The 121,896-nt window shown below is 47.0% G+C and overlaps 2 protein-coding genes and 1 long non-coding RNA gene across 4 annotated transcripts; 2 read left to right on the forward strand and 1 right to left on the reverse strand.

Moving 5' to 3' along the window:
- Nucleotides 1–10,286: 10,286 nt before the first annotated feature.
- On the reverse strand, nucleotides 10,287–14,339 carry LOC131478180 (uncharacterized). Its single transcript, XR_009244341.1, has 3 exons — nucleotides 13,993–14,339; nucleotides 11,161–11,306; nucleotides 10,287–10,605 (listed from the first exon to the last, which is right to left on the reverse strand). It is a non-coding gene; the product is annotated as an uncharacterized LOC131478180 (long non-coding RNA).
- Nucleotides 14,340–14,840: 501 nt separating this feature from the next.
- On the forward strand, nucleotides 14,841–62,312 carry TENT2 (terminal nucleotidyltransferase 2). 2 transcript variants are annotated; one of them, XM_004586238.3, is made up of 15 exons: nucleotides 14,841–15,382; nucleotides 24,436–24,609; nucleotides 24,817–24,903; nucleotides 28,694–28,931; nucleotides 36,756–36,870; nucleotides 36,960–37,051; nucleotides 38,970–39,036; nucleotides 41,137–41,206; nucleotides 45,643–45,719; nucleotides 46,074–46,202; nucleotides 49,139–49,182; nucleotides 55,932–56,068; nucleotides 57,472–57,563; nucleotides 59,598–59,677; nucleotides 60,940–62,312. In XM_004586238.3, exons 2-15 carry the CDS (start codon nucleotides 24,473–24,475, stop codon nucleotides 61,012–61,014), a joined length of 1,440 nt encoding a protein of 479 aa, XP_004586295.2. In that variant the 5' UTR covers nucleotides 14,841–15,382; nucleotides 24,436–24,472; the 3' UTR covers nucleotides 61,015–62,312. The 2 variants fall into 2 exon arrangements, with proteins under 2 accessions (XP_004586295.2, XP_058512269.1); XM_058656286.1 differs by lacking the exon at nucleotides 46,074–46,202 and having other exon boundaries at nucleotides 14,842–15,382.
- Nucleotides 62,313–64,145: 1,833 nt separating this feature from the next.
- On the forward strand, nucleotides 64,146–119,500 carry CMYA5 (cardiomyopathy associated 5). Its single transcript, XM_058656186.1, has 14 exons — nucleotides 64,146–64,516; nucleotides 78,513–82,654; nucleotides 83,330–88,203; nucleotides 90,722–90,817; nucleotides 92,349–92,582; nucleotides 93,986–93,999; nucleotides 97,766–97,884; nucleotides 102,315–102,464; nucleotides 105,317–105,463; nucleotides 106,314–106,461; nucleotides 113,442–113,575; nucleotides 115,373–115,472; nucleotides 117,545–117,718; nucleotides 119,236–119,500. Exons 1-14 carry the CDS (start codon nucleotides 64,362–64,364, stop codon nucleotides 119,480–119,482), a joined length of 10,734 nt encoding a protein of 3,577 aa, XP_058512169.1. The 5' UTR covers nucleotides 64,146–64,361; the 3' UTR covers nucleotides 119,483–119,500.
- The last annotated feature ends 2,396 nt before the right edge of the window (nucleotides 119,501–121,896 follow it).

The raw sequence follows: 121,896 nt of genomic DNA on the forward strand, positions 1-121,896 counted from the left end.
CTGTCCTAGTTATGGTCTATTTCCTGAAAACAATGGCGAGCTTGAACAGTAGCAGCCTCAAGTTTTTATTTTACCTCTGTATGCCTTAAACAATCATAACCTCAGGCTATCTTTACTTCCACATTTCACTTCTACAATGGGAAGTGAAGCTGGGGCGAGGGAAGGGGCCAGGGATCCACTAAGGGAAGCTAGACAGAGCCTGAGGGAAGGTGTGAGTTCCACACTTCCCAAAGACCTTGCGGGCAGCGCAGTCTTTCCCAGAGGAGCCGGTGTGGGGGTGCCGAGGCCTGAGGGCTCCCGGGGGAGCATCTCCAGAAGCCCTCACACCCCAGCAGCCCCTGTGCCCCTCTGCCTCCTTCTGCACCAGAAGCTGGCCAGGGACCTAGAGGCCCTTACCTCTGGCTACTTCATAAGCACTCAGCCGGAAGCCATCGAGTGGACACACCCATGAACCAGAGAGGCAAAAAGGACAAAACCCCACCTTCCACACATGTCCACACCTGTACCTCTATGTGTATCTATAGCAGCGTTTACCTCTGTCTACACCATAGCCATACCTAGCTCTCTGCTTCTACATCTATGTTTATCTCTGTTTCCATGGAAATCCCCAGTGGAGTTGGAAATCAGTGCCTGTGGAGCAAAGTTTAGATTTCCCAAGGGATACAAGTGGATTACTTTAAAAAGCTGGATTTCAGCCACATTAAAGCAGTTCCACCACAAAGGCCTTTGTAAAGGGCAGGGTGACTGAGCAGAGCTCCCAGCCAGGACAGTGTCTGGGGTGTTCAGAGCGAGTCTTCTCTGCTGTAGCAGGAAGTCCACGGTGCCTGCCACATAGCACTGTCTTGGCCTCCCATCCACCCAGCCAGCTGCGTCACAGAAGAGGATATGTCGTGTGGGAGGGACATTTCTAAAGTAACCAGCCCCTCCGCCTGCCTCCCAACGTGCCCACATTCACCCTGCACTTTCCATTGGTTCGAGGCCTGAAGACGAAAGCCAGTTGGGGTGGGGGTTAGCAGAAAGGCTCTCCAATGAGAGCCTAACATTTTCATACTAAATGGCACCAAGCTTTTAAATAGCTGAGCAGGAAAGCTAGGCCACCAGCCCTAGGTTCATGCAAGGATGGAGAAGAACGCTTTGCTGAGGGGGTGTGGGAGAAAAGCTGTTTTCTTATGCCCGGCTGTGCCCAGCTCTTTCAGCTAGCCAGTTTGTGCGGTTAGTAAACAAAAGAAAAGCCCCCACGAGGTGCAGTGTGCAAAACCTCCATGAAGAGGCAAGAGCCCCTTGGGAGTCCAGCCCCAGGGATCTCCTCCTCCGTCTCTGCTCTCCCTTCCCTTCCCTCCTCCATCGTGAGCCTGCAATAAGCCAGCAAACTCATTCCCAGATCAGCTGTGTAAGTCAAGGCTTCTCATCTTCAGAGTGTGGGTCGTCTGCAAATTCATCACCCAGAGACTGCGCGTTGGAGCTTTGTATGTGTGCATTGATACATGCATCCCGACGACACGGAGATGTAACGTGTCCACAGCAGCTGTTCGTCCTGGGTGGCGGGGGTCGGGTTGTGGAGGAGGAAGACATGTTGGCAGGAATGGGATTGCTCTTACCAAGCCAGGGACTTGCTCCTCAGATGCACAGCTGCCTGTCTGTTTCAGACAAGTACAGGACTGTGGCTTTCAGACACCATCCATATTTCCAGAAAACAATACCTTCCCCTTCAGTATTCATGACAGCCTCTCAGCAGTTAGCGATTCACTGCTTTTTGCCAGTCAGCAAAGTTCCTGATAAAATGTTGTCAGATCATCAACCTTCAAGCTATAAACCACCTACCCACCAGCTTCGTTCTTTGCATTGACTCCCCTTTAACGCCTGCTTCTTTGGCAGGGAGGGGGAGCCGGGAGCTATTTTGATGATTTATAGCATCTGCTTGGTCTCCCCGATTAGGTTTGTTTAAATATTGAGTCTGGTTTTCAGAAAGCACTTGAAAAGTTTTGCAAATACATGAACACCTTTTTCTTCAGAGAGAACCAAAGGAATGGTTTATCACTTACTTTTATCTGGTTTGCCTGCAAGGGAATCCAAAGAGCTGCCTGTGGCGCCAGGTTCAACTTCCGCCCCAACACAGGATGAAGCCTCTGGGCACAGAGATCTCATTTCGGTTTCTCAAAATCTTGGCTAATGCAAGGACAGAATGTCAGGATCACGGCTCTCATCTCTGGGGAGTTTCCATACCAGCTGTCTTTCTGAACCTCACACAGCCAATCCCTGCCCTGCCTAGGAGGACCTGTGTACTCCACTCGCCCTCAGCAGCCCCAGAGAGCCGGCCATCTGCAGCGTAGCCAGGCAAGCAGGAGCACCTGAAGACCATCACAGAGGCTGGCAGCCTGGCAATGAACTCAGCCAGAATCTGACAGCATGCTCAGAACACAGTGCCTGCACACACGCGCCATAAACCCTACAACGGCATCATGAGACCCTGTTGCCATTCTAGCCCTTCCACTGATGCCTTCCTCTCTGCTCACTCTCACTTCTGCTTAGGCGAGAGGTCAGTGACCTTGTTGGCACAGAAAGGCAAGAATGAAGCTGTCAACGGGTTCCACACAAAAACGGAAGGGCAGGAAGTAGTGGGACTGAGTGGGTGAGAGGAAGGGGAAACGGAGCAGGAGCAGCCGGGAGGGGACTGATGTGGCTCCAGCACGCCAAGGCTGTCACTCCTGCGGGAGAGGACCTAGGGCCCCCAGTTACGTAACAAAAGCACATACACTTCCAGGCCTCTGGCACATTCTCATATTACAGAAATCACCAGAGCATTCCATCTTTCTTGGTGCAGTTGACTTTGTTGGTCTCCGCAATTTCCCTATTTTTAAAAAAGATTTAGCTATTTTCATTGGAAAGGCAGATTTTTACAGGGAGAAGAGGAAATAGAGACACAGATCTTCCATTCTCTGGTTCACGCCCCCAAGAGACCTCAAGGGCTGGTGCTGGGCCAGTTCAAAAAAGGAACCAGGAGGCTCCTCTGGGTCTCCCAAACAGGTGCAGGGTCTTAGGGGCGTGAACCATCCTCCACTGCTTTCTTAGGCTGTGAACAGGGAGCAGGACAGAAAGTGGAGCATCTGGGACACGAACCAGTGCCATTGTGGGATGCTGGTGCTTGCAGGCAGAGGATTAGCCAATTGAGTCACTGCACCATCCCCTCAGTAATTTTATTTTTACATACATTGATACACGACTGATAACATGTTGCTTTACTTTTAGATTTTGACATATGCTGTTGGTTTTGAAGAAAACTACACAAAAGGTGCAAAGGTAAATAAAAGATTTAACTAATGCTTGCTGCAGCGTCAGTGCTCAATGGAAGGCTGGAGTCCCCTTCCTTCTGAGGCAGGAGGTAGATGCCTTTTCACAGAAGGAAACAAACAAACAAGCAAACAAACAAAAACAGGGAAAAAGCCACAGTGGCCACAGCCAGTGGGTGGGGTCTAGGAACACTGAGGTGTTCTGTCCCACCCTCCCTCTAGGTCCCTTCACAAGGGGCAGCCACCACCCACATCAGTGAGGTGAGGTTTGTCTTGTTGGTAGAGGCCTGTCCATCTTGTTCTGGTGGGGCAGGGGGTGCTCCCAGGACCATTTTGTGCTGTGCTGAGTGGACTTGACTTTGCAAGCCAAGGAGCCGACAGTGCTTTTCCTGTTTGTGTGTGTGTGTGTGAGAGAGAGAGACCAACTGTCCCCAAGTGCCTGCCTGCTGCAGGACTGGAGAACAAAGCAGGCTCATAGCTGCAGACAGTTTATCTGCCGGATAGATGGGTACCGGGAGCCTCTTCTACGGTGGACACTCAGGGAGATGGGGTCACCAGCCCATTGGTGCCGATGGCCCAGGCAGGCAGAGCCCTGAGGAAGCGTGGGGAGGAGACCCCCTTGGGGGTAGGGCTGTAACGGCCTGAGAATGAGCCAGACTGGGTCAGAACTCTAGGGACCTGCCGCCTTGGTGCTGGGGAAAGGACGGTGGTTGGTTGCTGAAGCAGAGCCGGCAGAGGTAGGGAGCTGCCAGGAACCACCAGAAAGGATGCCAGGTACCACCCGTGTTCTACTGCTGTAACCACGGGTGGCTGACAGAGCTCAACTTGGCACCTGGCTCTGCAGAACCCGGGTCGGTGGTTGGTCCAGGCCTGTCCTGGGGAGGGCCTTCTTGCTGCATGGTGACGTGAAGGGGAGCATGATGTGAGGAAACAGCTCAGCGCTCTCTTCTCCCCCTTTTCTCCCAGCTGGCACCATACACGGTGCAACTTTTACATCACACGGTACCACCCTCAGGACCTCATCTCTTCTTTGGCACCTCCAGATCCCATGCACAGGCATCTTTGGGGATTTCCTTTCCTACGTGAATCCTGGGGTGCCCACTACAGAAAGCAGAAGTACGGAGGGCGGCGTAGCTGGTTTGCATACCATGCTCTCTGCCAGGCAGAAGAAATGGTGGCTGAGCAGCAGGAGAGGTGGCAGATGGGTGTTTTGAGGGGGCCTCCCCCCAGAGAGAGGGGGCCTGGCACATCTGTCCACCCGTGACCCAGAAGTACCTGTCCCTCCTCTGAGAGATGCCCCCTAGCTGGCCGTTTCCCTCTATAATGGCGTCCTACACGGGACTTGGGAGGGACACAGAGCGGCCAGGAGGACCCACACAGCAGGATTTTTCCTGGCGTCTGCGTGCCTCTTCCACAGGGGCAGCCTCAATGGAGGCCTAGTGGTGATAGTCCCGAGTGTGGGCATCCACATGGGGACAGAGGGACGCACAGGCGCTCCTGCAGATGGCGCCAATTGGCCCCGTTACTCTGAAGGTCAATTTTGTGCTACCTCGTAAAGCTGCAACTGCTGTTAACACGTGACCACATGACATGGTTGCTTGTCTGATATCCCTGGGCAACAATAGGAATGAAGTTATGGGACAGAAACTGGGAAAAGCCATTCCAGAAGTACCTCATGTCTGTCATGCATGGCTCCTGTAGGGCCACTTATTTAGATTTATTTATTTTTGTTTGTGTACCAGTTTCCATTCCAAACCAAGTCAGACCATGGCACCTGAGGTTTTGGGGTTAGTTTCATGACAAAATCTGAGCTATGGATAAAAGATAATTGATGACATATTTCTTTGTGGCAAATCTGCAGTCTCTTTCTCCTACCGTCCCACAGACATCCTGAAGGAAGGACAGTTGTGTGTGAGGACAGTCAAGGTCAGAGAAGTCAGAGTTAGTACCTGCGAGATAGCTATGTTGGGCCGGCTGGGCCATGCGGCCTAGCAAGCTGCTTCTCCACGAGGGGTCCAGCTGTGTCACCGGCACCTGCACAAGGGCAGCACGCAATGGTGTGAAGCGCTGGAAGCCAAGTGCTCTCCCAGAGCAGTGCAGGTGCCAGCTGTGAGTGTCTGTGTCATGTGACCCTCCACCTCGGGGGGTCATGTCTTTCTGTAACCAGCATCAGGGCAGCATGTGGTGGATCAGTGCACTGCCATGGCTTAGAAGCAGTAAACTGAGGGCCAAGCTGGAGGGTGAGAAGAGAAGGGTCTTCAGAAACAGATCAGTCTGACACTGGCAGATGTTTGGTAAGAATTTGTTACGTGAAGGTTGGTGATGGACTTAGAGTAATGTGCAAAATGGACAAACTCCTCAGGTCCTATAAAAGCATGATTGGAACAATATGCATCATGTGAAATCATTTATATAAAAGACATAATAAAATTGAAGTGTGAATACTCTGACTCAATCCTAGGCCTGGATCACAGAGCAAGTTATGCTCTGGAAACTTGTAAAAGGATATTAATTGCGAGTCTGAAGCTATGGTGTAGCACGTTTAGCTTCAGCCTGCAGTGTTAGTACCTGATATGGGAGCCTGTTCAAGTCCTGGCTGCTCTACTTCAGATCCAGCTCACTGCTAATGGCACAGCAAAGCAGTGGAGGATGGCCCAAATGCTGGGACCTTTGCATCCAAGTGGGCTCCTGGTCCAGCCCTGGCTGTTGTGGTTTATTTGAGGAATGAACCAGTAGAGCTCTCAGTCTCTCTTCACTCTGCCTTTCAAATAAAAATAAGTAAATCTGAAAAAAGAGAATATTAATCTCAAATATTTGTGTGATAGCAGAAACAGAAAATAAGAGGAAAGCCAAACCTTCCCTCCGAGCTGGAAATAACTGAAATGCTTACTTTTTGAAGAATAGATACATGGTGGTATATTTACACAACATAATTTTATGCTGTCATGAAAATTAATTATCACAGCTACATACTTGTTTGTGGATGACAGATACCACGCCAGGAGCTAGGGCAGCCATTTTGACACCACACAAAGTCTCATCAATCACTGGTGTTGGGAGCTGCCTGCTAGATAAGACAACACAGTTTAAGACAACGTCTACTACTTGCACATGTAAATATTCTGAATTGGCAGAAAGATGGGGCTGAGAAGCAAAATGTATCAAGTTCCCATGCCCTTACCCCCCGTATCGGTGTGTCTCTATGGCAACTGGTGTCATGGTAACCAACAGCTGCTCACCAGCTTGGCTGGCTGCTCACAACCTTGTTATGTAAGAGTCTGGCTCCGTGTCATATCGTCTGTGAGCTCACATAGCAAACTGAGGGGCGTGGCTGGATGCGGCACCTGCGGATGGTCCACCCTAGCTAAGAGGTTGCTTGCTTACACTGTGAGTAAAGAGGCATGCACTTACATGAGACTCCCGAGTTACTTCTTGGATGTCTAAACCCAGACCTTGTCTCCTAAAGTAGTCAAACTTTTTTTTTAAAGTTATTCTTATTCATTAGCCAGGTATCACAGAGACAAGCAGAGACAGAGAGATCTCCCAATGGCCAGCTCATTCCCCCAAATGGCTACAATGGTTGGAGCAGAGCCGACATGAAGCCAGGAGCCAAGAGCTTCCTGCAAGTCTTCCACATGAGTTCAGGGTGCCAAGGCTTTGGGCCATCCTTTGCTGCTTTCTCAGGCCATCGCAGGAAGCTGGATTGGAAGTGGGGCAGCCAGGACTTGACCTGACATCCATAAGGGATCCCGATGCATGCAAGACAAGGATTTAGCCACTAGACTATTGTACCAGGCCCCTGAAAATTATCTTTTAAGACTATGTTTGGGGCCCAGCAGCGTGGCCTAGTGGCTCAAGTCCTCACCTTTAACACACCAGGATCCCATATGGGCGCCGGTTCTAATCCTGGCAGCTCCACTTCCCATCCAGCTCCCTGCTTGTGGCCTGGGAAAGCAGTTGAGGACGGCCCAAAGCCTTGGGACCCTGCACCCATGTGCGAGACCCAGAAGGAAGTTCCTGGTTCCTGGCTTTGGATCAGCGCAGTACCAGCTGTTGTAGCCACTTGGGGAGTGAATCATCAGACAGAAGATCTTCCTCTCTGTCTCTCCTCCTCTTTGTATATCTGCCTTTGTAATAAAAATAAATAAATCTTAAAAAAAACCCCACCACTTGGGATGGTGGCATTCCATATCCAAGTATCTAGATTTTGTCCTGGCTACTCTGCACTTCTTTCTCTTTTTGTATTTGGCACACATTTCCCAAGTGAGAATTCCTCTAGGGCATATACTTAGGGATTTACAGGAGATGATAATGCTTAAAAAAATCATGAAAAATGGGAATTAAAAGATAAGTTTATTTGGTTGACAAAATTTTAAATCTATGCATATGAGTATATGCAAATTCAACTTTGAAATGCCATGTTCTCTAGATAGGTCTTCAATGATTTTTCTGTTAGCAACGTCTGCAAGGGCTCTTTGCCCACATCCTTGGCAGTACTTCGTTGTGGGCTCCTTTGAACATTTTACCAGCAATGTTGTTAGATGACTGCTGAACCCATCTTCTTTTTAAAAGGATTATTTGAAAGTCAGAGTCGCAAGGATGGAGGAAGAGAAACACACAAAGAATCTTCCATCTGCTCGTTTGTCCCCCAAATGGCTGCAATGGCTCAAGCCCGGTTGGCCTGAAGTCAGAAGCTAGGAACTTCATCAGGATCTTCCACATAGGTGCCAGGGCCCATGGATTTGGGGAACATCTTCTGCTGCTTTCCCTGGTGCATCAGCAGGAAACTGGATCAAAAGTGGAGCATTCAGGATTCAGTTGGTGCCTAGGTGGTGTGCTAACACCGCAAGCAGCAGCTTAGGACACGAGGCCACACACTGATCCTGAAGGTATCTTTCCATCACTTTACAGCACACCACATTTCTTCATCTGTCTTTTTCAAATTGTTTTCTAGGTGCTGAATAACATGTTGGATGATACTCAGCTGAACTGATGATTAATATTGGTTATTCGTCAGCATGTATCATTTGGGCTGTAGTTTTATTTTCCAGCCTTCCTTTTTTTTTTTTTTTTTTTAAAGATTTAGCTGTTTTTATTGGAAATTCAGATATACATAGCGGAGGAGAGACAGAGAGGAAGATCTTCCGTCCGATGATTCACTCCCCAAGTTACCACAGCAGCCAGTGCTGCGCCAATCTGAAGCCAGGAGCCTGGAGCTTCTTCCGGGTCTCCCATGTAGGTGCAGGGTCCAAAAGCTTTGGGCCGTCCTTGACTACTTTCCCAGGCCACAAGCAGGGAGCTGGATGGGAGGTGGGGCAGCTGGAATGAGAACTGGCACCCATATGGGATCCTGGTGAGTAAAGCAAGGACTTTAGCCTCTAGGCTATCATGCCGGGCCCTCCAGCCTTCCTTCTAGTAACATTGAGAATTTAGCCCTTTCTACACAAAGGAAGGTGCAGATAAGGAAACAGAGCTTGGGTGTTGGAAGTAGCTTGCCAGGAAGCTGGACCATCATGGGACACAAAGTACACAGGCCGAAAGCCCTGACTTTGACTCCCTTCCCTTATTTGATGTTGCTCGTATCTTTGTTTTCTGTAAACCTGGAGCCCCACTCTCAAGCCCTGTTCTCGAGGCTGGCTCCTCGGGCTTCTTCTCCAAGGACTGACTTGTAGGTGGCAGTGTTCGTTTCCAACCCTACTTTGCATTTTTTTTTTTTTCTGGGGAGAAAAGAAAAAGCCATCTGGTGAGCATCACCCTGAAACATTCTTCTCTGAGGGAAAAATTGTAAGAGATGAAGTGTGTGGTGGCAAGCTAAGCAGAATACAAAAATTCAGAAAATAAAGCATTGCATTTTGATACTTATGAGAATCGTCTTTCTGTGTAATAAATTCACTCTCTCCCCTAGACCTCTTGTTCATTTTTTCTTTTGAAAAACAATGTTTTTGAATGGAGTCTAATTCTTTGGTAATATCCTGCTTCTGGTTGAAGTCCAACCTTGTTCACGTGCAGCTTATTTGGTTTTGAATGTCGACCTCCTTTCCTCATTAGCTGCTTCTTACATTCAAGGGACGTCAGTGCTGTGACCTTCCCCTACGCCCCCACCTCCCACATGGTGGCATTCTTTTGTAACTGTCTAGAACACAATCTACCAATTAGTGGATATTCAATTCTAAATATGTGTTGATTGAAAGACGGATGCAACAAGCGAACAAATGAGACAATGAAAACCTTGCCAGGAAGAGACGGAACAATATCGAGGGGGAGCAAATGGGCAGCGTACCCTCCCTGATGGATTTCGTGAGGCAGTGCCTGTAATAGTGCTATTTCAGCTTCTTGCCAATGTGCATTCTGGGAAGTAGCTGATGTCTCAAGTGACCCGGTTTCTGCCCCCATGAGGGAGACTCACACTGAGTTCTTGGCTTCTGCCTCCCTTTGTGGGCATTGGAGAGCCCACCGGGGTAGAAGAACCTGCTTACCCTTGGGTTCTCTTCGTCTCCCAGATAAATAAATGAATAAACAGAAACTGCAAAATGCAGGTTTGGAAACAAATCTGTTTATATCCTAGCCATGCTTTTATTTGCTTTTTATTTTTTAATGAATGCCAAAGTCAGGTAGATTTATTGGTGGAGACCCGCTTCCCTGCAGAAAAAAGGGCAAGAACCAAGTAGGCAGAGAAAGCCTCAGATTGCTGTGCTCAGGGCTGAAGAAGCCAGGAGAACAGGGTGGTGATAGAATGCAGTCAGGCCTGTGTGGCATCCTTAAGCTGGAAATGCCGTTAGAGAAGTCCTTCTTTCCTGAATGGACTGGCACCATGTCCGGTCATTAGCAACAGCTCAGGAGAAGCAGGTGAGGTCTTGGCCTTACACACGGTGTGAAATCTAGCAAGGTGGAGGTCTGGCTTATCAGTTGGCTGTGTGCTCCTTTGGATCCGATGCCCACAGGTCCAAGGCCCTCATGCCCTCTGTGGTGGGTTGGGGTTCCTAAGTCAGTGACTGTGCTGTCCTCTGGATCCGATGCCCACAGGCCCAAGGCCATCATGCCCTCTGTGGTGGGTTGGGGTTCACATGTTATTTGCTCAGATAGTAACATGTGTTTCTTTTTCTCAGTTTTTACCATTAAAACTAAAATTTGTTTTCTGCTTTTTAAAGGTTACATTCTTTCTCTGAGTGGTAAGCTACATAAGGGGAGCTGCTTGCTTATCTCTGCATCCTAAGCACACAAGATGAGATGGCATGCATTAGTACAAAACACAATAATCTTCACCTTTATCCATTCTCTATTCTGCTCCATTCATTTCTGCATTGAAATAAGTCTCATACTACAACAAAAAACACAGATCCTAGTTCAATATTATTTCTTCTGGAACATCTTTGTTTTAATGTACTAGCCATGTGTAACCCAAAGCAAAGTTGAAGATGGACTTAGGAATGTATTAACACACAATCATGTACAGCCGAAGAGCTCCAGGGTTGCTAGCTAAGTATCTTCTGGTGCCTGCTCTCTTCTGAGCCCTGAGATTCCTGTAGGCTGGTGATTGTCAGTGTCTCTCGCAACAGCCTGCCTCCTCAATCCCACCTCGTTTCCAGAAAGCAACATTTGTCAGCTGATATAGCAGAAAGTATTGCAAGAAGAGAAAGGGGATATAAACAATAAAGCCAGAATGAAGCAACCCAGAAAGAGTGGCAGATGATTTTAAATTACAGAAGACTTTAAGACACTATTCACAGGCCACATGTAAAATTAAAAATCAGGAGTGGACATTTGACCTAGAGCTTAAACTGACCATTAAGATGTCCACGTATTGCATTGGAATACATGGGTTTGCATCTCAGCTCTGGGTCCTGGCTCCAACTTCCTGCTAATATATTAGTACCCTGGTGGGCGGTGCTGATGACTGAGGGGTTGGGTTCCTGCCATTCACACAAGAAAGCTGGACTGAATGCCCACATTCTGGCTCTCCATCGAGTCTCCAGCTGCTGCAGGCACTTGGGGGTGAACCAGCAGATGGAAACTCTTGCTCTTTCAAATGGAAACATAAAATTTAAAAAATCACACAACCTTTCCAGCCCAAACTTCTCCCTGCTGCCCTTCTTCACTGCTTCCACTGAGTCACTGGCTGAGTGTGGTAAAGCGGTTACCAGAAGACCATTCAGACTTAAAATGTGTCTTGAGTGCTATTTGTAAGACACTGAACAAGTGGGCCTGGCGTGGTGGCCTAGTGGCTAAAGCCCTCGCCTTGAACGTGCCGGGATCCCATATGGATGCCGGTTCTAATCCCGGCAGCTCCACTTCCCATCCAGCTGCCTGCTTGTGGCCTGGGAAAGCAGTTGAGGACGGCCCAAAGCCTTGGGTTCCTGCACCTGTGTGGGAGAACCAAAGAGTTCCTGGTTCCTGGCTTCGGATGGGTGCAGCACATGGGGAGTGAATTATCGTACTGAAGATCTTCCTCTCTTTCCTCCTCTATGTATATCTGACTTCGCAATAAAGAGAAAATAAATCTTTTAAAAAAAAGTGCTGTTTCATATCCAAGATACCTTTTTTTAATCCAAGTTCAAAAATACTTCTGAAGTTAAAAATGTTGTTTTCAAATTGCAATTTCAGATTATTCATTGCTAGTACAATACAAATAAAATTGACTTTTATGTATTGGTTCTACAACTGGTAGTGTTATTATCTGATATATTTTTCTGATATATTTTTGAAGATTCTCAAAATAGTTTTTGTATAATTATCAAAACTTGTCATTTAACAATTATGGTAGTTTTGCTTCTTCGATTTCAATTTGAGTACCTTTTATTTTTTCCTTGCTTTAATGTATAGACCAGAATCCACAATAAAATAATAGAGAAATGATAAGAATGGAAATCATTATTGTTGTGTTGCTGATTCTATGGTAAGCACATTCAGTTCATCATTAAGTACGACGCTTTAAAAAAGATTTATTTATTTATTATTGCAAAGGCAGAATCATATATAGAGGAGAGACAGGTCATCTCTCCACTGGTTCACTCTCCAATGGCTGCAATGACTAGAACTGAGCTGATTTAAAGTTGGGAGCCAGGAGCTTCTGGGTCTCCCACATGGGTACAGGAGTCCAACTTGGGCCATCTTTACTATCTTCCCAGGCCATTAGCAGAGCTGGATGAGAAGCACGGCAACTAGGACACGAACAGCTCCCTTATGGGATGCCAGTGCAGATGTGGAAGATTAGCTTTCTATGCTGCCACCTCACTAGCCCCTAAGTATGATTCTTTTTACAGATGTTCTCCATCAAGTTGGGGAGCTGCCTTGTAATCTGAAATGGATATGGGATTTTATGCAGTACTTTTGCTGCCTCTGTTGAGATGACTGGGTTTTTCTGATTCAGTCTTGGTAAATTGTACTATGCTAATTCAACATTGCATTCATGGAATGAGCCCCTATTTGGTCCTGTGTTATGATCTTTTCAAAATATTTTGGGATAAAAACAGAATCCCACTAAGTACTTTTACAGCAATTTTCAAGTGGGATATTGGTCTGTATTTTTTTTTTTTTAAGATTTATTTATTTTTTACTGGAAAGGCAGACTTAGCGAGAGAAGCAGATAAAGATCTTCCATCTGCTGGTTCACTCCCCAGGTGGCCACAATGGCTGGAGCCAAGCTGATTCTATCTGAAGCCAGGAACCTCCTCCAGGTCTCCCACTCAGGTACAGGATCCCAAGGCTTTGGTCCATCCTCTTCTGCTTTCCTAGGCCACAAGTAGGGATCTGGAAGGAACGTTGAACAGCTGACATATGAACCAGCACCCATATGGGATCCCGGCAGATGCAATGCAAGGACTTTAGTTACTAGGCTTCTGTGCTGGACCCCCTGTAGTTTCCTTGTTTAACATATAGGGTTTGGGTATTAGAGTGATGGCTAATAGAGCAAGCTGTGAGTCTCTCCTCTTCAGTTTTCTGGAGAACTTTATGTAGCACTGGAATTTGTGCTTTTCTTTAAAATATATCACCTCAACAATTACAGAACTCTGGAGTGGTTGTATTACTATCAGATAAAGTAAACTGCACATCAGATGATATTACTAGGAAAGAAGATGATCATTTATAAAGTGGGTTGTTTCATAATACAAGTTATAAAAAGGATAAATTCATCTAAATGACAAATGATCATGTAACGTATTCGTTGTCCAGCAGCGATGGACTTGGTGCCTGGAGGTGATAATCTCACACGTGGACTACGGACTGATGGTCGATAGCCGAAGTATATTAGTGGCATGAGGCTTTTACAGACTGGGGTCACAGCATAAGGGAGGAGGCTTTGAGGAGTTTGCATCTCAACAGCAGGGAGTTGACTGGATCGATGGGGGTTCCCATAAGCCTGTCTAAGGGTCCCATCAATTATTCCCACACTGATGCCTGGAAGCGCCTCTCTTTGTTTTGTATATTCAATCCACTGTCCTCATCCAGCTATCCAACTAGCTGTCCTCCTACAGTAACTAAAAAGCAGAGTTTGCAAACACATGAAGCAAAAATGGTAAAACGAAAAGAAATTGAAAAATCCACAATTACATTCAGAGATTTCAATAGTCCTCTCATAATCCACAAGGAAAACCAGCAGGGATATATGGAATATAAAGTACATTTGCTGACTACAATGGAATTAAATTGTAAGCCAATCAGATATACAGAAATTCCTCAATATTTGCAAATTAAATAGCACACTTACCAAAAACTCAAGGGTCAAAACCAAAGTGAACTCACTTTCTCAGATCAAAAACTAGAAAAAAAAATACTTTCAAAAGTTAAAAACACAAAAACAGAACATAAGATAAATCATCTTAATACAAAACAGAAAAACCAAGAACATCAACAACAAAAATCTATGAGAGTGAACGTGGCTTTTGAGAGCCCTACAGCTGAGAAGCTTCCTCTGAACAGGAACCAAGAAAGATGACACCAGTCACTCACTTCAAGAAATGACGGGTCCGATGTTCACAGAGCTTCCAAGGAAAATGAAACGGCACCTTCACCAGATTTATAGGGCTAAACGATTCAGAAGATCACAACTTGAACAAAAAACTTATGTTTTTAACATTTATTTCAGAACAATAGATTCAGACCTGTGACAAAAAAAAAAGTAATAATAATTCATAAGGTCGCACAAACTTGTAGCGCTCCCTCAGGAAGAAATGCCAGTCAATACCTGCTGTCTGTGGGTGTTCAGTCCCAAGTCAACAAAAGCTCACTGCTCACCAGGCGGCTCAGTGGGAGAACTCTCCGGGACGTGTTTCCCTAGTCTCAGGCCGGAGGGTCAGTGAGCCTCGTCAGGCCCGCGCTCCCTCAGCCTCCCTCACGCGGCCGGAGGGTCAGTCTCCTCAGGCCCCCGATCCCTGAGCCTCCTCAGCCTCGGTCAGCCACCCGCCAGCGACCGCCTCCCCGCCGGTACCGCCCCGCGCCTGCGCTGCAAGGGCGCGGGTGGCTGCCGGAAGTGTGGCCTCGGAGCCGCCCGCTGTTGATTCCCATCCGGGGTCACTTTCTCTCTTCCGGGTTTTTCGGAGGGTTCTTTTCTCTGTCTTGGTTTGGGCAACTTTGAGGGGTCTTCCGTTTTGATTTATTTGTTTTCTTGGAGGGACCGCCCCCAGCCTCCCCGCAGCTTTGTCGGCCCTGACTTCTTCTCTCGGGTCGCTCCTCCCCTGGCCGCCGCGCCCGGGGCTCGGGTCGGAGCCGGAGCAGGGGGGCCTGGTGGCCCCGCCGTCGCCGCCTCCACTTCGGGGGGTTCAGGCGACAGCTCGTGGGGCGCTCCCGGGCGGGCGGCGAGCAGCTTGCCCGCGGGCCCCGCCGAGCCCGTTCGCCGGGACGCCGCTGCAGTCTGGGTCCGGCGGGGGGCGGGGGGCGGGGGTCGCCCCGGGCGGGGCGGGGCGGGGCGCTGGAAGTTTGTAAAAAAAGAAGAAAAGCAGTGCAGGGTTTTGTTGCGTCGCGGCGGCCTCTCGGACGTGGGGCCGCTCGGCTTCCCGTCCCTCGCGTCCCCGGCCTTCGTGCTGCCCCCCGGCACCTCCCGGAGGCCAGTCTGGGGCGCCCTGCGATGCGTCTCCAATGGTGGGAGTGAAGAACTCGAGGTAAGCCTGTGGGTCCCGGGCGGTAACTTGACTTTTCCGGGAAAACAAAAACATCCACGGATTCGGGGGCGGGGGACCCTCGCGAGTCCGCGGGAGCCACGCGGCGAGGTCCCGTTTCCACGTGGGCTGGGAGTCTGGGGAAGCGGGAATGCCGTGTGGAGAGTCCGACCCGGGACCCCGCGACCGGGAGTGGGCCCGACTGTGGACGTGGCGGGCCGAGCTGGGGTTCCAGGCTCGCAGGGGCCTGAACGAGGCGGACGCGTGGAGGTCCCGGCCTGCTTTTTACCCCTGGCGGTAGTTGCTTTCAAGGAATCCTCTTAAAGGCGTTTCGGAACCTGGAGTCGTTCTCTGATTGGTTGAAGGATAGAAGTTCCATTGTTGTAAAACACCCGAGGTCGGGTGCTGTGATCACGGAGAACTGGTTTGTCACCTACTTGGTTAACTGCAGTAAAAGTCTCTGCTAAGCTTGTCTAGCTTCCCCGTTGGGTGGGTCTTACTCAGGAAGCCGTCTTTAAGGTTCTCTCCCTAAGGCAAGAACTAAAAATAAAAGTTTTCAAAGCAGTTCCAGTTCTCTCCATAGTATTCTATTCTATGAATCAGGTACAGATTGAGAAACGGGTGACTTTCTAGGTAAGGAAAATGGGACATTGTCAGTTAAATAGCAAATCTGGATTTTATCACGGAGTTTGTGAAACCCACTGCCACAGATAATGTGGGGTAACATTTCCTACAGTCGTCTGTGTTAGTGAATGCACATTTTGTTCAGAATATAAAGATAAAAAAGATTTAGATCTTTGAAGGTCTGCTTAGGAATGACATAATAATAGGCTTACTGGATTTTAATCTGTCAAGCTGCATATTCTTTTTTTTTTTTTTTTTTAAGATTTATTTTATTTTTATTACAAAGTCAGATATACTGAGAGGAGGAGAGACAGAGAGGAAGTGGAGCTGCCAGGATTAGAACCAGCGGCCATATGGGATCAAGGCGAGGACCTTAGCCACTAGGCCACGCCGCCAAGCCCAAGCTGCATATTCTTTTTTTTTAATTTATTAACAGTAGATTATTATTCTGGTGTTTTTATATTCAGTAAAATCATTGCTCAAAGCTGTTAGAAAAAGGAATGAAAGGTGGTGTTTGTGGGAAGCCTGTAGTCCTTGTCAGCGCCAGGCTGTGAATCCCAGATCTGCTGCCTCCAGCTCGCTGCCCGTGCCCCTGCTCACTGCCTCCCGAGCAAGCCCCCTGCCCAAGACCCTGCCCATACCCCTTGCCCCTGCCCAGGTCTAGCCTCAGCGGCAGCTGTTTAGGACTCCAGTGCTTTTTTCCTACAAACACAACACTGAATTCCTGACCTGGGGCTTTGACATTCCCTTGGGGGGGTGCACCAGCAGATGGGAGATCTTTGTGTATTTGCCTTTCAGATGAGCAAGACTAATAGGTGTAAAGAATAACCTTCAGACACTCGAGCTACTTACCTGTATGGGGTTGTATCGGATGCTCTAGGTTAAATTTCTGGGGAATGATTCTTGTGACTGGGTAGAGCTAGACTGGACAAAAGCCTGACTTGAAGGCTGGGAGAGTATGATCCCTGTTTTGTGCTAGAGGGGCCCACAAGCTGTGAGTCTCATGTGGGACTTGGCTGGGCGGAATTAAATGTTTGCCCTATAGTAAACTTTCAGCTGTGGAATTATTAACTGTAAGCCCGGGATACTTTGGTTATTAACTTTATAGAATAGTTCTAGGCCACAGGACACCTTTTAAACTTGTGTTTGGTTTAGATTTCTTCCTAAGGGAATAGAAATAAGGTGCAGTTTGGTGTTTAGTCATTTCAGGCTGTCAAATCTAGATGCATGTGCATAGGGTCTCTCTTGGGCTCAGAGGAAAACCAGAGCGTGTTACAGATGTTAAGAGGCTGGCCTGGGGTGGCCTGCCATGCTGGCATCCCCTGTGAGTGCCAGTACTTGGCCTGGATACCCTACTTTTGATTCAGCTCTCTGCTAATGCCCCTGGGAAGGTAGCAGAAGACGGCCCAGGTGCTGGAGCTTCTGGCACTCAGCTGGAGGCCCGGGTGGACTTGAGTTTTGTCTTCAGCCTGGGCCGGTACTGGCTGTTGTGGACAGTTCTGGAGTCAGTGTCACCTTCTTTCTCTTTTCCTCCACCTCTTTGTCACTGTGCCTTTCCAAGGAACCAGGAACTCCATCCAGGATTCTCAGTTGGGTGGCCCAAGTATGCCCCACTGCCGTTAGCAGGGAGCTGGGTTGAAAGTGCAGCAGCCGAGACTCAAACTGTCATCTCAATGGAATGAACGCTAGTGTTGTAGGCAGTGGCTTAACCCTCTGTGCCACAGCACTGACCCCATAAAGAAATGTTGAAAAAAAGAAAAGTACATAGACTTTTACCCATGTGCTGGCTTAACCTGAAAACACAACAGTGCTACTTTCCCAAGTACACATCCCTTGTTTAATTTTACAGTGTCTATTCCAACACAGTGGAACGTCGGTCAAGACTCATTACAGTGCATCTCAGCTAATACTGGTTTCTAATAAATCAGATGAAGTGATCTGTGTTTTGTGGGAACTTAGGTTGGGGAAGCAAGGAAAGGAGGGTTAGGTAAGGTATTAACTTGGGCAGAGGGTATGATAAGATGTCAGCTGTGGGTCTGGCTGACGTGAGTACTGAATGCACTTTTTTTTTTTTAAGATTTATTATTATTGGAAAGCCGGATATACAGAGAGGAGGAGAGACAGAGAGGAAGATCCTCTGTCCAATGATTCACTCCCCAAGTGAGCCACAACGGGCCGGTGCGCTCCGATCCGCGCCGATCCGATGCCGGGAACCAGGTACCTCCTCCGGGTCTCCCACGCGGGTGCAGGGTCCCAATGCATTGAGCCGTCCTCGACTGCTTTCCCAGGCCACAAGCAGGGAGCTGGATGGGAAGTGGAGCTGCGGGGACTAGAACCAGCGCCCACATGGGATCCCGGGGCATTCAAGGCGAGGACTCTAGCCGCTAGGCCACACCACCGGGCCCTGAATGCACTTTTAACACAGGAGTCAGGTGCCTGTTGGTCAAGATGTGTTCCATCCTGACCGGTGAATCTCAGGGAATGCGGGTCATCCGCAATGGGTGTGGATGTTTCTTTGAACTCTTTTATAATAAGAGATGAGAACCTAATAGAGAAGGCTGAAGAACTCGTGCTTTCTGGTGGTGAATCAGAGCTGGGCATTGTGGACGAGGTCTGATGCGGGTCAGCGTTTCTACAGTCTGTGATGAACCCTGGATCCACTGTAACCAACCGTTAGGGAATTTTCTAGAATGAAATTTTAAAAAGCAACATAGTTTGTAAGAGTGATTTTTTTTAAAAGATTTATTTATTTTTATTACAAAGTCAGATTTACACAGAGGAGGAGAGACAGAGAGGAAGATCTTCTGTCTGATGATTCACTCCCCAAGTGAGCCGCAACAGTCGGTGCTGCACCGATCCGAAGCCGGGAACCAGGAACTTCTTCTGGGTCTCCCATTTGGGTGCAGAGTCCCAAGGCTTTGGGCCATCCTCAACTGCTTTCCCAGGCCACAAGCAGGGAGCTGGATGGGAAGTGGAGCTGCTGGGATTAGAACCGGCACCCATATGGGATCCCAGGGCATTCAAGGCGAGGACTCTAGCTGCTAGGCCATGCCGCCGGGTCCTTGAGTGATTTTTTTTTTTTAAAGTTTCCTTTGAGACCTTTCTTGTTGTTTCTTCCAGTTTTTATTAGTTATTTATTTTTTAAAGATTTATTTATTTTTATTACAAAGTCAGATATACAGAGAGGATGCTTCACTCCCCAAATGGCCGCAACAGTCGGTGCTGTGCCGATCCGAAGCCGGGAACCAGGAACCTCTTCCGGGTCTCCCATGTGGTTCAGGGTCCCAAGGCTTTGGGCCGTCCTCAACTGCTTTCCCAGGCCACAGTCAGGGAGCTGGATGGGAAGTGGGGCTGCCAGGATTAGAACCGGCGCCCATACGGGATCCCGGTGCATTCAAGGTGCTATTGTGCCAGGCCCTTCTTCCATTTGAAAGCCCTCCTGGTCTCCTTCCCTAGTCAAACAGATAACTACCTCAGTTTGTTTTAGCTACCTAGATACTATTTATTTGTGATGTTAAAATGCAAACTGGAGGCTGGTGTTGTGCTGTGGGTTAAGCCACTACTTGTGAGGACCCTAGCATCCCTTATCTGAGCAGTTTGTGTCCTGACTTGTCTGCTTCTAATCTAGTTCCTTGTTAATGCAGCTGGGAGGGCACTGGATGATAACCCAAGTACGTGGGTCCTTGCCGCCCACCAGGGAGATGCAGATGAAGCTCCTGGCTCCTGGCTCTTGACTCTGGGCTGTTGTGGGCATTTGGGGAATGGACCAGTGGCTAGAAGATGTTTTGTTGTCTCCCTTTCTCTCATTCTGCCTTTCAAATTGTAAGTACATATTTGTGTATTCAGTATTTGTGAATGCATAATAATGGTTTTAAAGGGGCCCGGCGGCGTGGCCTAGTGGCTGAAGTCCTCGCCTTGAACGTGCTGGGATCCCATATGGACGCCGGTTCTAATCCCGGCAGCTCCACTTCCCATCCAGCTCCCTGCTTGTGGCCTGGGAAAGCAGTTGAGGACGGCCCAATGCTTTGACACCCTGCACCCGCGTGGGAGACCCGGAGGAGGTTCCTGGTTTCCGGCATCGGATCGGTGCGCACCGGCCTTTGCGGCTCACTTGGGGAGTGAATCATCGGACGGAAGATCTTCCTCTGTGTCTCTCTTCCTCTTTCTGTATATCTGACTTTGTAATAAAAATAAATCTTTAAAAAAAAATAATGGTTTTAAAGAAAAGTCAATGTATATTTCATGAAAGTGAAAACTTAGCTTTTTTCTTATAATTCCTTTTAAAAAAAACTATTTATTCATTTGAAAGTTAAGGGTTAAGGAGACGGGGAGATAGAGAGATCTTTCACCCAGCTAGTTAACTCCTTAGACTGCCACAGTGGCCGACCTGGGCTGTGCTGAAGCAGGAGCTTCTTTTGGATCTTTTGGGCATCTGCTGCTGCTGCTGCTTTTCCCAGGCCTTGTGCAGGGAGCTGAATCAGAAGTGCAGCAGCTAGGATCTGGTTCCCATATGGGGTGCTAGCATCGCAGGTGTTGGCTTAGCTTGCAGTGCCACAGCACTGACCCCAATACTGTTTCTTATCCTGTGCATGTATATGTGTATGTGTATATATATAATTGTGACACACTTGTGTGACTCGTATAACACAACACATATCTATATATACAAATGAATATGTGACACATAGTACATGTAAGTAGATACAGCATGTACTAAATGATGTATATTAATTATCCTAATTCTTGTTTAATGTATTTATATTGTAACAACCAAGAAGGCAACTGATTGTTTTTCCTTCTTTGTATTACCTTTTGAATTTTCTTTGCAGATTTTAAAAACAAGATTTATTTGAAAGAGTTATACACACACACACACAGACACACACACGTGTGTCTATATTAATGCATAAAGAGAGAAACAGATCTCGTATCTACTGGTTTACTTCCCAGATTGCCCCAGTGGCCAAGGCTGTACCATGCTTAAGCCAGAAATTTCATCTAATCTCCCACATGGGTATTAGGGGCATAGATATTTCGGCTATCTTCCACCCTAGCAGGGTGCTGGAATAGAAGTGGAATAGCTGGGACTCCAAGTGGTGCCCATATGGGATGTGGCATTACAGGTGGCAGCTTAACTTGCTGTACCACATTGCTTGCCTCTCTGGCATTTATTTATGGAACTGGCATTGTGGCACAGGGGTTTCATCCTCTGTCTGCAATGCTGGCGTCCCATTTGGGTGCCATTTGAGTCCTGACTGCTTCACTTCTGATCCAACAACGGAGTTACAGAGGAAGGTCTTGCCTCTGCTGGTTCACTTCCCAAAAGGCCACAGTGGCCAAAGCTGGATCCCAGAACAGCATCCTGGCTTCCTAAGTGGTTACGTGGTCCATCTGCTTTCCTCCCCAGGCACATTCACAGGAAGCCAGATGGGAAGCAGAGCAGCTGGGGCTGAAGCCAGCACTGTGTTACAGGGTGTGGGTGTTGCAGACAGTGGGGTGGTGCACAGCACTCTGTTACAGGGTGTGGGTGTTGCAGACAGTGGGGTGGTGCACAGCACTCTATTACAGGGTGTGGGTGTTGCAGACAGTGGGGTGGTGCACAGCACTCTGTTACAGGGTGTGGGTGTTGCAGACAGTGGGGTGGTGCACAGCACTCTGTTACAGGGTGTGGGTGTTGCAGACAGTGGGGTGGTGCACAGCACTCTGTTACAGGGTGTGGGTGTTGCAGACAGTGGGGTGGTGCACAGCACTCTGTTACAGGGTGTGGGTGTTGCAGACAGTGGGGTGGTGCACAGCACTCTGTTACAGGGTGTGGGTGTTGCAGACAGTGGGGTGGTGCACAGCACTCTGTTACAGGGTGTGGGTGTTGCAGACAGTGGGGTGGTGCACAGCACTCTGTTACAGGGTGTGGGTGTTGCAGACAGTGGGGTGGTGCACAGCACTCTGTTACAGGGTGTGGGTGTTGCAGACAGTGGGGTGGTGCACAGCACTCTATTACAGGGTGTGGGTGTTGCAGACAGTGGGGTGGTGCACAGCACTCTATTACAGGGTGTGGGTGTTGCAGACAGTGGGGTGGTGCACAGCACTCTGTTACAGGGTGTGGGTGTTGCAGACAGTGGGGTGAAGCACAACACAGGCTTTCACTGTTAACTGGGTTTATAGTCCTGTAATGATTTCTTCTCTATGATTAGAACTTGACTTTGGTCAGTTACATCAGGTAATCATCTATCTGTTGATTTTTTTCCCTCGACTTTCTTCATCATGGAGCCTTAACCCGCTGTAATGTGAGCTGTTAGCCCTCCATCCTCATTGAGTTGAAGCGGTGGAGTTTCCTTTTTCTAGGTCAGAGGTTTTGTGTTTTGTTTTGTGATATGCACATGCCTGGGAATGTTTTTAGTTTTAGCCTACAGTGTTAGTGTAGGATTACAGCTTGAGAGCATTTCCTTGTGGTTTCTGTTGTTGCAAGTCCACAGTGTTTTGGTTCCCAACCCCATTTTTATAGCATTTTTTTTCTTCTGCAGTTTTTTATAGGTTTCTTTTTCCTCAAATTTTATCATAATATGGCTTTATTATTATTTTTTTAATTTTAAACTATGTTTTGTTCTCATTAGGTCCTTTCTGTATAACATTTGGTGTCTGTCAACCTTGAACATTTTCTTATGTGTTACTAATTTGTCTACGGCCATACCACCCTGAACGCGCCCGATTTCGTCTGATCTCGGAAGCTAAGCAGGGTCGGGCCTGGTTAGTATTTGGATGGGAGACCATTATTCTCACCCAGCCTCCCAACCGCTGGGATGGGGGCAGCCACCCAATGCCAAGCCAGGGTCCCCAATTTGGGGTTCACTCTGAGGGTCCTGTGTGCGAGGTTTTGATGGTTCCCGGTCAGCCCATGGGAGCTGCAGTTCTCTCCATGCGTGGAGTTCTGAGTCCAGCGATTCAGTTGGGGGATCCCCAAAGAAGCTTCATCTGAGGTGATCCCACACCTAATTCTTGTGTGTGCCTGTCAATACAGGTCTGGCACAGTCTGTCTCCCCAGTCAGCCTTCATGCACACTATTAGTTACAATTGCTGGGTCAGTTCTGCCTCCAGCTCTGTCTTCTACACAAACCAACGTGTGTTCAGCCCAGCCCGATCTTGCCTACCACACGCTCAGCCTTCACATAGATGTCCTCAACATTATGCTTAAACTTTCTGCTGGATAATTCTGCTTTTAATTTTATATTTTTAAAATTTTATTAAAAGAAGTTATCTGAAAGGGAGAGAAACAGGCACAGAGACAGCTCTCCCGTGAGTGCCCGCCCCAGCCGGGTGAGCCCAGGACCAGGCCTGGGCATGGAATTCATCTCTCTCACATTGGCAGAGGACTGACTCTCTCTCTCTCTCCCACACACACACACACACACACACGCACGCAGTGTCTTTTCATTAATTAGTGTGTTTTTATTTGTTCCTTTGTTTTGTGTGTATTTGTCCCTGGCATTGTTTCGATTTATTCCCAGAGCTTTTGAACAGTTCCTGTGGACCATGGATGTGTTTTAAGTGACAGCTGCTGGATTTGGAAGCCCTTGCATGTGTGGGTGGTGTCTGTCAGGTAGTAGGCTTCCTTATAGATTGAAGGAATTCCTCGTTTGCCTTCCTTGGCAGACCCCCAACAGGTTCTGTTACTGTGCTGTTTGGTTTCCCTCTGATTTTGGTAGAGAAGAGTTTTCTAAGTGGCCGAAGCCAGGCATCGTCCTAGTGTGCTCTGGGGATGGCAGGCCTCAGGGCTGGGGCCATCTTTCGCTGCCTTTGCAGGTGCTTAGCAGGGACTTGATTGGGACCATTCCTATGGGGCACAGGTGATGTAGCAGCTTCTCAGGCTCCCAGTGCTGGGTTCTAAATACTTTATGTAATTTTTTTTTCATTCTTGAGGAACAAAGCCCTCCTTTATTAGATGTCTTTTATATATTTTAAGTAAAGTCTTTTTAGATAAGATTGGTAAGATCCAAATATTAGGAATCAGATTCTTATGTGATGACTTACACATTTTTTATAAAGTGGATTGGAAGTAGATTTAAGAATTTGTGATATGTGGCTTCTTTTATTACCAGAAGATGGTGACTTTTTTTTTTTAAAGCTTTGTTAATGTTAGGGTAAAGTTGTTGGGGTAAGTTTATCAGAAAATTAGATGTATTTTGCTAATATTTCAGATGTATTACATGTATTTTGCTATTATTTCAGCAATGCCATGAAGATTTAACCTATTACGATTGTTAAGTTTTTTGTTACCTGTAGTAGAACTTAAGAGATTGTTTAAATTTCAAAAAGTAACTGTGACATTTTTAACTTGGTAACTGTTTTAAATAGCAGTCATTATTGAAATGTATTCATTATGGTTTAGCTGTAGTAATGTGGTGGTGTTTTTGCTTGTTTTTCCCCCAATTTTTTAGGTAGAAGAATACATGCTTGCTTTCAGTGAACAAGAGCATGTTCCCAAATTCCATTTTGGGCAGCCCGCCCTTCACGCCGAGCCGCCAGCAGCACGGTGGCTTCTTCGCCCTGTCTCCCACTCTGTACTCACACCAGCAGTTCATAGATGCGCAGTTCAACTTTCAGAATGCAGAGTAAGTTACTGTGCCCTTTTTTGATCCATGGTGTTTGTAAGTTTCATTATTTCATTTCTGTTGAACATATCTTTTTTATGTGAAATATCTGAAGATAGAGAAGTGTCATTTTTGTTTCAAATAGTGAATTATTTAGTTTTTCTAAAGTTAATTTATGTTTTTTAAAAAATGTATACAGAATCCTGCTGTTCTTTTTTGTTTTTGTAGCTTGTCTAGGGCTGTGTCATTACAGCAGCTGACATATGGAAATGTCAGTCCAATACAGACCTCATCTCCGCTATTTCGAGGAAGGAAGTGAGTACTTTTCACCTCATTACTTTAACAGAAAATATTGCAGTAAGAGAGCTGTGTAAGATGTACCTAGTATTGCATTTGTAGGCAGTGTGCTGTAAATCTTCTTTTGTAGTACTTGCATGATCATGTCAGCCATAGAATGCTGTATTTTAGCCACTTCAGGGATTCTTTTGTTGGTTTAATTCCTGAAGTTACTGTGAGTTTCAGTTGTAGTGAAGCTGTATTTCTTCAGAAGGCTTTTGTTTGTTTGTTTGAGATTTCCACCTAACTGCATGACTGTAGGAGAGTGCTTTAGGCTTGGGGGTTTCAGGAACGGAGTTGTGACATGGTCCACCATTCTGGGGAGTCACGTGTACACAGGCCGGCTGCTTGGAGGCCCTGCTTGGACTTGTGTCACCTTTTTGCCATGTTTGGTTTTCTGCGTGTTTTTGTGTTCTATTCACCTAAGGCTGCTGGTCATACTGGATTAGGATCCACCCTATGGATTCCAGTTTTTTTTTCCTAAGATTTATTTATTTTCTTTGGAAGGTCATATATACAGAGGAGGAGAGACAGAGAGGAAGATCTGTCCACTAATTCACTCCCCAAGTGGCAACAGTGCCTGGAGCTAAATCAATTGGAAGCCAGGAGCCAGGAGCTTCTTCTGGGTCTCCCACGAGGGTGCAGGGTTCCAAGGCTTTGGGCCGGCCTCGACTGCTTTCCCAGGCCACAGGCAGGGAAGTTGGGCCACCAGGATTAGAACAGCTGCCCATATGGGATCCCGGTGCGTGCAAGGCGAGAACTTTAGCCTATAGGCTACCGTGCTGGGCCCAGGACTCCAGTTTAACTTGATTGCTGTTGTAAAGGCCCAGTCTCTAAATGCAGACACATTCTGAGGTGCCAGGGCTTAGAATGCAAATTAGCTCATACATAGTATTTTCTTTCTGGTGGAGTTCACTGTATGTTTTTCTTTTGATTTATTTAAATCGTATACACGCAGGGTTCTGTGATACCTGATACTCTTTGAGTGAAAATTCCCATGTAACGTAAAGCTTTCTGTAGTTTAGGCATGAGCCAATTTAGTTTTAATTATTTATTCAATGAAAAAAATTCATGGGATAGCTTAAGAATGTAAGGAATGTTATGAAAACAACATTTGGGAAGATACTGCTATTACTGTGTACATGTAAGTGTCTGCAGTTCAGAGTCGCACAAGCAAGGGATTGTTCAGCATTGTAAGGTTTGATGACGTCTCACAATCACGCGGTTATTCCTGTTTGCGGGAAAAGTGTATAGGTTACAAGTGACAAAGCTAGAATTTGATATCTAGTTGTCTGCTTCGAGATGTCTTGCTTACAAGCAAAAGTTGTTCTTCAGTGTTATCATCGGGCAGTTATATAGTGATTCTAAAACTACTGACTTTAATCACAGTTGAAAATAAGTTCCATTAGTTTGTAATTTTGCATATGTTTTAAAACTAATGGTGACATTTCAAATGAAGATGTATGGCATATATATAATTCTAAATTATTTTTATGTGTGTCAAGATTAAGCGTGGTGGTTAAGACGTGATGATGTCCGAGTTTGTTTTCTGGCTCTGGTTCCTGATTTCAGCTTCCTGAAAGTGCAGACCCTGGCAAGTCGTGGTGATAACCCACGGAATTAGTTTTCTGCCACCTGTGTGGGTGACGTGGGTGGAGTCCTCAGCCCCGGCTATCGTGGGCATGTGGGACAGTGACTCTGTGAATGTGAGCTGTCCTTCACTCCATTCGTCTGCCAAGAAAATAAATACAAACATTTGCAAATTAAAAAAAAACTTGTATGTAACACTGTACACTTTTAATTGGAAGTTGTGGTTTTCTATGACTGGCAAGGAGCTGTGAATTGGCATAATCCTACAGGAGTATTAAGACTGCCAGGTGCTTACCCTAGATTGTTAGAGTTTAGAAGGAATTGGACCAGGACCAGCAATGGGACATAGCTGGTGAAGGTGCTGCCTGTGGTACCCACATGCCATGTTGGTGCAAGTCTTGTTAGAGTCTTGACTGAGTCCTGGCTGCTCCGCTTCCGATCTGGTTCCCTGCCTAGGTGCCTGGGAAGGTAGAAGAGGATGGCTGGATGCTGGTCTCCTTTCACCCCCATGGGAGACCTGGGAGAAGCTCCTGGCTCCACACTGGCCTGGCACAGCCACCTCTGGGCAGTGAGCCCCTGAATGCAAGATCTCTCTCTGAAAGCTTTTAGATTAATTAATTAGTAAACAATTAAGTAAATTAATAAATCTTTAAAAAAGAAAACAGGGGCCCGGCGCAGTGGCCTAGCAGCTGAAGTCCTCGCCTTGAACGTGCCTTAATCCCATGTGGGTGCCGGTTCTAATTCCGGCAGCTCCACTTCCCATCCAGCTCCCTGCTTGTGGCCTGGGAAAGCAGCAGAGGACGGCCCAAAGCCTTGGGACCCTGCACTCACGTGGGAGACCTGGAGGAGGTGCCTGGCTCCTGGCTTCTGATCGGCATAGCATCGGCCGTTGCAGTCACTTGGGGAGTGAATCATCAGATGGAAGATCTTCCTGTCTGTCTCTCCTCCTCTCTGTATTTATGTCTTGGCATAAAAAATAAATAAACCTTAAAAAAAAGAAAACACATATATAGCATTAAGTATTACCTTTGTGAAAGACTTAATGTCAGGTAAATAACTTTTCCTGAATGGACATTTGCTTTTTACTTATTTTCCTCTTTTCATCTGGAAAAATTAATTTTCCCCAAACTTAACGAGCAGTACAGTGAATAATTGTATGCCGTTTAACCAGATTAATCTCAACTCATTTTTGCCACATTTGATTATTTCTGCTTTTCTGTTCCCACTGTGATTTTTTTTTTCTCCTGAGCCATATGAAAGTTGTTAGCTTTATTTTGCTTTGTTCCAAAACATCAGCTTATTTTTCCTAAAAGCCACTATATTCTCCTACTTACCCCAAGTGCATTGATTTTGCCGCAGAAATTGAATATTAATCCAGGACTGTTACCTGAAATTCCTTTTCTGATTTCCTTAGTTGCGCAGTGTCTGCATAGCTTTCTTGAAAAGCATATGCTTTATGATTGCAGTGATGAGCCAGAGCCCGGTGGCATTTAATGAGTTGTAAGTGTGTGATACTTAACTCACTTAATCTTAGGTTTCCTAGCTAGAATTTGGATCTTTTGTTCCTGGTGATTTCTTTCAGTAGAAATTTTCCCGCATGGTTTCCCCTGCTGAGGTGTCATTAGGGTAGTTCCAATGTCAGACTCACTCCAGTGTATGCGTGTAGTTTGTTTTTCCAGATCATTATTGCTACTCACTTTTTTTTAGGTATAAAGTTATTTCTTGAGCTTGAAAAAAATTTTTAAAAAGATGTATTTGTTTTTGTTTGAAATGCAGATTTATACAGAGAGATCTTCCATTCACTGGTTTACTTCCCAGTTACTAAGCTAGAGCTGGGACAGTCTGAAGCCAGAAGCCAGGAGTTTCTTCTGGGTCTCTCAGAGGGATCCAGGGTCCCAAGGCCTGGGGCCATTCTCTGCTGCTTTCCCAGGCACATTGGCCAGGAGCAGAATCAAAAGTGGAGCAGCCAGGGCTTGAACCAGTGTCCTAGTGGGATGCTGGCTCTACAGGTGGTGGCTTAATTCCTTATGTCGCAATGTTAGCCCCGAAATGAGTTTCTAAGAGCAAATATGGCCTTACTGAAAGAGTCAGAAAATTATCATGTCAGGGATCTTTTTACTTCTTTTATGTTATTTGAAATTTATATCCTTGATCACTAAGATGTATTTCTTGTTTTCAGGAGATTAAGCGATGAAAAAAACCTTCCTCTTGATGGTAAACGGCAGCGTTTCCATTCCCCCCACCATGAGCCAACTGTCGTAAACCAGATAGTGCCTTTATCAGGAGACCGGAGATATTCCATGCCACCGCTGTTTCATGCACACTATATACCCGATATGGTCAGATGTGTTCCACCCTTCCGAGAAATACCCTTTTTAGAACCTAGAGAAATCATACTACCTGAAGCCAAAGATAAGGTAATAATAAAGTAGACTTTAGTTTGCCTTTTGGAGTTTAATATGAATAATGTATTAGAAAATCAAATATATCTCATGTCCTTAGTTAAGTATTTAGTAATCTTGTCTTGTTTAAAGTACTGTTTGACGTGGTTCTGTCTAAATATTATTTTGTCTTTTTAGAGAACATTTCTATAAAACTGAGGCTACCAGAATACCAGATTTTTCCTTATTCAAAAAAATCTGTGTTTTTGTACAAATACCTTTATATTTTCTTAGTTATAAGATTGTTTTTATAGAGAAGTTATGGTTATTGTAACAAAGTATTCGGTGAGTTTAGATGAAGAATCCCAGAATTAATAAGTAAGTAATGGATTCAAAATAATATAATTAAGAAGGATTTCCCAGAAGCATTGTTTATGAGTAAATGTTCTCTGTAAATGAGGTGAAACTATTTAAAGTGTAGTTCTAGAAAAATGACAGGTTGGTGAGTTTTTTTTTTTTTTTTCCTTTCCTTTTTAACATTGTTTACATGGTTGAGAGGGCTGCATGCCCAAGGGGTCTTCCATTAGGGTGGGGAGGGTAAGTTAGAGAGGTAGGTGGATGTGACAAAGCTTCAATTATTTTTTTTTTCTCCCAGCAGGGAGGAAAGGGGATTGGGCCACTTGTTGCCATCAGGCTGTGTCAGCGACCAGGATGTGTTTTCCAGCACTCAGTATTAAAAGTGTATCTTCTCTTCCCATTTAGTGATACCCTGAAAACCTAAAATAGTTCTGTTTCATTAAGTTTGTAAATGTCTGCATTTTTTTTGTGGCTCACGCTTGCAATTGTACTTGTTCAGAGCTGTCCCATTCTTGAGAAAAATGATGTTTGTAGGCTAAGGAGACTGGAGAAAGTAAATGTTTTATTTTACAAATCTTGGGTTCCTGCAGTGTGCACAGGTCTGGAACACGGCAAGTATTGAGAAGATTTTGGGTCAGAAAAGCAGTACCTGGTTCATTCATTTGTTGTGCTGCTTTTTTTTTTTTTTTTTTTAATCTATTTTATTGTATTGTTGTTGACAATCTTTACATAGTTAATTACAGTAAAAGAAAGAAAAAGAAAAAAAAGGTTCAGGGGGATAGGGAAGTGGGTATACTATTATGTCCATATTGTTTCCATCAAGTATCTGAGGTAAAGGGGGATATTGAGGGAGAAGCCCCACCTGGTTTCCCGCCCACCCCGAGTCCCGGATGTGGGGCATGCTCTGAGATATGTGCTCGAGTGGTGTTAATAGTTCTCCGGTTATGACTCGCTGCCAGTTTTGCTCGATGAGGTCGTCCACTGATTGATATAGTCCATTATAAAGTCTCCGTTTGCCCCATATTTCGCTGCCAACATATAGCTGAGATGAATGATTGATCTGCTCTGTCTTCTGTCTTTTCTTGATTAGAGTTCTGAGTCCAGCAGTTCGATTGGGGAGATCTCCAAAGAAACTTTGAGGTATTCCCAGACTAGTTTCTTGTATGTTCTAGCAAGCACAGGGCCCGGCACAGTCCATCACCCCGATCAGCTGGTGGTTGCAATTGCTGGGTTGGTTCTGTTTTCAGTCCCGAGTTGCACTGGAACCAATGGGTGTTGCAGTCCAGTCTGGTTCGGCCCTTACATCAACCAGTGGGAGCTGTAGCCTAGTTGGGGCGACCCACAATAACCCCCACGAGGCCTGCCCCCTACCCTGGTTTGCCAGTATGTGTAGCAGAAGACCAGTCTGTCCCCCATCCCATTTGGCTCTTGTACTTGTCATTGAGTATTAAAGCTTAGTTCTATCTAACCAACTCAACCATCCAGCCCTCACGGGTGTTGTTGAGTGCCTCTCTATTTAGCCATCCCAGCTCCCGTCCTAGTTTTCATGCCCTCCCACGGGAATAGTGACCCAAGAAGGGGGAACCCACTTTTTCCCTCCCAGGTCTCTCTGTCCCGGTTTATGCACTCTTTATGTGGTTCTGTGATTTGACTTGACAGAATTAGTCCCCAGTGCCAGCTTCTGCGGCTGTGCCCATACATCCCTCACCCACTCTAATTTATGCTTGCACCAGCAGGAATAGTCAGCCCAGCCTGGCTTTTCCCTGGTCTAGTCCACGTGCAGCGCACAGGTGATGTAGCCTTGCTTAGTCTGGTCTGTCTCTATCCCAGCCCACGCTCTCCAGTGGGAGTAGCTGTCCAGCGAGGGGACCAGCCCCTTAATCCCCCTGCCGGTTCTGCTCCTCCCTTCCTGGATCTCATGTGTGCTGGTTGGATGCTGCATTCATATCCAGTACAGGCAACCACGCCCTGGCATTCCATAATGTGTACTTGTTTTGTCGCGACCAAACCCGGCTCATCCCACACTCTGTTCTGGTGGCAGCTGTGGGGGGTGCCCCTGCCGGGTCGGACCCAATGCTGGGGTCTCATGCCAAAGACACTGCTGCAAGGCAGTGAACGAGTCCTTGGCCTCCCCCAGGACCCAAGAGAGCTCTTCCCTCAGGGTAAGTACGCCGTGAGGGAACTTGGGAACTGGGTTAAAATTCCTAACTCCGCCCAGCTGCTAATATCTTGTGGCAGGGTGAGTTTGGGAGGGGTTCGGGCCTTGGGATTCGGGGGCAAGTGCCGCTCCTCACAGTGTGGCAGCTGTGGGGGGTGCCCCTGCCGGGTCGGACCCAATGCTGGGGGCTCACGCCAAAGACACTGCCGCAAGGCAGTGAACGAGTCCTCGGCCTCCCCCAGGCCAGGAAGCTCTGTGCTGCTTTTTATTCCTTGATCTTTTTTTTTTTTTTTTTTGAATTATGCCATAGAATTCACCCTTTGAGCATGTACAGTTCTGTGGGTTTTGGAATCTTCACAATACTGTCACTTTTATCTGTAACCCATGCCATTTCCTCATGTCCAAAAGACACCTTGGGCTCAGTGGGCAGTCACTTCCCCCTTGCTCCATGCTACTTTGAGCAGCAGCTCATGTGTTTCATTTTGAGGGATTTACCTATTTTGGACATAGCGTAGAAGTGGAATCATGTAGCATGTGGCATTTTCAGGTCTGTCCATGCCGTAGTGTCTGTCAGTACCTCATCCCCTTTTACAGCAGAACATTCTGTCTTGTCGAGATAGTGTGTGATGTTGCGCATACCTTAGCTGATGACCTTTGGGTTGTTGGTTGTTCCAAGTAATGATCTGTGAAGTAGATGAGTTCCTGTGTGCAAGTATGTGTTTACATATTTTGGCTTGCATGTAGGAGTGAGATTGTTGGGTCTTAAAATAACTTGGTGTTTAATTTTTTTGTATTTCTTTTTACTATTTTATGATACAGTTCCATAGGCTCTGGGATTTCCCTAACCCTCTCTCCAAATCCCTTCCTCTCCCCACTGATTTTCCCCATATTATCGCAATAGTGTAGTTTCTCATAAACAGTCATAAGTCCATTTTGGGCTTGAACAATGGCAGAGAGTCCAGCATCCCATTGTCAAGATACAGTTAACAGTTTCATTAGGAGTCCATCTTTGATCTGGAAGTAGAAATGGGTACTGCATTGTATCCTCACATCTGGATATGATAGCCTCCATTATGTAGTTACTATACATCCCCCTAAATGAAAAACCGCAAAGCAAAATCAACAGCAGAAGAAAATAGAAGTTTACAATAACATTCTACTGAAAGGCTAATGTATTGCTGAAGAATGAAAATCAAAACCTTCTTGAAGAAGATGATGCTACTGTATGTCCTATGAATCAGTGAAGAATTTAATGAGAAAAAACTGAAGAAGAACATCAGAATTGATGAGATACAGTTTCTGCTGATCTTTGTTGGCAACAGATATAGATAGGTTTTGGTTTTTGATCCAGGCACCAATCTACATTTAAGTCATTCACATTTAGGGTTAATATGAATAGGTGCTAACTTGGTCCTGACATTTTAGCAATGGGTTTCATTGTTTGATTTAGCCTTCTGTTGTTATTTTACTGGATGTTCTACACATTTGCCTTTGGTTTTGGTGGGTGCTAGCTATTACTTTCTCTGTCAATAGAACATCTTTGACGGACAGTTCTAAAAGAGGCATATTCTTTTACCTTTGCTGGGGACTTGAATGAATATGTAAAAACCTTTCATTATAAATTGGATTAATAGTTTAAACCATAGGCCCATTTTTAATTGAATTTATTATGAACAGATGTTGACAACTGTATGTTGTACATGTTTGTTTATAGCAGTTAGCTGCTAGAAATAATGAAATAACTACAAGTTCTGTCTACATGGATTTAATAACTTTGAATTTAGTTAGTGTAAATCACGTAGTTTCATATTAGTGACATTTTCTTTGCTTAGTCATAAAGAAAAAGATTCTTTTAAATCTTACATTTTTGAAATTACTTAATCTCAGAGGGATAGATTTTGTAGTTGAACCAGTTTTTCTTATTTTAATAAACATTTATTTATTTACTTGGAGTTGATGACAGGGAGAGGGGTATCTTGCTTGCCCATTCCCCTAATGACTGCAATAGCTTGGTCTCCCTTGTGTGACAAGAACCCAGGTCTTTGGACTATCATTTGGTGTTTCCCAGGTGCACACCTGGTTGATTGCTTCATTGTGGCAATATGGGATGCAGGTAGCTCAAGTAGCAGCTCAGCTTACTGTACAGCAATACCCACCCCAAGTCAATTTATTTACTTATGTATTTGAAAGATGTGCAGAGAGAGGAGAGACAGAGAAAAATCTTCCATCCACTGGTCCACTCCCCAAATGGCTGTGTAGTAGCCAAAACTGAGCTGATCCGAAACCAACACCAAGGAGCTTCTTCAGGTCTCCCACGTGGGTGCAGGGTCCCAAGGCTTTGGGCCGTCCTCGACTGCTCTCCCAGGCCACAAGCAGGGAGCTGGAGGGGAAGTGGGGCAGCTGCACTGCAGGAGGAGGCTTAAGCTAGTATGACACTGGTACCCAGCAAGCCCATTTCTTTGAGTGATAGTGTACCTAAGTGCACCTAATTGTGGGAAAAAGTGGGCAAGCAATTAGGTGGTTTTTTTTTTTTTAAGTTTAAAATTTACTTATTTGAAATGCAAAGTGACACTCAACAAGAGATATGGGTTAAGTTCTGGGCTCCTGGGACCTGGTCCAGCTTGGGCTTGCAGGAGTTTGGGGTGTGAACCAGCACTTGGCAGACACGTGTCTGTTTCTCTGCTTTTCAGAGTGTCTGATGCCTTTCTTGGCCAGTTACCTGCCCCTCTTGAAGGTGTTTGCAGACCTTTTCACTGCGCCTTGGGTCAGTCCTTCTGAGCCTTTGCTCTGTGGCTCTTCCTGCTCTTGGTACTTTGGGGTGTTTGCCCTGTCTGACGTGAGAAATTCATCTGACTGAGATTTCTGGTGTTCCCCTGTGTGTATGCGCCTGTGAATCATGGCTCCTGGAGCTCCTTCCATGCTTGGTTGATCCCCTTAGCTGGAGAGGGGAGGTGGCATCTCTAGGCAGTTTGGTTTTTAGATGTTCTGGAGATGTCTGAATCTTCTTTTCCTTCCTTTATAGCTGTTTACTAACAAGTTGGTCTTGACATCCCCCCAGCCGCAGCAAGTTATATTTGGGGTTTGTGAAGGACATCTAATTTGTTGTCCGTTGTCCGTGACTTAGTACAATTTGATTTGCTTTGGTTTATTCTTGAGTTGTTTTTTTTTTCGTGGAGTTACTTCCAGGCATGTTAGGAAATTATGTCTAATATAATTCTGTTGCTAGGGTGTCCACAATGCCTCTGTTGCCTTCTTAAAATGGGCCTTGCAAATATGATAAAAGAAAATATTAAACGGTAGGTGGCACTTATGCATGCCCGTGGCCCATGGTGAAGGCCTAGGAAGGGTTCAATTGAGAATGGTGTTCCTTGAGGTGACCAGAAGACTTTGTCACAGGAGTTGGTAGAGGCGTGGGCTTTTGCTAAGGAAAGAAGCAAAGTGATGTTGAGATGTGCCATTTTGTTGGTTTGTGGTTAAGCTAAGCAGTATAAGGTCTTTTTTTTTTTTTAAGATTTATTTTCATTACAGTCAGATATACAGAGAGGAGAGACAGAGAGGAAGATCTTCCTTCCGATGATTCACTCCCCAAGTGACCATAATGGCCGATGCTGTGCCGATCTGAAGCCGGGAACCAGGAACCTCTTCTAGGTCTTGCACATGGGTGCAGGGTCCCGAAGTTTTGGACCATCCTCAACTGCCTTCCCAGGCCACAAGCAAGGAGCTGGATGGGAAGTGGAGCTTCCGGGATTAGAACCAGTGCCCATATGGGATCCCAGGGCGTTCAAGGCGAGGACTCTAGCTGCTAGGCCACGGTGCCGGGCCTAGTATCAGGTCTTGTATCTTCGGTTTCGCTAGTATAGTTTGATGTGGGCTTGTGTGCTGGAGAAGTGAAAGTGTAGGGGACTTGAGGGGGGGTCACAGAGTTTTTGAAATGGTGTAACCAAAGATGGGAGTGCTGGCTGACTAGAGACATGGAAGTAATTACTGAGTAATCAATACAGAATGTCAGACTGGCCCATGGACTTAATTTGAAAGATTCCATTTGTGATTTCTTTTTTTTAAATGCAAGATTTATGTTATGTTATGTTATGTTATGTTATGTTATGTTATGTTATTTTTTTGAAAGACAGAGTTACATAAAGAAGGAAGGACAGAGAGATCTTCCATCCATAGGTTCACTCCCCAAATGGCTTCATTGGCCAGAGTGGAGCCAATCTGAAGCCCAGAGCCAGGAGCTTCCTCTGTGTGTCTCACACGGGTACAGGATCCCCAGGACCTGAGCCATCCTCCACTGCTTTCCTAGGCCATGAGCAGGAAGTTGGATTACAGTGGAGTAGCCAGGACTTAAACCTGCTCCCATATGGGATGCTGGTGTTTGAAGATGGACTGTCGGTCTACTAGTCCATGGCGCCGGACCTCCTTTTGTGATTTTTAATTTTTGCTAGTTTTGTTTCTTAGCTATTTAGATGCAAAAGCAGAGAAAGTGGTTTTTGTAGAAGATTGGGGTCTTGCAGGACCAGAACAGTATGAGAAGATGATAATGTTGCTAAGGCACATGAAATAGATTGGTTCAAGGGATGGTGTTGCTGATGCAGGCTGCGTAGGAGAGGAAATGACACCTCCATCTTGGTAGGTCGAGGAAAAGGGCTTTTGTCAATCTCACTAACAGGTATGGAGTAACAAGAAAGTAAGTGTTGGGTAGGGATTTGAAGCCAAGACTGCATTTTGAAATTTCCAGTTTCCAAGCGGGAGCAGTTCCAGGTTATTGAGCGAGACTCCCTTGTGTCTGTGGGAGTGTACACTGCTGAAAAGCACTGCAGTAAAATCCAGAAGTGCAGTTAAGTTATGCTGTGTGTCCTGTCACAGGGTTCAGGTATGTGTTTGAAGCATCAAGTGGCTGTTTTATACATGAGCGTGTCTGTTACGTTTGGTGTTCGGGGTGTAAATAGCAGGTGTTGGGCAAACTTCTTTAAAGGGCCAGGTAGGAACCATTTTAGGCTTTGCCACTCAAGTTTGGCTACTGTTGTATATAATCTTATTTATGTGCTTTTATAATTCTTTAAAAACATAAAAATTGCTGTTTGCTCATAAGCCATCCCAAAATAGACGGTGACAAGGTGTCGCTTATTGTACAGATCATATTTCAATATTATACCTTTAAAATTTCAGTGGAGTTTTTCAAGCCATTATCTAGCTATTCCTAATTAACAGTTTTGTATCAGAAAGTAATAAGATATTACATATTTATTTTTAAAGAACTGCCAGTGGAATTGATTTATAATTTATATTATACTACTTTCTTTTACATTTCTGAATAAAATCTTTGGTCTTGTGGCGGATTCAAGTTGAGTCTGCAGATCCTGGAGTTATTTGAAACATGTCAGCAGCAGCTCAGTGACTTGAAGAAGAAAGAACTGTGTCGGACGCAGCTGCAGCGGGAGATCCAGCTCCTGTTCCCACGTACGTCCCCTCTCTTACAGATACCCTTTGTGCATGCGTTCTTACTGAAGTTTTAAGTAGTGTCTTATAATTTTCTTCTGTTTCTCCAGAAAGCAGACTTTTTTTGGTTGGATCCTCTTTAAACGGTTTTGGTACTCGGACCAGTGATGGTGATTTATGTCTGGTTGTTAAAGAAGAGCCAGTAAGTGCTGGAGCGCTTGTTGCAAGTGGGTCCTTGTGTTACACCATGTAAAGACTGTGGAGGGACATGATTTGCTCCATGTTCACTGCTTCTCTAGATTTCTGTTTATCATGACTCCAAGAAACCCAGAAAATGCTTCCTTTCTGTTTAAGGCGTGTGCACAATCAGCATACCAGATTGTAGCATTGACTTAGTTCTGCAAGTCGTTAAAGTCTAGTGGTCTTGTGTATTTCAAAGAGCTGTGCCCTTTGAGCTTTGTTTGGGCCGGTTGTAGTTAGGATGCAGCAGAGAAGGGCGTGCGGGACTGGTTTTCTCAGCTGTTCCTCTGAGTCCTCAGTGATGTTATTTTTCATATTACTTTTCTTCCCTTGAAAATGCTAAGATTTGAATTTTTATTTTGGAAAAATAAAGTTTCCACTGGAATTTGAAGATTGTTGTGTGTATATTTATTGTAAGTATAAATACTTTCATACTCATAAAATTTATATATATACTCACACGCAATAAGATTGTTATTAAGTATATTTTTCTTAGACATTTTCTGTTTTTTATCTCTTTTCCTTAACAGCCAGATTATGTTATTTAGTACTCTGGTGTGTGTGCCTTTCTGTCCGAGTGAGATGGGCTGAAGCAGCCCTGAGAAGATGCAGAGGTTTCTGCAGTGCTATAGATTAAGTGACGTTTTGTATGATTTTAATAGTTATGTACAAGTACAAATGAACTATTGTTGGGCTTTGAAATCATAAAAAGGAAAAGTTAAAACAAAACCCAGTACACTCAAATTATAACCATGGTGGAGCCTTTCTGTGTTGTAGGAATTCTGGGCAGGCATGTGGCCCAGTGGCTGTTGCCGCTGTCTGTGACCATGCTGTCCGATGTCCTCGCAGCTCCACTTCCAGTCCAGCTCCCTGCTGGTGCACCTGGGCCCTGCACCCGTGTGGGGAACCTGGATCGGGTTCTGGGTTCCCAGCTTTGATCTGTCCGTCCCTGACTAGTATGACGTTTTAGAGTGAACCAGTGGATAGAAGATCTCCTTGTCTCTGCCTCTCAAATAAGTAAATCTTTAAAAAAATATGCAATATTTGATGCTATAACAATATTACTATATATGTAATTTATTTTTATATTTATGTATTTATTTTGTTTTGGTTTTTTTTTGGTGAGAGGCACAGAGACACTACAGGGAAGGCTCCCGTGCACTGGTTCTTTCCCTAAGTGAGCCTCGTGGAGGCTGGCGCTCAGTGCAGATCTATCCCCGGGGTGCAGGAACCTGACTCCTGAGCCGTCACTGCGCCTGCTGTAGTTCACACGGGCAGGCCTTTGCAGTTGGGACTGGAGTCCGGAATGGAACTCAGTCACTTCTGTGTGTGTGCAGGTGCTTCAGGCAGTGCCCTGTCCACAGACCAGTGCCTGCCCTGATAGTGAAGCTTGAAGTAAAACTGTCAAAAAGGCCACACTCATGCAGGCCCTCTAATCCTTCAGTCTTAGTTACGTGTCAATCACAATGTCATACACTGACACCCAGACTGCAGGCGTGAAATCCACCCTTTAAGTCACAGTTGAGTTAGGGAAATAAAACATGCCCTACAAGTTAAAATTCTCTTCCTTTTGCTGGAGAGCAATATTTTTTCGAATTTATTTCTTAAAGAGAGAAAATGAGAATTGTGAATGTTTCTGAATTTCTTGAAAAATTCTGCCTTAAGCTTCACACCAGGAGTTGGTTTAGAATGTGGATATGAAAAATCAGTGTTTAAGGTTGCTTTTTCTGCAATGTGGTTTAGTGTAAATTGAAAAATAACTCCCAGAAAAATCTTGCTTTGTATGTTTTCTTTTTTGTTAAGATCCTTAAGAAAGTGAGGCGCTGAGCTTGGCAGGCTGATGAAGGAGCAGAGTTTCTAACCTCTCCGTGTTTTTTCAGGTAAACCAGAAGACCGAAGCACGGCACATACTCACCTTAGTCCACAAGCACTTCTGTACCAGGCTCTGTAAGTCTCACTGCCGCGCGCTGAAGTCATTGGACCTAATCGCTTATTTAAAGTGTCTGTCACATTCTTCTTAAAACTTATTTTCTAATCAAGATAGATTGAATATGGATACTTTTATTCCCACAAATGAGTTCTTTTTAGCTTTGGATTAAAAGACATAACCAGTTTTTGCTCTGTCTGTTGAAATTACTTGTAGAATATCAAGTTAATGCAAGAGGAGGTTTAGAGATAAATAATCTTTAGTTCTATTTCTTGCAAAGTTATGGACTGTTAGTGGACAGCTTAAGTCTGAATGAATAGTTCTGTCAGAGTGTCTGTGAAAGCCCAAGGAGTGACACAGATTAGGACTTGTAGGTATTGGATGGGAGATTTTATCTACAGTTTGCAATGATATGTATTGTTGCTTACTGAAAAAAATAAGATCGCCGAACAGTATTACTCCCACATAAAGCAAAATTGTTCACTTAGATTACTTTATTGTAAGAATTTATTTGAATAGGAGGACTCTAAATAGACTTAAACCCATAAGTTAAGCCATCTCAATTCATTTTGTACTTGCATAGAGTATTGGAGAAAGTTGGGAGTCACACTGGCTATGCTATATTGGAAGGACATTTGTCCATTTATTTTTGACAAGCATTCAATATATATAAAATTTTGACCTGGAATATACACTGAGAAGTTACTGCGCTTGAACAACTTTTATCTGCTGTAGGGTAGAAATAATGATTATTTCATTGGATTTTTAGTAATTGGTGTCATTGGACTTCTTGCACGTGAAATGGAGTAATTTATACCCTCAGTGGGTTTATAATAGCCATTATTAGACTAAACAATATTTAAAATGGGAAGACTTAGGGATCATCTAATTCAAATTAAGATTTCCCTTCTTCCTAACTTACTGTTTTTCTAAAGACTTTGTGTTTGTGTGTGTGTTTGAATGTCAGGGTGACAGAATCGGAGAGGGAGATTCTCTGCTGGTTCGCTCTTCAGATGGCTGCAGTGGCCAAAGCCAGAAGCCTGGAACTCATCGTCTGAGCTCCCGCACGGGTGGCAGGGTACTCTAGCACTTGGCCCGTCTTTGGCAGGGGTTGGGCTGGGGGCAGAGCAGCTGGGCTCCCCCTGGCCGTCTGCTGAAGTGTGGCGGCGCTGCAGGCAGCCCTGGGTATTCCCCTTTTAGTATGGGCACTGGAAACTTTAATTACCTAATCTTGCTTTATTTTGAAGATTGATACATTTATGATTGTGGTGTCAAAAAGCAACAGAAAAATCCTAGTTTTCTGCTCTAGAAAGTATTTTTCTGTTATCAAAAAATAGGCAGTTACTTGTTTAGGGAAGCTTTGCAGAGTTTTGAAAGCTGCATTTCTGGGGCTGGAGCTGCCCAGTTAAGACTTGGCTGTTACACTCCCTACTGATGTTCCTGGAAAAGTGGTGAAGGATGGCCCAAGTGTTTGGACCCCTGCTCCCTGGTGGGAGACCTAGAAAAAGCTGTTGGTTCCTGCCATTGGACCAGTGTAGCTCTGGCTGTTGCAGTTGTTTGGGAAATGAACCAGCAGATGGGAGCTCTCTTTCTGCTTCTCCCTCTCTCTGTAACTCTGCTTTTGAAAGACATAAAATCTTTAAAAAAACAAGAACACTTTTCTGTATTTTCCTAATTTCTACAATGAACATATATTTGAAGTCAGAATAAACATTTTTTTTTTTCTTATAGGTAATACTTAAATGTGTCTCTGTCCAGTGTTGAAGTCAGTGTTTAGGGTTCTAAGTATGTTTTCTGTGGCTGCTGGATCTGTGTGTCATCCAGAATTCAGCTATTACCATGCTCCTCGCTTGCAGATTTGTTGTCTCTTAAAATGTTTTGATGACCTTCATAGATACCTACCTATCAGAACCTAGAAAGAACATTAAGATGAAGGCCTGTAAGTGGTATTACTGGACCTTCCAATCTCATAAGGATTTAGAATCTCACTTTTTTGCTTTATTGCGCAAAGACATTTTTAAACTGTTGTAGCTTAGTAAAATTCTGTTTTCCACACTGTGCATCGGGAACAGTGAGCTTGAGAAGTGTTTGCAGATGTTCACTTTGTCTTTATCCTTCAGCTGGCTACATTGAGAGACCTCAGCTGATTCGTGCAAAAGTGCCCATCGTCAAGTTCAGGGATAAAGTCAGGTGAGTAGTGACTTAACTCCCTCCCTCCCTCCCTTCCTCCCTCCCTCCCTCCCTTTCTCCCTTCCTCCCTCCCTCCCTCCCTTTCTCCCTTCCTCCCAGCCTTCCTCCCTCCCTCCCTCCTTTCCTCCCTTCCTCCCTTCATTCCTTGATTCCTTTGCAAAGTTAAGAGAGAAGAAGAGACACAGAGTGAGAGAAAGAGAAGAGAGGGTGAGAGATCTTAAGGCTGAGCCAGACTGAAGCCAGGAACTTCTGGATCTCCCACATGGGTGCAGGGGCCCAAGCACTTGAACCATGCTGCTTTCCCAGGTGCACTAGCAGGGAGCTAAATCAGAAGTGGAGCAGCCGGGGCTTCGACCAGCATCATATAGTATGCTGGTGTCACAGGTGGAGGCTTAACTAGTTTTGCTACAATGCTGGTTCCATGCAGTCTGTTTTTTTCAGTTGCTGTAGGTTGTTTTTTTTTTTGGGTATTCATCTGAAACAGATAATTAAGAGATATGTATTACATCTCAGTAACTTATCTTTGCCAGTTTTTACAGGTCACTTGAATTGATCTTTGCAATAGCATTTTTAGGGATTGGTGTTGTGGCGTAGCAGGTAATAATGCTGCCTGTGCCACCAGCATTCCATATGGGGGCAAGTTCTAGTCCTTGCTGCTCCACTTCTGATCCAGCTCCCTTGTGCTGGCCAGGAGAAGCGGTTGAAGATGACCCACAAGAAGTCCCTGGCTTCTGACCTCAGCCTGGCCGGGACTTGGCCTTTGTGACCATGTTGGGAGTAAACTGACAGAGCATAGCATAGAACAGTGACTCTCTGTGTTTCTTCCTCTCTCTTTTGAATAAATCATTTGAAAATTCTATTTTAAAAAGTTTCAGTAACTTTCCTCATGCTTAACTAAGTTATTCCACATGACATTTTGAGTATTTGAGGCTATCTAATTTAGTGAATATATATACACATTTATATTTTGGGCTCTTGAATGATTTCTTTTGAGTTTGTAATACATTCTCAAGAATAAATCTTAACATAACATTTGATATGTGTACTAAGATTTATTGCAAATAGAGTTATGATTAAAACAAAGGCTGTTTTTCTTTTTCATATACATAAAGTAGCTCTTTCCCTGGTAAGAGGGGGAGAGTGCACGTCTGTGTCTTCACTGTCTGCAGGAGTGGGGGCTGGGCGGCAGGTGGGAGGACAGAGCACATCTGTGACAGGAACCCCGGGCCTTGAGCTGGCGCCACTGCTTCCAGGGTCTGCGTTAGCAAGGATAGGAGTCAGGAGCCAGAAGCGGGTGTTGGACCATGCGCCCTGAGTGGGTCATGACCACATGAGCTGCTAGGCTAGGCGCTCACCCCTTAGGTTTCATTTTAGTGAAAGATCATATGATATCTGAAACAATGGGGATTTAAAACCACTCCACAAAACATGCTTACTTTATGTCCAAATTGATATTTTTCTAGGTAACCTACCAACCTGGGTTCTGACCTTCTTGAAAATAATAGAATCGTAGATATAATACACATTTAATTGGAAAGGCAGGTTTACAAAGAGAACAGACAGACCTTCCGATCTGCTTGTTTGCTCCCTAAATGGCTTCAGTGGCCAGAACTGAGCTGATTCAAAGCCAGGAGTTTCTTCTAGATCTGCCATGTGGGTGCAGGGCCCCAAGGACTTGGGCCACCCTTCGCCTCTTTCCCAGGCCTCAAATAGGGTGCTGGATGGAAAGTGGAGCCCCCAGGACACAAACTGGCACCCATATGGGCTGTCGGCGTTTTCAGATGGAGGGTTAACCAGTTGAATCATCCTAGCGTTTCCTACCCGTTTTTTCAGTTGCCTAACAAGCGTAGTCCGGGCCAGGGCTGGGCACGGCCTCTTGTTCGCCTCTGGCCTCAGCCTTGCTATTGCAAGCAGATGTCCTCCTTGGAGCGTCGTTAGTCCTGAGGTACTGTCAGACTCCCTGATGTGCCTGGGAGAGCATGGGTGCTAGATGAGCTTCACTCAGACTTTGCTTGTAGCATTATTGACCTTGAGTTCACTGTTAATGAATCAGCTGCACGTCCACTGAGTCAGATGGCTTTAAACAAAAGCACAGTGCAAGGCAGGTTCCGTAGTGATGGACACCTGAGCACCGTGTGCCTAGCCACAGTAGCTGATCTTCACTTTACTCAGTGTCACTGTGAATTTTGCAAATTGACTGACTGTATTATCTGTGCTTCAGACAAACATTAATGCGTGGCTCAAGCCTTTCCTTCTGCTCATCTAGGCATGTTTCTTGTATTGTTGCCAGTTAGATGTTGTAGTTTACTGACACCCAAAGGTACAACAGAAGATAAGATAGACTGAAAATTAAAATATTACCTAATTATAATTGTGGTTAATTTTACAAGCAAGTGGTAATAGATAAATCTATTCTTTTTGTATTTAAGATTTTTATACAAAAATTGTTAAGTGTTTTTATAGGCATCTTTTCATATTTGTAAAAGCCATAAAACACAGAGATGCACAAACCCCTCCACTTCTCTAAGACTCAAAGATAACAGATGTTAGCATTGTGGTTTAAATTTTCCAGTGTCTTCTATGCATATAAATGTACAAGGTCTTTTAAAAATAAAATTGGGATCTTTTTGTTTAAGCATATATTAGGAGCCCTTGATTATGTCATTAAGTGCTTTTCTGTGCCATCGAATGAATAAATTATCTTAATCAGTTCCTGCACTTTTGAACATGCATTTTTAGTTTTTAATTACTATAAACAGTTCATGATTAAAACTCATTCCCTAGTTTGGATTACTTTCTTGTATTTCCAAAACTAGTATTTTAAGTAGTACTTTGGATGTTTTTAAAGGTTAAAAATCACATTTTGGGGGATAATGTTAATTACAGACTTGTTTCTGTGTGTGTGTGTAAGGATTTATTTTATTTATTTGAAAAGCAGATTTGGAGATAGCTCTTCCATCTGTTCATTCCACAAGTGGTTGCCAACTCCTGGTTCACTCCCCAAGTAACCACAATGGCTGGTGCTGAGCTGATCCACAGCCAGGAGCCAGGAGTCCCAAGTTCTTGAGCCATCTTCACCTGCTTTCCCAGGCCACAGACAGGGAGCTGGATGGAAGTGGAGCAGCTGGGATACGAACTGGCGCCCATATGGGATCCTAGGCATGCAAAGCGAGGACTTTAGCTGTATCCATTCGTTTTTATTAAAATGCAGGGATAATGCCAAGATTGTCAGATTTGTTTGGTTCTCTCCCAAAAGGAAAACAAATAGTAAATTTCAAATATTGTGGATATAAGCTATTGAAAGGTGTTTTGTTAAGTGTGTGTTTTAGGCAGCATTTTCATTGAAAAATTTAGTGTTCAGAAGACATTGAGCCTCACAGAATATGGGGATAAGTGTAATTGACTTATGTCAATGTCAAGTAATCCTTCCGTTTGTAATGAGGTTTGGTAGTTATCACCCAGCTTTCTAAAGTGCTGGTTGCGTGTTATCTGGAAGTAACCATTTCAGGGGCAGGCGCTGTGGCCCGGTGCCTTACGCTCTGGACAGGGCTGCCTTCCACACTGAGTTGCAGCCTTGGCAGCCCTGTCCACTGCAGCCATGTGGGAAGTGAGCCAGAGGATGAGTGCTCTAACTCTGACTGGACACTGCATACTCAACATTGTCTTTTCTTTTTTAAAAATTAATAATACTAAGTTTATTTTGGTGCAAATTTTGAAATCGTATGAGGGGCCTTCAAAAGTTTATTAAAGTGAGTGTTATGAAAAAGTTGTGCATGGTTTTCAAAGTTTTTTTTTTTTTTTTTAACCCTGAAGTAAGCCTATCTTGGTTTTACTTTCCGCAAGCTCTCTGAAGTTGCATTTTGTGCTGTGTTGCTCTTGGAGGAGTTCTCATCACTGTCGTGAAGCTTCAGGGTTTGCTGCACACCTCCTCATGCATTGCCACGTCTTCCTCTCCTTGTGGTTTCTGAAAAAGGGGCCCTTTCTGTTAATTGCTTGAGCTAAATTTGACATGGTAGTATAATTTACCAGCTTTTTAAGAAGGAATATAGTGTATAGATAGGTTTTTTTAAAAGCCTATATTTTAATTGGCTCTATTCCTATTGTTTTAGCATATATAATGTTATCTATAGTTCCAAATTACTTGGGAATATGTAACTTTGTGGGACAACTTGTCCAGAAAGAAGTGTTTTTGGTTGCATAATCTGTTTATGTGGAAAGGACCACATGATTGTCAAAAAATCTTTTGAGAAAACTGGAGCCTGCCCGGTCACCACATCACGTAGTGGCCTCAGCCGTGTAGAGCACAGGTCCAGGGCCTTCGTGTGGTGCTGTGCTGCGCTGTTGGGTCGATGGCGTTGATGTGGTTACTAGGGAGGAGAGGCTGTTTGCACTTCAGCTAAAGCTTGTCCTCTCTTTTTTCTGTTTTCTTTTAATAGTTGTGTGGAGTTTGACTTGAATGTAAACAATATTGCTGGAATAAGAAACACATTCCTTCTCAGAACTTATGCATACCGTAAGTTATCAGCTTCTGTTTTTCCTTCATTCATTTTTTTTAAAGATGTTTGTAGTAAATAGGATTTTTTTGGTTGTGTTTAAGGTCAGTGTATCTTATTTTATTGTTTGTATAGTGTGTTGCTACATTAAAATCTTTCACTACCACAGTTAGAGGTAAAATTGAGGATCTTAGTAAGTGATAGTTTTTTAAGGGTAACCTCTGTGACTTTCAGAAATAAGAAAGCACTTATAGTACATAGTGTTTCGTACACACAGCGGCATTGATCTTTTATTGGTGTGAAATTAGAAAATAAAGTTTTAAAGAAACTGTGATTATCTTCTTACCATTTTTAGCTTTTAATTTTACTTCCAGTTGAGAACCGAGTCCGTCCGTTAGTACTGGTGATTAAGAAGTGGGCCAGTCACCATGATATAAATGATGCCAGCCGTGGTACTTTAAACAGCTACAGTCTTGTATTGATGGTTTTGCACTATTTACAGAGTAAGTAGGATTCTGCTTTTCCCACACTTTGTAAGTGAAATGCTATTAAACTGTATCATTATGTCTTCTCTGCTGACTCTCTACATCCTTTTTAAGGTCCATGAAACTATTTCTATGTTGTTGTTTTGAATGGTTTCATTGTGTTTTATTTTTGACAGTTTGTCTGTGTCTACTTTGTGTCCCAAAACTATTCTTTAGTGGACCAACTATCTTGATACAGATGAGATTCAGAAGCCAAGGGAATAGGCCCACAAGGCATCCAGCATGGTTTGTAGTTTTCACTTGAGAAAGGAATGAAATGATTTTCTTGTTGAAAGAAGTTTCATTACCGTGAGCCACCCCTGTGGTTAGATTGTATCCTTTACAAAAAAGTTAAGAATTTTTTAGTTTACTTATTTTCATTTTCCTTTCAAGTAAAAGGAGACAGAGTAAGAGAGACAGAGATCTTCCATATTCATTGTAGTCCCTTCAAATGTATGGGTTTTTTATTTATTTATTTTTTTTGTACTAAAATAAAGTTTTTATTCCATTTTCCATCAACTTTTGGAAGTACCCTTGACTGTTATTCATTTGTTCATTCCATGGGAACACAGTGAAAATCATGAGGGTTGGGGAGCACAGTGATGGACTTGCCCTTTAAAAAGATGCGAAGCATGTTGCTGACCATTCAGATGTTGCAGTGTGTGTTACCAGGCATTCTGAGTTTTACAATTGAAATCTGAAATATACCACTTTCGATTTTTTGTTTTAGTGAACTCTGTCCTCTTGTGAATTCGAATTTCTTATAAAATATGTATGTAAAATGTGAACTATTTGACGTTATGTATTGACAAACATACTAACTTCCAGTGTCTGTGTAGTTTTCATACTAATGGCAGTGCGTACAGGCAGAGAATTAGATTGTTGAGCTACTGTGCTGGCTCCTTTAATGTTTCAGTATTTTTTCAACCTTGAATGGAGGAAGGAAACAGATCCTCTCTATGGAAAAAGCATCTCTTAGGATAAATTTCAGTGGTTAGGAGTTGAGCTTGTGCTAAGGGAAGAGGGAGACAGCACTGTCATTCACTAGCTCCTTCACCAAATACCTGCGGTCTAGAACTGAGTCTGTGCCTCCCAGTATTTGAGTCATCCCTGCTACTGCCAGGCCCACAATCGTAGCAAGCTTCTTGGGAGCTGGGGCCATCACATGCTGCCTTCCCAGGATGCTTAGCAAAGTAGACAGGGAATGCCAATGTGCAAGTGTTGGTTTAACTTACTATGCCACAGTTCTAGTTCCAAGAAATTTGTATTTTAAGTAAACTAATTTTCTATAACTTTACAATTCTATATTATGAAAATTATTATAAAACCATTAAAAAGTGTTAATAACTTGCAATGAAAATGTTGGATGCTTCACAAAGTTCTTGAAAAGTAGAGTTAAAAGGTAGCTTTGGTGTAAAAAAAATCCTGAAAGCTATGCATAACTCTTTTGCAATATTTACTTTGCCTTGACTTTTGGAAGCCTTCTGCTACAATCTCTTAACTTCCTAAGCATTGCTCTGGGAAGTGACGAGTGACTGCTTTCCTCTGATAGTTTCAGCTGTTATAGCACAGTGTAACAGACTTTTACAGACTTGGGCATGAAATATGGTGCAGACTGGGAATTTAAACAAGCATCCTACTATTTTCTATGCAGTAGAAATTTGCACTCTTGTGTAAATTGTATAAAGAGTTGAGGATATGTGTTATGTGCATGTATGCAGTGGATATACACACATGGACATGCACATATACATATTATACACATGTATAGATACATGTGTAACACATGTGTGTATGGACACATTTGTAATACATGTGTATAGATACATATATAAATGCATGTGTGTAGACACTTATATATAAAATACATGTGTATAGATACATATAATACATGTGTGTATGACACGCAAAATACATGTGTGTATAGATATATAAAATACATGTGTGTATAGATACATATATAATACAAGTGTATATATAATACATGTGTGTTGAATACATAAAATGTGTATTTATAATATGTTACAAAGGTCATTTTTTGCTGAATAATGAATTATTGTTTTGTTGCTGTTACATAATTTTTTATTTTAAATACAAAGCTTATCATATGACTGTTGTCTTTAATACTGGAGAAATCTTGAAAATGTGTTAATTTGAATACCATATGGGATCCATAGTATCTTATAGTTATATTGTGAATATGTCACACTGCCTTCGTGTGATTTATTACATAATTATGATAATGAAATTACTGGTAATGCATTTAAGAAGATTGGATTTGTTGAAAGATGGGGAATCAAGACAAAGTTGGTAGCTAACAAGAAGATAACGAATCCTTTATATACAGTGTTTTATAATAGAGTGTCATATGTCTCGGTTTAGAGACATTCTAAATGCCGAGGAATTCTTTTATGATGTGTCAATGAATCTGAACATATCTTTTCAGCTTTGTTTGATTCACTGGATCTTTTCCTGGAATTCTGAATTTGGTGTTATTAGTGGGCATTTAAAACTGAAGGGCCTATTGCGATTGAATTGTCTTGTCATACAGTCTCACTGAACTCTACTTGTCAAATTGTGGGGTTTTTTTAATAGTTATATCCCCCTTAATAGTGTCTGTTGGATATCTGAACAACCTGTCTTGCTTGTTTTGTCTGTGTTTTTGATGTTGGACCAAATGACTTGTGTCTGTTATTCTGAACCGTGTGAGAGACCTTTGTTTCCAGCAGACTGTTTGCAGTTCATTAGCACAGCCATCAACTGAATTTGCATTTTAATGGGTTATAGTTAATCTCAGGAAATATATGGAAACTGTTGCATTATAGCACAAACCCTATCTTGGATATAGCTGGCAAATTATTCATTGTAAATGAATCATGTGAATTACAGAAGCTTTGAATTTTTTCTTTTTATAGCCTTACCTGAACCCATCCTTCCATCCCTCCAAAAAATTTACCCAGTAAGTGTTTCTTATACATTATTATATATTGTAGTCAAGTGTATGTGGATTTATTGTATTCAGTATTCATATGAACATAAGGCTAAGTATATAATAATGGTTTCTGTGCAGGCCTGTAGAACATTTCAGTGTTCCATACACTTTGTTGGAAAACTAGTACTTAATTGGGATGCTGGTGGGTCGTCTGCTTGGTTGGTGTTAAGGATGAAATCCTGTGTGTGGTACTCATGGTTGGGGCTCAGAATACTCAATTGGTTGTGGTCTATTTGGCCTTATTCCAGTTTTCTTCCTGTTACTTTAAAGTACAGATTCCTAGTGTTTAGTTAGTTAGCCCAGTAGATTCATATTTTGAGAAGAAGGGGAACTAAATAGAGAAGTTGAGTAAATGAGTAATGTTTTTATCTTTCATTCATTCTTGTCAAGCCATACACCATAAAAGGTACCATTGGTATACTCTTCTTGTGTGCGTAGTATTAAGGATCCTGCTGAGATTATTTGGAGATGTTCAAGGAAGAATTGTGCCTGCCAGAAAAAGATTCAATCTTATTTTGAGTTTAGAGAAGCCTCAGTAACACGATGAACATATTTGGATCCCATATGAATTCTTCTGTTTCCTTCCCAGTTTTCAAATGTTCTCACTCCAGAGTTCTGTCTCCTTGTCTCACAGTCCCTCCTTTCCTGTTTTCCTTCATAGTCATCTGTGTTCTCTGGTTTTCTTTGGAAGTAATATTAAAGTTCTTTGCCGGAATATTTGGCCAGCCTTTCTTTGTGTCTGTTTCATACATTTATAGGAAGAGCTGTTTTCTAAACTTGGGAAATGATCACATGACAAAGGAAAAGATATTCAGCTTGAATGATCAGTTTTTTTAATGATGTAATTTTTTATTTGGGAGAGTGTGTCTGCTTTTTCATCCCCTGGCTGGCCGCAAGGACCACAGTCTGCTTCCTTTCCCAGGCCATTGACAGGGGAGGCAAGTGGCATGTCTGGGCACCAGCCAGACCCCTGAGGGGTGCAGCAGCTTGACGTTGCTTTGCTACAGTGCTGGCCCTGGATGATCAGCCTTTTTTTTTTTTATTTTTTTTATTTTTATTACAAAGTCAGATATACCGAGAGGAGGAGAGATAGAGAGGAAGTGGAGCTGCCGGGATTAGAACCAGCGGCCTTATGGGATCAAGGCGAGGACCTCAGCCACCAGGCCACGCTGCCGAGCCCGATGATCAGCTTTTATCAAATCACACAGAATACAGTCAATATAGTTGACGTGATGCATCGAAAATGTAAATGAGTCTCTGATCATTGCAGACGTCAGCTGGAATGGACACAGGCAAAATACTCACGAATAGTCTCCTGCTGGGATGGGGATGTCTCAGGCTCTGGCTCATCTACCAGAAAACATGATCGCAAAAACCTTTTGAAATCTCTCCCTTTCCTTCTTGTAAAAACTAATTTGTGCTACTGTGAAGAACTATTACAACGAGGTTGAAGTATAGTTGGGAATTCGTCTTTATATTCTACTTAGATATTATGAAAAATGAAGCATCAGAAAGCACAGGACTGGAGACAACCCGAACTCTACTAAAGGTTTGTTTTCTTACTTGAAAGGCACAGAGTGCTCTTCCATCCATTAATTTACCCAAAATCGTACAACAGCTGTGGATTGGCCAGGCTCAAACCAGAAACAGGAAACTCCATCTGGATCTTCTTCCTGGATGGCAGGGAGTCACAAAGCTTAGGCCATAATGTGCTGCGTACCCAGGTTCAAGAAACTGGGACTCCCAGTGGTACAGGATGTAAGCATCCAGTAGGGCTTAACACACTGTGTCACAGCACCCACCCACCCTGCAAAACAGTCGGTGCAGTGTACCCCTGTCATGCTTATTATTCACTGGCTGACTCTGAAAGGTCAGACATAATTATGGTGTGTTTACTATTTTATTGTTTAAAAAGTAACTTTTGGTGTAGGGAGAGCTACATTTTTCAGCATGCAAAGAGTAATAAGCCTAGAAGGCTGTTCTGTTTTGGCAAACACTTCTTTGAAAATCCCTCTTAGAATCCTGTGCTGGGTGAGATCCTCTTGGGCTGAGCTTCTGGGGAAATGGCAGCAGAATAGGTCGTGCTTGGAGCAGAGGTCTTGTTTAGTAAGTTCTGGTATTAACAGCCTCACTGCCCCTGTCTGTGTCCATCTTCCTGTTCACTGAGCTCTCCTACATGACAGACTGCTGACATCCTCTGCCAGTCCTGGTCCTGTCTGTTAGGTGTTAACAGTCCTGCGTCTGCAGCTGTCCCAGGAAGCATGCAGAGTGCTAGCTCAGTCCCAGGCTTGCTCAGGGACAGCAGTCCTGGGGTGGCGTCTCTGTGACCTGTTATGTTATTGCTGTCTGATTGTTCCTGCACAGATACACATTTCAAGAAAGCAGAAACGATGCGATTTGAGCAAAAAAAAAAGTTTTACTACTTTATAGAGAAATACACATTTCTTTTAAATGATGAACTGTCTAACATAGCTAAGTCTGCTCGTTCACTCCCTGTGTGACTGCCATGGCTGAGCCTGGGCCAGGTGGAAGCCAGGCACCAGGAACTCCACCCTTGTCTCCCACCCTGAAGCAGGGGCCCAGGTCTTCAGGCTTGTCATTGGCTGCTTTATCAGGCACATAATCAGTGAGCTGGGTCAGAAGTAGAGTGGCGAGAACTTGAACTGCTGATCCAGTGTGGAATGCTGGAGTTGCACTGCACCCCAGTGCCAACCCCAATACCTCAGTTTTCAAAGTTAGTTCTTCTGTTTTGTATCTTGGTGCTCTAGGAAGCCATTTGACTCAGCATAATAGAGAGGTAAGAAAATAATTTTTTAAGTTTAAGAAATGAGAAATCAGCTTATCTGTGCAGTTACATGTTAAAAGTAACTTACATTTTACACAAACACATACACATACAAGGATGTGCATATAAAAACTTCGTGTTTTAAAATCCTTTGGAACATAGAGAAGGAATTTATGTCTGCAACAGGCTGTAAGGAATACCTTTGAGAAGACAGAAAATTTAAGTGAAGATTAATTTTTAAATGACTGGAAAACATTAAAGTTTACATTACTTAAATTTGAACAACTGTAAGGAAATTAATCTTGAAACAGTACGTTGAAAGTTTCATGAAGTAATCATATAATATAAATGTTATATTTATATTATTCATGTGGTGTATACATGTGTAGATACTAATTACATGCAATATCCTAAGCAATTGTAGGCTGCCTTTGCTGTTAGACTTTAACAGTTGTTATAACCCTGTGAACACTGTTACTTTTCTTACAGATGATTAAGTTACACTTGTAGCTTGATAGAGTTCAGATTAGAAGTTTTAAATCTAGTTTATTTCCAGAGTTTATGTGCTTCTTGTTTATTTGTTTGAAAGAGTTACAGAAAGAGGGAGAGATGGAGAGAGATCTTTGATTTGCCTGTTCTCTCTCCAGATGGCCAGCAGCAGTAGCTGGGGCTGGAAGGGACCGTGCTGAAGCAGGAGCCAGGAGCTCTGTCAAGTCTGCCACTTGAGTAGCAGAGCCCAAGCGCTTAGGCCGTCTTCTGCTGCTTTTCCCAGGCCGTTAGCAGGGAGCTGGATCAGAAATGGAGCCTCTTTGGGATGCTGGATCCCAGACAGTGGCTTGACCTGTTAGGTCACAACTGTGGTCCCCAAAGATTGTGTGTTTAAGCACATCATTGGAGTATCTCTGCTTTGTATTGAGTGTTAATGCTGATTTTAGAACTGGAACAATTTCCCTAATATAAAATATAATTTAAGAAATTTAAAGATCAGTCTTTCACATAAATCTCTAGGCTGATGGCTGTTTGCAGTTCGACCACAGCTTGACAGGAATTTGAACATATATCATCAGTCTTCCTTTTGTTGGCGAGCTTGCTCAGCATTTATTTCTAGGGCCTGTTAATCCACAGTGCTAGAAAATTGTGCAACTGAAATTTTCTTGTTTTCTGGAAATGGGAAATGTAGACCATCATTTTTCATTTAAACACATCTTTTTTAAAAAGATTTATTTTTAGTTAGCTAGTTAGTTATTTATTTTTATTGCAAAGTCAGATATACAGAGAGAAGGAATGACGGAGAGGTAACTCTTTCATCTGATGATTCACTCCCCAAGTGACCGCAGCGGCTGATGCTGCGCCGATCCGAAGCCAGGAGCCAGGAACTTCCTCTGCTTGCAGACTGCCAAGGCTTTGGGCCATCCTCGACTGCTTTCCCAGGCCACAATCAGGGAGCTGGGTGGGAAGTAGAGCTGCCAGGATTAGAACCAGCGCCCACATGGGATTCTGGCACTTTCAAGGGAGGACTTTAGCCACTAGGCCACGGCGCCGGGCCGTAAGTACATATTTTTAAAGAACAATTGCCAAGTACAAGTGTAGCCAGTCTGGCTTATTTCCGTAAAGTGTGTATTTGTCCAAATTTCAAACTTTGAAAGTGAAGTCAGTTATTATGGTGCAGCCTCAGGAAGATGGTGAAATTTGTTAAAAGATGTTTTTGCCATTATTAGACAAAAACAGATTTTTCAGTTTTTCAAGGAATTATAATTAAATTTTTCTTAACTTGGCATTGCTGTAAGAGAAATGGAAAATTATGTATGCCAATGTCATCATACAAATATCTGGAAAATGTTTTCATAGATTAGGTCATTACCTATTTGTTTATGAGAAGCTCAAAATAAGGCATTAGTCTACAACAGTAGGGAGTGAATCAATGGATGGAAGTTCTTCCTCTCTGTGTATGATTTTTTCCAATAAAGATAATAAATCTTTTTTAAAAAAAGGAGCTGGATCTGACACAGTAGCCTAGTGACTAAGGTCCTCTGCTTGCACATGCTAGGATCCCAGATGGGCACTGGTTCATATTCCGGCTGCTCCACTTCCATCCAGATCCCTGCCTGTGGCCTGGGAAAGCAGTTGAAGACTGCCCAAAGCCTTGGAAATGTGGGAGCTGCACCACGTGGGAGACCTGGAAGAAGCTCCATGATCCTGGTTTCAGATTGGCTCAGCTCTAGCTGTTGTGGCCACTCGGGGAGAGAACCAGCGCACAGAAGAGCTTTCTCTCTGTCTCTCCTTCTCTCTGTAAATCTGCTTTTCCAATAAAAATAATAAATAAATCTTAATCTTAGCTTGTTGTACCACAGCACTGACCAAAGAATGTTATTCTAAGTCCAGTATCAGATATGAGAAGATCGTGTCAGGCAGCACCTCTGTTCTTCCTTCTGTTACAAAGGGAGGTGCCTTCCCTTCTCTCCCCACCATCTCCTTTGCTAGACAGCGTTTGTCTTAGCTCCTGCAGCCTTCACACGTAGTAAGAGAGCCCCTAATTCGGGACTGCCAGCTTCGTGAATTAGGGCTGGAGTAGAAATTTTCTTCTGAGAAAAAGGCAACTTCCTGGAAGCTAGCTTTACTGGTGGAATTCTAGTTAATGGCACAAAAGAGCAAATGTTTTTATTTTTTGCCTTTTTTTTTTTTCTTAAAGTGGCATTATCATAGAGGTGGGAGAAAGAGAGATGCTCTATTTGCCGCTCATTCCTCAGATAACCTCAGTAGCCAGAGATGGGCCAGTTTGAAGCCAGGAGTCTTCAGTTGCCTTCTGCAGGTGCAGGGGCTCAAGGAGCTCAATCATCCTCTGCTGCTTTCCCAGGCCACTGGTGGGGGGCTGGGTCAGAAGTGGAGCATCTGGGGCCCGAGCAGGTGTGCATGGGGGTGCTGGAGCCACTGAGGCTTAGCCTGCTGAGGCTTAGCAGGGACTCCCGCCCCTGCTCTTGTGTTTTCATTGATTTGTTTCAGGACTGCTCTATTGCTGTTTACTAACAGCTGGTTAAATAGGAAGCCAGAATTGTTTAATTTAGTCTTGGGCTTATTCAGATGGTATTTGTTGAATTAGTATCTGTAAACCCAAAGTTGCTTTGTTAAATGGTTGATGAGTTTAGCTTGAGTCATTTCTGCCTTAACCAGTTGCTTGCAGTTTTGAAAATGTAGAAGAGGACAGAGCACTCTTGATGGCACTGTCCAGTTTCCTTACATTATTTCTGAGTGTGGGTTTATGTTGAGAGTCTATGTCGTTCAGTTAGTGTTCTTCAAAATCAAAACTTGCTGCTAATAAAGAAAAGTGCAGATATGAAAAATGAGAAGCCTGCCACAGGCAGAGGTGGCATGTTTTCTGATGAGAGCCTTGCTTGGGCTTCATCGCCAGCGCCTGACGTCAGTGCTGCTTGAGCTGCCTGCTGCTGTGCTGACTGTCCTTCCTTTCCCTGCCGCATTTTGACAGTTCATGCTGAAAACTTCCCCGAGATACAAGTCTAGCAATGTGATTAGCGTAGTGAAAGTCTCACAATTACTGCACTCTCCTTGTGGGAGCTCTGTCTGTGTCTTTGGGAGGAGCTGATGTGGCAGTTACCATTGTGCTCGGTGCAGCTCGTACAGAGGTAATGAGGGAGAGATTGGCCTGTGCACCTGCAGGCCACTGGGATCTTGGTGTGTATGAGTTCTTACTGGCGTACTAGGGAATCTTGCCACCAGGGCATTTGTTTGGTTAGCTCAGTGATACGTTAAGATCAGCATGTTTTTCAGTTACATTCTAGGGTACTACTAATGCTGGTGAAATCTCAGGTCTCCAAAATGCCAGTATGAACAAGTATCACGTCTTCAGAGAGCCTAGATGACTGTCAAGTGTCTTCATGTGAGTTTTGAATGACTATGCCTGTGTTCTCTTTAACAGGAATCTTTTAGTCCTGCCATCCAGCTCCACCTTGTACATCAAGCCCCATGTAATGTTCCTCCTTACCTCTCAAAAAATGAATCAAATCTTGGAGACCTCTTGCTGGGTTTTCTTAAATATTATGCTACAGAATTTGAGTAAGTAGAACTTGGGATTTATTTGTTTTTATAGAAGTGAATGCTGCACACTGTGCCAGTTACAGTGCTAGAAACTTGCCCAGAAAGAGTGCTTTATAAAACTGTATCGAAGAGTGCAGTGCTAGAAACTAAATTAATTTCATACTTGTAGCTAATAATGACGATAAGGTACTGAACTTCAGTGAGCTCATTGGGTGTTTGGCTGCCCCCAGCCACAGAGAGACCTGTGTGGCCCTGTGTGTGGATCCCACATGGAAGCTGTGCTTTGGAGCAGCTGTTTTGTAGGAATTCCAAAGACAAACTTGGGGAAAAAATGAATGCTTACTATTTGAGTAAACGTGCTAATGTGATATACAAATCAATTCCCTGCTTTTTTCTTTGAGAGTGATATATGCAGGAATCAGAGTATATCATCAAGCTGGCCAAAATTGAAAGTTCTCTTGGGAGTTCTGAATTCAGAATATAGGGGTGTAGTTAAGGGTTGTTCATAGCTTTGCTGAAAAGTTTGGGATGCTGGCACTTGCAGGTGGAGGATTAGCCTGTTGAGCCACCATGTCAGCCCTCTGGGTTACTTTTGATTGGAACAAATTTTTGCTTATATATTTTAATTTTTATTTTTATTTTTCTTGTGTATTTTTAAAAATACCATTTATTTACATAAGGGGAACAGATTTCATATGTTTCTTATGTGCAATTTTTTAAACTTATTTTTGTTTGAAAGGCAGATTTTTACAGAAAGAGGGCATACAGGTCTTGCGTCCACTGATTCACTCCCCAAATGGGTACAGTGGCTGATCAGCTGAGCCAGTCCAAAGCCAGAGGAGCCTCCTCTAAACTCCCCACACAGGGACGGGGCCCGAGAATAGGAGCCGTCTTCTGCCAAATTCAACAGGAGAGTGGGGCACCAGGGACAGGAACCGGCTCACATGTGGGATGCCAGCGCTGCGGCCAAGTCTGCCATGACACTGTGCCACCTCATTTTTGTGTGTTTATTGTGGAATAGGAATTCTATTTCTAAAAAGCCATGATGGTTTTCCTAGGCTGAGTAGCGTCCCTTTCGGAGGCCGAAGCCCCACGTCTTCCTGCGCTCGCTGACCCAGAGGAGAAGGCTTGTATGCTGGAGAAAAGGGGCACCGGCTCTTCTCCAGACTTTCTTGTGTATAAAACTCTTAGTACATAAAGCTTTCAAATTTTTTGTACCAATAGAAGGTTATATATATTTTCCATTTGGGGAGAATATAAACGAAGTAAGTATTATAAAGTGAACTGTTAGAAGGTAGATGTCATGAAGAAAAGAGAGTTGGGGCAAGTGTGTGTGTGTCCGAGTTAGCCTTACCATTGATGGAATAAAAATAATGAGAAATTATGGAAACGTGACATAACGAATGTCTTTCCTCTTGTAGCTGGAACAGTCAGATGATTTCAGTTCGTGAAGCCAAAGCCATTCCGAGGCCTGACGGCATTGAGTGGAGAAACAAATACATCTGTGTGGAAGGTAGAGCCTTCCTCCGGGCATCCCCCAGCAGCCCCGTGTTGCGGGTTGTGCCTTTCAGTGTTAAATTTTTAAGTGAAGGATCATCTAAAATTCTTTGGGTCTGATAAACAAGCATGAATTTAGGGAGTTGATATTCCTAATAGGAAGAGGTCTCACTTGTGACCAGGAATTCGGAGTCTCCCATGTGGAGAAGCTGCGTTTCTGCATTTCTCATACTTGTCATTGATTGAAACCTAAACTCATGGTTTACAGGTGGAAGGAAGGATCATCTTTATGGGATGATTTAATATTCAGAAAATGTAATTTTCTATCCTGTGAAAAACACACTAGCTTCATACAGACAATACTTGGGTTTTAAAAATTAAATGAATTGAAGTTACACTTAGTGGATTTTTGAGACATTCCTACCGTCTGAAATCAGTGGGTATTGACTTTGAGAGACACAGTTGTTCTTGTCAAAGGAAGGGTTAAGATTCGGCATTGAAAGAAAACATTAGTTTTAGCCTGTTGGATTATGTGCAACAGCTTAAGAGTTTGTGACTATGAAATTCAATGGTTTGATATCTTGTTTGCTAATTCTGTAGTGCGTGTATATTTTAGTTGATATGTTTTGAATATTAACAGGATTATAGATTGCTGTGCATGATACCATCAGGAACAGGGGCCGGCAGTGTGGCACGGCAGGTTGAGTCCCCGCCCTTGCAGCACGGGACCAGAATGAGTGTTCCAGTTCTAGCCAGCTTCCTGCTGGTGCTCCTGAGAAGGCCTTGGAAACTGGCCCAAGTACTTGCAAGTTCTCTCCCTGGCTTTCTGTTTCTCTTTCAAATTTAAAAAAAAAAACAAAAAAACCAAAAAACTTTTTAAAAATAGCCATTTTAGACAGTGAACACTAAAGGGAATTTTTCTTAATCTGTGTTCATTTTTAATGTGCTGCCGGCATTATTATTCCAGTCATTCTGTCACTGTTGCCTTCAGACAGACACACCCACACACCCACCCACCCCGACACGTCTTCTCACTGTCACCTGTGATTCCCGTGTCCCCTTGTTTGGTTTTCATCTTGCAGTGCACAGTGAGCAGGAGGGTGTGTGGACATGGAGCCACGTCCATGTGACACCACTCCCTATGTTTACTTGTTTGGTTTTCGTCTTGCAGTGCACAGTGAGCAGGAGGGTGTGTGGACATGGAGCCACGTCCATGTGACACCACTCCCTGTGTTTACTTGTGTTCCCTGCTTCCTGTTGTCCTGCTCCCTCCAAAGCAGGCACTCCCGCTACAACTCCTCGCACTGTCCTTCATGTTCTCTCAAATTGATGCTCTACTTGGAGGGGCGAGTGACTTTCTCCTGCTGTTTAAATGCAAATTAAATTTAAAACTACCTGTCAGTGAAACTTGACATTAGCCACCACTCTTTAATATAATACTTTTAAAAAGATTTAAATGTTTATCTTATTTATTTGAAGGAGTTACAGTGAGAGGGGAGACAGATGGAGAGAAACAAAGAAATAGTCAGTCTCAAGTGGCTGTAACAGCTGTACTGGACCAAAGCTCAAGTTAGGAGCCAGAAGCTTCATCCATCTCCTGCATGAATGACGAGCCCAAGTTGGACCATCTCCTGCCACTGTCCCAGCTGTATTAGCAAGGAGCTGAAATTGGAACAGCTATTTATGCCAGCATTGCAGGCAACAGCTTGATTTCGTTGTGCCAAATGCTAGCCCCTCTTTTTGAGGACTTTCCATTCTTGCAGTTAATTTTTATTTTCTTACTGGTGGATCCTTGACCTCCTATGATTCTTCAAATGTTATAGCTCCTTTTAGGATTTAGACAATCTGTCTATGCCAATGACTTAGTCATCTTGCCACTTGAATTCGCTCCACCTTACTAGACAGTTCATAGTCATGTTAAACTTTTCTATATGTATAAGTCAAATAAAAGTTATCAGGCTTAACCATATGAGGTTACTCTTTTTGCAGGCTGAAGAAGTGCCACAAAGTGGTAATTTCATAACTATTTAACAATTTCTTCCCATTGCAGAACCTTTTGATGGAACAAATACAGCGAGAGCTGTGCATGAAAAGCAGAAGTTTGACATGATCAAGGATCAATTCTTAAAGGTATCAGTGTGTCAGAGTGGCTCCAGAAGTGGTAGGGCACAGTAGGCAGCCGTTGCTGGTGCATAGAGGCACGTATTGCTTGAGTAAGGGATGCTTTTCCAGAGACTGGCTGCTTTCCTTCAGATAGCTTTTGCTTACTTGGTAGGCTTACTTCTCCCACCAAAAAATGCATAAAATCAAATGGACTCTTTGCCTCCATAAATGATTAGGGAATTTATTTCAGCTTTAGAAGCTGATGACTTAACTTCTGCCTTTTCTTCCCTGTACCTTAAATTTACAAGGAATTAGAGGCCAGTTTATTTTTATATTCTGAAATGTTAAAACTGTATACGTGTGTGCGCGTGTGCACAGAGCCAGTGTCTGCATCAGTGTATCGCCACATACAGTGTCCACCTTCAGGCGTGCCACAGTCCAGGGTAGAGCCAACGACAGGTGCAGATGAGTCCCAGGAGAGAAGGCTCCAAGGACTGTGAAGACCACTGTAGAGCTTTTCATCCTCTAGATGTACAGGTGGACAGTTTCATTGATACCTAAAAGATAGGCTTCTCAATTGGTCAACTAGAATAGAATATTTACGCTGTATAGTTTCTTTCATTTTAAGCCAAAACCCAAGTAGGAATATTTTTTGTGTAACGTTAAATTAACTCGGAGCATTCTGTGTTGCTGTTCTTACTGATAAGTAAGCAGGTGTGTTCCATTGTCCAATCCCTCCAGTCTGTTGAATGGCTTAAGTGGCAATGAAATGACAGCGATTCTCAGCACCAAGTAGAGAGCCAGGTTTTTAGTTTGTGAACAAAAATTTGTTTCTTTTATTTTTTTGGTATAAATTCCATTCATTTTTTTTCTAAAGCATAGCTAATGTGCTTTATTATAAATTTCTTCCCTCCTTCATAAATGTTTTGAATTGGAAAAGTTAGTAAAAGATACAAAATGGTCAATCAAGTAATTGAAGATTTCTCCCTTAGTCTTTGAAATCCAGATATTTGTTTTATCTGTGAGTTGCATCTGTTTGTACCTCCTGTGTGCCCATTTGTTCATTAGAGAATTGAATCTACAGCAGTACAGTTTTACAATAGCATTTTCCCCCGGGGACAAAAAAAAAAATCCTTGTGCTAACCAAAAGCTTGGGAAATAACCAACAAAGAAGAAAAAATCATCCACAGTTTTCCACCTGGAGGGGAACTGCTGTAACTGTTTTTTTCAAGTCTCCTGGTTTTTTTCTGCATCTCTTGGATTGTAAGAATCCCTTCTGTCTCTTCCAGTCATGGCACAGATTGAAAAACAAGAGAGACTTGAACAGCATCCTCCCCCTGAGACACACTGTCCTGAAGAGATGACCGGCCTCTTGTTGCTGTCACCACGGGCAGTGAAGAGCTGGGGTCCTCCCCGCGCCTCATGGACCTCCATCATGGCTCCTTCGTGCTTGTGCTTTTCATTCTCATGTTTTATTTTTTAAAGGACATACTTAAATAAAGATTGCATATTTTATTATGACATTTCCTAATAAAACCCTTTGATTTAAAATCTATTTTTGAAAATGTTTACATTGATGATGATTAATATTATGGCATGGATATTCAGAAGACCAGATAAAATATATTTTGGGAAATGACCTGAACAGATTACAATTTTTGATGTAACCTCAGTTTGTTGTACCACATGCTAGTACTGACAGGAAGTGTGGACCTTTGGAGAAGGTTCAGTTGGTAAGTGCTGAAGTCTAACAACCTCCAGGAAATAGCTTGTCCGAATCTGTTCTGGTAAAGTAAGGACTCGAGTCTGTGAGCTCAGTTACTTGAAGCAGAATGGAATCTTTCCTTCAAAGATCATGAAACCCTGGGCTTGACTTGCTGGCATGGGCTGAGGCTTCGTGCGTCCCCTATTACTGTTTTGTTAGTATTTCACACGTGTCGGATGTGCCCACTCGCAAGGTGGCTTTCAGTTCAGTGCTGAGACAGCGGGCGCTGCAGTTCGGTGAGCACTCACGCCTACAGCAGCCAGAGCATCGGCTCCAGATAGACGTTTGACAAGATGAGTTCTCCCGTGCTTTGTGGCAGTGCAGTGTGCACTTCTCCACTTCCCATTGTCCTGCTCCTGGTTCCCTTTTCCCTGCGACATGAACAACAAAATAAAGATCAAAATGAAGGTTATATCCTGTTTGTAGTCTCAGATTTTGTTTTCTGTGTACAATTATAGGATTGTAATCTAAACTGGAATTTTTAGGCAGTAAGCCACTACAAAATGTTTTAGATAAAACATAGCAAAATTATTATCAATTGAGAACTTAATGTTTGTTATAAAATACCTTTTTTAGTATTACTTTTCCATAAGAAGGAAGTAGTGGTGACTGTTAAAAAAAAAAAAGCTACAGTGTTTATTAAGGTGGTTTTTGATTTGTGTAAATATCTGTAAATTTAAATGTAAAAAGTAATCTTGAAACCAGTTTTAACTTTTTTCAAAAGGACTGTGTACAACTTTTAGACCTACTGTAGCACACTTTGTACCTCTGATGTATTTTTTGAAGACCAAATGCTAAAATTTTGCTTTTCTCTTGACTTGTAAAAGGTGCATATTTTCATTTTCTTTTAAGTTTAAATTTTTGTATGATAAGTGGAATAAAGTTTATATATGGAAATTGTTGTGTTTTTTTCTGTGCAGTTCTTTTGAGATGAGATGGGAAACTGGTTATCTTGAAGTAAGCTCAATCCAGTTATTGTGTTTGATTCAATATTTAAATCTAAATAGCTTTAATTAAAAAGTAAAAATACTTAAATAATATCGTTTGATGATTTGAATAGCACGAAGAATCTTGGTCTCAAGTTCTCTTGTGGTTAAGCCACATGAGCATCCTTGATGCTTCATTTCTCTGGAATTGTTAGGGAAGAATTTCTACAAAGGTGAATTTTTTTTTAAGGCTGCTGATATATAGCAATTTTAATATATTTAAGCTTTTTATGTTAATTATTTTTCTTGGAAATTTGTTTAAAATTTATGATGCACTGTGCAACTTTTCTTACCAGACTCTAGTGAAAGTAGATCTGGTGGTGCCTGGGTAGTCTGTAAGCAGTCCTGGGTCTGTCCGGTAACCCTGTGGACTCTCAGGGGTGGTGACAGTGGGGGTGCATGGCTCCACAGCAGAGCCTCGGGAGTTACTCAGCACGGACCCCTCCCATGCTCCTGGTTTCCCAGTCTTGAGGGGTCTCACCTTTGTCACTGCTTTCTAAAAACTTACTGGAACAGATAGATCATGAGGTAAGCAAGCTTAAACCCAGGACTAAGTGGACTGAAGCCCAAGATTTTGCTTCTTATCACAGACTAAGTTGAGGGGTGGGCTGTTAGGCATAAGAGAATTTAAAAACCAGTTGTCATAATTTTCAGTCTTAGATTTCCATTTTCGCTGTTGAGCTTTCTGTATTATTCATGTGTTCCTAAGCCAAACATGTACAGTCTTGAGAAGCCCCAACCCGTAAGGACTGCGGGCCTCAAACCCCTGGCCCTGCTCCCCGATCCAGAGTCCACTAAGGCAAATGCTCCGAAGCAGTGTTGCTGCCTCTGTGGGAGTCCTAGGTTGAGTTTCAGCTTTTGGCTTTAGCGTCTTGTGCCCTCAGCAGTTTGGGGCATTTGGGAAGTGAACCACCAATTGAGGATTTCTGTCTCTGGCTTTCACGTAAGTAAATAACAAAACGTGTGGCGTGCACTGAAATTCTGGATTTTGGGTTGGTTTGCGTCAAGACACTCGCAAATCTTGTAGACTTAAGTTTGTAAGATTTTGAATTAAGTGCAAGGAATATAGAAGGGCTGCTATTAAACTCTGAGTATACATGCTTATTTGGGTTAATGAGTGTTGGCCCAAAGCCATTCTCTTGAAGCAAGGAAGCATCTTTCTACCTCAGCTTGTGGATACAATCCAGTCTGGTCCTGTGATTTGGCTGGGGGTGCCCTTTAAAACCTTGATACCGTGCTAGGTATGTGGCTAGTTGAAGGTTTGTGGAGTTTGGGGATGAGGTACCTGGTGATCCTGAAAGCTGACAGGAAGCAGGTGAACAAAAGTGGAGGAACCTCAGGCGGGATGAGCGGCACGAGGGAAAGCGTGGTGGAGTGACGATTCTGGACGATTCTGGGCCCTCAGACTTTTCAGTCAAGGAGCAGACAGGTGGGGCGGCGCGGGCAGGGAGCAATGGGGGCACGTTGTGGGCTGAGCGGAGGAGGGGGAGTTTAAACGCTAGCTTCCCAAGGGCCAAGGGAAGGTGGGAGCCGTTGGACCGTGTCAGAAGTCAGCCTCGGGCTGCAGTGAAGACGCCTCCTCCAGGTGTGAGGCGAGCGCTGCACTCGGGTTCCCCTGAGGGAGAGGACGCCCGGCTGGCTGACTGGCGGACAGAAGCGGCCCTTGCGCGAGGCGGGTGCGAGGGGGCGCACCCCGGGACCGCGGCAGTGCCGCCTCAGCTGCCTCAGTTTCTTTCCCGGCTGCGAGGGCGCGCGATGTTGCTCCCCGCCGGGGTGCTTGGGGACGCGCTCGGCCGGGCCAAACTTTGAGACAACTTCTATTTAAAGTCGCTTGCTCCCCGCCCCCCTCACGCCAGGAACCCGAGCCGCCGGCCGGGCCGGGCCGGGCAGAGGGCACGGCAGGCGCGGCGCGGGCGGCTCCGACTCCGACTCCGGCTCCGGCCCGGCCCGGGAAGGCGCGATGGCGACCAGCGACAGCACCTATGCCGACGACGGCGTCCTCGGCTCCGACGGGGACGAGGAGGCGGCCCGCGAGCTGGCGAGCGAGGAGGAAGAGGAGCTGGAAGACGAGGAGGACGGGACGGCGGCGGAGTCGGACGAGGAGCCGGGCGCCAGGTAGCAGGCGCGGCCGGGGGACGGGGGGTGCCCGCTCGGCGAGCTCCGGGGAGTCCTTCGCGCGTGGGCGCCCGGGAAGGAGTAGTGCGGCCGTCCCTGCGCCCCGGACACGCGCTCGGGGTCCCGCCCAAGTGCTCAGGGGGGCTGGGCGCTGGCGTCCGCCCCCTGGGGCAGCCCTGCGGGAGCCTGCCCCTTATGCTCAAGGCCAAGGGGACTTTGGTATGGCACAGAGGCCCTCGACTTTTTGCGTGGGGGAATGCCTGAGTTTGCGTAACGCCCATTCTTGAAAAGCTGTTTCGGTTTTGGGCCCTAGTCACCAGTGGGAAAGTCGTGCTCCTCTGGCAGCCCCTGCCCTGCCCCTCGCCGCCACCTCCGAGCAGACCCTGGAAGGAGCACACCAGGAAGCCTCGCTCCCTTCCTGGGCTCTCTCCCCTCTTCACCGGCCTGGGGTTGTTTCTCTTCCCTGGGTCTGTATCCATCCAGGAAGTGTCCTCCTTGCCCTCCCTATCTCAGGAGAAAAGGAGGGACCCGCACCAGATAAAAATCGCTGCTCTCTGTGGGAACAGCTAGGGAGCAATCTGGCTGCTCCGTGCGTTCAGCAGGGTGAGGAAGGAACAGACGTTATTGGGGAAGCCAGAAGAGAGTGAGCGGAAGTGGAACTGCCCTGATGGACTGCGGCCGAGGCCACGGCGGCCACCGCGGATGGAAGGTGCATAAAGCAAAAGCAGAGAAGGCACCTGCAGGATCTGGCAGTGTGCAGGGGACGTGGGGTTCCAGGGCATCCTGAGAAGGGGACATAGGTCAGTCCCAGCCTTTGCAGCCTTCTCTCCAGGTGGATTTTGGAATCCTCTTATGCTCACCTTCTCACCTCCCTCCACCCCACACACACAAAAATAATAATTACCCTCAAGAGAACTCCAAAAACTCATTTACACTGAAACGTGAATGACTGACAGCTCAAAGTATTGCACCACATTACCCTCAGACAAAGTAGCAATCAGTTTGGGTGGGCGCTGTGGTGGATGTCAGGGAAGGAGGCCTGAGTGACAAGGGACAGAGGCAGGAAGGGGGTCAAAGAGGGCAGGGACCACGGAGTCTTGACTTGATGCTGATCAGGATTTGAGAACAGATTGTGTTGTTAACAAGCTGGTCTGTGACCCACTGTTACCCTCACGCTCCTGTGTCATGGTCTCTGTTGGCGCTGGGAAGGAGCTGCTGAGGGCTCAGGCCACAGTGCAGGCAGTGGAGAGGAGCTGGCAGCTGGGCCTGACCAGGGCCAGGTTGGCTGGAAGGTGTCCCGGTGGACCTGGGAGTCCCAGAGCTGGGCGTGCTGCCAGGGTGCGGACTTGCTGGTGATGATGGTTGAGTCTCCTCAAGGCAGCTGCCCAGAGCCACTTGGATTTCCATCAGGTCATTTTCGGGTCATACAAAATTAGCTGAAACTTTAGCCTGCTGTAGATTCACCAAGTTACAGAGTCAGCCTGAGCCCTCCCAAGTGATTTCAAAGTGAGCCGGGGGTTCAGGTGCTGGCCAGCCGTGCCCTGAAGCCTCAGGTGTTGCAGTGCCTTGATCCTGAGTGTGCTGAGCAGTGGGAGGGAGCAGGGCTCTCTTCCCATCCCCCTACAGGTGGCTGCTCCCAGCACAGGGCTCAGTGCTTGCACGGGAGCTCGTGTTCCTACCGTACTCCCTCTCACCCCTAGCCACACTTGTCAGGAGGTGGTGGCATGGTGGATGAGGAGAGGGGCCCTTCTCTGAAAGAGCCGAAGCCTGCCCAACCTGGAACATTCCCTACGACCTTCTGCCTGGAGCAGACTCTTCCTTACTGTCTTGGGCACAGTAGCATGGCACAGCTTAGCTTCTGCTTGGAGAAGCTGTCAGAGGGAAAGGAAGGACCCCATCACTTTTAGTGACAATGGGGACATCCATCACCTGGGTCCGAAATGTTCTCAGCGGCTGCATCGCGACATGCCGACAGCCTGCACAACAGTCGCCCGGGGCCTGGCCACACCACAGCTGCCATCCAAGATCCCACACGGTACAGGAGTCAGGCTGAATGTGTTCAGTGTTTTTCACCATGTGATTCAGTTATCAACCACGAAACACAAGAGGTCGTCGGGGAAAGTTAGTGAGCAGTAAGAAGTCACCTTTGGGATGAGCAGAGGTTCATGGTGGCTGCTCTCTGTGATGGGACCGTGGCAGGAAAAATGCTGCGTGTGTATCTGAACTTTGCAGTTTTTGTGTAGGAGAACATAGCATGTTTTATGATCAGGAAAACAAACACCTTAATTTCCAAACGTTTGAAACAAAAAGTAATGTGATGGTAACGCTTTTCTTTACATGTCCACATATAATAGAGTCAGTCGTCTGTGGCTCTGTGGGCTGAGGGAAAACCCTGCAATCATGACGTGCCCCAACGGTGCCCTCTGTTGGGTCAGAGCGCTTGCTGTTGGGATGCCGTCCAGTGCTGCAGCTCTGACCTGCAGCCTCAGAGGCGTGGGTGTGAAGCCCGTTGGCCTGTGTGTCACGGGTCACTCCTCTGTAGAATGGTAGCTACTGCAGCACAGTGTTACAGGTGAAAATAGCATGAACGTGTTGCCTGGCTGTCAGCCTCTTTCCTGGGCAGTTCTTGCACTCCCTCAGCTCAGCCCTCCCTTGCAGCAGGGGCTGCCTCCTGTCCATCCTTCACTAGCCATTGCAGAGGTCACTTCTCATTGGAAGTCGCTGTGGCTGGGTCTTTTTACCAAGGTCTCAGCATTGCTGGACTGCCTGCTGCTGCCATGGACCACATAAGGTGCTGGGCTGCACAGACGCCTAAGGGTGCATCCTTGCCCTCCGGGTTCAAATTCCAAGGGGAGCAGCAGGCAGGCCTGAGTGTGAGATTAAGGAAAAAAAACAAAGCTGTGTTGAGCCCTATGGATGTGGGAGAAGGTTCGAGAACCACCCTACCTGGAGGGGCTGGGAAAGGTTTTACTGTGGGAGCAGGTTTTGTGTCACAGCAAAATGCAGTTTCCGAATGTGCACAGGGTTTTCTGTGTTGCTCAAACTTCACTCAAGGCCATTTGTGAATGGTGGCTGTGTGAACCCACCAGAGGTTTTGGTCCGCCTCTTTCCAACCAGTGCCACAGACTCAGAAACGGACGTCATGGTCCGGTTAGCTCCCAGACCCCAGTGTCTTGGCTCAGGCTGATGTTCATTTGTTCCTTCCACCAACCGATACTTGTTGCACTGCTCGCTATGTGCCCAACACTTCTTTGGCACAAGGTGAGGGGCTGTGAATGCAGGCCCTGACCTCCGGAAGTAGACAGATTGATACATCGGCTGTGGAACAGTTGGGTGGGCAGTGATGAGAAGACACGTGCCGTGTTGTTTGAGGAGGTGACAGCTGAGCAGCAGCTGGAGGAATCCATGTTCTAGGCAAAGGTGGCAGGTGCAAGGGCACCAAGGCAGAAGTGTGTGGCTGACAGGAGGCAGGTGGTGGCAGAGTGGGCAGAGAGGCCACTGAGCAAGTTGGTAGCAGGCCAGCAGGACTGAGAATTTTACTGAGTCAAACTCAAAAGCCTTGTTCCGTCTGCTGTACCACAGGGGAGTTAAACAACAACGGACAGGTGATGACTGTGGTGTTCCTGTTGGTGACAGACATGTCCCTGCCTGTGCTTTGGGGTCTCGTGTTTGTTGAGTGGCTGCCATGCACTGGGCACTACGCTGAGTGTTTTAGACTTGTGGCAGCCCCCAGGCCAGGAAAGGCAAGCCGATGTCCTGCTGGCATGGTGGGTCTTGGCGTAGACTCGCAATGCCCACTCTTTCTGCTGTTCCCACACAGAAACTCTGCTGCTGTTTTCTTTCAGATCATTCTCCTTGGCCAATTTTAATGTCTCCATTTTAGCATAGAGGATTTTCGTTGCAACAGGACCCAAAGCTCAAGTATCAATTGAACTTCACCAGTGCCCACATGGACCAGGCTATCTAAGCTGACAGAGTAAAGTGGCTGGCGACCTTCATGCTGAACCAGCGCAGACGAACCTCTGGCAGGTGAAGGGGTCTGTGAAGGGCTGCTGTGGTCAGCACAGAGCACTCTGCCTCCTCGTGGCTATTTTTATGAGGTCAGCCAGTGCTGTGGTCACCTGGGTGTTTGCACAAGTGTGTTATTTGAGCCAGCCCCCTTCTGAGGTCAGTGGAAAGAGCTGGGAAGGGAGGGCACAGTGCAGGATGCCAAGGCTGAGTGGGGAGGGAGATAAAGCCAGGGCACTTGGAGCCAGATACTCCAGAGCTATTTAAGTGCTGGCTGTGTGGATGTTACATGCCCTTGGTAAGCCTTTGCTACAGCAGGAGCCACGGTTATTGCTTGTCCTTTAAAACAGCGAATTTGAAATTTAGGACGCACTGATGATAAAATTCAACAGATTTTTGTATACGTGACCTGGATGTTCTGAACACAGCCATTCAGAAGTTAGAAACAAATCCTTTGTCATGCCAAGAAAATTTAGGGGAAAAAAAAGAAAAGAGAAAACTTGGAGAACAAGGTTTAGTCAGATAAGAGATGGCATGTATTTTGCTCATGAAAATTATCCTTTGTTTATAAAAACCATCTTTGAATCAATTCAGCTTTATCTGATAGGAGTACAGGGTAAGCTACATAATACAATTTTTTTTAAAGATCTATTTATTTTTATTGCAAAGTCAGATATGCAAAGAGGAGGAGAGACAGAGAAGAAGGTCTTCCATCCAATGGTTCACTCCTGAAGCGACCGCAATGGCTGGAGCTGAGCCAATCCAAAGCCAGGAGCCAGGAGTCTCTTCCGGGTCTCCCACGTGGGTGCAGGGTCGCAAGGTTTTGGTTTGTCCTCAGCTGCTTTCCCAGGCCACAAGCAGGGAGCTGGATAGGAAGCGGGGCTGCTGGGATTAGAACCGGAGCCCATATGGGATCCTGGTGCTTTCAAGGTGAGGACTTTAACTGCTACGCTATCGCGCTAGGCCCTATATATGTAATTTTAGCTTTTCTGGTGGCCATGTTTAAAAAAAATAAAAAGAAACAAGTGGCATTAATTTTAATCATCCAATTGTTTAGCCTAAACCCAAAGTACTGCCGTTTCAGCATGTAATCCATGTAAACGTTACCAATGAGATATTCTACATTATCTTGTACTGTCTTTGACATTTGACATGTATTTGACAGTTTGCACATTGCCGTTCACCTTTTCCAACCACACCTCTATTCTTCCATAGCTAAGGGTTACCATATTGGACAATACAGGTCTAGTAATACCTAGAAAGCTGTTGGTTCCATTGGAATTCACAGAGCAGCTCTATTGGTAATGAGTTCCACTGCCAGGCCCTGAGCTGGTGCCAGAGACATGAAGATGAACAGTGGCATGGCTGTTGCTCCGAGGAGCTTGCCAACACAGAGGTTATTGACAGGCCATGGGAAGGGACCCTCCTACAGTGGGAATGGGCACTGTGAGTGCTGCTGTAGCTGGGCAGACCCAGGCTCCAGGCTCCGTCGCCGCTCAGAAGGAGCTCCCGTTCCTGGTTCTAGCTCTGGCACTGCTCATGGCTGCTCTAAGGATTTTTTGTTTTCTTTTGTTTTACATCATCCAGAACCATGCTGCAGTTTCCAGGGTTGCAATGGTTTGCTCGTTGAACACGTGAAGGGTATTGATGACAACACAATGCATGCGTGAGTGAGTGCCTGACCCTCTGACTGCTAAGGAAGCCATTTCAGCTGTCATGTTAGATCAGGTAGGCTTTTGCTGGTTGTTGGCATTGGCTGGGGGCTGACAATGCCCAGAGACTCTGGAAATACAGTAGCCCAGAAGGGACGGTGATAAGTACGGAAGGATTGTTCAATTACAGAGTCTGCAAACCCATTCCGGCCTTGGGTGACAAGTCAGGAAGCTTCCCTGGAGACTGGCCCTGGAGCCAGGTCATGGATAGGAGTGTCAGATTAGGCCTTGCTTTGGGTCCAGAGAAAAGCCATCCGCTAAGACAACCAGAGCAGACAGCTCTAGAATTCCACCCCAATCTGGTAAAGTCCACACTACGTGGGAGGCTTAACTGCTGCTGCCGTCAGGCGGCCAAACGCTGGGTGCCCAAGTCCTGGCTCTGAGCTGTGACCTGAGGAAAACCTACATGTGTGCCGGAAGTTTGCAGCCACTGCTGTATACCATCAGTGCAGGCGGTTTGTATTTGTCAACTTTAGAACAAACCTGCACCTTCAACAAGCTGCCAACCCTTGGAATTGGGGCAGATGTTGTGGTGCAGCCGGATTAGCTACCTCCTGTGGTGCTAGCAGCCTGTAGGAGTGCTGGTTTGATTCCTAGCTGCTCCTCTTCTCATCCAGTTCCCTGTTAGTGTGCCTAGGAAAACAGTGGAAGTTAGCCCAGTTGGGCCCCTACTACCCATGTGGGAGACCCGGATGGACTTCCAGGTTCCTGGCTGAAACCTGCTGCAGTTCTAGCCATGACAACCATTTGGGAAGTGAGCCAGTGGATGGACGATCGGTCTGTCTCTCCAGCTCTCCAGCTCTCTGTATCTCAAATAAATAAAAATAGCTCAGTAAGGTAAATATTTTTAAAATAGGTGAAGTTCCTTATCTTTAGGGTTGAGCTCTGGGGAGGGCAGGCAGAGCTGTCATGGCTTCCTTGTGTCCCCTGGGATTCGTGTACCAATGGGGGCCTTGAGTGTCATCTCCCTGAGCTGCTTATTCCTGATGAGTGACCTGAGACTTGGCGGAGGCAGGGTGAGCAGCTCTTTCTAGAGACCCACTGAATCTGTTCTGGGTGCCACCACTTGTGATTCCGAGATATTTTCATGAGAAGAAGAAATGGAGGTCTAACAGCATGGAGTAGTTGGCTTACTTTCACACAGTCTCCTCACAAGCCCCCTACCCTTGGCCTAACGGAGCGGCCGGCGCTGGAGTGCTCCCTTGGCCTAACGGAGCGGCCGGCGCTGGAGTGCTCCCCTGGCTCAGTGCTTGCCTCAAGAGTTTATCTGTCCATATGTAGTGTGATACTGTGCACTTGTCTAATCTTTAGCTAACTGATGTTTTGAGCATTTACTCCCTTTAAGTTATGCTTTCAGTCTCCTTTGAACATTTTCCCAGCCCTGCACCTGGGAAAGCTGACATGAGCTAACACCTTAGCTGTATTAGGTTTCTGCGTGTGTACCAAGAGGAGTACATCTCAGGTTTAAAAATAGACAGGCAGGCCAGTGCGAGCCCTTTTCAGAAGGTCAAAGATAGCATCCCCAAAATAACTCTCCTGCCTGCACTACGGGATCTTGGGGAAAGCTTTCAGCAAGTGCTCACCCTGATGGCAGCATGGTCAGGCTCGCTCCTTAAAAGGCAGAGCTGTGTGAACCTGGAGGGGGGAGCTCTGTAGCCATTTTTAGATGAGGACTCAGAGAACGAGGCATTGGTCTTTGATTTCTGAGGCTTCTAAGAAGGGCTTAGAGAAATTTTGTTGGGCTGGTACTGTGGTGTTTCAGTCTAACGCTCCGCCTGCAGTGCCAGTATCCCTTAAAGGTGCAGGTTCGAGTTCCAGCTGCTCGTTTTGATCCAGCTCCCTGCCTATGGCCTGGGAAAACAGTAGAGGATGGCCCAAGTCCTGAGGCCCTGCACCCACGTGGGAAACCCTAGAAAAAGCTCCTGGCTCCTGGCTCTAGCCTAGAACAGCCCCAGCTATTGTAGTCATTTGGGGAGTGAACCTGTGGTTCGAAGACTTTTACTTTGTCTCTCTTTTTCTTCCTGTAATACTGCCTTTCAAACAAATAAAAAATGAATCTTAAAAATTTAAAAAAGAGAGAGAGAGAAGTTCATCTTCAGCCAGCTCCGTGTTGGCTCAAGGGAATGGAAAGTTCTGGAGCCCGTCTTCACTCTGCTGCTCCTGTACTGGGGCAGGAGTGCCCTTTAGCTTCCCCAGTGGCGTTCAGGGCCTCCTGAGCTGATTCCTGGTCACCTCTCTTTGCTCTCGGCCTTCTTTAAGGTCATGCTGGCTTCCTGCAGGCAGTCCTCTGGGCTTGCTGTTTTTTTCTCCTTGGGAAGTTCACTCCACACACTCACCCTTCAGCTTTCTGTGCAAATGTGTTTTCTGAGGGTTCTTTCTCAAGTACCCTGCTTGCAGGCTTGGGTCACCGCCTTTTGCCTGATTTGCCTTTCCTCCTGCCCTTGGTGCCAGTCACAGCCAGAAGCTGTAGTCTGTGTCACCCTGGACACACCATGGATGCCCAGCTTCTGTCTCTCTTGCTGAGAAATCTGCCAACAGTGAGTTTCTCTTCTTCCTGACACGTCTTGCAGTGTCCTGTGTCTCCCTTTTGACCTTGGCCACTGTCGGGGTCTGGAGCTCCCACTGTAACAGGGGTCCTGCTCAGAAACAGTGCACTTTTTTTTCTTTCACCATCTGGAGTCTTGTGGACACTGGTGTCCTCAGTCCTGGAACCCAAGGCTGACTGGCTGTCCTCCCTCCCCACCCGCACACATCCCCACTGCAGATGCTTTCTGCTCCATTGCACTGTGAGTCCACACTTAAAGGGAGGCGTGTGCTGCCCTGGCTCCCATCCACGTGCTGCTGACCAGGTGGTCCTGTTCTATCTCAGCTGGACCTCAGGGGTCAGAGTGCCCTGTTTCCTTTGCATCTCCCTGGACCTTGCTAAGAACGGGACATGGCCATCCTCCTGGAGCACACTGCTGAGAGATACTGGTGCTGCCACCTGCCTTACAGGTGTGTGTAAGTGAGAGTGTGAACAGGCTGTAGCATTGTATGTTCCAGCTGAGAGTGAGACCTGGGTGTGTGTCATCCCCGCCAGGCCACCTCCTCAAGCAGTCCCCAGCACCTGCTCCTCACCCATGCATAGGTAACTGGATTTTGGCTTTACGTGAAAACTAGAATGAGTGCCAAGCTGGCCTGCACCTGTGTCCCTGCTGCCTTCTCTCTTTTTGCCTTGGTTTGAGTTGTCAGAGTGTGTGAACATGTTCTGAGTATACTTCAGGGCCACATTAAGACATATGGGTCCTAAAGCCTTACTTGACACCTGTCAGCTGAGAGCCAGAGTGGGCCCAGGGACATTGTACCTGCAGCCACGGCATCAGGTGGGTGGAGCAATGGACTTCATGCAGGGTTCTGGCTGGCAGGAGGATTTCATTTTACACTTGTGTGCTGATCAAGCATGTAGCTTGTCCTTGGGATACATGCATGAGTGAGTTAACACTCACAGATTCCAACTGAATAAAGAATGGGTGGTAGGGAGAGTAATTAGAAGTGCATCTGTTTTCCTTGGTTACACAAGGTCATCATTGTTCAATGGGATGTCTTCTGCCTTAATCACATCGTTATTAGTTAAAGTGGCTTTTTAGATCTTCAGCGTTCGGGCTGCGCAGCGTTAACACTGGGAGGAAAGCAGGCAAGAGCGAGCATGTGGCCAGTTTGTTACAAGCCATGGACATGTGCAGCCAGACAGCTGCCGGAGTGAGTGGACGCTAGCCTGCCTGTAGAATTGGAAGAGAGTTGTTTTCCCAGGCTCCCACGGTGTCTGAGTCTGTGCCTGGGGCAGTGAGGAAACACCAAGGGGCGCGGGCTAGGTGCGTCCTTCGACTTTGGTTCTCAGTGGCTTTTGTGACCTCATCTATGAGGTGTCTGTCCTCCCGTCGTCACCACTTCCCACCCACCTGTAACACCGCCTCACAGGTGATGAAGCCACACACTGGGAGTGTCGGACCACGCAGCTGGCAAGGCAGAGAGCCAGGATTGAAACCCGCGTGTGTATGTGGTGAAAAAAGCTGCTCCTCACACCAGCGTGTGCTGTCTGCATCCCCCAGCCTCACGCTGTGGGATGTGCTGAGATAATGAGAGCTGCTTTTTACTTAAGAGACCTAGTGTTAAGTGGGAGACAAGTTGCACATGCTAATTAGCATATTACCAAGTATGGTGACAGGGATCCCATGCCTGTCAAGTAGGTGCTTCACAGGGCAGTGTGCTCATCCGGGCCACATCCGTGACTCCGGGTCAGGGCGCACGTGGCACCGCCGAGAAGGAGGCCTGTGCAGACAGGGCAGGTGCAAACGTAGACCAAGGGACAGAACGCCCACTCTGTGAAACCGCCTGAGCAGCATTGCCTTGGATCTCCAGGTCGTGCCACCTGAGGAGCTACAGTGACAGAACAGACAGGCAGCAGGGTCGTCTGTGAGGGCGTCTGCTGCAGCGTCTGTTAGAGCAAGGTTCAGCAGGAGGGCGAAGTGTGCAGCCATGTTCTGGCTGCTGTGCTGTGACTTGGAAACCTGCACAACTTCAGTTCTCCGAGCGTGGTTCCTGTTCAAGCGCAGCCCAACGTCAGGTCATCCTCCGAGCAACTCCAAGACATGAATGTGTGTTCCATTTTAAAAATACGTGTTTTTTAATTTTTATTGGGAAGGCAGATTTACAGAGGGAAGGAGACAGAAAAATCTATCCACTGGTTCACCCCCCAAGTGGCCACAACGGCTGGGGCTGAGCGCAGGGAGCTGGAGGGAAAGTGGGGCAGCCAGGACACACACCCGCACCCACATGGGAACCCAACATGTGCAAGTTGAGGATTTAGCCTTTGAGCCATTGTGTCAGGCCCAATGTGTTCCATTTTTGTCCTCTCAAAAGTGTATGAAGTATGAAAATTTCATTTTTTCCCTCAGATGACATGCCGCAACTGATCTTAAAAACTGCCACAATTCCAATTTTGGTGTAGTATAAAGAATAAAATCCACAATTATCTGAAAATTACTCCACCCTTTCCCAAATACATGTCTGTGTGAGGCTATGCATGTTAAAATATACTTCCACTATCAAACTTACATGCATTTTGAGTGCCAAAGTAACTGTAAGAATTCAACTGTTTTCTGTGAAGCCAAACATTACAGATTTGCCTGAAAAGGAAACACTGTCACTTTTCTCAGCTAATGCTATTATTTCTGTGCTTCTGAGGATGAATCACTTATTGACATTGACATTACAGCTGTTAGATGAAATAATATAAGTTTCGGAATTCATGTTTTTATTGCTACTACTATAGCTACAAATCAATACAACCCACACAAATGAGAGTTTTCTGAAATCCTCACTGGTTTTTAAGAATATAAAATGTTTGGAAACCCAACCATTTGAGAATAGCTGTAGAAAGTAATGAAAATACATCTTTAAATAAACACATTACAAAACACATATATGTATGGGGAAAAACAGAAAGTCTTTCTCAGGGCAGACCAAGCGTGAACAAGCCCATTTGGCAGAGGAGGCTGTCCTCTGGCCCCGGTTTTGCTCAGGAGTCTCAGTTTGTGTGTGTGTGTTTACGTGGTTTTTTTTTTTGGTTTGTTTGTTTTTCTATATGTTTTACAGTGAAATTCATATTTGGTAATTAGGTAAAAGGTCTTTATTTTTAAAGACAGGGTCTGAACATCTTTCCCACCAGTTCAATGGAGGAATGGCAAAAAGAAGGAAGTGTCTTATATTTTAAAAAATACTTCACTGGAGCAAGTGCATACAATTTTTTTTTTTTTTTAGCTGAGTTTTTCTGTCTCTGGTTGACTAAGAGGGTAAGATGTGAAAAATTCCTGTGAGCGCTTGGAGCAGTCGGAGCTCCCCGTACTGTAGAGTTGTGTACACATGACTGGGGGTGCAGAGTGTCAAAGTCCCCTCGGTTAGGCCAGCACAGTCCTGCGTGACCGAGTGTGACCGGAGGCCCTGGGCCCTGGCTTCCACCTGTGAGATGGCCAGAGCAGGCCATCAGCAGCAATGTCTTCTAATCTCTGCATTTTCCTTTTATTTGCTTCATTTTATGCTCAGCACTTATTGATTTATTGTTTTAATATTGTTTACATAGTTGAGATGGATGAATGCACCTATGAGCCTCTGATTAGGATGGGGAGGAGCAGGTGTGGAGGAAGCTGATGGGACAAATGTTTCAGTTTTCTCTTTTCTCTTGTGTTCACAGAGGGAAGGGGCTGCTCTTTGCTGTCCAACCACATCAGCACCTGGGCATGGGGGCTGCCTTAGAAACCCCAATATGGAGAGGAATGTTCTAAAGGTGTTACTTGAGTGGTCCTGATAATTTTGACATGTTGTTGGTTTTCTTTGCTCCAGGGTTGCAAACTTTAGCAAAAAGTAGCTGATATAGCTTTATTAATATCAAACAAAATTTCTATTAATATCAAAATAGACTTTAGGCAACAATCATTTATGGGCAAAAGGGATATTTCATTATGCTTATTAGAAGTTAAGTTGCTTATTGTCCCTTCAAGCTAAAGAAATTAAATATTAACAGAATTATAAGGAGAGACAATTCACAATTATTTTTTTTAAAGATTTATTTTTATTGGAAAGGCATATATACAGAGAAGGGGAGAGACAGAGAGGAAAATCTTCTGTCTGTTGATTCACTCCCCAAGTGGTAACAATGGGCGGAGCTGTGCCAATCCGAAGCCAGGAGTCAGGAGCCTTTTCCAGGTCTCCCACATGGGTGCAGGGTCACAAGGCTTTGGGCTGTCCTTGACTGCTTTCTCAGGCCACAAGCAGGGAGCTGGATGGGAAGCAGAACTGCCGGGATTAGAACCGGTGCCCATATGGGATCTCAGCGTGTGCAAGGTGAGGACTTTATCTGCTAGGCTACTGTGCCGGGCCCACAAACACACAATTATAATAGGACATGTTACTGTATCTCTCAATATTAGAACAAACAGAAAAAGTATCACCAAGGGTAAAAAGATTTTAATAATCCAACTAATAGGGGCCCAACGCAGTGACCTAGTGGCTAAAGTCCTTGCCTTGACCTTGGGCACGCAGGCTTCATTCACTGTGGCCATGCTGTGGTGCCTTGATGTCTAGTCCAGGGACTGTGCGGAAGGTCTGATTGTAGATGCTGTTGACTGAGCGTGAACACATGCCGGCATTCTGAGTGAATAAACTGGTTAACTAGCCCCGTCCTCACCACTGCCACAGTAGCTAGGACTTGTCATTACCCTTTGTTGGCCCTTGAGAAGTCAAGTGCAGTAGGCTGAACTTTTTTATGATCTGTCTATATTCATTCGCCTGTTTTTCCTTCATGCTGACTCAAAGGCCCCAAGATACGTTCTGTTGGACATCAACTCCTATAGTTAGAAATGCACCACGCATGGGGCACAGAGGGAGTGAGCACTTGGGAGTAACCTCAGAGAGGCGTCAGAGAGCTGTGCGACTCCCCTCCGCATTGTCCTACTCGCTGTCTTGTTACAGGATACACTTCTTGCTCTCCACCTTCCCCTAAACTGTGAGCTGAATACACCTCTTTTCTCTGTATGGATCCCGTCATGGGTATTTTGTTATGCTGATGGAAAGCAGACTGACACACCAGGTTATGCCAGTTGTGACAGTGGTAGCAGAGAGACCATGCACCTGGGGGTCATTTTGAAGATTGTGGGGACCATAGGATGGGTCAGTCTGAGCTGGGTTTCACTTCAGCCTTTGTGAGTCTACAGGATATTGAGTGAGTCTGGCTCAAATATGTTGTTGCATTTGCTATCTTGACTGTAACTATTAAAATATTTATTTAAGAGGTAGAGAAAGAGAGAGGGGGAAGAGGTGGAGACGGAGAGGAAGAGGGAGAAGGGGAGATTTCCCATCTGCTGGTTCGTCTTCTATAAGCTTGCATCAGCCAGTCTGAGTTCAGTCCCAGTCCCCTCCAGGGGTGACAGGGACCCCAGTCCTTCTGCAGCTTCCAAGGACGTGATTGGCAAGAAGCTGGAATTGGACGTGGAGGTGGGACTCAAGCCCAGCAGTCCTTACGGGATGCAGGCGTCTCCCCTGGTAGCTTAACTGTGGCACCACATACCTACCCTGGTGTAACTTTGTTTCACATAGAACCTTAATTTTGATGTGGATGAAATAATGTTTGTATTTTAATGTCAAGTTAAAGTTTTACCTTTTTAAAACTGATTTACTTACTCTACTAATTAATTATACCATTACAATACTAAAGTAATAATTGGTATTCTTATTCACTGTAGCTTATCAGACGAGGATGAAGAGGGAACCACCAGGCAGGACTGCATCATCTCTGACCCCTCCTTTTCCATGGTGGCGGTTCAACGGGAGGACAGTGGGATCACCTGGGAGACCCACTCGAGTGGATCTTCCACTCCCTGGGCCTCAGAAGAGAGTCAGACTTCCGGTGTGTACAGTCCAGAAGGGTCAACCGTGAGTTCTCCTCCAGGGAATGTCTCCTTTGCTGTGGGAGAAGTTAAAAAGGGTCGGAAAAGGGCACACAGGTCAAAGCCTGGCTCACCATCACTGCGTCGGAAGGGCACCAGAAGAAAGAGTTCGGCTGACTCCCAAGCTGTTCCCACCACCAACAAAGACAGCCCTTTAATTGCAGGAAGCCTAAGCGCTAAGAAAGAGCAGTCGTCTGCCGGCCTTTCCGACAGAACGAGGAAGAAGACCACCTCCAACACGCCCCCCATCACCGGGGCCATATACAAGGAGCATAAGCCGCTGGTGCTCAGGCCTGTCTACATTGGAACAGTGCAGTACAAGATCAAGATGTTCAATTCAGTGAAGGAAGAGCTGATCCCACTGCAGTTTTATGGGACGCTGCCGAAGGGTTATGTCATTAAAGAAATACATTACAGGAAAGGAAAGGAGGCCTCCATTAGTCTGGAGCCAGACATGGGCAATCGTGAGGCTGGTAGGGTTTCCCATGTGGACAAAGTGGCAGCCCGGAGCCTGGAGGACAGCATGAAGGAGTGTTCTCCCCCCTGGAGGAATGCACTTCCCAAAGGGCGTCCAGCCCTGTCCTCACTGACCAGTCCCGAGGACCAAAAGGAAAGGTTTGTGGATGCCCCGTTAAGGACCACCTCAGAAGCTGTGCACACAGGAAGTGGGGAGACGCAGCTCAGGGCCTTGCCATCTGTGTCACAGCAGCTGGGCCAGGAGGCCAAAGCCGCCGCAATGGGGCCTTCCTCTCCTGCCCGTCATTTACCCATGTTCCTGGAACCCGCCAGGGAAGAGCTTGAGCCTGGTTCACCAGCAATGGCAGCTTCAGGGAAGGACTCCAAGGCTGGGAGCTCGCCAGTGGAGGAGGGGAGGAAGGAGGAGGTGGAAGATGGTGCCCTGGAGGCGGGGCCACCGGGCTTGACAGAGTTTCCGCAGGAAGCCATGGGCTCTGATGAAGAGGAGCCGGACCTGGCCTCACCGGAACCGGCAGCATTGGAGTCTGAACCATGGACCCCTCCTCATGCCGGGGTCAGAGGAGAGCCTGAGGGTCGCCCTCCTGAGCCCCCCGCGGTGGAGGAAGCAGAGGAGAAAGAACCAGAACCTTCGCTACTCCTAGGTGCTTCGCCCGAGCCCGAGCCGGAGCCCGAGGACTTGGATTTGGCGGCGGAGGAGGTGATCGAGCTGCAGTACCCCGACAGCCCGCTGCCCTCTGAACAGACCTTCCCGGCCCGGCGGCCGGCTGAGCTGGAGCCGGAGGACGAGGAGACCTGGCTGCCCGCGCCGGCTGCGTGGACGCGGGACCGCGTGGCCCTGGCTGAGGAAGAACGAGAGGAACGCGAGTCGGTGTCCACAGATTCTGCTTTCGTGTCCGAGTTCTCGGTGCCGCGGGGTTCACAACGTGGGCCGCAGGAGAAGGAGGAGGAGGAGGAGGAGGAGGAGGAGGAGGAGGAGGAGGAGGTTTCTTCTCCTCTAGCTGACTCCGAACCCGCGGTCTGGTCGGAAGAAGAGAGCGAGGCTCCGGGGTGGCAGTCCCCGCTGGCCTCAACCATGTCCCCGGGCCTCTCGGCTGACGAGGGCGCCAAAAGCGGGTCGGAGTCCGAGGCCGCCTGGGACGGCTCAGAGTCCCCGAGGAAAGCTCCCGAGCCCAGGGCGCCACTCAGATGCAAGCACGCTCCTGAGCCCCTGGCCATGCCAGGACAGCAGGGCACTGCAGCCCACTCCCCAGCCCCGGCCTCCCAGAGGACCCCTGAGCTCTCCACACCGCCTTTGGCTGCCTCAGAACTGCCGGTCACCTCAGGAGCGGGTAGAGGAAGTAAGCCTTCCACGCAGGATGCAAAACTCGACCCCAAGTGTGCCAGCACCCCACAGGAGTCCTCAAAGGAAGTAACTGATGAGGTGCCCCAACTCACAACAAAAGGTGTTTCTGAGCACTTGATCCTGTCCGAAGAGAAGGCAGATGCTGGCCCGGATGTGGCCTCAGTGCCTGGGCACTCGCTGGCACCAGGCACTCCCGGGATGTCCCCTGAGGGCTGCGCCCCGCTGCCCCCCACTGCCACCTTGGAGCTCCCAGTCCCACCAGGAGAGGGCCCAGCCAATGAGCCTTTCACCCCGGCTTCCAAACTGGCCTCCAGATATGTGGTTCCACCCAACACCACACAGGAATCCCCAAAGGAAATAATTGACAAGGGATCAGAAGATGTTTCTGAGTGTGTGATATCAACGGAGGAAAAGGAAGTTGCTAGACCTCAACCCCCAGATTCAAAGCTCATTTTCAAACACGCAGTTCCACCAGATGCCGCCCAAGAATCTCAAAAGCAAGTAATGCAGGACATGCCACAACGCAGGTCGGAAGATGTTTCTGAGCAAACAATCCCGTCAGAAGAAGACACCAAGCCGCATCCCCCGGATTCAAAATTCGTTTTCCAACACACAGCTCCACTTACTGCCACGCAGGAATCCCCAAGGGAAATCACCGATGAGAAGCCACAACTCGGATCAAAAGGTGTTTCTGCACACGCAATCCTGTCAGAAAAAAAGAATGAAGACGTCGGACCAGTTGTGGCCACCGTGTCCGAACACCCTCTGCCCCAACACACCCCAGAAACGGTCACTGAGTGTCAGGCCCCAGCGGAAGCGGTGCCGGAGGAGCCGGAGCAGTACATACCATCTTCCGTGTCAACATCAAAATTTTCTGCACCTCCAGAGTTGCTGGAGGAGGAAATTGTTTGCAGTTCCCCTGTGAACCTAAAAGGGGCCTCATCTGCCAAGAGTTTCTCAGAGCAGGAGAGGGAAGACATTGGACCTTTCTCTCCAGACTCGGCATTTGTTTCAGAATTCTCGTTTCCACCTTCTGCGGCTCAGGGCTCAGAGAGAAGAGACCTGGAGTGCGATTCGCCGGTGTATTTAACCTCCCCCTCTGATCACACGGTGTTCTCGGATGAAGACACTGAAGACACCGAGCTCTTTTCTCCAGACTCAGCCTCACAGGTGTCAGTCCCACCCTACAGAAGCCCCGAAACAGAGAATGAAATTGAGCTGGACCGCCTAATCACTGGCCTGCATGCTTCCAGTTATCCCTGCTCTCCGGGAGCAGACCAAGAAGATGGTGGGTCAGCTGCTACCACCCCCGTGCCGGAGCACTTTGATTCGTCACCGGAGCAAGACGTACCAAGCGTGGCGAGTCCACCACCTTCACCAACACAGGAGGAAGAAGTAGAAATTAAGCCAGATGCCCAAATCACCTCAACATCTGTATCTGAATATCTCATCAGGATGCAGCAGCAGGCTTTCCTAGAGCCTGAGTCTGCAGAGTTGAGCAATGAGACCAAGAAGGGAGACATCAAGATGGGCGGGTCAGGAGCCACTCCACCACCTTTGTTAGCTGCACAGTCATCCGTGGCGAAGGAGGAGAACCGACCCGTGTTGCCCGCTTCCCAGCGTTCACTTTCACCAGCTTCAGTGCACGCCTTGGAGAAAGAACAGGAACCCAAAGCGTCAGACACTTTAGAAGCTGCAGATGAACAGATGGCATTGCCAAAAGTCAGAGAGAGAGAAACTGTGCCTCATTCTCAAGAAGCAACAGCACAGGTGTCACAGGCTCAGGAGACAGAGCCTCAGCCTGCACATGTTCCCAGGGCTGAGACGGAGCTGTCAGCTCTGCCTGGCTTGGTAGAGGAGCCAGAGACGGAAGTCAAAACCGATTTAGCTGCAAGTGCAGCTTCTGAACCCGGGCGGAGGGTGTTGTCGAAGGATGAGTCGGAAGCAGCGAAACCTCATTCATCCCTGAAAGAGACATTTTCACCTGGACCTGAGATTTCATTAGGCGTGAAAAAGGAGGTGAAATATGACTCTAAAACCGTGAAGACACCCAGCGCCCCTTCCACTGCTTCCCCAGCAGCAAGGGAAGTTGAGAAGGATCTGCTTTCATCAGAAGAAAGTGAGCCTACGTCATCCACAGCTACAACATCTACAGCTAAGTTTGATGGAAATCTTGCCAACGTGGAAACAGGAGCAGGTGTATCTCTTGCCACTCACGTGGAAGGGGCAGCCCCAGCCCAAGCAGGACAAGATGCCCTCGGAGGTGGTTTGTTGCCACCTGCAAAGTCTGCAGATGTGCATTCAGTTCTCGTAGAAGCAGCCAAAGAGGCAGCAATTCAAAGTGCTGCTTCTCTCCCTGAAGCAAATCTGTCCAAAGAATCTGCTTCGTCAGAAGCAGGGAAGGGAATTAAGTTGCCTCCAATGCCACATGTGCCCTCTGCACCAGAACGTGAGATTTTACCAAGGGTAGGAGCCGAAGAAGTGAAACCCGGGTTGCCACTAACCAAGATGTGCTCCGAAGTGTCTGAGGAAGCAAGGGTGGGAGATGAACAAAGCGGCTTGCCGTCTGCAGTCCACGACGCCGAACATTCTCAGAGGAAGCACCTGGTCTCTGTTCCAGCAGCATCAGGGCCTACACAGGCGCTTTCACACGGCTTTGGTAGTGAGATCAAGAGAGAAGAAGCAGAGTTCCCATTGTTGCAGACTGTGTCACCTGTAGTCCAACACACAGTTCCTGAAGACAGAGGGTGGGAAATAGCAGGCTCTCCCGAGATGGATAATGTCGCATCAGCAGATTCAGCCCTCACAGTCCTGACCACCATGCAGAGGATCCTGGAGACATCCGCAGCCCAGGGAGACGTCCTGTTAGAAAAGCATGACCTTGTTCAGGCAGCACTTTCTCTGGAGCCTGAAAAGAATGTAAGGCCACAGAAACTACCAGAATTGCCAGAGGCCATGCCTGTTGGCACCGAAGGTGTAGACAGTAGCTCTGTAGGAATAAAACAAGCAGGGGTCTCTGTATTAGAAAAGAGCCAAGGCAAGCCAAGGGACAGAGAAGGGGAAACCATGAAGCGCCCTGTATCTACCAGGGAACCATCAAAGACCGTGTCCAACCTTCAAATGCAACAGGAGCAGTTGGAAAAAGCACATGCTTTGGATCAAGCCATCGAATCACCCGCTGTAAGCAGCTCTTTTGCAGATGAGCAAGATTTGGGTATTAAACAACTTCCACTTTTGAAAGAGAACCTGCCTCTGGAACAATCAAAATCCATGAAGGCAGCCGAATCTGCAGATGTCCAAGAGGTACTCATTTCTCCCAAGGATAAGAAGTGGACACCGGCAAAGCCAGAAAACGTGGCCAGCGAACAGGAGGAAAGAAGGCTGGGACCTGTGCAGCTGGAATCTGCTGGGAGCAGGGACCGCATGACAGGACAGCTCCAGAGTGAGGAAACCTGGTTAGCCAAAGCTTGCTCTCTTGAGGAACGACAGCTGGCCCAAGAACCAACACCTCCAGTTCTGGCTGGAAATGTGGAGACGAGCTTGGTAGAGGAGAGGCAGCCCCGTTCTGTGGTGGGAAGGGAGGGTCTGACATCACAGAAGGCAGACACAGAGCTCCCCAGGCCTCGTGAAGAGCACTTCCAGGAAGAAACCGAACTATATCCTGCAGGAACCCTCCAGAAAGCACCAGAGTCTGGTCTGTTCACTGAGGAAGGGAAGTCAGAGGCTAGCCAGTCTCCTGCCCAAGCCGCCCCTGAGCTTGCTAATGGCTATGAACAGGAATCTCACAGATTACCTGCCGAGAAGCCATTAGGAGACACAGGAGGGGTCCCGCCAAAGGTTATAGCTGATGCTAGTGAGGGAAAGACAGCTGCTCCTGCCATGAAAACTCTCCAGCAAGGGCCAGCCCTCTCCCCGATCCCGGCCAAGGAAGAACCTCAACCTCCAGATGTACCAGAAGCGGCCCAGAAGCTGTGTGCCCAGCCAAAGGCCGCAGAGCCAGCTGCTCCCGAGGAAAAGGCAAGGAAAGGGATTTCCTCTTTGAAGTCCTGGATGTCCAGTTTGCTCTTTGGATCAAGCACTCCAGATAACAAAGTTGCCAAAAAAGATGTGGAACCTCCGCCAAGTCCCCCTGCCACAAGTGTGGGGACCCTGAGTGTGCTGGAAGGTGAGAGTCCCACTGCAGCCCGGAGGCCAGGGACGAGACCTGTAGCTGCTGCGGTTGCACCTGCTGAAGGTCAAGACCTTAAAGAAACATTACTGGTCTCTTCAAAACTGGAGGCTTTAGAACAGGCACAGTCCAGCTCTGAGGCATCCAGAGAAGATCATGAGAGGGAAGGAGCTGTCCCCTGCTTAAGGGAGGTGGACAGAAACTCAGCAGCTCCTTCTGCTGGTGGCAGGGACCTTGTGGGAAGTCAACCCCCTACTACCACATGTGGAAAATTGGCCATTGTGACTGATGGTAAAAGATACCAGAAGCCAGCCATTTCTCCTCCCTCTGAGTGGACTGTTTCTCTTCAGGAGGAACCAAGAAGTGATCAGAAAGAAAAATCACTCTTTTCATTTGGCATTGCCGATAAGACGCCACAGCAACCCAAACCAGCTTTATCCGACTTCACAAGCAGGAGTGTCATGGAGCAATCAAAGAAGCCAGAGTTGATCATTTTGCAAGGAGAAGAGCCAAAAGGCATCGTAGCTGCTGTTGAAGAAGACAGGCTAAAGAGAGACCAGCCAGAATCCATTTCTTCAAGAAATTCTGAGCAGGAAACAAAACTCAGATCTGCCAGCCCCGCAGAGGAGAAGGATAACTCAGAGACCACATCCTACGTGTTGGCTGAAGAGCAGGTGCTGGCAGAAAGACAGGAAATGAAGGCCCCATTAGAGTTCAGAGAAGACAAGGAGATAGGAAGGGCACATATCATGTACAAACTGGAAGAATCCAAGACAGCCACACCGCTGCAACTTATCAGTCAACGTGGCGACCACAAGGAAAGCTCTAGAATTGTTCTTGATTCTGAGCAAGAGAAGGAAGAGGTAAAAGAGAAGCAGTTGCTTGTGTTTTCAGAAGAGAAGAAGCAGCAGGAAGGGGCTGTGTCTGTGCCTGAAGAATCAGATGTCACTTTAGTACGTTCTTTGGGTGAAACGGAATCTTTCTCCTTAGTTAAAATGACATCAGTGATTGAAAAACCAGAAAGCATCGTTTCAGAGATTCACCCTGAAATCAGGGAAGCAGAGGTGGGAGGAGCCCCGCCACAGGCGTTACAAGACAGAGTTTCAGTGGAGAAAGACAGAAGTTTCCATCCAGAGGATCTTCCATGCCATGACAAAATGGATAAGCATTCTTTGCCTCCAGAAGGAGACTTGGCGTTTGAAAAATCACACAGGGGTGTATTAAGCATCCCCAGTGAGGAGAAGGGACTCGTGCCGGTGTTGGAGCCGGCTGAGCCTGGAGCTCCAGCAGAAGACTCTGGAGGAACTTTAGATGACCTTCCTGAGGAAACAAAGAACTTAGAGACACCACCACGTTTGCCGTCACCTCCGAAACCTCCAACTCGGGCCTCAAAAGAGCTTGCAGCGGTGAATGCAGAGAAAAACCAGAAAGTGCCACAGCCAGACTGGACCCCAGAACACCACACAGTCCATACTGTGCAGACACCTAGAGCCAGCGCCTCTGCTGTGCCCATCCAATCCATTCTTGTCTCAAGGCAGCACGTGGCAGCCGCAGCAGATGCCCACGCAAGTGACCTGTTGTCCCCAGCAAGAAGCAACTATGCTGAATTTATAGCCAGTGCGTCGGCACCTGGTGCTGATAAAATGGCTCCTACTAAAGAAACGCCCAAGAAGGCCAAAGACGAGGCGCTCACGATGACCAGTAAGCCAGCCGGACTTTCGGAAGATCAGAAGAGCGCCTTCAGCATTATCTCAGAGGGCTGTGAGATACTGAACATTCACGCCCCTGCCTTTATTCCCTCCGTTGATCAGGAAGAAAGTGAACACATGCAAGATAAGTTAGAATATTTGGTTGAGAATGTCTCTATTAAAACCGTGGCATGCCATGAGGGTCATGAGGCAGCTGCTGTCCATGAAGTACCAAGGCGCAACCTAGCAGATGCTGCCGGGAAAGTCACATCTCTCAAAGAAAATGAACAGCCACAACATCGCGAAACGCAGGAGGAGCCATGCCAAGAAGCTGGTGCTGTAGTTTTTGCTCCGCCCACAATTCCCAGTGAAGAGGATTACTTTGAAAAATATACTCTGATTGATTATAACATCTCACCAGACCCCGAAAGGCAGCAACCTCCACGAAAGTTAAGAAGTGTTGAAGAGGAACTCTCAAAGGAAGTAACTGAACAAACAATGGGAGAAGAAACGGTCCTGGAACAGGAATATGACTTGGTGCAACTAGATGAAAGCTTTTATGGACTGGAAAAGGACCACAGCAAATTATCTCACCCAGAGACCCAGCAGTCTTTGCTTGTCCAGCCTGGGGAAGATGTCTCACAGGCAGACCACAGAGGCACCAACTCCAAGGCACCCGGGATGCCTTTATTTGACAAAGAGGAGGGGGTTCTGTCGAGAACCCAGATATTTCCTACCAGCATCAAAGCTGTCAACCCCGAGCTTCTGGAGCAACCTCCTGCACTTGCGTTTTTATATAAGGATCTCTATGACGAGGCAGTCGGAGAGAGAAAGCAGGAAGAGGAGACGGCGTCTGAAGGTGACAGCGTGAATTCGGAGGCTTCGTTTCCAAGCAGGAAATCTGACATTGACGATGGAACAGGAATGTATTTCGAGAAGTACATCCTCAAAGATGACATTCTGCATGACACTTCTGCACCTCAGAAGGACCAAGGCCAAGGGCTGGAAGACAAACCCACTGAGAAGGATGAGTCATACCAACTGATAACTGCCAGCAGGGAGATTTGGGGGAGGTTTGGAACTGTTTTGGGGAAGAAGAGTCTGGAAAAGGAGCAGAGAGCTGTGTATGGGGAAGGAGAAGCAGAGGGCCGAGTGGAGACCCCCAGTGATGCAGCAGTGCAGCTGAGAGAGGCTCCCGTCGTGGAAGAAGTCACAGCAGCTGCCCAGGAGATGAGCTATGCCGTTCCATTTGTGGACACTCCCCATGCCCTGGCAAGTCAGGGAAGTGAGGCAGCACCTGCAGGTCCAGAGGGTGGCCTGAACGTCCCCGTACAAGTGTCCTTCCCTGAGGAGGAGTCCGCATCCGTCCTTACTCACATTGAAGAGGCAGCACAAGAGGAACCTCAGAGGCCAGCCCTGCCTGAGCCAAGCCTGGGGAGGCTGCGCAATAGCCCTGTGCAAGATGAATACCCATTTGCTGAGCCACTTGACTATGCCGGTGTTTCTTCAGGAGAACTGAGTTCAGAAGCCACGCCCAGAGATGCTATGGCATCTGAAGGCCAGCAGTCCTTGGAGGGGGAGGTGGAACAGAGCTCATCTGCCAAGCAAAATGAACAGGGCAGAGAGAGGACTGCCCCAGACCACGTGTCCTCAGAGTCTGCGATCGAGAAGGCATCAAGGGAGCCAAAAAGGGCCCAGGTTGACATGTATTGCTACACCTGCAAGAGCCCGATCTCAGCGCTTGACAAGATGAAGGGCACCCACAAAGACCACGAGGTTTCCACGCTTGACACAGCCATAAGCGCTGTGAAGGTGGGTAGACTTTAAACCTTATGGATAGCAGTGCAAGTGCAGTACATTTGTGTTCCCATTGTCTCCATTTAGAAGAAGACAAATGTTTGAAGCCTTCATCTTTAAGCAGAGAAATTAAGTGAAAACAGGTTGGTTTGACATCTGTTTATTTGGTATTCACTGTGTGCCAGGCATTTTCAGAGAGTCTGGAGACACCGGGACAAATAACCATTGGAGCATGGCTTTGGATAGTTCATCACCTTACAACAAAGCTAACTTTTAACATTATCTTGGCCCCAAATTTGAAGTTTAAGCACACCCTTAAGCATAAATTGTAACTCACTTTCTATCATCCTTTAGTGTTATCCTTTAAAAATATACATAGGACATTGAATTTTGTCATGTTTTACATATAGACTCAGAAAGTAAGATGTTATTAGATTTCTGTTTTCTGCATACTTCCTTTCATGTACAAAATTTAAACGAGAAATAGAGAATTCTTACATTCTTGCTGGCTATGTCTTAGGACCCTGATGTTTCACCCAAAACGTTAGTCACCACATGCATCGTTGTGTCTGTGAGGACAGGGATGCTGCATCCCACACACCATTGGAATTCAGCATCCACACTTGGAGCCTCCCACCTGCCTTCCACTGGTCTGCCACCTGTCTCCCTGCTCTTGCCCGATACAGAAGTGGGAAGGATCTTCAAAGGGCTGAGCATGGTCTCTGTACAAGGCATGGCTTTGCATCCTTGGCATACAGGATGGTTTTGGGTCCTCACAGCAGTCTTTCCACTGCTGTCGATTTACAGCTGATGAAATGGGCTCAGAGAGATGATGCTGTAGGTCATGTGTGGCAGACTAGGTCCCCGGGTCTGTCTGATACCATGGCTCACACTCTTGTCTTGCTTAGTGATTTTCATTCAGTGAAGTCCAAATTGGGATTTTGGCATTCCTCTCCACCCCCCAGGAAGCTAGTCCTTAATTTGATGTAGATTCTGTTTTCGCAGGGTGAAATTCTGTTGGAACTCTATCTGTTCAAGTTTGGGGATAGGAAGTGGGCAGGTTTCTTTTACGGAATCTGAGACCTGTGGCACATAGGCCTCAGTGAAGTGAATGCACTTGGACACCTGCCGGGTGCTATCAGCAGAAAGAGGCTGGAGTGTTTTCAACCATCTAATTTATGTGTTATCTGTGTGGGTTTTGTAAATTAAATCATTATCCAGATAGTGTGAATTAAAGAAGAGTGAGGAGAAAGAGATAGAGGGAGAGGATGTCTCCTCTGTTAGCAATCTTTGGCCGTTTTTCTTGCCTGGTTTCTCTGTTCTGAGCAGTAAGAGAAGGAGGAAGCAGAAACCAGGTTGACTGAAGGGAAATCTCTTACTTGATGAGGTCCACTGTGAAGATTATGGCTTACAAACAAGAATTACCTGAGAGAAGTTGTGGCAGAGAGTTCCTCAGCGTGCATGTATGGGCTCTGGTGCCCCCTCAGGTGCCACCTCAGGAGCTGATGGGTACAGCCACAGGCTTCCCCTCCTCAGCCTGTCCCCATCTTGTCGCCTTAGCTTTTGTCACTCCTCTCCCTTCATACTTCTCTTCCTTCGTAACGTAGATGGAGCTACCCTGAGAAATCATACTCTGTGTGTGTGTATGTGCACACATGAGCAAGGCTGTTGTATGGCTGAGGGTTGGTTAGGGAAGGTGTTTCTCAAAGGTGAACTTGGAGAGACTTCAGTGAGAAGGATCACTTACTGCAATCAAGGGCAGGAAGAACATTCTAGAGACTGGGAGGACCATAGGAAAAGGCAGTCAGGTGCGAATGGGTCCAAGGAAAATAGAGCTTGTGTGGTGGGAGCCTGGGGATGATGGGGGCCTTGTGTGGGGAGCGTGGGGGCCTTGGGAGGAAGTAGGGGCTGGATCCTGAAGAGGCGTCCGTCAAGGCCAATCAGAGTCGCACTTTGCTGTTTCCATGGATGATCTGGTTGCCTACGGGGCTGCTGAGTGCCTTTAGCAGAATAGGTTTCTAACTGTGGGTAGAGTGGGTGCCATCCCCCCGGCCACAGTCCTGAGCGTCCTAACTGTTGGGCCCTTGTGTAGATGGTCCCTGTCACTGGTGGGCTGGACTTTCAACCACAGAGATGTCATCACATTCTCAGGGTTAGGTTCTCCAGGCATAGCTGAGGCCCAAGGCAAACACAGGAGGAAGCTACTCAGGTGTATGGGGCTAGTTCAGCAAAGATGCTGCTGCTCCTGGAATGCAGGAAAATCCGAGTCCTCACCAAACAAAAAGCATTCACATCCACCCAAGGCTGCTTTGCATGAGAAAATACGTTGTCTTGGCAGAATGGCCTGGCAGCCGGGAGCTGGCACTCACAGACCTCCTAATTAACTAAGGTCCATTTAAATGAAGCAGCGAAAAAAAAATTTGAAGATCGACTTATGAGTGAATTCATTTTACCAAAACTTGCTTAACTTATAGGACTATGGGGGCCACTTCTCCAAATCATTGGCTAAGGACCTCTTTGTTCTTTCCCTCAGGTTCAATTAGCAGAATTTCTGGAAAATTTGCAAGAAAAGTCCTTGAGGATTGAAGCCTTTGTTAGTGAGATAGAATCCTTCTTTAACACTGTGGAGGTAAGTTCTCCGTTTCTCTTCATCCTGATCTGTGCACAGCTCAGAGGTTCTGAGCCAAAAGGGATGGACTTGGGTTGGTGTAGACATGTGTTGGTTGCCATCGGAGATTTTGTTCCATTCAGAGTGAGGGTTCTGGAATCTCCTGGTTGTGTGTAACTGGCTGGACTTCCTGTTGCCTACAGATGAAAGATTTGCATTGGAAAACTCTCTCTCTCTCTCTCTCTCTCTCTCTCTCTCTCTCTCTCTCTGTCACACACACACACACACACGTATGGAGCACTTACTACCTGGGCAATGCTCTGTAAGCTTCCTCTGACTTTACTTAATGCTCCCATGTTACAGATGAGACACTGAGACATGAGTTCAGTATCTTGTTCCACTCACCTCTCACTGGGTTAGTCCTGCAGAAGGGTCCTGAGGGGTCACTGTCTGTGTCCAGGCTCAGGCCACTGGAGTCTGCTGTGCTATAGTTTGCCCAGCTGCTATGCCCGCCTGCCCCTCGCTGTGCTGTGGCATTCTTCAGAGATGGCCCAGCACCCTCACTTGTCAATCAAGAGCAGCACAGGGCCCGAGGCCACTGCAGAAGGCTGGGCACAGCCATCTGATACCAGGCAACTCCACATCTTGGTTTGCTTGTGGGAGCCCTCAACTCCTGCTGTAGTCCATGCAGTTGCTTTTAGTGCCCCCTCACTCAAGGATATCTTTTGAGCATGGATAGTGTAAATGATGATTGCCCCGCAAATCCTGCTCTGGCAGATAGCCAGATGTCTGCGCTTGTCCAAATGGTCAGTAAGCCTCTGCCACTGTGGAAACAGCCACCCGCCCAAGAGCACTGGGCAGTCAGTGCCCCCACAGAGAGCACTGGGCAGGCAGTGCCCTATGGCATACTGGCAGCACCCTCCCTCACACTGTGACAGTGGTGGAGCTGAGAAAACGGCAGCCAGCTCTCTCCAGTCCCTGAAGGCCAGGCTCCCCACCCCTGTTGGAACACAATGAGTGGGCAAGACTTTGATGCCAACACCCTTGAAACAATGACCTGCCTCCTCTGACATCCTGGCCATGAATTCTGGTGCACGGCTAATGATGGCAAAGGGGGTTGCTAGGTTGGCACTGTAGACAGGGCACTGTTCTGGCGCCAGAGGCTAGTTCTTTAAAAGGCTGATGTGTCTTTCTCAAAAAGCAGAAAAGGGGCTGATGGTATGGCCAGGTGGGCTAGCATGTCAGCATCCCATATTGGAGCACCAATTCAAATCCTGGCTGGCCAGTTCCCCCATCAGGCTCCTTGCTTGGAAACTTGGATCCCTGTCATTTAGGGGACCCAGTTGAAGCTCTGGCTCCTGGTTTTGGCCTATAAAAACTCCAGTTAATGTGGCCAGTCGGGGAGTGAGCCAGTGGATAGAAGATCGCTCTCTTTTTCCCCAATCTCTCCCTCTATCACTTTGCTTTTCAATATAAATAGATCTTTTAAAAGAAAAACAAAAGCACACACTTTGTGCCTCACTCAGAAGTGGCATTCTGGCTTTGTTTTCAGGAAAACTGCAGTAAAAATGAGAAGAGACTGGAGGAGCTGAATGAGCAGATGATGAAGAAGGTTCTGGCACAGTATGATGCGAAGGCCCAGGGCTTCGAGGAGCTGAAGAGGAGGAAGATGGAGTTCCTGCATGACCAGATGGTGCGCTTCCTGCAGAGCATGGACTCAGCCAAGGACACCCTGGAGAGCATCGTCAGGGAGGCCGAGGAGCTCGACGAAGCCGTGTTCCTGACCGTAAGCACCACTGGGCGCAAGCCCGCCTCCCAGACATCACCTTTCCACTGTCTGTCCCATTAGGGGCCTTAACGTTGAGTCCAGTGCTTGAAGGAAAGGGCCCTGAAATAGCAGGATGGTCACCGGTGCCAGGCCTGTGTATCACTGTCCTGGCTGCCACACTGCCCTGGTCACCTTCTTGAAGGGAAAGAAGCTGCAAAGGCCATTGATGCCACACTCTCGCTGTTAGGGCCAGCCCCATCTCCTGGTACCTCCAGCTGGCCCCAGGGCTTGTCCTGCCCCTGCCCTATTTGTGGTGACCCCTTGTTAGGTCTCCCGCTTTCCCCCCTCTCAGCTGGCCATGTGGCTGATGGTAGCAATGGTCTGCCCTGCTAGTACACACAAGGGTGACAGAATACGGTTACTCTCTTAGTGGTGGCCAGTTGTCCAGGCAGAGGGCTGTTCCGCTGAAGCCAGTCAGTGGTGACAGATGAGTCTCTTGAGGCTGCCCAAAGGCCCCAAGAGAGCAGGCTGCCTGCTGCTTACAGCTGCTGGCTCTCCAGGAGCAGGAGTAACCAGGGGTTTCTGGGGGTAGAGGTCAGTCCGGAGGGCAGCCTAAGCCCCGTCAACCACTGGGCACAGCACCTCCTCAAGACAGTGTTGTGGCCTCACCTCCCTGTGCTCCCTCCTACCAGGGACAAAGTGTGAGCATTAAGGACAAGATAGAACAGGACAGTGTGCGGCTTCCTGTTTGTCTCTGGGGACACTGCCATCCAGAGCAAACCTGACCGTGGCCTCTCCAAGGGGGGCTCAGACTGCTGTGCCAGGCTGGAGGAAGGCTGAGCGCCCACAGTGACACCTGCAGCTCCTCAGGTGGAATGGGAGGTTAACTCAGTGCTTCCTGTTTCCTGAGTAGCCTGTTATGGCTTTTAATGAGAGCATTTCCCTCTGTCTGGAAGAACAATTTTTTGTTTAGGCTCTCTACCCACTGCTTACATAACATCTGTGCATTTTGGAAAACCTGGGAACTACAGAGATGCATGGGAAAGAAACTCCTGCAGATGACATTTGGTATTGAGCCCACAACAACCACATTCTAGTCTTTTTTCTTGCTTTGGAGACTTCCATTCTGGAAGCATAGCCATGGGTAATGAGTAGAGAGGAAGCTGCACACAGGCCACTGGGCAGAGGACAGAGCCAGACTCCGCAGCGTCCGGGTGGCGCCCTCACTGTCCCCAACCCCCAGCTCTGTTTCTTCCTCACCTAGGTGGCCACTAAGGCAGGGGAAGGAGAACGAATGGCAATGGTTTTGTAGCAAGTGCAGGCTTAGAGATTTTTCTTGATTTTCCTCTTGTTGTTAATTAGTCTCTCTCTCTTTCTCTCTCTCCTTGCCTACACTGCATTCCTCCTCTAAGTCTTTTGAGGAAATCAATGACAGGTACACACTCTGGGGCGTAGTGTAGAGCCAACTGGAAGTGGCATGGCTGATGGCTTAGCGTTTCGTGTTTCAATGCTTTGTAGAGACTGAGCTGCTGCGGTGGAACTACGTTGCGTGAGCTGCTGGCTTTCTTGCTTGTAGACACAGTGCTCATCAAAGCTAAGTGACGGCTTGCAAAGAAAATTGCACGTGCTTCAGTTCAGTAATAGTGATCATTAACTAGGTTTCTGACTGCTTCCTTGAGATGTGTTCTGCATTGTCAGCCTAATCGAGACCATCTGCCTGTCACTGCACACAAAAAATTGTGTAGATTCTTAGACTTATTGGCTAAATATAATATTTGAGCAAATCATTGCGCTCTGCCTTGGGTGGTTTTGAGACTTATGTAATCCTAATGGAATGTTATCTCATTTTCTTTTCAAAAGGGAGTCATACATTTATCTTCTCTTTTTGTTCAGCTAACCTCAGTGAACTCTCCTGTTTAAATTTACCTTTAACACTCAATCTAAGAGGATTCTTCTTTCTTTTGAAAGGAAAAGCACCCAACAAGAAATTAGAAAATGCTCATTAAAATCATGTCATACAATACATACACTGGTTATTGAAACGTCACACAGTAACCCCTAAATGGGTATGATTTTTTAGGGGTCAATTAACACAAAATCTAAAAAAAAAAAATAAAGCATATGATGTTAAAATTCTTGGACCACCCTGCCACTGTGTCTCTCTTGCCCCAAGGCAGGGCCTAAGGTCTCTGCAGCTGACCGGGCCTATTGTTTTATCATTTCAGAGTAATTTTGAATGCAGTTCCTAAACTGTGAACATTGTCTCCAGTTTACTTTCGTGTCAGTTCGATGTGCAGCACAGTATTGTGTGCCCTTGACCCTTTAAAACATGGGAGATGGATATGTTTTAGAAACCCGATCATTTTGGATTGTTGAAACCTCACGGATGAATCCTATTTGCTCATTAAAACTTCATTCATTCTGCAGAGCAGTGCCAACATGTCCTTTGAAAATGATTTGTGTATGTGTAGTCAATATGGGGTTGGTAAAAGTGGCTCTGGTAGGAGCAGAAGTATCTGGGGCCTTTTCAGCATGATGACTGCCTGAACATCATCCCCTGAGATGCAGGTCCCATGGGTCTGGCTGAGGCCTAGGTGTTTGTAAGTTTCTTGGGTGCTTTTGGTCCACAGCCAGGGGTGGGAACCTCTGGTTTGTGACTATCTGTCCTCTAGCCCAGTGGTTCCCTGAACTGGCTGTGCCCAAGTCACCTGGAAAACTTGTGTAACTAAAGATTCTGATCTTCCTACTCCAGATCTACCATGTCCACGTCCCCAGGTGCGAGTCTCTGACACGCTCCACTCAGCTGAGGAAACTCAATCCCAGACTTTACTCTAGCTTCCTTTATTAAAAAAAAAGACATTCTTACTAAATGTTATTCATATTTATTTTTCATCTGCAACACTTATGGATTTGTAGTGCCATTCCATCCACATTGGACAGTGTAGATGTGCGTCTGCATATTTATATTTCTTCCATTCAGGGAAGAACCTTCCCTTAAAGAGTGCGATAGAACACTTCCCTCATGTCCAGGGGTAGGTACATTTGGTCTCACCCTGCCAAGGCAACCTCAGGTAAGATTGAAAACTCAATAAATCTATAGCAGGCTGATGGTCAAGTCAATAACATGGCCGTGAGTGATGTGACAAGCATCTAGATGGCCCTTGGCTGAGCAAAGGTTCCCCAGCACTCTTAGAACGTTGCTCCTGGGAATTAGCTAAATCCTATTCCTTGACGTGTGCTGACATTTGCTCATCTGTGTGTCATTCATTTCAAGTTCATGCTCCAGTTGATCGGGAGTTGTGTATCACTTGAAGGAGACTACACTTCAGATAACCATTGTTTTCCTGTTATGAGCAAACAAACCACAACAACACAAGTGTGGGGCTTGGCAGAGAAAGACGGGCGCTGACAGAAGCCCTGTTCAAGAGGACGTGTGCCAGTGCTGGGCACCCGATGCCCGGCCTCACTGCTCTGTGAGCCTTCCAAGGCCTCCGAAAGGCTTCTACCTCCAAAAAAATCCCTGTGCCTGGGATGCTCTTCAACAGGAAGTGCTAATCTTCTGGGTTATTCTACCTTCTGCCTTTTTCCCTCCCTCCCTGCTTTATCTCTGAAGGCAGTGCTTGGGTATTAACTGACTTTTCTCAACACAATGCTTCCATTAAGGAATGCTGTCAAGCATATTAAGATGAAGCATTTGCTTATCTTGAAGAAACACATTTGTCTAGAAAAGGTAGTTCTGGTTAAGAAGATGCCTGTTGTTTTTTCTCCGTTTTGCTCTTTTGTGTTAGAACAACGAAGAAAGAGTTGGCCACAGGTGTAGGAGCTGTTCATGCAAAGATGTCCACTTGCTATCCTATACTGGTGCTAAAATCCAACATGTCTGGAGTTGGGAAGCTCAAGTATTTTGTGATACCTACAGCCAGAGCTTTTGTGCTCCAAAGAGTCCTACCTTTACTTGGCAACTAGATTGAGAGGGCCTGGGGCATGTCTCGGTCACCAGCTTGTGTCCATTATAAGCCCACTCTTTCCTCTGTCTGCAGCATCTAAGCCTGAGATCCTGATATCCTCACCCCAAGCTTCTTACTCATTCAAAATATATTAAGTGCCTCCCGCATGCTTAGAAAGGCACTGCAGTGCAGTAGGAGATGAGAAGCTTCTTTCTTGCCTTTTGAAGAAGATAGAACCCAAAAAAGAAAAAAGACAAAAAAAAAAAAAAATGAAGAAGATAGAACCCGGCCAGGCTGCAAGAAGGGGCACGGGCAGCCTATGAGAGGCTTGCCAAGGAGCTGCCGGAGATCCAAATTATGTGAACAGGGGAGCATGAAAGGGTCTAAAGAGGAAAGTTCCAACAGCAAGTCTAGAAGCCTCTGGGGGTTTCTGCTCCCAATGTCCATGGTGTCAGCTGAAGCAGAGAGCTGCGCTCCTGCCTGAGAAAGAGACCCAGAGGAGGGCTCCTTGCCGCCCTGGGGCCCTCGGATGTGTTCCTCAGCATGCTGTCTTTTCCTGCTTCCTCCTTCAGTTGACTAGCTGTTTCTTGTGCAAATCCAGATTTTCCCTGGACAGGAATGCTCCCAGTTAGCAGCAGGTAGCTTCCTTCCAAGAGGCTCTTCAGTCTGTCAAAACCATTAATTTACAAACTGTTTGTTCACCTTCTTCAGAACAGCTGCCTTTGCACTGCTGTACCCGGTATGGTGCCTGGCAGGAGGTAGGTGAACTAGCTGAATGTCCAGAAACTCAGAATTTAGCTTCAGGAAGATGAGCAATGTCCTACAAGGTGGAAGTTCCCAGATGATCTGTGAACATTTATTACCCTTTAGGAAGTAAAAAAAAGAATAGCTGTTATCATGGAGCTTACAAATAAAATATTTAAGACTGTATAGTTCGAAGGGATTTTTAAAATTGGCAATCTAGGAATGAAGTTTTCTGTACAGCCAGTTGCCTGCGTATGGAGTTTAAACTTATGTGTATTTTCACAAATGCTTATGGAAAGGGTGTTATAATTATGCATGACTTTCAGGAATGTTTTATGCCAAAATAAGCCTATCTTTAAATGCCATTGGTCATGAACTTTTTGAGACTCCCCCAGATGTGAAACTGTTGATGTCCCATTTGGGGGCAGGAGAGCCCTACCTGTCATTCACCATCAACTGGGTGCTGGTCACTTCCTGACTGACCTCAAGCTCTGTCCCTGCCCTGCCCAGGTTGCTCTCTGCCATGGAGAACACCGCTTCTCTAGAGAACATACCAGCTGAGTTCTCTCTCTTTGAACATTACGATGATGGCCTCTCCAGAAGTGACCAATCGTTGAAGCAGGTGGCTGGTAAGCATATTCTCATGTTAATCACCGCATGGGATTTGGTAGTCTGAGCCCAGCTGTTGTGTGGAGTTTGGTAAAGATGTAGAATATCTTTATGTGTTGGTTGTAACATGCTAAAGGAGGAAGAAGAGCAGCCCCCATGTCCGTCCATGCAATGTCCCCGTGACACTGGGGAGGCAGGCCATGTCCGTCCATGCAATGTCCCCGTGACACTGGGGAGGCAGGCCATGTCCGTCCATGCAATGTCCCCGTGACACTGGGGAGGCAGGCCATGTCCGTCCATGCAATGTCCCCGTGACACTGGGGAGGCAGGCCATGTCCGTCCATGCAATGTCCCCGAGGCAGGTGGAGGTAGAAGCATGGAACCAGGGAGCCTACTCTTTTCTTGTCTTTTGAAAATAAGATCTCTCACCCTTCTCTTCTGTGAGGAATTACTTGCTTCATACCAACCACCAAGTACAGGGAAGAAATCAGATATTTTCATGTAGGTCCAACTTGCATGTGGCTTTCCCCTCTTTAATTCTGTTCTTTTTAAAAATTCACAATGAATTCTCACTTCTGTAGTAAGACATCCAATCTAGTGTCTAGTGAAGGACTACTGGGCCTTTAAAAGGACAAGCAACACCCCTCCCAAAATTCCATCAACCCTATAGAAGGTGAAAAATGAAGTTGTTTTCCTAGTGGATTTTCTCCAGGAATAGCTTAAAACAGAAGGGACTTACTTGTCTTGAAGGACCTCAGGCAAGCGCAGTGCCTGTCCGTGGAGAAAGCCCGACCCGCACAGCAGACTCTTCGCTTTCAAACGATTGGCTCTGTGCCATCATCTGTTTGGGAGAAAGTACAAGAGTGTTTAAAAGTTTGTGGGAAAATGTAAATTTAAAATAAGCTTATTTTGATGCAAAAAGAACCCACCTAAATCCATGCATATTGTTTCCTTGATGTGCTTTTTCTCCACAAGCTTTTCTAAGAGCCTCATGTACACTGTGAAAATTTTGAGCTACTGATGGGCAATGAGAAGACACTGCATATGTCTTAGAGATCATATTTCTGAAAGTTCAGTCCCCGCCCGTGATGCCAAATCAGGATATCTAGGACAAGGTTTGAGGGTAAAAGGAAAGGGGAAGTTTGTTGGCAGATGAAGGTGGAAGCAGGCTGGTGTCTTCAGAGCTGTCCTGGAACTTCTAAAGGATCCTGGCCTGCTGAGCAGGTGCTGAATCCAGTGGTAGGTATGGTAGTGGCTCTCTCTGGTCAGTGCAGTTCTTTAGGAAACTTGTTTTGTTGCTGAACAAGACCCCAACTAGTTGGAGGTGTTGCCACAGAACCCCTAGACTGGGTCTACTTGCTCAACGCATGGAAAAACAATCAGTGGTGGAGGAAAGCAGGTATTTATACTGCAAATGCAGAGCAAGAAGCTGGGCACCTATTGCTTCCTTGCCAGGCTCCCTGAGCAGTTATAGATGACGGTTCTTATGGGCTGGAATTGTGGCTGAGAGATGCGCGATCACCTTGGGGCCAAGTTGCTGGCGGGTCAGTGGTGCTCATGACCTTGCTTTGATCGCTCGATGGTGCTGTGCTTTTGAGGTTGCTGCAGCTGCCTGGAGAGTTATGTGAAGGTGGCAGAACCTGGAATTCTCCTACATGGACTACCCCAGTTCAGTACTGGCAACAGGTCCTTACCTGTTGGAGAAGCAAATGACTTCTGGAGTCCAATGTTTAGAACCTTGAAGGGCCACCTTCATCACTCCTGCAAGTCCAAGAATTCCTTTTGATAAAGGACAGGCAAGGACACCTTGAGCTAAGCAGGGCAGACAAGAGGCTGGGTCCCACTTTCACATTTGATTTTAGCATGAGAATCTCTGCCCCAGCTTCCAAGAACCCTGAAGCAGTAGAGTCATTCTGGGCACTGCATGTTGAAACGTGTTAAGAGTTTTCTTTCTTTTTAAGGTGGGGTAATATTCCGTTGTAAGTATTGTTTATCTGTTGATTGATCAGTCCATCCATCCACTGATTCATTCACCCACTTACCCATCACTGTCCCGACCCACCCTTCCATCCATCTACCCACCCACCCTCCTGTCCACCCGCCCATTTATTCAGTCACTCATCCATCCACCTGCCACCCATTCATCCATCCATCTGTTTGTGTATGGACAATTAGACTTGTATCTCTTGGCTCCTGGCAGTAGAGCTGCTCTCCTGAGAGCTTTTTGAGAGCCTACTTGAGTGGAACTCTGTAGCCGGCCACAGGTCCTGCAGCCTAAAGCCAACTGATGCCTAGCTCCCTGAGTGGAACAGCTCTTTTGATGCAATTCATTAGGCAGGGAAAATCTGGGGAGAAATGGGGTTCCCCTGCCTTATTCCTTAGCCCCTGGCCCAGAAGCTCTAAATTTCTGTTCTGTATTTTTATTTATTTATTTATTTACCATCACATTCACTCAAGTCTGTCACTGTAGAGATGTAAACAGAATGGGTAAGAAAGTCTGGGCCTCTGTTCACACAGAGAATCACACAGGAATTGTAAATCCAGTCATTGTTATTGGATTCTGCCTGTGGAATGTTTTCATTCTCTTTTCATTTTTGAATACTTTGGAAAGTAAAAGTATTTACTTTGTTTTGAGAAAAGATGTGCGTGTTTTGGGAGAATGAACACATTGGGGGTGAGATGAATTGTAGCCCACATATTTTTCTTAACTCTGCAGCTGCTTCTTCCTGAGGATTCAATGATATTCAGGTCAGTTATCACCTTGTAAGTTTGTTAAATTACTAAAAAAAAAAAAGAGAGAGAGAAATGAAAAAACGTTGCCACCAGATGCAAGTCAGTTTGACTCATAGGGACAAAGAGAGGGTACATTTTCATTGTGGCTTAAGGGGTCTCTGCCCCAGCTTCGACACAGTGGGGACATTCTGGGCACTCTTCACTAAGGTTGGCAAACACCCTTTCTCTTGGGCAGACTCCTTGAGTGTGAGACACTTTTTCTTCTGGGAAGACAGGATCAAGAAAGCACCAGAGTCTCTGCGCTCTTACTGGAGTTGGCGTGGTGCTCTCCCTGGTGGCCTGCCCTGCTCACCTGGCCTCCTGGTCTTTGTGGCTTCCCCCGAGTGGTTCCTTGCTCCAGTCCCATCTTCAAGAGCCCTTCCCCTGCCTTCCCTTTGGCCTCTGCAGGTCAGCACAGTTGTATGTTCACAGCCCTGGGAGGCGATAATACCATCACTGTGTCCTCATTTGAAAGCTCTGAGCCTTGAGGCTGGAAGAGTGCAGCTGTAGTGGCCGGTGAATGGGGGATCTGGCACTTGGCCCCAGGGCCTGCCTCCCTTTTCTATAGCCCATGGACATAACCCTGCTCCCTTCCTGCTTCTCACTTGAACTCTCATTACTTTGATTCTGTATTCCTATAGAGTCTTTTCAGTTTGTCTTTAGGCATTCCATTTCTTAAATGTACTTAATTTTCTCTGACTTCCTATTGAACAAACCTTAATTTCCTTTGCCTTTCACGTTAAGTTTTAAGAATGTCATAAAGTTCAGCCTATGTCATTTCAGTAAGCTTACCCCTCAGGAAATTATTGACTGGGAAAAATTACTATGCACAGTTTAAGAGCATGACAGCTTTCCGACCACAAGAATCTCCTTTTCCTCCAATTTGTATGTTATGTTTACTGATTTTGTGTCATAAATTTTGGAAGTGAATTGCACAGAGCTTGATTAATGGGGTATGCCACTAATGCTCAACAAATACAATCAAACAGTTCTAAAGTCTCTAAGAAAACATGTGGGGATATTATGGGTTTAAAAATTCAGAACAACAGAGTTATACAGATGTCTAAAACTTATAACTGACTCAGGCAACAGAGTTCTTTTTCCCCTGTGTAGTTTTTATTTTTATTTTTATGTCTGTAGGTGTAGCCAGTTGGAAAGAAACAATGGAATAGTTGTTTTAGAAAGTACATTTTGATATTTTATTCATGCAAGTCTTTTTTTGCCTTGAAGAAATTACAGCTATTCTAGGAGCGTCTCATATGTCTCTATTAGAATGTGGACTCTCTGTGGCTTCAGAACAATCAAGTGTTGCCTGCATAGCGAAACGTGCTCACCAGGGTGCTAGCCTCAAACTATTAGATGCACCCCCCACCGACCCCAGCCTGGGTGGGAAGGGAATTACTGAGTGACCTTGTTCGCGGATCCATTCCTGGGTGGCACTCAGTTAGATTCCATGGGCATACCTCATCAGCACCTGGCCAGAGGGCCACACTCAGCTAGACAGGGACTGCGTCCAAGGAACAGAACAGGCTGTGGATGTCAGGAGCAGGGGCGTCTCCTTTGGCTTCTCGGCATTGTTTCATTATCTTCAGCAAGCATAAGCAACTTTGGCAAAGAATCAAAAGCAACGAATCAATAGAAACCGCATCAGCTGTCCTAAACCTCTCCTGCATTGCAGTTCCACAGCCTCCTCGGCTAGAACCCCAGGAACCAAATTCCGCCACCAGCACAACCATCGCAGTCTACTGGAGCAGGAACAAGGAGGATGTCATCGACTCCTTCCAGGTTTACTGCGTGGAGGGACCGCAGGACGACCAGGATGTCAATGGTATGGTTATGAGCACAAACACAGACTCGTGAACACATGACTGTGTGTTAAATGAATATGCATTAGGACTTTCCACCAAGCACATATAGCTACTTACAAAGTGAATTAACAACCTTTAAGCAAAACTTGAAATCAAGATCAAGGGGGGAAAACGAATACATATCATTGTAATAATGGCCAACAGGAACATCTAATTGAGATTCAAACAGAGCAACTGAGTGACTCACATTTGGAAAGCAGGCAATACAGTTAATTGAGTGCTAAAGTCTGAAAGAAGAGTGCGTGTCCCACCTGATGGTGGAGGAGGAAGATAAGGATACACACAGTTAAACATCCTGCACTTAATGCTAACATAGCATTGGGTGTCACGTGTTGCAGGAAGTGACCAATGGGTACTTGTGTAAGGGTAGCCAAAAGACCTACCATAGCAGTGACACAGGGTGAGAAGAATTAAACCTGGTTGAACACAAGGCCACAAGGGGATGGCAGGTGAGACAAACACCTACTAGTTGCCTCAATAGGAAATCAATCCAAGAGGCATACTTCTTAGTTAGGATGAGTTTTCTTCCCTTGAACCAGGAAGTTTTCCCTGTTGATTTGTATTTGTGGGTGGAGCTTTGGAGCTGGCTCAGCCGTTGGCACTGGGACTTTTCCCAGGGCCTGGTGGTTGCCCTCTACCCCTTAATTGCTCAGGTTTACCTTTCATAGGAGCCACAGACACCTACAAGGTGAATTCAGTGTTGGAATTCTCAAGACGTGAGCCTTGCTTTGATGTGGTTTCGGGCTGTACCCAGTTAACATGTGGGTGGAAGGAAGCAGCATGGTAGGGTGGGAGGCTGCAGGTCAGGCAGTGGGGAGCTTCCTGCTCTGCTGGTGAGAGCCTGGCAGCAGAGGCTGCACTCCGAATCCCTCCGAGCTGCTGTATGCACTCAAGTCACTGCCTACCATCAAGTTAGGTATGTTTCACTCCTACCCAGGGCTCAGTTCCCAAAGCCCTGACACAGCACCAGGAAATACGTATTGTATCCCCGTTTGCAACTGAGACAACTGGGGTGAGGTTAAGCAGTTATCCAAGGGGTTAAAACCCCAGATCTTCAGGCCCACAAGCCACATTTGGGTGTTTGTGTCTGCCTCCATGGTGAGTGCCCTGTGCTGCCTCTTCTGCCACTAGCTGCCTCATGTAACTAGGTGCTCTCCACGACCCATCTGAACCAAGGCGCTATCACCTAGGTTCCTTTCACATGTGCTTCACCCCAACCTCACTTCAAACACTTCTTCAGGGACATGAACTGTGTCATGCCAGCTGGCCAAGCTAGCATCCACTCTGTGGTGCTGATATGCGCCCTGTGGTCCCAAGCCATGGGCATGTTGGTGCTTCAGGCACTGCTGAAAAGGCAGCACTGCCAGGAAAGTAGGCGATGGAAACCACAGCCATGGTTCCCGGACCATGGGGAGATGTTTTCCAGGGTCCGAGTCCTTCTGACCCTCCCTGGTAGAAGCTGTCTGTCCAGAAGGTGCAGCTCCTGGGACAAGAGGGGTGGACTCAAAGTAGATGAGTCCCCCAAATTCCTCTGCAGGAAACAGCTTGTGTTCTTTCCTGGAGGAGCTGTGGAGATGGACCATTCAGGAGTGCCAGGGAGAGTAACTCACTGGAAAAAGAAAATAATCTCTTTTTTTTTTGTAATTTCAAAAGGCTTCTTTGTTTATTTTGAACCATTCAGGAGTGCCAGGGAGAGTAACTCACTGGAAAAAGAAAATAATCTCTTTTTTTTTTGTAATTTCAAAAGGCTTCTTTGTTTATTTTGAAAGGCAGAGTTACAGAAAGAGGGACCAAGAGATCTTTGATCTGCTGGTTTACTCTCCAAATGACCTTAATGGCCAGGTTTGGACTAGGAGCCATGAGCCTGGAATTCCATCCAGGTCTTCTACCTGAGTGGCAGCAGACAAAGGGCCTAGACTATTTTCTGTTTTCCCAGGTGCATTTGTAGGGAGCTGGATCAGAAGTGGAACAGTCAGGACTTGAACTGGTGCTCATGTGGGAAACTGGTGTCACAGGTAGCAGTTAACCCATGGTACCATAATGCCAGCCTCAAAAATGATCTGTTTAAAGGAGAGGAAATTATAGAAGAGTTATCAGCCTGTCCTGAGGTCTGGGTGTCCAGGTGGAAAATGAGCACTATTTACTACAAAAGTATTAGCAGTACGGGAACTTAAGAAACTGTGAAAGGGAAATGTCCCTATTGAACAATACTACTTTTCAGATTGGTGTGTGGTCTATGGTATTTATCCAAGTATCTCTATAAATGTAGCTATCTCTAATTGGAGGAGTTCTGCAGTTCAGGAGGAGGAACCAGGCTCTAGAAGTTAGGAAGTCTCGCTGAATCCAGAATAGTTCACTAATCTATGAAGATGCTTTGTAACTTCAGAGCATAGAATGCTGAACTTTTTTATGGTGTAGTCTTCTGAAATATTGGCATTGGCTCTTACAAATTTTCTTGCTAAATGTATTAGCAAGACTTGAGTTAACATATACTTTATGCAATTTTAATATTTTTTGTTGAAGTAAGTTACCTTAATTATGGTACAAGAAGCTCAGAAATGTACTACCATGTGATTATTTTCTGATAAGTGTCCCACAGATAGCGCTAGATCATTCTAAAGATCTCTTTTCAGAACACTGTTGTTTCCTTATATATTCTACAGACCTAGTTATTCCATAATGTTATCTGCATGGTGATGAGTTTGGAGTTTCTACTGGGAAAATAAAAAATCCTAGATGACTTTTTCAATAGCTGCAACTTTGGATTGTCTTTGGAAGCTGCTTTTAAGGTTGTGATTGTGTTTTATGCTAGAGCTGGTGGAAGAATACAGACTGACAGTGAAGGAAAGCTGCTGCATTTTTGAAGACCTGGAGCCGGACCGGTGCTATCAAGTGTGGGTCATGGCTGTGAACTTCACCGGCTGCAGCCTGCCCAGCGAAAGGGCAGTTTTCAGAACTGGTAAAGGGGTGCTGGAGGGGTGTCAGGGGCAATGCCCAGTTCTTCCACTGAGTTTGAGGCAACCCAAAAAGTATTTACTGCCTGGTACAGGCTGTTGTGTGAGGTGCTGAGTATACAAGTGATGAATGAGACTGGATCCTGTTCTTGAAGACGCTTGTATTCAAGGGGGTCCTGGAAAATGCCTGGTAAGGGCCCCACTCTAAGGGATGCCCAAGATGACCAGCAGGAACAGTGGCTGGAGCGGGGTCTCACCCTCCCCAGTGGTGGTCCAGCGCTGTACCCCTTGAGTGGGGCAGGAATGGGAAACAGTGGGGAATGTGCCGGCAAGAAGGCTGAGCACAGAGGCTGTATTTGCCCGGTCAGAGGCTGGACCTGGGGGCCGCTCGGCTGTTCTCTGCAGTGATGTTGTGCTGGGAATGCTCTCTCATGATGCAGTGCTTCCCCCAGTGGCCAGAGCAGGAAGTTCAGCGTCAGCAACTGCGCTGCTCGAGGGGAATTTCTCCCCTGGCATGTAGAGTGCATTTTTACCCAGCAGCTGCTGAGTGTAGGACCCTGGCTGCATTTGCTGTGAAGGAAGAGGACAAGTCCTCACACGTGCAGAATGAAGCAAGGAGAGGATTTGAAGGAAGCCGACCTCAAGCTGTCTGGAGTCTCTAGGACCTGGGCAACTTGGTTGGAGAGGGAGGGAGACTGACTTTTCACTTTTCAACCCAGGATGAGGGTTTGTTTTTTTAATTTATGTAAACAACAACCACAAAAAATGGAAGATAAAGTCAGACCCAAGTGCTCTTCCAGGGAGCAAGGAAAGCAGAGCTGGCACCACCCCCAACTGATCCTGCCCTCTCTGCAGCACCCTCCACCCCCATGCTGCGTGCCCAGGACTGCACCGTGTGTTGGAACATGGCCACCATCCGGTGGCGACCTGCCAGCCCCGAGGCCACCGAGACCTACACTCTGGAGTACTGCAGACAGCACTGTGCCGAGGGCGAGGGCCTCCGGTGAGTGTCCCTGTCCACAGCAGACAGGGCGTGCCCCGAGCTCAGGTGTGTGAGCTGTGGCTCCATCACTGCTCATCCGTGAATTCTAAATAGGTGATAGAACACATGCCACGGAGCAGGATCGAAGCTCTCTTGTAAGAAAAATGTATGCAGATCTTTACAGGACAGAACTTTGTTTGAGGTGTATTTAATTCGAGTCATTAGGCCAGATTTATGCAAACACATGCTTTTTTCTCTAGGGAGGGTCAGCTCGAGGCATCATCAAACCCAGAGTGACTTATGTTCTCTGAGATTTATTGACGGCCCAGAAGAGCTCTTTCAAATGCGTTATCACAGAGCCGTCCCTGCCTCCCCACGCGTGTTAAGAATGGAAAGTCTCCCAGGAAAAAAAGGCCATGTTCCTACCATGAAGAGGCTAAAGTCCATTAGTGAGAGGCTGTGTCTCCTCTCTGTGTTTGGTCAACGTTTGCTCACCTACTGCAGGGTCATCTTACCCTCCTAGGTCCTGGCCACATCCTGATAAATATTCAGGTTATTATCATGAATAAGCACATTTTATAAGAGATATCCTCAGGTTTTCTTTGTTTAGCTGTGTTTGCTGGGAAAGATTCTGTAGGAAGTGGAAATTAGGAATCAGGGTATGAAATTAGCGTTTTAACAGGGTGTGTTATTAAGCTCCTGATTATCTCCATGATCAGCCGACATCTGTGTGTTTGGCTGAGATGTGGGGTTTCCTGTGGCTGAGGAATGAGGTTGAAGACTGGCTCCAGCAGATGACGCTCTGCAGATGAACTGGGTGGGGCGTCAGCATTCCAGCACACACATACGGGCCGCTCCTCTGCTGCTGCACCCACAGCTGGAAGGCAGCTCTGGGAATCAGTGGAGAGCCGACCTGTGGCCAGGACGAGAGCAGAATGAACTGCCAGGCAGGGCCTCAGCGCCCCACGTGTAGCTCATCTCACCCTCTAAAGAGCTCTGGGGAAGCAGAGCCTTTGAGTGGCTACTCAGCTCGCAAACCCCACTCTCCCCAGATCTCAGAGTCCCACCTGCTCCCTTTAGGGGAGCCCTGCCCCTTGTCTGCTCAAAGCCCCTGGGGTGTGAGATGCCTCCCACCATGTGAGAGCATGGCAGTCTCCCCAGCCATGCTCTGCCGTCAGCCAGCATAATCCAGTTCTCTCTGGGGCAAGATCCGAGCTCATGGAGGATGTTCCAAAATGACTCTCCCCTGTGTAGCTTCAGCCCCCAGCTGGCATTCACAAAAGTTACAACAGCACAGCTGGAGTCAACCAGCAGCCAGCTCAGCAAGGCAAGTGGTGTTGAATGTCCCTGCAGGCAGAAGGTGGAGAGAGGAGTGCCGTCTGTCCAGGGCCTTCTGTATGTGTGAGCTGTGCGCAGTCTCACTTAACCTTCCCAGCAGTCCTTCCTGGGAGGCAGGAATAGGTCCGCTGAATCACACTCGGTAGGCGTGGTGACTAATGCAGGAAGCACCAGGGCCAGGATGCAAGCCAAGGCTGTCTCACTCTAGGAGGCTGTGTAAAGACGTCCCTGTTATACAGACTGGCTAGCAAGGCGGGGCAGCCTGATGGTGGGCCATCGCTGTGCACTGCAGATTCCTCTGCCACTCAACACAGAGGGGACATGGGGATGCACCGCCTTTGCTCCGTGAATGCTCCTTCTTTCCCTGGTCATCCTGGCTCTCTAAACTATATGGAGAAGAAGGGGTCCATTTGGTAGCAACAAGGCCTTCTGAACAAGTTCTAATCAAAGCCATAAAAACCAATGACAGTTCCACTTGTATGAAGTAAAAAAAAAAAAAAGGTGGGTGGGTGGGGTGGGGAGCATCTTCTGATTTTCTTAAAACCAAAGCAGAGCTTGTTAAAACAGAGGCATGTCCTTAGCTTATTGGTTCTGGGGCTTTACCAAAAAGAGTTTGTTTTGACTTTGCTTGTTGCAGGAGCACACTGGGCAGCTGGTTCAGAGCATGAGACAGGGCCTTTGTCATGGCATAGGGACAGTCCAGGAGCTTAGGAGAGAAGGGGCATTACGGGGTGGTGAGTTTGTGCTGTGCTGGGGCTGGAACCACTTGGGCTCCATCCCCTACCCCAGAACCCCTAGAGGATTCAGCACTATGGCCTCCTCCGTGGCCTCTGGGACTCTGATGGGCCCATCAGTGGATATTTTAGGGAAGCAAGCAAAGCTTCTTGGCTATGAATCACTGTTCCTTGCTTGTTTAATCTGTTGCTGAGCCATCACTGTCCCTCGTCAGTCCAGGCCTGACTTACTCCCTACCCCAGCATCAACAAACCGTGAGGTAATTCACCTGCAGAGCCTCTCTTGGGTCTGCACGGTGCTTGTGCAGATGTGTCTGATTGTCCCATTTGCCAGTTCTGTGCAGTTCTGTCCATGTGGTTCTCACAGCTGACCTTGAAACATTCCTTCCAGGAAATGATGCTTGAAAGCTTTATAGAACGTGAGCTATGTCATCACGGCCTGTGCAGAGCTCAGTCAGCGACAGTACATCTCATAAATAAAGAACCCCCGGCTCAGTCTTCTGCACAGGCCCGTAGTATCTGCTTTAACCTGCCATGTAGCGGACACGTCCTTGGGCTTCTACACAGCCATGAGTCAGAAAACTGCCCCGTCTTGGGAAGGACCAGCGGGCCCCAGGTTGTCTGATCCTGCTCAGTTAGTGGCTCCATGGTGGGGTCATTAGATAAAGCTGCAGCCTCAGTGTCCATGATGGCGCTTGGTGATTTGTAGCTAAATACGTGTGACCTGTCTTAGCACCAGTTAGCATCAAACGCAAACACTGACCAATAAGAAAAAGGCAGGCCAGCTTTCATGAGAATCTCTTATCCAAAACACACACACACCCCACACACAGAGTACACACAGAGCACACCAGAGTGCACATAGAGCCCACACACACAGAGCACACCTCAGTACATACACACAGCACGATACACACACAGCACACGCATGCAACATACACACACAGTGCACACACACAATACACACAGCACACACACAGAGCACACACACACACACCCTAAATTGTGCCTGCAGGAATGAGTTATTTTAGCAATGGTTGGTTCACATCAGTGGTTGACAGACAACCCACGGATGGGCAGGAAACATTGTGATGGTGTTGTTTGTCCCCTGAGTATCTAGCCCATGTATAGATTCTGGGTCCCACACACGAACTCCGCACTCAACCAGACTCAGTCATTGAAGGGGAGAGAGGAGGATTAAAGATGACACATACTTTTTTTTTTTTGGAATGTAATGAACTGTGCAAAGACGAGGAATTTCTCAGCATGGGCGCTTGATAATGAGCCATTGAGTGAACGAGTGAATGAGCAAGCGATTTGGGAGTAGCTGATCTCTCACTGGCTGCAATCTTTAGTGAAAGACAGAGGGAGCAAGAACTAAATGAGTTCGTGCCTCTGTCCCACCCCAGTCCCTGTGAAACAGGGCAGCCGGGAAGCTGTGGTCTGGCGGAGGAAGACGTGTGGAAATGAAATCAAATGCTAGCTAGAGGAGAGGAGTCATATTAAATCTCTCTCATGTACCCATGTAGGTGCAGGGAGAGGCACTGGCTGGCTGTCCTTCACTGGAGCTGAGACGCATCTCTCTTCAGACCTGCATGTTTTTCCAGTGTACGACCCGAGGTGCCACTGGGTACACAGAGTGGGCGTCTGAATGGAGCCAGTCTGCCTTGCCCCAACTTCCCCGAATAGCTGAGCCTGAGACGCCCTCACATATTTGTTGTGCACATGAGTGGGAGGCAGTCCTGATGGGATGAGGGGGTTTGGGGGTGGGCAGGAGTGACAGTCTCAGGGCCTATGACTCTCCTTCTTCCTGTTTTCTTCTCAGTGCTCTCCTTGGATTGGGTGGGCTCAAAACCCTTGCAGAAATTTTCCAGGCTCAGCTTCTGCCTCTGCGGTGGCCGCGCTCCTGTGTGGAGAGAAGTCAGCAGAGGCGTGGGTGAAACTGAGCAGCACAGTGCAAGGATCGCTGTGTGGGCTGGGGCGGGGGAGCCGAGCTCGGCATGACCTATGGGGAGACGCCAGGTGCCACGAGGCTGCTCCGCGGACCGTCCCTGGGACTGTGGTGGGCATTGGGGGCTGCACCTCAGGGGGCGTGTCCCCTTTGCTCTCAGCTCCTGGGGCCAACATGGAGGGCAGGAAGAGAACTGCTGCCCATTGGTGGGGGTCCTGCTGGGGATACCACCTGCGTGCTCCTCCTGTATCTCCTCTCCACTGCCTTTGGGACAGGCTATGACTGTGTTTCCCTAAGACTGTCTTAACCAGGGTCCTGGTTGCTTGGTCAACCTTTGGAGCCACAGGCCCCTTGGAAGAGAGTCCATGAGGAAGGCCTGTTATGTGCGGGGATGTTTGGGAACACGGGGCCTCACTTGGCTCCCCCAGGTGCCTGTCCAGGGTTTGGGTGCTGGCAGTGCAAGTGCCTGGCATAGCTAACTGTGTTAAGAAGCAATTCATCCTGAGCCATCTGTTGTGTGCTGCACTGGCCATGCTCTCTAGGGAGTACTGCTTCCAGGACTCTGGCTTGGGGTTCCTCCAGGCTGCTTCTCCTATGGGAAGCCATGCTCCAGTCTGATCCAGGTGCTAGACACAACCGAGAGCCTGCCGCCCCGCCACAGCTGCCAGCCCACCGGGCACACACGCTTCTTCCTTCCAGTGCCTTTAGGTCATCCGGTTCCTGGAGAAGCTGCTTGCTGAGGCTCAAACCAATGCAACGCTTCAGGTTCTGCAAACACTGAACCAAATGCAGAACTCCTCAGGGTGCTGTGTTCTTGTGGGACCTTGAGAAGATTCCTAACCACACCCCGTCAGCTCTCCTCCCCAAAGGCAGTAACTGTTCCCTGACTTTGTCTTGGAGAGTGTGTGCCTATGCCAACAGCTGTGGTAGTATAGGTCAGAAATGTCATTTTGCCTTGCATTTCCTGCTTAGCACTTTGCAAGCCCTGCGTATTCAGCACATGTGGAACTGCTCAGGCAGGCATAGCTCCATTGTATTCTGATAGGAGGATATAATTCCACTGATGTGATCCACTAAGAGGCATTGTTTCCATTCTCTTCTGTTGCGAGCAGTGCTGTCACAAACCCTTGCAGGAGAGACCCCTGGAAGTAGAACGGCTGGCTGAAAAGGGTGGACAGAGACTGCAAGGCTGTCGCCATGGCAGGTGGCAGGTATCGGAGGCTGGCTCTGCCTGTGCTTGTCTGCACAGTGTGACAGCTCTTCACGCGTTTGAGGAGTGAGTTGGAGAAGGTGGAGTCTTAGCCCAGCTCCGTTGTGCACCTCTCTTCTTGGTCTCTCCTTCCTGGGTCTTGGGGACCACATCCCTCCTTTTCTATCTGCTGTTCAGTTCCCCTACTGCTCCTCCCCCTCGTTGCACTTTTTTGCCTGTACACTCCCCATCTCTCTTTTTAAGGAAGTTGGCTTTCACAGGTGATTGAAGCTGAAAAGTTGGGGGTTTTTTTTGGCCATGAGTATTTCTTCATGTTAATTTTGTTGCATGTATCAATCTCTTTTAAAAATAGCTTTTAGTTTTTCTGTAATATTCTAAACTATCTCCCTCTCTGGCTGTGTATATATACACATATGTAATTAGGCATGTATGTTTGTAATCTCCCTTTTCTCAGCAGTAGTTGCTGACTGCATTTTCTGCCCTAGATCCTTTATTGTCTGGAAGAGATGCGTAGGAGGTATAAGGCAGGAATATGACTCTGTCGTCTGGTGTGGCCCTGCAGCTGTTCCAACAGAAAGGCCCATGTCTCCTTCCGGGCTGGGGTGCCTGTGTGGCCATGTAGACTTAGTCATACTCCTGACCTCGTAGCCTGCTGCGTCATTTGTCCAGGATGAAGTACACCACCCCATGCCCATGGCTGTGTGATGTAGCACTCTTAGATGCTTTTTGGAGTTGCTCCTGGCTCATTTATGTCTTCTGTGACCTTGCACGGCCTCTGCCATCCCTCCCCCGACAGGCTGTCGTAGAGGTCCTCTTGGGCCGCAGGTTAACTCAGGGAATGTGAAACTTCTGCCATACCGTATTTTCCCCACCTAGGAGCTAAGGTCCTTTCCAGCTGTTTATGTCTTCTGTGTGATTTACTGCACATCTTCTGTTTTTTATTTTTTGTCCTGTCATGTCTGTGCGAAGGCCTTAACTCCCAGTTTCTGATCTACTCTCCTCTCTAAATTCTCTTACCATGTGCACGTTTTCCACATAGTTTCTTACGCTGTCTAGATAAAGACTCATGTCATCTGCAGTTTGTAGCACTTGGACCTCATGGTTTTTACCTCACTGGAGACTTCACCCTGAAGCCACTCGTTTCTACCACCAGGGCCTATCTGGGGAGAAGAATCCCACCCGGATGTCCCAAGGGGAGCCCCCGAGAGCTGTGCCTTCAAGTGTTGATTGTTGGCTCTGGGCTTGGGATTGTACTCACAGGTCATTATTTCCTGCTCTAAAGACGCTTCTGAACTAAGTCCCAGGAGCCTATAGGTGCTGTCATCAGAGGGCAGTGTCCAGACTGAGTGGGCTGTGGTTACTGTAAGCCTGGGCAGGCTGTGGAGGTGGTGTCTGCCCTAGCCAGAGATCTGTTTTGTCTCTGTTGTAGTGTGGGGCAGGAATCCTACTGAGACACAGAGGAAAGTTCTGAAAATAAAGCCAAAGCCACATTTCCTGAAATCGGGGGGGGGGGGGGGGGAGGTGGGCTTTCTGTTTCCTTTCATTTCCTGAAGTCGGGGGGCCTCCCATTTCCTTTCATTTTCATTTCATCAGATCTGTCATGCTAGCTTTGGAGGGTCTGACCTGCTAGCTCTGGTGGTCATTGAAAGGGAAGAAAATACATTTTCGATGTTCGTAAAAAAAAAAAAATTCATTCATGACAGCGTCAAGGTATGAGTCACTTAGCCCTAGATATGATCTATAAGCCTCGTGTTCTGTTTGCTTGTAGGTCTTTCTCCGGGATTAAAGGGCTCCAGCTGAGAGTTAACCTCCAGCCCAATGAGAACTACTTTTTCTATGTGAGAGCTGCCAATGCCTTCGGGACGAGTGAGCAAAGCGAAGCCGCCCTGGTCTCCACCAGAGGTACGTTGTCCTGCGTGTGCAGGGAGCACCTCCTAGGCACTTCCGGCCCCCACCCCCATGCAGAGAACGCGTCTTGGGGCACGACTCTGTAAGGCTCAACCTGCTGCCAGGGCTAAGTTTTAGTCATGGCACTTAAGATTGGTCAAAAGTCAAGGTATTGTTTTCTTTGGTTTGGAGATTCTCAACCTTGGTTGCCTGTTAACAGTCAGTCAGGGTGCCAAATGAATGCGAATGCCCTGGCTCCTGGAGACCTGACTGACTTGAGAGATGGGCTTGGACATAGTGGCCCCAGACATCCTCCAGGTGATTCTGGGCAGACTCACAATGTGCTGCAATTTGTGGGCATGTTGTGGTGTGTTTGATAGAGACAGATGGGGTGACCCTGATTTTTTCAAGAGATTTCAATATATGCTTTGGAAGTCAGAATTACAGAAAGAGGAAGACAGGTTGGTCTTCCACCTGCTAGTTGACTAGCTACAATAGTCAGGGTAGGTCAAGGCTGAAGCCAGGAGCCAGGAGCTTCTTCCCCATCTCCCACATGGGTAGCAGGGGCTCCAGCACTTGGGCCATCTTCTGCTGCTTTTTCCAGATCATTAGCAGGGAGCTAGATCAGAAGTGGATCAGCTAGTACTTAAACTGGCACGCATTGGGATGCCAGTACTGCAAGTAGAGGATTGACTTACTAAATCATAGCATCAGCACTGGTTCTGGCATTTTTAAAAAAAAAAGATTTGTTTATATAGAAGGTAGAAAGAGAGAGTTACAGAGGTCTTCCACTTGCTGGTTCACTCCCAAAATGGTTGCAACAGCCAGGGCTGCTGGGCTAGGCTGAGTCCAGCAACTAGCAACTCTCTCTGGGTCTCCTGTGGGGCAGGGACTCAAATATCTGAGGCCTTCCAGTGCCTCTCAGGCACATCAGCAGGGCGTTGGATTGGAAGTGTAGCAGCTTGAATCAGCATTCTGATGTGGGAGGTGGGTGTCCCATGCATTGACTGAACCCATTGTGCCACACCCTGGAGTGTTCAGTCCTGTTCCTGTGTGTGCTCTGGGAGTCAACTGGCAATCTTGTTCTGCTTATTCTAGTTTGTGGCAGCTAATACTTGCTGGATGCATGAGTGGGTGAATGAGGAATGACTGAAGAAAGAAAAAGTGGGAGAAGTGCCATCACCTGTTCTCTGTTGCTGTGAGAGGGCGGGAGGAACAGGCAGGATATATGTTCCCGCCCTAGACCTGGATGGCACAAGCTCAGTGGAGGTCACCAGGAGTACTCACGTAACCAGCAAAGACGTAGCATGAGCCTTGTTTGCTTTGCAGCAAGGGACAGCAGGCTTTGATGGAGACATGTGGCATGAGGGCTGCCTGCCCAGAAATGTCTTCCTCCCCAGTCCCAAACCAGTGCCCACACCTGCCACTGTTAGACTCTCTTCTTTAGATGATGCCAGCAGACTCCCAATTCCCAATTCTAAAATGTCTACAGGTTCCTGGAGGGGCTCTGACTGAGGATGTCTGGTCATGGGGAATGGTTGGGGCGGGGCATGTGGGCAGGAATCTGCATTTCCAGCTGGACTCCAGGCGATGTGATGCTGTTGGTCCAACAACTATGCTTTGCACAGCAGCTGGTTCTCACACAGGGTATGCCTGTGGGGCGGGGGCACCTGGAGCTGCAGGGAAAGGCCCCTGCCTTTAGTATCCACACGTGCCGTTTGGGAGGTTTTAAGGTCAGGCCTTCAGGGTGGGGCCTGGGACAGCCCTGGCCACCAGGGCATTGGGGTCATCCTATTTTCTCACTCACCCCAGGAACCAGATTTCTCCTGTTGAGAGAGACAGCTCATCCGGCCCTGCAGATTTCCTCGGACAGCACAGTGATCAGCTTTGCGGAGAGGAGGCGGCTGACCGAGTGAGTGGGCCCAGGCGGCCCAGGCGCGGGCTGCATCAGAGGACACGGCCTCAGCTGTCGACACGTGCGCGTCCGTGGGTGCACTGTGCTCCTTCCCCGGGGAGGAGGCTGCGTAGGCTGTGACTGGCAGCTGCAGTCACTGTTCTTCTTGGAAATGAGAGCTCAGATGGGTTTGTCTGTCATAGGCTGTTGAAGGTATTATCTCTGGTTCGGTAATAAAATAGCCTGGCAGTTCTTTAGCTTTTTCACAGCAACTAAGATTTAAAAAAAAAAAAAAAAAAAAGATTTGTTTATTTTTATCAGAAAGGCAGATTTTACAGAATGAAGTAGAGCCAGAAAGATCTTCTATCTGCTGGTTCACTTCCCAAATGGCATCAATGGCCGGAGCTGAGTTGATCCAAAGCCAGGAGGCTGGGCTTCTTCTAGGTCTCCTACGTGGGAGCAGGGCCTCAAGGACTTTAGTGTCCACACGTGCCCTTTGGTAGGTTTTAATGTCAGGCCTTCAGGGTGGGGCCTGGGACAGCCCTGGCCACTAGGGCAGTGGGGGGTCATCCTATTTTCTCACTCACCCCAGGAACCAGAGATTGGTCCAACCTCTGCTATTTTCTCAGACCATAAGCAGAATCTGGATCAGAAGTGGCGTAGCCAGGACTCGAACTGGCTCCCTTACAGGATGCCCATAGCACCGGCCCCAGCGACCAGGGTTTTGTACCTAGCCTCTTGAACAGCGATAGAGGAAAAGGCCTTTTTCTGAGCTCCAACTTTGGCTGTAAAATCCTGCTGTGCTGCAGCTTCCACAGGAGGGATGTGAGAAGAGAAGGAAAGCCAGACCTGGGCGAGGGTGGGGTTTGCCCTGCTCCTTGTTGGCAGTACCTCTGAGTCACTTGGGAGGTCAAAGTGAGCAAATGGGGACCAACCTGGGACACACAGGATGCATGCCGCCTACAGGCACCAAGGAGGCCAGCTGTCAGCTGCGCTTGGCGATCATGACCAGGCCTGAGTTCCGCAGCCAGGCTGGGCACTGCTTCCATGTCGGGCTGCCCGTGTCAGGCTGCTATGTGCCTGGCCACAGGCCTGCTCGCAGGTGCCTGCTGTTGGAGTAGCCATGCATTCCTCTGGGCCTTGGTGCCTTCTGATGTTGTCTGTGCAGAGGGACTGACATGTGCAGTGTTTGGTCACCCTCTCAGTCTTGAATCAGTAGCAATGGCCCTGTCTCATGTATCCGTCTTGTGCAGAATCTTGCCCAGGCCTGGCATGGTAGGTGCTAAAAATACATAAAACCAATGAATTCAGAATGAAAAAGAAAAAAAAGAAAAGAAAAGAAGAAAGAAAGAAAAAAAAAGATTTGAGAGCTAGATTGGGCTTGTTTGGGTTTCTCAAAAAAAAAAAAATAGAAATAAACTAAAAAACGAAGATGCTGGCTAGCGGCCTGGTCATAGTTCGTAGAGGATAATGGTTGTTAGCTGCCTTGCATTTTCTAGAATCTTCTTTATGGTGAAACTGAAATTGGTTTGTGAGTATCAGCTGGCCTGGGGTTGTGAGTAGCCATCTGCCTGCAGTGAGGCTGTTGGAGGGAGGCAGGAGACGGGAACACAGGGCCCAGTGTTCGTCACTGGCTAATCTGTTCAAAGCAGGAGGGTGAGGTGTGGCCTGAACGTGCCCGTGGCTTTGGTGCTGGATGCCTGCTTTCAGGCTCAGACGCTCCCAAGCCAGATCTGGCAGTTGGTGCAGGCAGGGGCCCTGTGTGCCAGGGCGAGTGTGCTGGTCCCCGTCACGGCACCTCTCGCCGAAACAGCCCGTACCTGTTTGCTGTTCTCCTCTTTCCCCGCTCCCCACCCCCTGAAGACATGTAGTCTATGTGCATCACACGTGGCAGCAGAACTGTTGTCAGACACACATGGGGTGTTTTGGTGCTTCTGAGATGTGCCGGTCAAGGTTAGAGGCAAAATGGACAGAGAATGCCTTTGATCAACTTCTGGCAATTTCCGATGACAGAACCTGTGAAGGCCAGGGCTTGTGAGGGAAGAGCTGCTGTTTCCCAAGCTAAGCCCGTCCATCCTTTGTGCCTGCAGAATTCCATCCGTGCTGGGCGAGGAGCTGCCTGCCTGCGGCCAGCATTACTGGGAGGTCACAGTCACAGACTGCCCAGCCTATCGGCTCGGCATTTGCCTGGGCTCAGCCGTGCGGGCCGGGACCCTGGGCCAGGGGGACGCCTCGTGGTACATGCACTGCTCAGAGCCATACAGGTAAGCTCCAGCATGGTGTACAGGAAAGTGCGGGCGGGCGTCTTGGAAGAGCCTGAGGTGCAGCTGCCCCACCTTCCCGAGTGGGCTTCAAAGCGGCTTGGAAATGACGCGAGACACAAGCATCTGGGGACTCCGCGGTCATCACTCTGATGACCAAGGATGCTGGTCTCGTCTGGACAAGGTCAGACCTGAGGCCAGAAGAAGGAACCTGACCAGGCCAGTTTCCTCAGCCTGTGGGCTTCACAGGTCCCTGGGGGTGCAGAGGTTCGGCTAAAGCGTGATAGAGTCATCCATGTGACAGCCTCAGAATCACCCTGCCTCTCGCTGCCCTGGCTGCCCTCACTGCCTGGGCCCCACTTTCCTTCTGTCCCACTTGCTTGAGTCCTGTCTGTCCTTTGTGGCTGAGAGTGAGCCTGACATTTCTCAGAGCCTTCCGGAAGTTTCCCATCCCAGCCTGCTTCCTCTGCATGGCTGCCTGAAGCATCTGCCTTCCCCTAGGCAGCCGAGCTTTGTAACTTTGCCCTCTGCCCTCTTTGGTCATCATGGGATCGCTCAGGCCTCAGTGCTGTGGCGTGCTCCCTTGCTTTTCCGGGCCTCCACACAGCCCCGGCCACCCTCACACCCTGCCGGACACGCAGCTCACCCAGATCACACAACCCCTGGAGCCTGTCTCATGTCACTTTGCTTCCCTCTGTCGTTCCTTCTTATTCCCTGCCCTCAGGTCCTTGCCTGCAATGTGGCACTTTAGTTTCTCTGGCCAGCAGTTTCTCCTTTTCCACCTGGCCTCGAAACTTGTCCTTCACAAACCAGAACAGGTTCATGGCATGTGCTGAGCCAAGGCTACTTGACAGTCTGTGGCTGGAGGGAGTCTTAGCCGTGGTCCCGATTAAGTCATTAACAATTTGACCTTGGCATCCTGCTCCAGCAGGCACAGATCCTGGGGGCAAATTTCTCCTGGCCCTACACGGCCCCCAGAGCATCTGGGAAGTGCTAGGCACACAACCCCACGCAAGTGTGTATTCACTGGAGGGGGGAGTCCCAGGCAACACTGGGCTGCCAGCGGCTGAACAGCCTGGCTCAGGGCGGGAGCAGCAACATGAAGGAAGCCATTGACAGTGATGATGAGATCTTTCTAGAACTTCACAAAAAGACCCTTATACCGGGCACCCTTTAAATCGATAAAAATAAGACATTGTACAAAAGGCGAGCCTGTGGGACTCTAGAACACCCCGCAGCCTCCAAGGTGTTGGATTCAAAGAACAACGCGCTGTGAATGTGGTAGTTAGAACGTGTGGGCAGCAGGGAGGACTGGAATGTGGGAGCAGTCACGCTGGCTGGTTATTCTAGGACTGCCTCCTGATGTGTCAGGAGCAGCACGAGCAGGGCTGAGCTGTGCTGGGTTGAAGCAGTGGCCACAGCGCCACACTCTGTGGCCACTCCGGGGACTGGTCATTTCTGAGCGACCTTCCCTATGGAGTTCCACAGAGGTTTTAATTTCCTGTTCTGTGCCCTCTCAGATACAGATTTTTCTACGGCGGCATTGTGAGCGACGTGCACGTGACCGAGCATCCGGCCAGGGTGGGCCTTCTGCTGGACTACAGCAACCAGAGGCTTGCGTTTGTCAACGCTGAAAGTGGTCAGGTGCTGTTCATCGTGAGGCACAGGCTCACCGAGGGTGTCCACCCTGCCTTTGCCCTGGAGAAACCCGGCAGATGCACCTTGCACTTGGGTGTGGAGCCCCCAGATTCTGTAAGGCATAAGTGACCCTCAGCTCTGCCAACGTGCAGTCAGTCAGATTCAGGGCGTGCTGTTCTCTCCCTGGGGTCTCCCACATGTTGCACCATCACCAGCACATGAGCAAACCAGCAAGCAAACCCGACCTGATCGAGTGATGTGTGGGTCGAGGATATAAGAGCCCCTGTACCCTTTGGTCTGTCTGTAGTAGGGTTCTTTTCTACATCAGAAGGACTTGTATTTGACTGGGGAGCCAGCCTAGAGAAGTGGGCTGCCACCTGCCACCTGGTGTAGGAGATGCTGGGACAGACAGGTTAGAGTGGAGGGAAGGTTATGTTCCCAGCACGGCAGCTCCTGCAGTCGCAAGCCATAGGCCTCCTTTGTGAAGAGAGTTACCCCCTTCACCGAAGGACAAAGCGCCAGTCAGTGGAGAAGGCTTTCCACCGATCTCAGTGCATAACAGACTCTTTTGTAATAAAGTACACCGTCAAATACCATTCTCTTTTCCTTGAAGTTTTAAATGGAGAAAAGTGCTAGATATTAGAAGTTCCCAGTTTGTTAAATAAATGATTAGAGTCTATTTTAAAAATACAGACTATGTGGACTTCTTGTGTCTGACTTAGCAGGTGGGCCTCAGGTCCAGGAGGTGAGTGCCCACCTTGTGTTGCCAGTCAGGCTGCCATGGAGTGTGGAGTGAGAATTTTACACATTTGTACTTTAAATTCTAAAGCCTTTCAGCCTCCAGATGCAGTCTTATACCAGAAGCTGGGAGTATATTTTAACCGAAAAGCAAAAAAGGGATTGGTCGTTTTTAGATAGTGTGTTGATATCTTGGAAAACTTTTCCTAAAATATGTATGCAAAATAGAAAAATCCAGAAAGCATGGTGAGTGGATTGCTGTTCTTTTCTGTCATGTGAATGCTTTGGTTGTATGTATAATTTTTGAAGATATTGTAATTTCAGGGGTCTTTTGAATTGAGGAGTGGTCCCGTGCTTGGAACTCATTCTGCAAATCTGTTGTTTAATAGTGAGAAAGTCCACCCTGATCCATGCGGGCGTGGTCGTGAGAGCTCTCAGTGGCCTGCTTGGGTACTAGAGCAGTCGTCGGCAGAAGGGCGTCCTGGCACCCGAGGGAGAAGCTGTTTGCCGAGTGGAGGAGAATAGCATCGTTAACTGCTTCAGGTCTGGAAGGCATCACCAGCCACTCGTTATTATGTTCTTCTTTTAAGAGTATGTAATGGAATGAAAAGCAGTGACTATAATAGCAGCAACCACATGGGTTTTAGAAATTGTCATTGTCTGAGGTTGCTTTCGACACTGACCTCTGAAACCTCAGGGCTGGTGGTGCCAGGAGGTGACTCTGGAGGCAGTGGGGCAGGAAGTGAGGAGAGTGAGGCAGGACAGAAACCCCACAGAGGGCATGGTGTGTGACTGGGCTGTTAACCACCATCGTCTCTCCCCAGCATTGGCAGCAGCGGGAGGAGGACGCTCTGCAAGCATCTGTTGTAGTTGAGGAAGCAGATCCCAGGAACAGCTCTGCTCCTTCGCTGCTGGGAGGCTGTGCGCCTCCTAGCGTCCTGTTGTGTGCTGGCATGGGGTGTTATGTCACAAGTTCACCTGCATTCTTACCACAGATGCTGAGTACCAAAGAGCTGGCACTGCTGCGGCTCTTAAGGCTACCACCATGACCCAAGCAGAGAGCCCTGCTCCAAGGAAGTATGTGCTCCAGAGACAGCCCTGGGCGACACAAGACTGCTTCTCCAAGCCCACAGAAGGAGGCACCGTGTGCCCGAAGGATAGTGGTGCTTGCACAATAGTGGGGAGTGTTCCCGCTTAGTGCAGGGCACAGTGGGAGTTAGGGACCCTTGAACTGGTAGTAAAGTGCATAGAATCACAATGGTTATGGATGGGGGCTGCCAACCAGGTGCATAACCATCTAGGAGCGGAATCTGGGGGTGGGGGACCGGCCCCAGAGCACTGTGACGTGGCAGGAGCAGCCTCAGGACTGCCCACGTATGCGTGTGAGTGTTGGCGGCACAGAGGCCATAACAGCCATGTGACTGGCCGCTCAGCTAGGGCTGTGTTGGGTGTGGAGTCATCCAGATGGAGCTGTCGGGCGCCCAAGGCCACAGGTACAGATTCAGGAGCCACCAGCACCAACTGACTCTGGGAACTTGGGTGGGTAGGGGATCGTTTAACCTTTGGATACGTCAGCATCTTCATGAGTAAAGTCAGGATAGAGGTAGGCTGGACCATCTTCCTGTCCTGACAGGGAGACAGGACAGAGCGTGCCGTGCGAGTGTGAGGGCGACACCACCCAAGGTGAGATGGCTGCTGAGGTGCTGTCACGAAGGATGCTGTACTTTATGAGCTGTGTCCTCCTCCCCGTGTGGGCAGTGGTGTCTGGCATCCTTGTGGAGGCTTGCTGGCTGGCTGGCTGGAGC

This window comes from Ochotona princeps, chromosome 28 (assembly GCF_030435755.1).
Source record: "Ochotona princeps isolate mOchPri1 chromosome 28, mOchPri1.hap1, whole genome shotgun sequence".
NCBI lineage: Eukaryota > Metazoa > Chordata > Mammalia > Lagomorpha > Ochotonidae > Ochotona > Ochotona princeps.

Coding starts and splice junctions, on each gene's coding strand:
- CMYA5 (XM_058656186.1), top strand. CDS start 64,362: ATGGCGACCAGCGACAGCACCTATGCCGACGACGGCGTCCTCGGCTCC. Junction 105,464..106,313: donor AAGGGCAGTTTTCAGAACTG/GTAAAGGGGTGC, acceptor CCCTCTCTGCAG/CACCCTCCACCCCCATGCTG. Junction 115,473..117,544: donor GAGAGGAGGCGGCTGACCGA/GTGAGTGGGCCC, acceptor TTGTGCCTGCAG/AATTCCATCCGTGCTGGGCG.
- TENT2 (XM_004586238.3), top strand. CDS start 24,473: ATGTTCCCAAATTCCATTTTGGGCAGCCCGCCCTTCACGCCGAGCCGC. Junction 39,037..41,136: donor GCACTTCTGTACCAGGCTCT/GTAAGTCTCACT, acceptor TTTATCCTTCAG/CTGGCTACATTGAGAGACCT. Junction 46,203..49,138: donor GGTTTTGCACTATTTACAGA/GTAAGTAGGATT, acceptor TTCTTTTTATAG/CCTTACCTGAACCCATCCTT.